The 138,281-nt window shown below is 45.7% G+C and overlaps 12 protein-coding genes and 2 long non-coding RNA genes across 21 annotated transcripts; 6 read left to right on the top strand and 8 right to left on the bottom strand.

Moving 5' to 3' along the window:
- Positions 1 to 4,705: 4,705 nt before the first annotated feature.
- On the bottom strand, positions 4,706 to 8,259 carry hapln3 (hyaluronan and proteoglycan link protein 3). Its single transcript, XM_068603215.1, has 5 exons — positions 8,222 to 8,259; positions 7,224 to 7,369; positions 6,476 to 6,886; positions 5,347 to 5,649; positions 4,706 to 5,265 (listed from the first exon to the last, which is right to left on the bottom strand). Exons 2-5 carry the CDS (start codon positions 7,363 to 7,365, stop codon positions 4,988 to 4,990), a joined length of 1,134 nt encoding a protein of 377 aa, XP_068459316.1. The 5' UTR covers positions 7,366 to 7,369; positions 8,222 to 8,259; the 3' UTR covers positions 4,706 to 4,987.
- A 9,465-nt stretch (positions 8,260 to 17,724) lies between these two features.
- Positions 17,725 to 38,125, bottom strand: mfge8b (milk fat globule EGF and factor V/VIII domain containing b). 2 transcript variants are annotated; one of them, XM_068602753.1, is made up of 11 exons: positions 37,936 to 38,125; positions 29,591 to 29,713; positions 29,220 to 29,351; positions 28,392 to 28,424; positions 22,217 to 22,330; positions 21,367 to 21,548; positions 20,807 to 20,962; positions 20,382 to 20,526; positions 19,126 to 19,310; positions 18,842 to 18,997; positions 17,725 to 18,151 (listed from the first exon to the last, which is right to left on the bottom strand). In XM_068602753.1, the coding sequence occupies exons 1-11, from the start codon at positions 38,003 to 38,005 to the stop codon at positions 18,008 to 18,010; spliced, it is 1,440 nt and encodes a 479-aa protein (XP_068458854.1). In that variant the 5' UTR covers positions 38,006 to 38,125; the 3' UTR covers positions 17,725 to 18,007. The 2 variants fall into 2 exon arrangements, with proteins under 2 accessions (XP_068458854.1, XP_068458855.1); XM_068602754.1 differs by lacking the exon at positions 28,392 to 28,424 and having other exon boundaries at positions 37,936 to 38,124.
- Positions 38,126 to 42,370: 4,245 nt separating this feature from the next.
- Positions 42,371 to 50,953, top strand: LOC137804641 (monoacylglycerol lipase ABHD2-like). Of its 2 annotated transcripts, none has more exons than XM_068603992.1 (11): positions 42,371 to 42,468; positions 42,890 to 42,957; positions 43,561 to 43,793; positions 44,588 to 44,763; positions 45,229 to 45,396; positions 45,972 to 46,155; positions 46,303 to 46,395; positions 46,757 to 46,858; positions 46,964 to 47,033; positions 47,372 to 47,456; positions 50,647 to 50,953. In XM_068603992.1, exons 3-11 carry the CDS (start codon positions 43,582 to 43,584, stop codon positions 50,910 to 50,912), a joined length of 1,356 nt encoding a protein of 451 aa, XP_068460093.1. In that variant the 5' UTR covers positions 42,371 to 42,468; positions 42,890 to 42,957; positions 43,561 to 43,581; the 3' UTR covers positions 50,913 to 50,953. The 2 variants fall into 2 exon arrangements, with proteins under 2 accessions (XP_068460093.1, XP_068460094.1); XM_068603993.1 differs by lacking the exon at positions 42,371 to 42,468 and adding an exon at positions 42,511 to 42,744.
- A 2,652-nt stretch (positions 50,954 to 53,605) lies between these two features.
- On the bottom strand, positions 53,606 to 60,274 carry rlbp1b (retinaldehyde binding protein 1b). Of its 3 annotated transcripts, none has more exons than XM_068603633.1 (8): positions 60,245 to 60,274; positions 59,110 to 59,153; positions 57,751 to 57,879; positions 56,824 to 57,028; positions 55,792 to 55,970; positions 55,437 to 55,595; positions 55,091 to 55,201; positions 53,606 to 54,810 (listed from the first exon to the last, which is right to left on the bottom strand). In XM_068603633.1, the coding sequence occupies exons 2-8, from the start codon at positions 59,119 to 59,121 to the stop codon at positions 54,682 to 54,684; spliced, it is 924 nt and encodes a 307-aa protein (XP_068459734.1). In that variant the 5' UTR covers positions 59,122 to 59,153; positions 60,245 to 60,274; the 3' UTR covers positions 53,606 to 54,681. The 3 variants fall into 3 exon arrangements, with proteins under 3 accessions (XP_068459734.1, XP_068459735.1, XP_068459736.1); XM_068603634.1 differs by lacking the exon at positions 60,245 to 60,274 and adding an exon at positions 59,920 to 59,928; XM_068603635.1 differs by lacking the exons at positions 59,110 to 59,153; positions 60,245 to 60,274 and adding an exon at positions 58,062 to 58,175.
- Positions 60,275 to 61,852: 1,578 nt separating this feature from the next.
- LOC137804421 (uncharacterized) lies at positions 61,853 to 64,376 on the top strand. Its single transcript, XR_011080131.1, has 3 exons — positions 61,853 to 61,919; positions 62,050 to 62,127; positions 64,094 to 64,376. It is a non-coding gene; the product is annotated as an uncharacterized lncRNA (long non-coding RNA).
- On the bottom strand, positions 62,612 to 66,066 carry isg20 (interferon stimulated exonuclease gene). Its single transcript, XM_068603632.1, has 4 exons — positions 65,996 to 66,066; positions 64,457 to 65,142; positions 64,076 to 64,276; positions 62,612 to 63,452 (listed from the first exon to the last, which is right to left on the bottom strand). The coding sequence occupies exons 2-4, from the start codon at positions 65,129 to 65,131 to the stop codon at positions 63,252 to 63,254; spliced, it is 1,077 nt and encodes a 358-aa protein (XP_068459733.1). The 5' UTR covers positions 65,132 to 65,142; positions 65,996 to 66,066; the 3' UTR covers positions 62,612 to 63,251.
- Positions 66,067 to 66,892: 826 nt separating this feature from the next.
- Positions 66,893 to 74,384, bottom strand: pdia3 (protein disulfide isomerase family A, member 3). The gene is made up of 13 exons (XM_068602250.1): positions 74,062 to 74,384; positions 72,889 to 72,967; positions 72,646 to 72,763; positions 72,401 to 72,508; positions 72,180 to 72,309; positions 71,941 to 72,057; positions 70,903 to 71,028; positions 70,534 to 70,716; positions 69,647 to 69,755; positions 68,448 to 68,576; positions 68,105 to 68,184; positions 67,756 to 67,813; positions 66,893 to 67,671 (listed from the first exon to the last, which is right to left on the bottom strand). Exons 1-13 carry the CDS (start codon positions 74,196 to 74,198, stop codon positions 67,552 to 67,554), a joined length of 1,494 nt encoding a protein of 497 aa, XP_068458351.1. The 5' UTR covers positions 74,199 to 74,384; the 3' UTR covers positions 66,893 to 67,551.
- A 2,664-nt stretch (positions 74,385 to 77,048) lies between these two features.
- On the bottom strand, positions 77,049 to 89,103 carry znf609a (zinc finger protein 609a). Its single transcript, XM_068602249.1, has 9 exons — positions 88,729 to 89,103; positions 82,398 to 83,232; positions 81,746 to 81,986; positions 81,413 to 81,500; positions 79,127 to 81,209; positions 78,520 to 78,916; positions 78,082 to 78,396; positions 77,877 to 77,955; positions 77,049 to 77,794 (listed from the first exon to the last, which is right to left on the bottom strand). The coding sequence occupies exons 2-8, from the start codon at positions 83,112 to 83,114 to the stop codon at positions 77,882 to 77,884; spliced, it is 3,915 nt and encodes a 1,304-aa protein (XP_068458350.1). The 5' UTR covers positions 83,115 to 83,232; positions 88,729 to 89,103; the 3' UTR covers positions 77,049 to 77,794; positions 77,877 to 77,881.
- si:ch211-284k5.2 (uncharacterized protein CFAP97D2) lies at positions 87,459 to 91,664 on the top strand. Of its 4 annotated transcripts, XM_068602251.1 has the most exons (9): positions 87,459 to 89,188; positions 89,460 to 89,567; positions 89,778 to 89,808; positions 89,931 to 90,029; positions 90,192 to 90,272; positions 90,401 to 90,534; positions 91,015 to 91,198; positions 91,293 to 91,420; positions 91,651 to 91,664. In XM_068602251.1, the coding sequence occupies exons 3-8, from the start codon at positions 89,806 to 89,808 to the stop codon at positions 91,383 to 91,385; spliced, it is 594 nt and encodes a 197-aa protein (XP_068458352.1). In that variant the 5' UTR covers positions 87,459 to 89,188; positions 89,460 to 89,567; positions 89,778 to 89,805; the 3' UTR covers positions 91,386 to 91,420; positions 91,651 to 91,664. The 4 variants fall into 4 exon arrangements, with proteins under 4 accessions (XP_068458352.1, XP_068458354.1, XP_068458353.1 ...); XM_068602253.1 differs by lacking the exon at positions 91,651 to 91,664 and having other exon boundaries at positions 87,461 to 89,188; positions 89,778 to 89,822; positions 91,293 to 91,634; XM_068602252.1 differs by lacking the exons at positions 89,460 to 89,567; positions 91,651 to 91,664 and having other exon boundaries at positions 87,461 to 89,188; positions 91,293 to 91,634.
- A 2,352-nt stretch (positions 91,665 to 94,016) lies between these two features.
- On the top strand, positions 94,017 to 112,541 carry itga11b (integrin, alpha 11b). Its single transcript, XM_068603007.1, has 30 exons — positions 94,017 to 94,068; positions 95,615 to 95,726; positions 97,666 to 97,775; positions 97,946 to 98,037; positions 98,640 to 98,754; positions 98,842 to 98,969; positions 99,309 to 99,457; positions 99,553 to 99,697; positions 99,912 to 100,077; positions 100,200 to 100,270; positions 101,269 to 101,413; positions 101,824 to 101,972; positions 102,361 to 102,504; positions 102,586 to 102,789; positions 102,865 to 102,995; positions 103,250 to 103,440; positions 104,962 to 105,101; positions 105,184 to 105,294; positions 105,872 to 105,957; positions 106,069 to 106,267; positions 107,260 to 107,358; positions 108,948 to 109,024; positions 109,767 to 109,850; positions 110,032 to 110,155; positions 110,623 to 110,736; positions 110,880 to 110,963; positions 111,064 to 111,174; positions 111,389 to 111,484; positions 112,026 to 112,139; positions 112,355 to 112,541. The coding sequence occupies exons 1-30, from the start codon at positions 94,017 to 94,019 to the stop codon at positions 112,442 to 112,444; spliced, it is 3,633 nt and encodes a 1,210-aa protein (XP_068459108.1). The 3' UTR covers positions 112,445 to 112,541.
- A 1,274-nt stretch (positions 112,542 to 113,815) lies between these two features.
- fem1b (fem-1 homolog b) lies at positions 113,816 to 118,469 on the bottom strand. The gene is made up of 3 exons (XM_068603949.1): positions 117,802 to 118,469; positions 114,617 to 117,074; positions 113,816 to 114,492 (listed from the first exon to the last, which is right to left on the bottom strand). Exons 1-2 carry the CDS (start codon positions 118,224 to 118,226, stop codon positions 115,430 to 115,432), a joined length of 2,070 nt encoding a protein of 689 aa, XP_068460050.1. The 5' UTR covers positions 118,227 to 118,469; the 3' UTR covers positions 113,816 to 114,492; positions 114,617 to 115,429.
- A 1,727-nt stretch (positions 118,470 to 120,196) lies between these two features.
- calml4b (calmodulin-like 4b) lies at positions 120,197 to 122,710 on the top strand. The gene is made up of 5 exons (XM_068603637.1): positions 120,197 to 120,329; positions 120,420 to 120,450; positions 121,079 to 121,219; positions 121,693 to 121,881; positions 122,616 to 122,710. The coding sequence occupies exons 1-5, from the start codon at positions 120,327 to 120,329 to the stop codon at positions 122,708 to 122,710; spliced, it is 459 nt and encodes a 152-aa protein (XP_068459738.1). The 5' UTR covers positions 120,197 to 120,326.
- A 3,261-nt stretch (positions 122,711 to 125,971) lies between these two features.
- Positions 125,972 to 126,726, top strand: LOC137804585 (uncharacterized). Its single transcript, XR_011080142.1, has 3 exons — positions 125,972 to 126,260; positions 126,420 to 126,474; positions 126,573 to 126,726. It is a non-coding gene; the product is annotated as an uncharacterized lncRNA (long non-coding RNA).
- A 1,230-nt stretch (positions 126,727 to 127,956) lies between these two features.
- Positions 127,957 to 129,851, bottom strand: rxfp3.3b (relaxin family peptide receptor 3.3b). Its single transcript, XM_068603857.1, has one exon. The coding sequence runs from the start codon at positions 129,677 to 129,679 to the stop codon at positions 128,387 to 128,389; it is 1,293 nt and encodes a 430-aa protein (XP_068459958.1). The 5' UTR covers positions 129,680 to 129,851; the 3' UTR covers positions 127,957 to 128,386.
- Positions 129,852 to 138,281: the final 8,430 nt, after the last annotated feature.

Here is a 138,281-nt window from a genome sequence, read left to right as displayed (position 1 = left end):
ACGAAGTATTTGTACTTTGTTACTTGACACCTCTGCCAACCTTTTATTCCAAAAACAGAATTCACAGAGCAAACAATCGTAACAATAAATCATTTATAAAATATAAAGAAATACAAATCAGAAAACTTAACAGGATTTGTCAGAACTTGTTCTCTACACTCACAGACATGCACACTCAGACACATGCACAGAAAACACACGCAAACTCACGGACACGCACACACATTAACAGACATGCACACACACTCACAGACATGCACACTCACAGACACACACTCACACACATGCATAGACACACACACAGACATGCACAGACACACACACTCACAGACAAACTCACAGACGTGCACACTCAGAACTTAGAGAACAAGAGATGATTTTCCAGAAGTAACACTCAATGTATCAACGGATAACTTACGGACTGTACTTTACCTAAACAAAAGTTGTTCATTAGATATCGAACTACAAATCCCAGCAACACTTCCTCTGCATGAAGCCTCATTATATCGGACTGTTGAACGCAGGTGTGCGTTCTGCACCTCAGAGGAGATGTTTACGCGTTGCTTCCCTTGAAGCCTCCGCGGTATTTTAAAACGAAGACGTTATCGAACCCAACAGTTCAAACACGGAGAAAGAACGACGAGCTAGCGAGCTAACGACAACGGTTAGCCTAGCTGTTAAGTTATTGTACACGCAACGCGACTATGAAGTGACATAGAGAGGCTATAACAGGCTGCACCAGAAGCTCCTGGACCTCCCGTCTGCTGCGCTCCGCTCCGCTCAACTGTTTGGTTCAATACTCAAACATCTCCGCGACTTATTGAGTGGCGTAATAATTGCGCGACACAATGAATCAATAATAAAATTCGTTGCCAACTTTTTTAATAATCGACTTTTATCGATTTTATCGATTCGTTGTTGCAGCCCTAGTTGTGACCCCTAAAAAAATACAGCGACCGGCGCCTCTTCACAGCGGGGGAAAAGACCCGTCACGATGAATCGGTGACACATGTCGCCATTAAGGCCCCGAAGTAATTGAGTCACAACCCAAAAGTCTGAGAGCCGCGTGGCAACAACGCCGCAGCAGAATGAGATACACTGAAACGCTTGTGCTGTTCCAATCGACATGATGCATAAAGAAATCCAAGTTCAAGACGGGATTACAGTCACCTGGATTGAAATAATCAGCACTCGCGCACTTTCGGGAGTCACTTCTGTGCTAATCATTTGAATCCAGTGCATCTCAAACGTAAAAACAAATAATAAACATCCCTCATCTGTAGCTGGAAACCTTGAGAAACAAGATTTACAGGATGACGCTGAGTCGGCACCCAGGTTTTTTGCAGGTTTTGGGTTCGTGACTCAAGATCGACGACTCCTGTCGGCATGAATCGTGCTTTTACGAGATTCGGCGAGTCTCACTGTACATATCCTCTCGACACAGCAGGATCTGTCCATAACTAACGCAGAGTCAGACATGTTTCATTGTTTGTGTAGTTTGCAGTCGAGAGTTACTTTTTCAGCCAAAACGCAAAGCCTCGGACACCCTGCCGTGTGTCTCATCAACAGAAATGTACTTCTTAAAACTTGAGGAGTTACGAATTATGGTAAATATTTTAAACATGACGAAAGAGAGAAGATGGAGGCGGAGGTTACGAAACGTTGACCACAACCTTTTTTAAAAAAGGTCAAGATTTGCTTTGCAACTCTGAGAGCAGATACTTGTGTCCGTATCTGATTTCTTACACACACACAGTCAAACTGGTACTCTCATGGACACGCACACACAAGTCAGACACACAAGCTCGCTCAAAGTGTGTACATCTCATGCACGTGGATGCTCCCGGTGTGTGTGTGGCGGACAGTTGAGGCAAATCCGTGAGACTGTGCATCAGAGTTTCCGATTCTTCGATAAACCGGTTTCACCTCTCGACAAATTAACCACAACATGTGTAACGTTGGACGCAGAAAACGCTCCATGTGACTTTGTTCAGATCTCTGAAAACCCTCATGTGAACACAGTGTTGCTGTACCAAATAAAACTTAAAATCATCTGTCTCTGTGTGATGAAAGCGTCCTAGTGTGCAAAAACTTAACTTAACTTAACCCATTGCAATTTCATATTAAGCAACATGATCTAACTTGTAGTGCAGCTGAGATTTCTGGGAAACATCATCTTTTTCCCCCCCGGAGCAGTTAAAATTTGAGGTGAACTCTCCGTGCCGGGGGAACAAACCCGGCATTTAGTTTGTTTTCACCTTCCTGTGGAACCCGACCGTGAAAACCCTCACGGTAAATAGCTCTTTCATCGGCCTCCACAGCCTCCGCCTTCACCCCTTCAGGCACCGCAAACAGATCTGCTGTGGCTGTGTGTTTACCCCCGTGTGTGAAGAGGTATACATGCATGTGCATCTATGTTGTGTGTGCATGACTGTGTGAGTGCAGGCATGTAATCCCCGTGTGTGTTTATGTGTGTGGGTCCACTCGTGTTTGACCAGCAGGTGTAAATAGTCGTGTTTATAAAAAAAAATTTAAAAAGACTCCCGGGCCTTATGATCACTAGGTCGTCTGTTCACGCCCGGATGCTAGCAGGGCGCCGCCGCAGCGCGTTGGAGCCCGCTCATCTAAAAGTGCATCGCGCAAAAAGCCAGACAGAGCGACGCTGTGTACACGCAGAGGGCTGTTTTGTGTGGGCCGGCAAACCCATCTCACCTCTCTGCCCCGGCATTCCTGTTTTTGGGACTCGAGGTGAAGCTGCGAGAGCGACGGCCGACCCGGAGGAGGTTTGTGAAAACCAGCGAAAAACATCCGCAATGAATCCAGCGACTGTCAGAGGCTGATAATGGTTCAGTCGGTGAAACACACATTTCCTTAAAGAGATAGCTGAAACGTTCAGATTAATCCTACTTACTAGAGTGAGATGCAAACTGTTCATGTAGCGCCACCAACGGGTCAGTGCTAGGCCGTTTCCAGACCTCCGAATCAATTGCACACACGTCTGCGGTATGATTTATGACAAACTGCCTTTAAAACTACACAGAAGTCACCTGACATAACACTTAAAGCTAGAATTTGTTTTAAATGGTTCAAGTTAGGCACTGGTGGCAAATGTATGCTAATGCTCCTGTGAACAAGTCGTGTTTCAGACTGGTAGCCTCACATTAGCATTAGCATAGACTTAAAATTACTTGTCATCCACTTTGTGGACTACGTTTTTTAAACCTTGAGTTTGGCATTTAGGCAATCGCCATCTTAGTGTTTGTCCATCGCCGTCTTGGCTTCTTCTTCTTCTTCTTTTTCTTCTTCTTCATGTAGCTTATAAGGCGCACACCTCCACCTCCCGTACGCATGAGATATTGTCCCGGTTATTATGTTTATATTTAGCTAAATAAATGTTTATTTAAACAGCAGTATTAATAGTTTAAGAAACAAATGATTTTTTATTCGCCAAATGTTCCTCAACCACGTTTTTCGTACCCTGAAGGTCTTTCACGCCTGTTTCCTTTGTGTGATATCTTCTTCTGTTGTCCCATCTGTCCTGTCGGTTCCTCATTATATCTTTCATGTGCACTGAGTTAATTTCTCCTCTCCATGAAATATTTATTCTCGGCCACTTTTTGGGAAATTTTGTCTCCTCCTTTTAACCCCTTTTATGCCAATTCATGCGCAAAGAAACAGCTCTTAAAGCTTATTTAATCTGAATAGAGTTGGGTTTCCAGCATTAAATCTTCGCTGTCAGATATCATGAGAAGAACTGCTGCTAAAGATTTTGGGCTATACGGATTATATTGAATGGAAACTGGATTTAGAGGAACTTTGAAGGTAAAATCTTTGTTTAATCGAACAAATGTGTCTCATATGAAAACTTCTTGACAGTAATGTTTTTATTAATTTGTAGAAAATAGTACAAACGTATAAACATATGTAAAGAAAAACAACTAAAACAGAAAAACGTGTACATGTCTGAATGAAACACTGCTTCTTCTTCCACAAAGGACGTAGACAAGGTAGTTTAAATATCACAACAATACAGATGTTCCCTCCTTTCTTCTGCTTCCTCCATCGCAGAGTACTACTCCTCAAAGAATAAGAGATGAAGGACACTTTATAAAACGGGATACACAGACATTTAAGGAGACTCCAGTATATTTTCACATTGAAATATTACATAAAGTTAGCAAGTGGACAGTCGTGGAAACATGTGACGGGAAACATGAAGAGAAATGCTCAAACGTCAAAGTGCCCGTGAGCAAGGCACCAAACACTAAAGTTTGGAGCTTTTTTTTTGGAGAGTGAGATATTTCTGAGTCATAAAGAGAAATGAATCATGTGTGAATAATAAAAACACAAACAAAAAACTGCTGCAACATCATTTGAAGCAGAATTAGCTTTAATTTAAACTGAGGAAAAATCACGCGCAAACTATCTATGGGAAGCTTCTCTGTTTCTCTGGAGACATTATACACTGTACGGCCAATAATATGTGGACATCGCTGTCCAGGCAATTGTTATTGTTCTTTTTGTAGTGAGAGTTAGTCCCTCTTCGGTCCAATTGAGGGTTAGCCCTTAATGCTACATCTAATTATATGTGTCGAGACAGTGATGCGCTACCTTCGGGATAAACTGGTTTTCTTAAATCTTGCATTAAGCCTTCTTCAAAAGAGTGGAGGCTCTTGTAGCAGCGTATTAATGCTTTTTTTTGGAGGGGGGGGGGGGGGATGAGACAGTTGCGTGTCCACATACTTCTGGCCATAAAAGTGTAGACATTTAGTTTGAGTGGCATCACGTGATGGGTGTACGTCGTTGCTGACTGGAAGTTAAAAGTCTTACGGAGGTGAAATGCGTTTGACCCGAATGGCCTCAAAAAACAGCTCAGAAATGAACAAACATGGCTACCGGCTGATTTGCTCTCAGGCTACAATGGGAGCCGTCTCGAGCAGAGCTTTGAACGGTGCGCTTTGAGTCACGCGTCGACCCTCTGAAGCGTCTACCGGTAACAGTAGACGCCGAATCTCAGGTACAGCGGGGGGAACCCAAAACTACGGACCCCTGGTTCTGGCGGACCGCAGTTAGCCCGCGCCTTTGTGACGGGATAACGGACGCTCCCGTCGGACAGCCACCCGGCGTCGCAGCGGTCCAACCCCATCAGCCTCCAGGCGGCGTACATCTGGCCCACTTTGGCGATTTGACTCCCGTCGCCGGCACAGGCCTCGACCGCCTCCGTGAAGTTGAGCTTGGTCTGGTGCTTCAGGAAGTAGACGGTCCCTAACGGAGGAGAGGGTGACGAGTCAAGAACATGCACCGATATATATGTATTCGTCGTTCCGTCTTGCGCTTAAAACTGACCCTTGACGGAGGCGGAGAAGCAGAAGGCGTCGTAGCGGTAGAGGAGGCGGTGCCGCCGCCCGTAGCTGCGCAGGCCGGGAGCCAAGTCCACGCCGCCGCAGCCGTCGCGCGGCGCCGTGATGGGATACTGCACCGTGCCGTCGGCCAGCCAGCCGGCGTTGCACCAGTCCAGGCCGTCCTCCCACGCGGAGAAGAGCTGCTCGAAGGTGGCCAGAGTGGCCTCCTGATCCCGGCACGCTTGTTGGGCCCCGTAGAAGTTGAAACTGTAGCGTCCTTTCGGGGAATAGTAAGGGAACACCACGCCTGCACAGAGGGAGGAGAAGGGCATTGCGGTAGTTCGGCTTTTTATCGTCATACAAAGAAATACACGGGCAGGCGACCCTGGTGGTTAAAGAGATGCGTTGAAGAGATGCAGATGTGATGAGCGTGACAAAATGTTGAGTCCTTTAAGGTGGGAACCTGCATTAGCACCTGGTAGAAGTCCAAAATCTATTCGTGTTTCACCAAATTACAACAAACATGTTTAATAGGAGGTGAATATATCATAAAAACTGGATGCCAGACTCTCAAGATTCATCTAAATGAATATTCCATGCACATAAAACTAAATAGTTGTGATGCTTTCTGCTTTCCGCATTACTGTTTCTCTCTCACACGTAAAGACTGTACGATGCACGTATAGAAGCAGCTTTTCTGAGACCTCCATGGTTTAGAAATGTTCTCCTGTCAATAGTTTTATGACCAGAAAATGCGAGACGGGCCAAACCTTCTAGGCGCAGTACTGCGACTGGCCACCGGGAGAACTCTGCGCTGTATCAGGCTTTTATTATACATCCATCAGGGGCCCGCAGATTATTATTACTCTTGGGCCTCGTGGTGGATTAATCCATCCAGCCATGTGTTAATCTACTTCAAGTACTTAATTCTGTATTCAAACTCCAGGAGAAAGCTGTTTTATCGAATCACATCTTGAATAGCTGCCACATCGAATGTAAATATCTCATCTTCAAAGGGATCTGAAATGACCCCGAGGTCAAGAAAATTGGCCTGGAGTCCTCACATAGCATGTCAGACACACACACACACACACACACACACACACACACACACACACACACAGGTCGCTCACCCCGCAGCTCCAGCTCCACCGTCACACTCTCGTCCTCCAGGCCGTCGATCACCTCACATCGGTATCGGCCCGTGTCGTTGAGGCGCAGCTCGTTGATCACGAGGGACATGTCGCCCGGCGCCGCGCGGCGCAGGCGCACGCGGCCCCGGAAGCTGCCGTAGCTGCGGTTACGGTTGCCCATCGCGACCATGACCTCGGTTTCCCTGGCGAAGGCCTCGGGCGGGACGCGGGCGCCGCCGCCAACACCGGCGGGGCTAGCGGGCACCCAGGACCACTTGACCCGGGTCCTGCGCGGCGCGGCCAGCTGCGGCTCGTAGTGGAAGTGGCAGGGGAGCGTGACGCTGCTCCCCCTGGTGGCCGACACCGAAAGCTGCGGGGATTCCACGTGGAGACGCACCCCGTTGAAGTAGACTGGAAAGAGCAGAAATAACACACGAGTGTGTTTTATAGACATGGGATTAGCTAAAATAAAATGTTTCTGATCTGGGTCTTTAATCTAGATTAATTTCTATGTATTAGTGTTTGTCTTTCTTGTTTTTAGCTGTTATATCTACATTTTGTGTTGTTTCACTCATGGGGACGTGCAGCGTTACCATTGCTGAGGATCCCTTTCACGCTCACACATGCACACACTCTTTTGTTGTCTATTTTATGCATATTTCATTTTGTAAAATTGTAAACATTATGCATTGCCCTCCATTTGACACACACACACACGCGCGCGCGCGCACGCACACAGAGGACCTACTCTCTCCTTTCCCGTTGCCGTTGCTGATGTCCTGGTAGTGGAAGCCGTTGTTGTATCCGGGCATCCAGCCCCGCGCGCCGGGCGGCAGCAGCAGGCAGCAGCAGCAGCAGGCGGCCAGCAGGGGGCGCAGCAGGCTGAGCATGGTGCTGCAGCGAGAGGGACGAGAAAACACACTCTCTTTATTCTGCTGTCACGATGAGGGTCAGAGACTGGAGGTTGTTTGGATGAAAACTGACAAATTAAAAGCTCACAATTGTTCGATTATTTAGAAAGAAAGTGATGCGTTTATAAATTTATAATTATAAAAAAATACAACAAAATAAATATTGTGACTCTAATGTGGCCCGAGGGAGACAAGACGAAACGATGATTATCAAATGTCTTAATTACACACAAAAAAAGTTATTTATTTAAATTATTGTTTTAATAATAATGGAAAAAAAACGAGGGGAAAAAAGTCCTGCCATCTTTGTAATATTTTTAGGAACATTATGAGAACATTTACAGTACAATGACATTAAAACATTGGGATGGAAATGAACGTGTTGTGTTGTTTTTATTGTCCTGTTTTACTGCTGTTGTTCTGTCCTTCATGCTAAAAACATAACCAGACAAAGTCCATGACGAGCTTCTGACAGCATAGAACCGATTAAAGAAACAGTTTCTCATGAGACAAACAGAAACGAATCTTCTTTTATTTTTCTTTCTCTCACGTCTGGTGCTTCATACTTCAACAACAGCTGATATTATAATATTCATACATATATATATACATGGTGTGTTTTAAATCTTTCTCTCGTGCTGCTTTATGAAAAGTCTCCCATGAGCTACATTTCAAGTAAAGTCTTCCTCTAACTGAATCATACCGTAAAGCTTTAAAGAGAAGACGTAAAAAACAACAACAACAACAACAACAAGCAGAACAACATCCGGTTTAAACGTGTTTTTTAGTTGTTGTGGTAAACAACAGAAGTCACAAGTCGTGTAAAGTCACTCACAGATCCGCAGTCGTCCGCCGGCGTGTCCTCCGCTCTTCTTCTCCTCCTCATCCTCTGCTGCTTCTCTGCAGAGGAGCTCGAGAGGAGCGCGCGCGTGACGTCACGGGACGAGGCATCCCTTTAGGAGTGACCTCATCGTCCACGAGCCCGTACACACAGCACATGTGCTATAGTACTACAAATATAAAAATACTAGCAGAACACAACAAGCTGCAGCGGAAACGACGAGTTGATCAATCGATCGGTCAATTGGCAGAAGATTAATTGATGATTATTGTCCGTTTTTGATGCCAAAGCTTCACAAATATGAGAATTTGCTGCCTTTTCCTTATGATTATTGTGATAATTTTGGATAATTGTTGGACAATATAATAATAATATTAAAACTATATATATATATATATATATATATATATATATATATATATATATATATATATATATATATATATATATATATATATATATATATATTGGCTCTGGGGCAGATTCTTTTGAAAGAAAAGTGCGTTAGAAATGAAATTATTATTATTATTATTATTATTAATAATAATCATTGTGAATGTGATCACTTTGGCCTCTGCCATAACTGTAATGGATTTTAATCACAAACCAATCAATTAATTAATTGGAAAATAATCAGCAGATGAATTCATTACAGAAAAAACATTATTATTACTAATTAGTTACATTTAGCTCCACCTCAACTACACATCTAATAATCTAATGATATAATCTGATATCTGTGCAATAAGAAAACCACATCGTGCATCTTGCACGCAGCTGGAATCTATTTGGGTCATTGTTTGAAATGAAAGGCGTTGCAGGTCAAACCTGTTGACCTTTCATGACCTCGTCTCATCCCACTGAAAGAATGTGGTCCAACCCGACTGAAATTCAACCTTTTGTGTGCAATAACCAGAGAAAAAGACGTGTACATCTCGTTTATCTAGAGAGAAAATATGAAGATTAAACAGATTTGTGGAAGCAAACAATAATTCACTTGTAATATTTACAAAGGTTTCAGTTCATAGCAGCAGAGGAAAGTTCTCATGAACAGTTAACAACGCAGGTGTTTCTCTGGATGACTCCACTGCTCTGGAGTTTATAGAAGTAGAGACGTGTTTTCTTCCCTGCATATGAACGTGACATAAATCCTTAAAACTGTTAAACAATCGGATAATTGGACAATGCATTTGTTATAAATAAATAAAATGGAGATTTACAGCTTTTTTTTTGCAAAACAATGTGTTAAAAGTTGTCTTTTCCAGCAGCAACACTCTGTCTTCCTGGCACGTTGAGGCTGAGTACAGAATATTCCATATACGGGCCCCCTGTCTTGCCGTGGCCTCGAGTAACAAAGCAAATATTTCCCCGCGAACTCATATTTCAGTCATCGCTTGAAATAATAGCGGCCGTGGTGGAAAAGACGAGAGCCATTCCAGTTGTCCGCCGGGGCCGACCGGGAGGGAGAATGTGCTGCCGCCCGAATATCTGAGTGAAGGCTGGTTATCAGGGTGCAGATGGAAGCTGCCCTCCTGACATGGAGCCCGGCGTGGCCCCCAGAAGAGCCACAACACGCAACGCTTTCCTTTGTGGCCATGGATGTTTTTCTCGTGACTGGACCGGCGTAAAAAAGAAAAGAAAATAACCCAGAGTTACCGCTGCTTCAGCAGATCACTGTTGTGGTCGGGGGCCAGTGGGGCCGGGGCTCTTGGAGGGCCACACCCAATTGAATGACGGGGCCCTCGGTTTGCACAGTGCAAGCCGACCACCCTCGTCCCCTGGGGCTTAACGCGTGATCTGGCAAGTAGGGCCAGGAATCCCCCTCGGCACCCTGTGTGTGGGGGGCCCCCCGGGCCCTTCAGCATTTAAAGCATGAGCTGACCACTGGGCGTGGGCCCCTGGTCAGAGCAGCGCCTACAAATGTGAGGCTTCATTCCTTTCTCCAAACGTTTCATCCTATTTACAGTAGTAGGACGTTGAGGGCCAGCTGACGTTGAGGGCCAGCTGACGTTGAGGGCCACCTGATGTTGAGGGCCAGCTGACGTTGAGGGCCAGCTGACGTTGAGGGCCACCTGAAGTTGAGGGCCACCTGAAGTTGAAGGCCACCTGACGTTGAGGGCCAGCTGACGTTGAGGGCCACCTGATGTTAAGGGCCAGCTGACGTTGAGGGCCAGCTGACGTTGAGGGCCAGCTGACGTTGAGGGCCACCTGACGTTGAGGGCCAGCTGACGTTGAGGGCCAGCTGACGTTGAGGGCCAGTTGACGTTAAGGTCCAGCTGACGTTGAGGGCCAGCTGACGTTGAGGGCCAGCTGACGTTGAGGGCCACCTGACGTTGAGGGCCAGCTGGCGTTGAGGGCCAGCTGGCGTTGGGAGAAGGCCGGGGTCACCTGGACAGGTCACCAGTTCATTGCACCTTCAGGCAATTTGGAGCCTCAGATTAACCTGAGCCGCCTGTCTTTGGCCTGTGGGAGGCTCCTCGGTGCTTAATGAGCTCACCACTGAGGCCCCCGGGCCCCTGCGCATCAGGGGTCTGCTGGGATGTCAGAAACCCCACCCAACCAGTCTGGAAACACGGACCTGAAGTCCAATAAACACGTGAAGTTTCCATCAAACAGTTTAATTGTGCGGAATGATGGTGATCTCAATATCGACATATTTACCAAAAATAACGACGATTATGACTTTGGAGAATCAAGCGGCCCCTAAATTCAGCTCAGAGCAAATCTCATCACTTGTGGTTTACCCTGAATCAATTCTCCTCCTCCGCCTTCCCATCCACAAACCCACAACTACTGTCCTGCTGCGACTCCTGCCGCACAACAAACAACTGTTTCATTGTCTTCTTCCCGACAAACACAAACGACACGACAGTCTTCTCACACAAAAGAGGTTACGTCCACTGAAAGGAAGCCACCTCCGGTTCAAGGTTTTGAATATTTGCATCTTTACTCACGTTCGCTGCCGCAGAATTCACCAAATTACAGCTTGGTTTCAGCTCTCCACTTCCCTGCCACGTCGACGCCAATCAACATCTGAAATATGTGCTTTGAAAACAAAAAACATCAACGTTGGTTTCCCCCCGTTGACCACAATGCCAACGCCACACGGACATAGTTCAACGACGCATGGTTGGACATGGAATTTGATTTTTTTTTTTAAAAACCTTCATGGTTGATGGAAAAAAAAACATATTTCCTCGTATTCAGGTAGTGTTCTGCTGTTTAGTTCATGATAATGCATTAGCTCCATTCATGATATGGAAGTATTAGAAGGAAAGTGACTTTTCATTGGACTCTCTCCACACGTTAATATCGACACACCAACTCCGTCTGCCTCCTGATAAGTTATGAAACAGCAAGTGTCGCTCTGTCTTTGTTGTTGGAACACACGGGCGCCGGACAGGCCTGATTGTCAGCTCATGATGGAGCCACAAAGACGTCACGTGTGCCCTTTGTGTATTGATAATAATAAGTATTTAAGACGGGAACGTTTTGTTAAATCTGTGCGCAGACTTGCAGATGCATTTAGTAAAGTAACACGTTGTGTCTCTGCTCCTGCTCCTTCCTCGCAACGACTAAATGTCCTGATTCATGATGTTACCTCCAGGTGTCGAGTACGTTTTTCTGTCAATGGTGCAGCGAGGACGAGTCCTTGTCACTTTTAATCTGATGTCTTCAGCGCACGCACAGACGTGAGCATGTCAGCACACTGATGTCATCAATAGCACTTCATTACGGTCCTCAATCAGACCTTCACCGGGGTCATTTAACACAAAACCGACTGATAATTTCAATGTAAATTGCACAATATCACGCAGTGTTCTTGGAAAATAGCTCCCTTCACGTTTGGTTTCCTGGTGTTCCTGGAGGCATCGGGCCAACAGGAGGGCAGGAAACTGGAGTTTTTGGAAACAGGAAAGATCCGCTGTAGGAAAACAAACGCTATTTTAGATCAGGTATGTCCCAACATCTCAAGGGAGGGGAAATCCTATGTTATTTCTGCCCAAATAAAAGCTTTCAACTGCAGATGAATGGCTCCCATCGTGACTGCACCCTCTTTGTTGGCCTTTGTGTACGTCCGGCTGGCGCTGAACTCGCATCGGCGACTCGCAAAAAGGCGGGAAATTGCCGTGCTGGTTTCATTATGACGGCTCATTTTCATCCTGCGTCTTTTTAATCAAGCTGGAAAGTGTCACTCTGCATGTTCCCTCAACCGTCGCTCTTTTTTTTTTTTGTTGTCTCGAAGCCTTCGTCTCTAATCATTTTCAGTCACACTAAAAAACACACACACACACACACACACCTTCTGTGACTAACCCTGCAACGCTAATGACAGCGTGTGACTTCACGCGCTGACACGATCACCTGCTGGACTCTTCAGTCAGAAGCACACAAACACACACACACACACACACACACACACACGCACACACACACACTCTCGGTCTTTCATGTGGTCTCTCTGGGCTCAAAGTCCGGGCTTCTCTGGACCCGAGTGTGTCGCCGGCTCGCAGAAATTACAGCCCTTTGCGACGCCTCAGCGGCCCGGCGGTGCAGAAGGGGCTGCTGGTATTTGAGGCCTCGGGCCAAAACCTTTCATCTGGGGGCTTTTGGCAGGAGCACTGGTCTGGTCTCTTCAAACACACTGGGAGATAATGGTTGAGAGACAACACAGGGCGAGCGAGGGGGGATGCCTGTCACACTGGCTGAGAGAGTATGTGTGTGTGTGTTTGTGTGTGTGTGTGTTGGGGGTCTGTTAACAGACGGCGATGAGAGCAGGCTTCAGGGTTTTTTTAGGAGCGGTTCTCGACTCTTAAATCTTGTGAGGTTTTGGTTTTATTTGGGGGGGAAAGCCTCGTCTGCTTCACTTGGATCCACAGCGGAAGATTCGTTCACCTCTTTTTTTCCGCGCCCGCGTGGGCCGGAGCCAGACGCTGTAAACAAACGGGGCTCGGCCCAAAACCAAGAGCCGTCCAGGGGCCCCTCCCCCACAGGAGGTTTTTTGTTTTTTTCACCCTTTTACGGCGGCTATGTGCACTGGTGTTCAAGCCATTTTGGGTCAATCTGTACATTAGTTGTGAAAATCCTGATAATTATGAAAACATGTCTTCATCACTCTGAACCTTTAACACAATAAAATGTTGAGGATGACTCATTTTTATTTCTGACAACTAAAAAGAGGCAAATGTGGTCTGATGTTCGTGTGATTATGAGTTACATAACGTGGCAGGGATTTGGCATGAACAGCATTACTATTCTTGAAACCTATTTTTGTTTTTAATAAGCTGAAGACAGCTGACGAATATGTTCTGAAAGCGTTGAATTGTATCTTTAAATAGAGATGAACGGTATCACTTCCACATTGATCATCTTGTAGTTTTAATAAGCCGACACTGGAGCAGAAGCTTTTACTTTTTAATGCAGGTCTAGTGTAAAGCAGTCCATCTCAAAATGACACAAATTATATTTAAGGACATAATTGTTTGCTTTATATTTCAAATAGCTGTTGAAAAAAACCCACAAACATTGTTTTTGACGGCAAAAATGTCAATCCAATGATTTTATCTACATTTTATGTAGATAAATGACAACTGGACTCAATTAAAAAAAGCCACCAAATGCATTTGAAAGTCTCTAAAGCTCAAGTAATACAGTGTACTGATTTATTTAAATTTTATAAAATAAAATGTGTTTTCATGGTCGAAACCAGAGGTTCTCAAACTGTGGGGCGCGACCCTCTAGTGGAGAGTGAAGGTATTACAGGTGGGGCGCGAGGAACGTTGAATTACATCTTTTATTTTTTTTAAATCCTGTAGTTATTTTGAAAAGATATTTAGTGCAAAACAGGTTACTTGCAGCCATAATATGCTATTTTCTTGGCCAAATTAGGTTTTTTCCTGCACATATAGAACTTTATTTGCATTGTTCTAACCAAGTGCACATTTCATTTGTTTTTGTCTGATGGAGCAACCTGGTTTACTTGAAAGCAATTGCAAGTTTCTTTATTCTATTATCAGGAGTCACAAAAAGCTATTGTAATAAAAAAAATGCGCATTGACCATTTTGTTACAAGTTTGTTGGGGCGTGAACATTTTTCTTCCTCCAAAGTGGGTCGTGACCAAAAATATTTGAGAACCACTGGTTAAAACGGTCAAGAAAAACACACATTGTGATTATAACTAAATATGTCTCCATATTAGCATATTATATACCTCAGAGAAAAGGACGCCAGCGGGAAGACAAGATGGAGATTTGCTTTCATCAAACAACAAAGGAGAGGAAGCCGTCAGTCGGTCCTCAACACTTTAAACACTCAGCACCTCCGTGAGGGCAAACAGCTGGTCTTCATGGCGATTGCTGATGACATCATCATGTCAGACAACAGTTGTCTTTACGTCATCATTAGCCGGTATTTACTAGTCGAGCACAAAAAGTGATACAATCCGTCGGTACGACGGCCTTTTCCCCCTCAAACACCGCTGCTAGCCACGCGGCTCCTCCACCACGCGACCTTCGCGGTGTCACAGCGTGTCGGCGGTTCAAACCCCTCCGACGGGAGGATTCCCCCGCTTCAGCGTGACCTTCACAGGGCGTAATGAGGACGGGGACGAGGCCTCCTCGGTGTGCAGATACCTTTGGAAGATAGCGCCGCGGCGTGAAGAGAGATTAGGCCCCCGAGGGGTTTGAATGCTAAACAGCCGAGGCGACCCTCGCTGCTTCTGCTCTTTTTTGATCCTCCACCTTTTTAAATGGAAAACAGCTCCAATTAATTCAGCGAGCTGATACAGGATGATCTAAATATTCAACCTGCAGCGATGTACATAAAAGTGCAGCCTACATTTATTCAAGCCTTTTAGATAGAGTCCATTCAAAATGTCTGTTTTAAGTCTTTATTTATTCTTCATTTTAAAGATACAAAGGCCAAACATGAAAAGGAATCCTCTTAGAAACACAACACTGGAAGTAATAATAATAAAAAAAAGCTTTACATCCAGTTAAACTTCTATAGAGGTCAACAATCAGTAAAGCAAGAAATCATATAACACCACAAAAACACACATTTATGTCTCATCCATAGAAAACCTGAACAGCGGAGGAACAAAGATATGTACAATACTTTTTTTTGAGTGTTGATGAACATCGAGAAAGAAAAAGCAATGAAGCCGCGTCGCTGATAAAGTCAGTAAATCGCATGCAGACGTGGAGAACGAGCGCGACCGCTTCAGGAATCGTCTGCAACAATAATAAATATTGTACAGTGTTTGACGCCAACATCCATCCATCTCCTCCTCTTCTTCTTCTTCTTCCTCCTCCTCCTCCTCCTCTTCCTCCTCATCCTGCTCCTCTTCCTCCTCCTCCTCTCGGCGACACCGCTGTCCCCTTCATGCATTTTTTAAAAAGGGATCTTGAGTAAATATTCATTGTGATCAAAACTAAATGCGGTGTATTATTGCACGAGCCCATAATTCATAATTCATAGGGTGGAAAGGTTTTTGAGAATACTGTGACGGGGAGGGGGGGCAGAGGGTACAGCGGGTCGTGTCACATGTCCAGTGGAACCGTAAAGAATCAGTTTTGATTTGGTCTTATCAGCGGGGCCTCAGCTTTCTACTGGAGGCTTAATGTTGGACCCTCAGTAGAGAAATCATATTTAGTCTGCAGCGAACATTAATGTCTACCAACACAGACAGATCTCAGTGCAGCAGCACCGGATACACACATGTCACACAACACATGTCACACAACACATGTCACACAACACATGTCACACAACACACGTCACACAACACACGTCACACAACACATGTCACACAACACACGTCACACAACACACGTCACACAACACACGTCACACAACACACGTCACTGTACAGCCAGAGCGCGGTTCCCCTCACGCTCACTTTAATACAACAAAGAAACTGAGCTAGTAGCATTTATATTTTTGTCTTTTGCTTTTATTTCTACGTGTAATAATGAATGTTTGTTCTTCAACGCTTCAACAATACTGTTTTTTTTTTTTTTTTTTACATGTTTGTTCTTTTTAGATATTTCAAAAATGTCAAAACACAAACATCAAAGTGCCATAAAAAAAAAAGAAGTGAAACCGTGAGAAGATAATTTAAAGCACAGCCGTGTGTGTGTGTGTGTGTGTGTGTGTGAATATTTAAAGTTTCGGTTTGCTGAACATTAGGAGCAGATCCGCTTTGACCTGAGACGATAACTTCCGTCATAAACTCTAAACTCGCCTCCGCGACACGAGCGTCCATCTCTCGTTCATCACGCAAAGAACATTCTCAGGATTATCTTGGATTCAATTCGCTCGTTCCAACAACAACAACAACAACAAAAAAGGATTTGAAGAGGAAGTTTCCGGATTCTGAAGAGGCGCCAATCTCAACACATCTTCTTTCTAGAATCGTTCCACTTCAAAACAGCTCGTTTAAGAGGCGACTAACTCGCTCTGAACTGACCGTGAACATGATGAAACAATGCGCTGCAGCAGCTCATGATACTCTAATACTGCCACGGCGATCACGTTGCGTTCATATTGTTTTTGTAAGATTTCAAAGAGTGAACGGCGCCGTGTCAGCGGATGGCAGAACGTGTGAACCCGTCAAAGATAAACAAAGCGCCGCTTCTCTTTCACTCGGCGAGGAGCTCAAACTCCTCCTCCTCCTCCTCGTCGACGAGGGCGTCGGCCTCCTCGGGCTTTAACGCCGACATCTGCTCGGCTTTGATGCCCCGCGACAACTGGAGATCTGATGCGTGAGAATAATCTTTTGCGCGTCTGTCGGTTCACCACAAACTGTATTTTTCTTTTGTCAGCAAACCCACAGAAACAACAACAAATAAAAAAAGTGAGGGTGCGTTGGCACAAGACGAGTCGATGACTTTAACCCAGATTAGTCCGGAAGCCAAACGAGGCGTCAAACGGGAACAGAAGGAGCGTAAATGGTGGGAGTGAATACTTTGACACGTTGGTTGTTAAACCTCTAAAGCAGCTCAAACGAATGAACTGAAAACATGAGCTGAGGATTTTACCCTCAAACCAGCTGCAGAGAAACATCTAGAACAATGAAACGCACGACAATTTTTCATTAAATATGGCAAATGTGTTGTAAACTATTTGGTATAACTTGCCGACTAAAGAGCAACAAGCATGTTTTTTTCTCGCTAACCAGATTTTAAAGGCTTCTAGCCAATATTTAAATAAGACATCATGTGCAGATTTAACTTTTGGTAAAGAAGAAGACTCGTGCTGAAAGCTTGAATGCAGCGTCAGGACGAAATGTATATTCTGTGTCTTGAGGGGAAACGTGACGCGTTTGGTTGGAGGACGTGAGCGAGCTGACAAGTGGAGCTTATGTACATCACCAGCCGTGAGGGTCGTGGAGGTTCAATGTTCCAGGTCGAGCTGATCTAGGATCAGAGTCTCGGCAGCACCTGCTGATACAGCGGCAGTCCTGCTGCCCGTGACCGCACACACACACACGGGATGAAGGGCGTCAACTCCTTTTTATTTTAGCCGGTAGGTGGGAGAGAAAAAAGAAGAAGATACGCTGTCGTTTTCTGAAATGACGCCGTGAGCTGAACTCCAGCAGGGTTCTGGTGACAGCGGTGAAGGGTAACGTCTCCCAGAGCCAACCAGCCATGGAGGAGGAGGAGGAGGTGGGGGGGGGTGCTACTCTGGTGTTTGCTGCCCCCTAGGGCTGAGAGCAAGGCAGTGCAGGTGTAGGGAGGGAAGGTGAGGGAGGAGGGGAGGGGTTTAGACCCGGACCGCTACTCGTCACAGCCCAGCAGCTCCATGCGCAGGGTGATGCGCTCGTGCCACTCCCACGGCAGGATGCGCACGTAGCGGCTGTAGAACGACGGCTCGAAGAGGTTCTTCTTGTGGACGTTGTTGTCGCTGTTTCCCGGGAAGATCTGGACAGAGAACAACGACACGGGTCACACTTGCTGTCGGCCTCAACACCAACGCAAAATATTGGTGTTTTTTTTTTTAGTGAAACACATTTTTGGGCACTCCTGAACAACTTTACATGAAATGTACCGCTGTTTCAGCTAAATACAGACATATTTGATTAATAAACTGAATAGTTTTAGTATTAATTTCCTCCGGCTGTCCGCTGGCTGACCATAAGAGTCAGAGTGTAACAGTGAGTATGTATGAAAATATCCTCCGGCACAATGAAACCAGGACTAAAAACTAAAAAAAGCAAAGTCAAACTAAATTATACTATTAGAAATGTTTCATCGATTGAGTCAGAGGAAACTGTTAATGTTCCACATCCTGGATTTAATGACCTCATTTGGCAGGTTAATAGATTTTTGGATGCATTGTAAAAGAAAACTAATCACGTCCAGTGACAACATAATGGGCTCAAGGTGTGTGGACGTGTCGAGCTCAACGAATACTTTAATCTAAAACAATGATCATTATTTTAATTAAGTTAATATCTTTGCATCGTCAATGGATTTTACAGGTGCTTTTTCCTCTTTTTAAAGTTTCCTTTCTGTTTCTCTTTCCCTTCCCATTTGAATTAATTCAATTTTTCCTTTAGATTCTTCTCCCTCGACCTCTGTGAGCCGGTTCCTGGCAGCAGCTGGACTGACCTTGTCCGTCCCCGTGGTCGTGTCCTTCACGATAGTCCAGGACTTCCCGTCGTCGCTGTGAGCAACTTTGTAGGCGGTGACGAACTGGATGGAGCCAAAGTCTTTGGCCCCTTGTGTGATGACGCCTGTGATCTTCTTGGGAGATCCCAGGTCCACCTGAGGACACAGAAAGAAACACCTTGCTTTACAGAAACACAGAGAACACAACAATGTGCATCCCTGTCCGGTCCTCCTTTCTCCTCCTTCTCCTCCTCCTCCTCTTCTTCCTCTTCTTCCTCTCCCACCTGCAGCCACTCCGACTGGTTGTTGGTGGCGGCGGTCCAGGCGTTGGTCTTGCCCTGCTTGTCCAGCCGGGCGTAGCGAGGGTGCCAGGTGAAGGCCTCGATGCCCCAGGTGCGGAAGGTGCTGGAGGACGTGATCTGGCGGTCGGACACCAAGCGGGACTTCATCCCCATCGGCTCTGAACAACCTGGAGGGTCGGAAAACACCGCGGGGGTCAGACCAGGCCGAGAGACGGAGGGAGAGAAGAAAGGAGGGATGGAAAGAAAGAAAGAGAGTATGATGGAAAGGGGACGGACAGGAAGCGGCACAGGCCAACCAGAGATGCAGATGCAGAGGACAGAGAGGTGGGGGCTGTGTGTTGGTGAAGCAGCTGCGCATGCAGCACCAACAAGACGGTCAAAGATGCAAAACCTTCAAGACTTCAGCTGTGACACTACGGTCCAGCATCACGGAGCTGCTTGTGCAAGAGCCTCTCAGTTCCTTAACATTAAATTAACATGATTGTTTATTGATTGCACGAGTTGATTCACTCTGATTAAATCGAGTTTCACAGTTTGACCTTAAAAAAGAGAACAAACCGCCTCCGACAAAATGTTGGCATGAGTCATTTGCATTGACGCAAATGCAACACAAATGTGTTTCTGTGTTTTAAGAAAAAGCTGTGAAAACTGATGCGACGCCGACCTGGAGACCCAAAGACAGAACGAGCCTCAAATAGACATTTTCAGAGTCGTGCAGAAACAGGGACCGAAACAGACGCGATGAGGCAACGATTAACGAGACGAGCGTTCGACGGCCGGCGACTTTCAAGAGAAGCGCGCTGGCTTTGTGCACGGAAAAGCAAAGCAAGATGAGCAGAAATGTGTCGCAGCGCAAAAGACCATGACCATGACGTTCTCCGGCGGTGAAGAAAAAACAACTCTAAATCATTAGCATCGATGTGTACAGTACGCTTGCCAGTATTTACTGGTGAACGTATGACCGTATGGTTTTAATAAATGCGCCTTTGTTTTGCAAAGTCACTAAGCGATGCAATCATCTGAGCGACGTCCTTTGATATGTGATCCCCGAGGAGCGTGGGGCTGAAAGTAATTAGTGAAGGAACAGAAGAGATGAGAACAAGTAAGAAAAAAGACAGTTGGATGACAACGTTTCCAACCGGGAGTTTAAATGACTTAAGATGTGGGGAAAAAGGTCGTCTCAGCCGCTCTACATTTCTTTTAAAAGCAGCGTGTGAACGCTTTCTGTGCGAGTTTACCGTTGAGTTCACAGCCCACCAGCTCCATGCGCATGGTGCAGGCCTTGCGGCACACCACGGGGATGATGCGGAGGTACTGGGCGATGATCGGGGGGTCGAACAGGTTGGTCTTGGTGCTGTCGTTGTCCACGTTTCCGACGAACACCTACAAAGAAAAGGAGGAGTTAGAAGACTGTCAAGTGTGTCATTTAGTTTCAGACTTCTCAGTTTCAGAACAGATGTCAGTGAAGTTCCAGTAAAATGTACAGCGTGTACTGTACAGTGTGTTTCTTCATCACTGCTCCCTCTAGTGGTCAATTTCAATCTTTTAGACACATACTTGTGAGTTATGTGTATTGAGGTTGAGGACACATTAATAAAATAAATCAGTGTAGAGGAGATTCATGGACGACAGAGAAGTGTTTTTTGTTGCTGCGTCTCCTCACGTTGTCCTTCCTCTGGCCGTCCGTCCTGTAAAGCGTGTACGTCTTGCCGTCCAGGCTGGAGGCCACCTTGAAGGCCTTAATGAACTCGGCTGATCCAATACGACTGGCGCCCTGCGTCACGATGCCTGTAAAGCGCATCTTTCTTTGCATGTTGATCTGTAAGCAAGAGAGAGAGAGAGAGAGAGAGAGAGAGAGAGAGAGAGAGAGAGAGAGAGAGAGAGAGAGAGAGAGAGAGAGAGAGAGAGAGGTAGAGGGAGAGAGCCTGCATTAGAGAATTAGTTTGTCAGAGCTTCTTTATCTGAACATTTAACAGAAACAAAAAAAAAAATAAAAAGGCAGGAAATGTGGGCATCACAAAGTCAAAATGACAAAACATACAAGCTGAGCAGCCAAGACAGACATCAAGTAACCCGAAAAATAGGCTGTGTAATGTCTATGTAAACTCCTAAATCACAGAATACGATCAAGTACAATCAGCAAACATTTCCATCTATACAGGTACACTATCTCGTCTCCATGTCTAGCAATCTACTTAAATAATCTTAAGCTAGATGAGCCACCTCGATCCACGGGTTCTTGTCGTGTGCAGCGGCGCTCCAGGCGTTAACCAGCCCCTTGTTGTGGAGGCGGGCGAGCTCGGGTCCCCAGCGCTGCAGGCCCAGCATGCTGTAACGGACCGAAGAGGCCGAGATCTGGGACTCGGCGATGCCTCCTCCCTCCATGCCGAGCAGAGAAATGCAGCCTGTGGAGGAGGAGAAGGAGCGAGGGGGGGGCAGAGTATCAGTGTGAGGTCTCCCACTGTGGCCCGAATGCAAATTTGGCATACAGCAACCTTTAAAAAGACGTTTTAAATAACTTTTATAGTATGAAGAGGAGAAACGATTCTTAAAAATAAGAGAAACATCCAAATTTACAGCCACGTGATCAAAGTCTAATACACACTGTGTCCCATCTCTCACACATGCTTCAGCTTTATCTCTCTGCATAAAAGAGTCATTGAGGATGTAGAGCTTTGAATCAGCTTCAAGGACTTGAAAGTATTGATTCCTCTATTGGTAGCCTCGCCACGTGATGCCGATTGATCATCCTAAAAGGCAGCAGCTCGGCCACAGTCCCGATCCCATCATCATTAATCTCTTCCTTCGCGTCTACGTCCTTTAGTCTAGATGTTTATATAACACTTGCGAGAGAGTACACCATCACAGATGGAGGCCGTGTGCTTCCATTGAAATCACTGAATTTGTGAGAAAACCCGCACAGTGTATACCTAGAATAATTAAGCCGGCTTATATTTTCAGATGAAAGCAACGATGGTGATTAGGATGACAAGCGATCGGTCACGTGATTCGTCCCACCATCCATCTCGGGGAGCGTTTTAAAAGAGGGGGAAGGGGAGGGGGTCAGACTTACGCAGCTGGCAGCGTTTGCCCACGTATGGGGACGGGCATTGGCATTTGAAATCTCCTTCCAGGTCCCTGCAGGTGCCTCCGTTCGCACACGGCTGGCCGGCGCAGTCATTCACATCTACAGAGAGAGAGAGAGAATCACGCCGTCACTGACTGAAGCGATAAACAGAAGACTGGTCGACGGTCAACAAGTCTGAAAGCAGATTATAGTTAGTAAGAAGTGTGAGTGACGATCACGTGTCATGCAACATTTCTCCCGAAGCTCCACGCCGAGGTTAGTTCAATTCATGCCACACGACGGGAGCTGTAGCAGAGAAAAGGTCGTTGAGAGGAGGAGGGGCTAGTTTCTTGTCAATCAGCTGCGCCAGGAGATCAGGGATGTGGAGTAATTAATGAAACAGTTAAAAAAAATGTCCGAGGTGTCATGAGGTTTAAATTTCTTGCAACTCTTCGTGTCGCCTCTTGGAGGCGCCCTCGCCAACACTATCTCTCCAGCCGACACAAGAGGAGGAAGACGAATCAGCAGAACTCCTTTTCATCTCTTGCCTCCATAAGAACCGTCGGTGTGACTAAACCCGGCTTTGAAGGCTCTGTATTGACGGCACAGGCGTCGGGAACGAGGCACACACACTTAGCTGCTGGTAAAGATGACTGCACACCAACACAAAGACAAAAAAATGAGGAGGATTTCAAAATCAGACTCGGAAGCTTTAGTCTTCAGCAGCTGTCGTTATGGGAGGAAGTGCATACAAACAAAACCCGGGCACACCGATGTTGTGTTTCCATCCAACAAACGCACACACACACACACACAAACACACACACACACACACACACACACAAACACACATGGCCGCATCTCCCTGCCCACATGCTCGCTCCATAAATAGCTCCGTGTCCAAACGTTCATTTTCACACACGGTCGCAGGAGGATTACAGTCATTTTGAAATGTGTGTATCCGCAAACTCAGGATAACGAGGTCCACAGTCATGACCCTTACGGCTCTGGGAGCTTACACTAAAAAAAATGACATAAAGCAGACCATTTCTAGCAGCAGCCGTGGAGTATTTTCAACATAAAGCTGTAACTTTAAATTATTTTTAAAAGCTTTTTGATCAAATCACCGTCGTGAATCAAATGAATAGTAGCAGCTACCTCCGTCTGTATCCAGATATGCAGATTTATTCATAATCACAGGGTATCTTTGGCTTTTCAAAGCCTCAGGATAGTAATATAGGTTTGTTTAAGTATTACAAAGTAGGATACTGACCAACAGTAAGGGAGTAAAATAAAACGCTGTCACAAACCAGAGTGAAAGGCAGTGGAGTACTAATTGGGTTAGGTCAGCTTTGGATTAAGACTTGGTGGTTAATCACCAAATACGGTTTGAGTCAGTTAGCATTAACTGGAAGAGATCAAAGGGTTGAAGGTTACTCTTGTGCTCACTATTTATTTACGTTGAACTGAAACCAAACGGCTATTTCATGAATTATTCATTTTCTGGATGGGGCACAAATATAAGAACGCTAAAGCGTTCCTGACTTCAGACTTTAAAAAGATGCTCCACGCGCCAGTCGGAGCATTGTCGATTGCCTCTAAATGGCTCTCAACGCGGCTCAGAGCTCACGGTGTTTACCTGGGTGAGACGCCTCCACGGCGTTATCGGCTTAAAGTGCAGAGCAGAGCGGCGGCCGTGAGCTGGCCAGCGGCGCACGCCAACATGGTGCATACGTGCACTAAAAAGCATGCGTGATGGGCCCAGCGATGTGAACAGAGTAAGGGAAAGCTTTCACAACAACAGAGGGAGAGCGACATGCTGCATGTAGATAGACACTTCTCCCTTTTATCTCTACAAAGACTTTGCTGCTACGTTAGTGCCCTGAATGCACCTTCAAGAGGCTGAATGGATAACATGTCGACATGCTCCATGATGTCTTGCTCACATTGTGGCATCCAGACAAAGATCTCTCGACCACGTCAGATAATTAACCCCCCAACACAAAACCAAGCAGACTGACGGGGAGGAAATTCCTGTCACGAGTCAGCTGTTGGCTCCGTCTCCAGTAAGAGGATTGAGAACCAGCAGGACCAAACGTTCTGGTCTAATCTATTTGTCTGACAGCCAGAGAGGGTCAAACAGACATTTAGTACAGAGTGTGGTTCAAAACATTCAAGATGAACACCATCCATGGGAATTATCTGGAATAAAATGAAAATGATGGCGTGTTTATCTGGACAGTCCTACTATCAACCAACAGATGGCTAGTATTGCTTTTTCTTTAATCTCTATTTTTCTCCAAAATAAGATTTTCAAGTTCTCAAACTGAACCCTTTAGGGTAGGAACAGGAAGATGCAAAGGCTTGTAGTCTCGTTTATTCTGAAATGTACAGGCACTCTGACTCACTGCAGCCATTAAAGAGATCGGTGGATGTGTGAAAAACGTGCACTTCTAAAATCTAAAGTTAGCAGTATCCGGTATCAGCACGTTGTTTGCATATTGATTTTTAGAGGAGGCGGAGCAAGTGCCTCCATCCAACAATAAACGGAAAACGCAAACTATCAACATTCAGAGGGTCGATATCTGTCTCAGCGTTGAAGTGAAAGCCAATACGAATCTCACGAGTCTCCTTTGAAACCCGATCCGGATCGATGGATGCAAAGTCTGTATGTCAGCGGGCAGCGTGCATGTGATGATCAGCAGGTCCAGGGGCTGTGCTGCAGCCAAAAGGATGTGGGCCACAAAATAACAAGGCCTCAGCCCACAAGGTACTTGGACCGGGTTCTGGGAGTAAACCATGCGTGTTGTTTATGGTTTGACAAAGAGCAGTTACTGTGTTTGTGTGAGAAAAAGTAAGCGAAGTTGGTTCAGAAACTTCTGTCGTCCAATTAAACCATAAATTCAGCTAAAGAGAGCCAACATTGTGTTAGAATTGTTAAGAATATCAACCTTCCACCTTTTAGTACACAAGAAGAAAAGTTTGTCTTTTCTTACGACCAATTACGACTGAGGAAATGAGGAAATTGCATATTTTTCACTCGCCGCTCTCACCGTTGCCATGGTAGAGCAACCGAGGGGGTAGCTCTAAATGGCATTACGGCCGCTAGATAAAAACCACAACGGCATTATTAAACAAAAATAAGGCCCGAAAAGGGTTTCCAGATGTGTAATTTGCTGTGTGCACTGCCTGCAGGGCACCAGAATAGCTTGGACTGGTGAAAGGTCTGCCAGGGTGTCACGCTGCTGGAGGGACGCAGAGCGCAGGAGACGAGACTCCTGATGTCATAAAGTATATTTACAGAGCATATCATTTAAAGTCCTGCTTCCAAACGCTTACTCTGAATAGATCAAGGCATGGTGACATCAGATCCTTTGCACTGGTGTGCGACAGCAACGTCAGTATAGTTGCGCGTTTCTGCAACTTTAACTGTACATTTGTTGTTATTGCACGATGCTACAGTAAGTATAGATCCCACACATGTATGGATTGTGTAAATATGACCTTTTTTTCTCTTTGTATATGAAGACAGAAGTTCTTAGTTGGAGAAATAAAGTGTCATCAAACTGACAGTCATGACTATGTCCTTGTGGTTTAAATGGGAAAAAAAGGGATTCTTGGTAGTTTTTAAGTTGGACTTCCCCTTGCTGAACGTCGAGTGCAACACCACATCGTAGTTACATATTTACACAAATGTGGTTTTCGTTTCTCAAGCAACGAGCTCAACCCCCCCCCCCCCCCCTTCCCGCCGCCGCCGCCAACTGCTTCATGGTCCACAGCAGAGGAGTCACAGATGTGAATGTGCAGATCTTTAGGAGCGAGGACCAGCAGCTGATGGAAACGCTCAGCAAAAACCAATTGAATTAACCACATTTTTAACAATTTGTTAGCTACGCAGAGCTTTTTCCCCTCTAATATCAAGTCACTGAGTCTGCGTGTATGAGTTTACCATTAAAAATTAACTGTTTTCTTAAACGCATATCCTTCCAGCTTCCACATATCAGCTGTATTAATAGATATCTGTGAGTTTAACCTCGGTGGTGAATTGTTTTTGCAGGTCAACCGAGTCCGTTGCTGACATCTCTTTAAAAGTTTAACCTGTGAAGGTTCAGCATGACCGGTCAAAGCAACCAGCAGCTGCGTCCGTTACTTAAGACCGTGTTGTGAGTCCAGGTCGGCAGCTTTATCTAACGGGACAATCTAGTTTGTTTAATGCAGACGACAGTAAACCTGGAAACGCAGACAACACACACACACACACACACACACACACACACACAGCCCAGTCTGCCCTCTACCACATCCTAGGAGGAGCTCAAAACGCTCTACCAAATCAAGTGCAAACTCAAAACACACACACACACACACACCCATTGGCGAACTTCCAAGAAGCAAATAACCGCTCTAATCCAATATTAAAATCTGGGATTCAAGAGACAGTCACGAGAAAAAAACCTCCTCCTTCCCCTCTCTGTTTCTATCCATCTGCTTTGGCCCCAAAGTGAAGCTTACAGTGATTTGACATTGCTCTCACTCTTTTTCCTGCACACTTGAGCCCCCTTTACACAAACACAAACACACACACAAACACACACACTCCTTTTAGGCCAATTTGACAGGACAGTCAGAAGTGCTGCAGTCAGACCTGAGTAGTGAGTGTGACATTGTCAGGAGGGCAGACTTAATTCCCCGTTCCGCCTCCACGCTCACTTTTCCGCCCGGCAACAGTAGCAGCGCTGACGTTGCGAGCGCTCAGCGTGGACCGCCACTTTCTGTTGGCTGGACTGGAACGAGGGATGAACCGTGTGTGTGTGTGTGTGTGTGTGTGTGTGTGTGTGTGTGTGTGTGTGTGTGTGTGTGTGTGTGTGTGTGTATGTGTGTGTGAGAAAGAGAGAAACAGTCTGTACATGAGCTCAGGAGCCGCGTGTGGTTGTTCGTGTGGGCTGTGCAGCGCACTCATGAATAATCTTTTTCCAGTAGAGATTTTTTTCTTCTTCTTTTTGCTCCCTTGATCTGTTTCTTAAAGGGCTTTTAGTCCTTTAGGAAGAAATCTATTCAGCAAAGAACTACATATTAATACAAAAGTAATTTGCTCTTTGTTGTTAACTTTTTTCTTTTCTCAAAACCGACAGTAGACTCGTCCATCTTCCACTGCTCAGAGTTCCTGGATGCAGTGGTTTGTGTGAGAACATATTCTTCTACATTCGGCTGCAGTTTGTCAACACCTACATGCCGCTTTCTGATCTCCGTGAGAAGATTGTCGCGGCATTTCTGAACTTTTTGCAGCCAATACGTCAGCCTCGATGTGCACTTCCATGTAGGACGTGAGTGAGAAGACGCTAGTTTAAATGTTTAACAACACTACGCCTCCCCGGCTTCACCGCACTCGCTGGTTTTCTACATTTCGTCTCCTCCGTTTCACACAAACCAGAGAAGCTGACTACCATGGGCCTCATTCCCTGCGCCCAAACACACACACACACAAATTAGAGAGCACTTAAAGTGTCACAACACAGTCATCAGTAGCTGTGAATGGAGGGGTACCTCCCTGACCAAGTTGCCCTCAGGAGGGGGTTCTCATAACATGGTCTAATAAATTCCTCTCATTATCCTTGAGGCGTGATCTAATTAGTGTAAATGCCTCCTCGGGAGAGGGCTCCTATTCTGGCAGCTATGCCAACCGTACCTGCCAAAAGGACTTGTAAACGTATGGATTTTGATGAGCTGTGATTTCGTGGTCGTCGGGAGTGAAAAGAAAACACACAAACCATAAATAAGGGCCGGATTAAAATAGACGGTAACTTGGAAACAGCTTAATGGGCTCAAACTGACGAAGCGGGAGGGAGTTGAAAGACAAAATATTTTTTTGTGGAAGGACATCTTGCCGTCTTGGGTGAACTGATAAATTAAAAAAAAGACAGTATATCTAAAACTGACATGATCTCACTGCCGGTTATGCTGCTAGCCTTGACTCATAAACAAAGGAGAGATAGTGTTGAACTCTGCGGTTTCTCGATTTGTGTGTGTGTGTCTGTGTGTGTGTGTGTGTGTGTGTGTGTGTGTGTGTGTGTGTGTGTGTGTCTCTCCGCATTTAGCCAAGAGAACAGAGAGCACCTGGATCCAAGAAGGAAAATAGACTACAGTGGAGAACACAATCACACGCACATCTTTCCACAGTTACCTGTTCTCGAACTTAACTCTGCCCCTTCGACACCTAGGATAAAAAAAAGAAGAAAAAAAAGAAGAAAAAAAAACGCATTCGTGATCAAATAAATAGAAATGCAGCCTGGCTTCCTCCTGAAATGTTCCTACTTGATTCCTGCAAAGTTACTTCTTCGCGCACACTGCCATTCTGCCGGCTTTCTCATGCAAACAGCAGCCATCTGTCTCCGTGTGCGGAGCTGCAGGCGGCACATGTTCCCACTGTTGCTGCTCTCCGGGGCCGACCCCGGGTGAACCTGGTCTTGAGTGACGCGTGAATGAAAAGCGCACATAAGGACGACAGCCGCCCGTCTGGTAGCCACTCTCTCTCCCAACAGCTGTCTGCATGTTAATGTGTCGGGTTGGACTGATAAGCCGGGGCCTCGTTAGACTTAGCCAATTAATTGTGTAGGCATGTGTACATCCACATGGCCAGGAAAAGAGGGATTGAAAAAGGCCTCTGACTGTTTTTACACATTTTAAATACAACACGAAAAAGCCCAAATAGATGCTGTGTTGATAAAAGACACAACCACTGATCTTGACATTTTGAGGCTCATCCTCATACAAATATACAGACAGCCTTCTACATTAGACTTTAGTGTTAATGATCTGGAAAACGGACAACCAACATGAAAATGCTTTAACCGGCCCAAACTAAAATATTTTTAAAACAAAAAGAGAGAGCAAATTTCATATCCAGACGTGACGAAGTGGAGCTTTGTCGTGGATTGCATCGGCATGAGGCCGTTGGCGCTCCAAATCTTCAGGGAGCACCGAGGGTTGTCCAGACTTAAAAAAGACTCACTGTTCTGGCAGTGGACTCCGTCGAAGCCCGGCTGGCACTTGCAGACGTACTCGCTGAAGACGTCACCTCGGCGGGAGTTGCCCGTCAGCTCGCAGACGCCGTCGTTCTTGCACGGGTTGGGGTTGCACGGCCCTTTCGGACGCGGAGGAAAATACAGAGGAGAGAAAATTTGACCGAGGGTGTACGCAGGAATTGGTTGATCTATGTACATTTTAGAAAACGCTATTAGGTCAGCGCCAAAGTTGTGTCAATCTGCTCTCATTTCAAATGACTGAGTTTTTAAGATTTAGAGCTGCGACAAGTCATTCATTTTTCTGTCAGTGTTGACTTTGTCTAGCCAGCAAACAGAAAAAAACAAGAGATCGGCTTACCAGTCTCAGTCTCGTTGCAGGTGTCTCCAGAGAAGCCGTCGGGGCAGATGCAGATGAAGGGAGCTCCTGCCCCGGTCACACAGGTTCCACCATTAACGCACACGTTCACCTTGCAGAAATCGCCTGTTAAAAAGAAAAGACATTGATCTGCTGGAAACAATGCATAGTTTGATTTCACAGAACCTCATAAACGTGAAAAGTATCATTATTATTGCATCCCGACATGTTTTTTCATGTTGTCCCGACTGCAATCAAAGACAGATGTTGGGTGTTTGACTTTGGCTGAAAGACTCATGACTGATAAGATGTTTGGTGGCCGGGTAACGATCGCTGAGACTCATAATAAAAAAACACCTTAGGAAAAAAAAGAATCAAGTAAACCAAAACCATCTATTTTCAATAGAAAGAGTGTTCGGCTCAAGTTGTGTTTTCTCCCGTTATTACATGTTCCACTCTGTTGTCTTGCTGTGCCGCTGAACAAAGAGTAACCAGCCCGCTGCAGGTTGGATGTGGCGGTCTCGACAGCTGAGTAAGACATCACGACACCCTAAAAACACAACACTGAACCAGGACGCTTCCACCGCCATCCCGCATGCTGAACCTCACACTCTGGCAGCAGAAGACCAAATGAGTTACAATTAAAAGTCAAAATGATTTATTCCAAAAAAAAAAAAAAAAAAGGAACGTTTACTTTAGGAGATGCTCTAGGTTCTTCCTTCCTGTTGAAGTTACACTTTAGATGTGAATTATCTTTTGAGGTCTTGCACAACAAGGCCATCAATAACATTTATGGACTGAGGGCTTTGCTGAAGGACACCAGGAGGAAGCCCCCGCAAACAGACAATCAAAACTTGTTTCTGGGGAAGACGAGACACTGGTTCTGACCGTCATCATCCCCTCCTGTTACTCTGCCAGTGTATACAAGAGAGGCTCAGAGAGAGATCTTTGAGATTTCAACTCCGCTGACTTCTTGCAAGAATAAATTACCTGATTTCACAATGTGGCGAGTAGAATTCCTCTGACATGAAACTACGACAGCATTGCTTATATAACAATAAACGGACAAAATTGGAAGTTAAGTAGGAGACATAGCTTAGCTCTTGACATGTTAGCATCTACAGTGTGAGAAATGAACAGTAATTGCATAAAAACCTCATTATTAGTCTTATACAAGGACGTATATACACATGATATTTTGATCTTTGACCTTAACCTATCATTTGGGAGTAGTGGGCTGCTGTAGGGCGCTCGGGGAGCAACTCAAAGAAACTTTGATAGTCCAATCTCACCCCACTTATCCACCAAACACCCTCTTTTTCTCAATATAGTAAAGCACATGGCATTTTGGAATTGAAAGTTTCAATTATACCCCGTTTTGACACTTGGAACATAGAGGAAGTGCATAATTGGGCGACTTTTAAAAAAAAAAAAGACCCGTGAAGTCGGGGAAGGCTTTTCAAAGTTAACACTTGTCATTTTGATAATTGTAAAGTGAGGTTGGACCACAAAGCGTGAAACTGGTGGTTTAAGTGCCACCGTGTCTCAGTGAGGCTAAAAAAGGAGCTGTGACCCTGTTTTGTGTGTTTTCAACGGGGTGCCTCTTCCCACCTCAAACTAAGTGGAATCGTGGGAGTAGATAAATATTTTTTTTTAGACTTCTCCAGGAAAGAAAAGTGGCATTTTAGTCCCACCGAGGGTATAATTCCTAAAAACCACAAGGCTGCGGCTGAAAGTGGCATTTTGAAGAGGCTTCCTGCGCATCACCGTGTCCTCTCTCCATCTTCCTCATCCTGAACTACACACACGCACTAACCCCAATAACCCTCTTTTACCGTTCCTTTAAAAACACTCACGACTCGGGACGAGAGCAGTCTGGCCAACTGTAGTTTGTAGATAGCATTTAGCGGTTGTTGTTCAATCTCTGGACTAAATCTGGACGCTCTGGATTTATTACACGTTATGAGTAGAAGCGATCCACTTTTTCAACATCCTGTGTTTGGACATTTATGCGCTGCACTGCCCTTCCCATGGATGTCCAGTGTTATCTGACCTGTATCCAGTGTCACGGCCTTCAAAGCTCATGGGAGTAAGGCAACGAGAGCTCGGCTGGCACCGCCAACTCATCCTTATCTAAAAAGTTGCTGTCTGTTTATCTCTGGAAGGAAACGCAGCCTCCCTTCCTGCACCGGCAGACAGCTCTCGCTTCAGGAAAACCTCCAAGCGCTGCTAAATAACGTTAAATAAATGACCTTACAAGAATATTTTTTAGTGGAACGGTCTGACTTCATTTAGCCCGCTCGGTAGTCGCCGCTCGTGGTCTGAAGGGTAATTCAGCCGCAAGGTTTATTGAGGAAATGAAATGAGTGACTTATTAGTCAAGGTGGTCAGCCGAGAGACAGTGGTCAGACCACAAGGGTCTCCTCTGAAATCCCCCACTGTCTGCAAAAAGAAACCACGTCCATAAAATGATGTGTGGATTCAGAAAAGGGGCGTTTTCCAGCCGACAGCAACCGTAAACGCCGCCGTTTGGAGAGGAAACCGGGGACGTGTCCTGGCACGTTGTCTTCATGAACAGAGGCATTTAAGTTTTCAGATAAACTCTTATTCTACAAGAGAACTCTGCGGCTGGAGTTTCGGTTTAGTTTATCGAGAAATCGCTCCAGAAATTAGCTTTTGATTTATTCAAAACTGACACACCATTGTTTAAAAAAGAAAACACATTTACTCATTAACCTCTAGTGATATATGCCTTGCAGAGGATTGTGGTTTCATGTGCATGTTTTGAGATGTTCCTCTCTGACATTTTAGCCTCCACCACAATACATTGCAGGGGATTTTTTTTTTAAATTCCAAAGTATGTCCAGAATCCGTGTTATTCAGCTTTCATTTGAACCATTGTATGCATGTGCATGGCTAGAAAAAACTAGAGAAGTGAGAAATGCTCTTCTGTTATTTTTGGCAAATCGACAGTTTAAGCTGCTGCAGCTGCCTTTATAAGGAAAATAGCCAAAACTCAATAATCCAAAAAGACATCACGGGTGGACGGACAAACGGTTCCCTGAAGAAGTTGCTCCTTAATACAAGGACTACAACAGAAACAAGCCTCGGCATGTTAAAGTCTTGATACTTTTGTAAATGAGGGTGTGGATTACATCAGTTGTATTTATTGTGCAACATATGAATATAACATTGCACTATAACTACTGATGAAAGCATCATCTGAGGCTAAAGCCACCGACGCATTTCATTTTGGAGCCTTTACCGATGCAGTAAAAAACTTGTCATTCATTTGGCTCTAAAAAGCGCCCAACATGGTGCCCCACTTTGTCCTCGCCACAGTGACAGATTAGAAAAAGTATGTGGAGTTATGTTTGGCAGGACAAGCCACTTCCACAGGGCATTGTGCTTTTCTCCCTCTCTTTCCTTATGAGTCATGGTCTGTGACTTTCCCATGAGGCCTCGGCCCAAGAATGAGATTCAAATACCAGGCAAAGAAATAAACACGGAGCAGTTCCAGCCACAAAAACATGATGAATCAGTCTGCAATGAGACAAACAAGGTGTCTGTGAATCCTGTAAAAGCTTGAGGACACAACTGGGGCTGGACATCATGCATCATCATATATCAATGTTTTGTTTCATGCACACATGTCAATAGTCTCGAAATATTCAGATATATGGTATTTTATCCATCTTGTTAGTATCTTATTATGACAGCAACTACTCAATGTGCATTCAGCCAATAATGCAAGCTTGCAGTAACCTAATTATTGAACTATGTGCACCTATGTATGTAGGTTTCAACACTGGCAAAATGCCTTAAAAGCAATCTCTGACGTTCTCTTTTCAGAGGTCCATCGGCTGACGTGAGTAACGACTTGGAAACAAAATGAAAACATGGTGCAAATGTCTCCTGTAGGAGCTTCACCAAGGAAGGAGCTGATGCAAGCTAATTGGCTGCTAATGAGAGCGTCAATCGGCGGTCTGAGGCAACACACTTGACCTCTGACGCTATTAGAGACAAGGCGAATACAGCCTTTTTACACGGCTGCAGCAGACGTCACAACAACAGTAAAATACATCAGGACCGTCTCCAGGAAGTCATTTAAGGGCTCTGTGGCCGTGATGGATGAGGATGGAGACGAAGGAGTCGTTTCAGGACAAAAGAGTGTGGGGGGGGGGGGCTCTTTGAGGACAGTCACTGCAGCTTGTATTAGAGGAACTGCGGCTGGTTTTTGACATAAAATATCTGTTTGAGCAAAAATCATCTCGACACTAGAGAGAGAGAACAAGCCTTTATCAGTTTGATGAGACAAAAATGCCGTCTTGGGACTGCATTTATTTATTTCTTTGGATGAAGTTCACTGACAAAGCACGCAGCTGACCGCTTTAGGAAACCACACGCAGTGCACGGCCATGGGCCTAAACCTCTTTTATCCAAATTACTCTTGAGTTATCAAAGATGACGTTGAAAATAAAATCAGCCATATAATTTTGAACAAATGTAGTAAGAGAATAACATTTTAAGGCAGCGTATAAAGGGTTTCTGCTCCAGAACTTGGTGGGGCAGATAAACGCCTACAATGTGAATGACCATTACGTCACGCCAGTGCTCATATCTCATGGCTCCTGAAAACAGTAAACACTCTGCCCTCTGCTTGGTCACGCACACACTGGCATGCTGGAGCGCAAAGGCTGGCAGGCGAGTGTGGGAACTCAGTGTTCCAGAAAGAAAACAGCAGATAAGCCTGCGTCTCACTCACACACACACACACACACACACACACACACACACACACACACACACACACACACACAGTCTTTGGTAAAACTGTTAAGGATGTGCTGGAGCATAATGAAGAAGGCCTCAAGACCTGTAGAGTGCTCATTTAGTCTGAAGACTTGCCTACAGAGTGCTACAGACAATCAAGAGGGGGAACATGTCAAACAGGAAGCCAACCCGAGTCCCTAAAAAACAAGTCTTTTCAATATGGAGATCAACAGAAGTCCAGCTGCAGGTGATCTTTCTCTAAATCGGCAACTGCTACTCAGGAGCAACACAGCCATCTGCTGCTTCAAAAAAACAACAGGCAGCCACTAAAAATACACACACAGATGTCACGCACATCAACCAAACAACAAGCCTGTCTCTTTGGTACTGTAACTGAAATAGAGCCTGGAGTAGTGTGACAACTACTGTCTAAACCGGATGGAGTTGTACCGACATGACACGTGCAATAAGTGCCTCTGACAGAAAACTAAAGATTTTGCGAGCACATTCCCAGCTCTGGGATTGAGGTCCCTCGGCTCAATGTTCGAGCTCACATGACGGCGTGTAAAATATTCAACGCGGCAGATTGGAAAGTGGGACGACGGACACTAATAAAGTGGCTCAAGTTAGAAGACACTCCATATATTTGCAATGAAACATTGCTTGAGGAAGCCATTCAAAATTCAAATGGAGGAAAAAAGAGCCTGTCATGTCCTGGGGGATTTAGTAGGGCGGGGGGAGGTAATGACGAAGTCATCAGCGCTGAAGAAGACGAAACGCAAGACTTAATAAAAAGCAGATGGGACATAAACACTCGGATTTCTATGACAAACGTACCGACACAACAACACAAGGGCAGTGGCTGCCTCAACGTTTGTTTGTTAGCAACTAATCAGTTTATTATGTTTTCGATTAAATGATAAAAGTCTCATTATACATTTTTCAGAGGCCAATGTGACTTATCCAAATGTGTCGTTGTGTCCAACCAACAGTCAAAAATACTTAAAAGATATTTAATTTATTGTCATACATGACAAAGAACATCAAATTTGATTTTGCGGTGCAACTGTGGAGAAGTGACTGTGCGTCACATTAAGAAGGAAATGAAAGTTCCTGCTTAATTAAGTCCTCCCCCATCTTACAACCACAAGTCAAATTGCACCAATTCCAACTGAACACCTGCCTACAGACAAAATATACACACAGACACACATTCAGGGGAAGCCATCGGCCCCGCTATATTTAGCCCCGGTTCACTCGGCGGCTCTAAGTGGTGTTGTTGTGAGAAAAGACGGCCTCAGCCCCGACGCAGAACACCGTTTCCCACTTCTCTCTGCTCAGCTGCAAACGGACGAGCTCCAGCCTGCTGAATCGAGCCGAATCAGGTAAAAACACAGGGGCAGCAGGGTTCATGCACATTTTAACCAAATGGATTTCCATGACTTTTAACCAAATTTCCATTGTGAAATCTTAGCGTATACATGAAAAAAGAAAGTGAGAAAATGTGGTATTTAAACTAACAATGAGGATTCCAAAGCATACATTATACCTTAAATGACACAAATGAATGAGACAATAGTGTGATTAAAAGAATAAACATGTAGAGATAGAGAGTATGCTTGCTTACACTTTGAAAAAGCATATTATTTTAAACTCAGCATAAATGAACAAGATGAACATAACACATTTCATGACTTCTTTGATTTTTTTTTCTCCCCAAGGACTTTTCCAGGCATGGGAATAACCATTTTAAAAATTCCATGACTTTTTCAGGTTTTCCATGACCGTAAGAATCCTGCAGGGACATTTTGCATGACACAGCAGCAACAAGTCCCTCCCTCCCTCCTCCCAACTCCCTGACAGTGTGGAAAAGGCTTAGAGAGCGTGGTTGTGGGTGGAAGTTCACTGACGTGCCAGTGCTGGCAACTGCAACCAGAAAAGTGACTCAACGCTCAGTAGGTTCAGTGCAACCACACCTCGTCTCCAAGGCTGTCCCTGAACCTCCAGGAACAAACAGGTTGGGATGTGTGCACTTTGCCCTCCTACTGTTTCGCTTTCAATTCAAACTAAATGTGGATTAAATATTCATGCAAGTGACGCACTGTGAAAAATATAGCAGCCTTTCAGTCACGCACATTTATAAAAATGACTTTACAGGGGGGGAAAAAAATGTAAATACAGTCCATATCAACGCTTATTATTTATCTGTAAAATACATACATTTGGTTCCAGGTTAAGTACCTGCGTTAATCTCCATGCAGTTGTCCCCTAATGAGGTCACATGGTGTCTGAGAGGATGGACACAAGCGCTGGAAAACATGTGTACACTACTACAAAATGTAATATTTATTGTCCTGTCAACTATAGGGTTTTAACAATGGCTTTGTTTCTTAAAACAACATAAACATATTGGCAACATTTTCATATGTGGAGTCAATTCACAGATTTCTCCGATGTTTGCTCATGTCTAATGTGATACAGCCAACCTTGTTGACTACTTAATACACGTTCTTGCACTTTTTCCAATAAATATCTTATAAAGTGTGTAAAAAAAAACACAAACACATCCTTCGGTTGCAAGCATTAAGCCAAAACGCCCTAAAAATGGTGACTCCAGTTGTCAACTCAAAAAGTCCAAAGTCCGTAAGAAATACACAATCTGCCAATCACACAACAGCAAGCCACAGATTCTTTTCTTTGTCAACGTGCAACAACAAAAAAAGCTTTAAAATGTACTTTTACGTTTGGAAAATACATCATCATCATCATCATCATCATCATGAAAAACACTTGTGCGACATGTTATGCCTTGATCCTGGTCTGTGAGCAGTCATAGAGGCCGGGGAATCAGGTCGTGTTTGCCCTTTGTACGTTGCCCTAAATGTGTTTGATGCATGGAAACGCAAACAAAGCCCACTGCCACTGGCATGAGGTGAACACTGGACCAGGATAATGGCCTATGTGGGTCGCACTCTGCAAAACAACAAAAACTAAGTGCCCTGAGGTTTCATTTCTGTCACCGTCCATGCAGAGATAACAAGAGGGTCTGACCTAACATTACAAAACCTATATTATTGATTGAATGTGAATGATATATATATATATATATATATATATATATATATATATATATATATATATATATAGATATATATATATATATATATATATATATAGATATATATATATATATATATATATATCTATATATATAGTGACTCATCTCCTGACCTTTAACCGTCTAAACGTGCAGTTTCAGGGCCAAACAATGAGTCATTTCTCACATTGCCACAAGTCCAGTGTCCACTCATTTTGATGGAGGATCGCTTGAACCTGTGCCACACACACACACACACACACACACACACACACACACACACACTCACACACACACAGAGTTTTGTTCCTTTCTTTTTTAAGGAAAAGTAGAAAAAAAAGAGCAACTCTTACGTAAGTTAGTTAACGTAACGTAACGTAACGTAACGTAACCCCCTCCCCCTCCTCCCCCCTTAACCGCAACGGACCGTTAACAGCGGCGGTCTGAACTGTAAACAAAGCCAAAAGAGGCAACTTACCGTTCACCCCAAACACCAGGCAGGCTGTGAAAAGTTGCAGCCAAAGGACAAGACGCGTCTGCTTCTTCATGTCGGCCGTTTTGTGTCGGTTGCTGTTCGTGAAGTTCGCTCGTTAACGCAGGGGACGACAGTTGGACGGCGGCGCGCGGGACTTTATCGCCTCTGTGGCTCGAGGAGATTGTTGTGAGGCTCTAGAGCGCGCAGGCAGCCGGAGTAGAGCAGGAGCACGTGCGCCTCGGCGCTCAGCCAATCGCAGCCTGTTTTTTTTAATTGTGACTCCGCCCCTCCCGTGCCCGCTGTTAGGAACCAAGAAGACGCCCACGCACACGCACTGAGCGCAGTAAATCACTCTGGAAACAAAGAAAGCGTTTATAGATAATGTGATAAATTTCCTTAAATGTCTTGATTACGATCTTTGATATACAACCACTAAGAAGAACATGATTGCTTCTTTGTTTTGGCGGTTAGTCACATTTATCTGTGACTTTACTGGGGTTACTTTGGGTAAAGGCCCAATTTTCTGTGAAAGTGTCTACAAGAAAACAGTAATGAAATGTCAAATTCAAAGTATTATTTAGTTAACTAAGTACTTTACTCGTAGCCTTTACTCTCAAGATGATCTGACAGGATACTTTCTTGAGTATTACAATTGCATGGCCAGAAGAGTGCAAATAAAGAGAGTGAAAATATAGTATAGTAAACAATAAGGTGCAAAAACAAATTCGTACAATATTAAATGCCCAAAATTATGGATTACAGAGATTTAAATGGAGTAGGGATCAATTTATCTAGGTTACATACTGAATATGTATGTGTAAAAGTAAATAAATAAATACATATTTTTATTTAGTTAGTGAGATTTAACATACACAACATATGATGAGGACATAAATCATTCATAATTTTACTTGTTTAACGTTTACACTGCATTTCTTTTCCTTATAATAGTACTTATTTACTACACATGATTTGACTGAAATCCTTTATGGCGCATGTGATTTTATTTTAACATGTTAAATAACAACATGAGTGATTTCCCTGTTTTACATAGGATTACAAACTAAGCAACTGTTGCATCTATACCTTAATAACACAAAAAATACGTGTGTTTTTCTGTTTATTAGCTGATCAAGACTGACTTTGCATATGTTTAATCAAAATTGAAATTGAGTCAAAAAAGCCAGTTCCATCAATGTCCCTGAAATCCATCATGTGTGTGTGTTGTTTGCCTACATTCTCAAATTCCCATGACGGAATCCTCCTCTGAAATGCAGATTAAGGCCAATGTTTTATTGTGGAAAGCCAAAAAGAAAAAAGGTTCATCATCTGTGGGCGTTTCTCAAGCCGAGACCCAGCAGCGGGTCAGAGTTGGATGTTTGTGCTCTCGGAGGGAGTGGGCGTGAGCCGAAAATGTGATTTTCATGGGTGTGAGTTTGAGATGGATGTCTCAGACCTTTTCTAGTCTTTGATCTCATTCTTCTTACACGCATGAATATGGTGAATAGTTGTAATTCTTGTGTCTTTTATGCCTTTTCATCTTTGCATTTCTTCCCTCTGGCCCTGGGATTTAAAATGTGGCACTTTTTTTTTCTTCTTTTTTTTTTACAGTATAGCAGCAACACTATTCTCAGATGAACCCCACTTTGATTGGCGGCGTGAAGCCTTCTGTAGCCTAGTAACACGTCATGAATGCGGCTTGAAGTGGCAGAAGGGATGCTGTGCTCTAATCACATCTGCACGCTTCGTTTGTCTCTCTGTTGCAGTGAAAAAACAAACTCTTAAAACTACCTTTCTCACATCAAAGCTTCAAGCTATACGCAGCGACACCTCCTCTCATAGTCCCGCTCATTAGTTTGATGAGGTCAAACGGAGGGTGAATCTACACTGAAGCACTCTGTGACGTCAACACCGACTTGACGGGATGAGGAACATCCAAAGGAAAAGGGAGTGAAAGTGTGAATTCCTCTTTAGGGGAAACGTGTGCTCCTCCTTCGGGTCCTTTAACATGCTGCGTGAATGTAAATGTAGAAGGTTATTTGAGGTGTGAAGGCAAGAAGAGGATATGCTGGGAAATTTAATATACTCTGGTCCTTCACATATGAAAGATTCGCCAGATATATATGGAAAAAAAACAAAGGGCTGTATGGCGCTGTGAGAAAACATAGATCCCAAATTATTTAAATAACTTGGGTGACAGCAAATCCCCCTTTTTGTGTTGCGTAATTGTGGAATCCACCTCTTTCAAGCTGTAGTTTAGTGCATATACACACACACACACAGTGATTGGGATGTGATTTATTTGTTTCTACACCTGCCTTTCCAGCTGAACCCTGCATGCTCCTTTTGTCCAAAAGCTAACATTAAAGTGTTCACGGCATAGATTCAAGAGTCACTTCAGGGCCCTCGTCGTTCAATTTAAATTGTACTTTAGTGTTAAGATGTGTCATGTTAAAGTGCACTTCAGCAACAATATTCAAACCCTTCTTGCTTTCTTTTTATTTCCCTCTGAGAAAATGAAAGTGTCAGCAAAATCCCCTCGACGGGCAGAGATGTGCTTCATCCACACAGTCGTGAAACCATGAGAACAGTCATGTGCGCTGCGGGCCGGTCGACAAGAAGCAGCCGCCACATGTGGTGAGACTCCACCATGTCAGCGTCCTCTGATGTTCCTCGTCTACGAGACAAAGCCCCGTCTCATGACCGACTCCCGTGCTAAGTCTGGGCCGGAGGATGAGGGTAATGATGGCGAGATGGAGTGTCGATGTGACAGCAGCCTGTTTGATCCTAATCCTCCATGTGGAGCGCAGCATAATCCTGTGCACTGGAGAGAAAAAATGCGAAAAAGTGGTTTGCCTCCAAAAAATTTGTCACGTAATTTGGTAAATCTATAACTGGTGTGTATGAATTTTCACTTCTGTCTCCCACACAGCAGCAGAGATCAAGTCCTCTTTCACTTCTGCCTCACACATCTGGATGATAGATGAGGATTCACACGTATACACAGTGAAAAATGATGGAGGGGAGTTTACATCCCTGTGACAGTATTTCTTTGGAAGAACAGAAGTTACTGATTCAAATGAAACCTCTTGTTTTATTGTTCATACAGATGCTTTTGTTCCCAAAGTTCAGGGCGGTGTCCAAAACAACTGGGTAAAACAACACAAACTGAAGTGTAGGCTCCTTTTTATTATTATTATGGACTAGTGATACTTTACAGTGTATGTGCAGGTGATACTGGATTGATTGGAAGACAAAAACACACACAAAAAGTAATGGTCTTCATTTAATTAGGCATCGTATTGATATGCACCAACTTCACTTTAAAGAACTGTTGCCTTTCTGTGGCTTAATTCTTTCAAAGACGTGGTTGTATTTGCAATATTAAATAAAACAGAAAGGAAAATAAACTGAGCTAGCGACACAAACCACTCGCACACACATTATCTACACTTTTGTTTGATTATGTTATTTCTCATCCCTTATCACTGAATTATAAATATTAAAATAGTGGTTGGGGAATTGAGGGGTAAATTATGATGAAACAATGTGATGGTGGGCCTGTAAAGGTTATTACATATACATATTTCCCCCTAAATACATTGTCACCATGTGATAAACACATTCATGAAAAACCCTATAGTTAATTTCAGGACGATCATACACAAATATCAGTAAGAAAAACATTAACAGCTTCATTATGTCACCATTAACCACTCTATGCACTGCGTGTCCCATTAGTGGATGGCGCCCCCTAGTGGCTAAATTACTCAATGAAAGAGGCTCTGACTAATCCGTTGGAACTGAAGTGACATTAATTACTGGCTGTTCCATTTTGTTTTAAAACCAACTTTGAATATGCAATAACCATTTTTTGTTGTTGTTGTGAATCCTACATAGTCTATATTTCTGATATATCTATTTCTGCTATTTCTGAGTATCTGGTAGTAACTTCATTTGATCTTAATCAACTATCAGGTACTATAATATCCGTTATATGGTGACTATTAGTGTGTGAGATGATGTCGATGTTTTGTATCTATACGTGTGTGGGATGTCTGCGTGTCGTTGGGAAATGGAAAGTTACACAATGGCGGCAGACGTGGATCTCCCCCAATTAAACCACAGCGTGTTGTTACTGTAAAGTAGACGGTTAGTTTCTCAGTAGTAGGAAGTAAGCCACCCCGCTGTCTGTCGCGCTGCCTTCAGGTGCAGCCGGATTTCAAAAGTACAATCGACGAACACGGACGCTCTCGGAGGTTAGGACTCAAAAAAAGGGATCTGAGTTCACACATACGCTGTGATTGCTGATTAAATTGGTAAACTTAAACGAAAAAGACAAATTCTCCTAAACAACATGCTAAAATACGGTATTTCTTTTCACTGCTGGGGAAAACTCGGAGCTGTATAAGAGCACCTGAATGCGTCCCCGAGCTCCCTACCGGTCAGTCCTCTCCTCTGCTGTAAACAGACGGTGAGCTCAACTCCAGTTGGATCCGACCAGAACTCGGGCGAACTACCGGGAAAACAATAATGGTAACGACCGGAAATGTTCACCGTGTACTTTTTTTGTTTGTTGAAGAAACAATATGATGTACTTTGCGTAAAGTCCGTGTGTGTGTTTGCTGAAGCCTCCAGCTTCACCTCGAGACACTTGAGGAGCAGTTTGAACGCTACCTGAGGGACGAAACTAACTTTTCAACAGATACTCGAACCAAGGACACTTTGTTGTTGTTTGTCCTTTTTAAAAACAAAACAACCGGAACACGGCTGGTTCGCTTTTGTTTTTCTTCTATTGTATTCGACTTTTTTGTAAGTTTCCGGTTTTGTCGTTCATGCATTATAAATCTATCTAAACGTGACATATCCGCCACTGACATGCATGTTTTTTTCGCCATAAAAGCTTGAAAACACTACGTATTTTGTATTTTTACAATCTTAACTGTTTGTTTTGCAGCACTGAGTTGAGCATCGCCACAGACAAAGGAGGGACCACGAACTGTGTTTACTAAGAAGTCAGACAAGGTGGGCGAAAAACTTTTTTTCTTCTTTAAAAAAAAAAAAAAATCAATAAAGGGAGTGGACAAAACATTGATTGAGTTTCCAGTGGTCAATATCAGTGTCAATGCTTTGAAATTGAGGCACACAATACCCAGTGGTGGAAATTCCCAATATACATTATTAAAAAAACAAACAACAAAAAAGTGTCATGAAAGTGATACACACATTTAATTTGATATTATTGCAAAATGGGAAATCTTGCGAAGAGTACTTTTACTTTAACTACTTTTGATGCGAGTATGTTTGTACTTTATCTTAAGTTAAAAAAAAAACTTTTACACATAACTTGAGTTTTTCTACACTTCTTTTGTTCAAGTACAGATCTGTTTATTTCTTCCAACTCTGCAAATCCCTAATATTCTGCGCCAATGTTTATGCGTTTTGAGTTACTTTCTGCAGTAACTCAGTGCTGAGTTACTGCAGAAAGTCTGTTTGCAGGATCAGAGATTAGAATCTGCAAACAGACTCCAGACCAACAGGGAGAAAGTAAAAACCTTCCAGGCGACAAAGATATGGTATCGCCTCACCTCCCCTGTGAGCTCATGCAAGTTAAATGCTTCCCCGTAGGTCCTCTCTCCCGTGTCCACGATGACCGTTCTCGAGGACGGCGACATGGGCACCTTCGGCCCCGAGCTGCCGGCCATGTTCGATGGCGTGAAGCTGGCGGCGGTGGCGACCGTCCTCTACGTCATCGTCCGCTGGCTGAACCTGAAGAGCACCACGGAAGCGCCCGAGATCGTCCACCAGGACACGCCGCTCAGCCGCTACCTGTTCAAATCCTGCCCGATGCTGACCAAAGAGTGAGTGTTCACTGTTGTGCGGTGCCTGTTTTTAAAGACTTGTCATGCACCTTGGACTAGTTAGAGGACTAGTTTGGGCCTCAATCGCCTGAGGTACGGGTGTGTCTCACGTTTGTGACTTGATTGATGGGACTTTTAATTTAAAGTTCAACACATTTTATAGCAGGAAATACAGGAGAGCGGTTTTCCCACTCAGTGAGAGCAGAGAGCTAGCATAACGCCAAAAAACATATGGAGAGAAAAACAAGTCAACGAGACAAAATACAATGGTGTTTAAAGTTGATTGAGGGATAGTCAAATAGTGCAGGTATGTGAACACACATACCTGCACACTGCCCGGTATGTTGGTGAATACCAGAGGGAGTCAGTCAGCGAGTGAACTGTACGGTGGCCTTCAGGTGACATAAAAAGACAAAAGGCCGTTGTTTTTGTTTGTCCTCTCACTCATGCATCCCGTAAACCCTCGATTTTACATGACAGCGGGTCATTTTGTCGTTGTGTTAACCTCGTTGGCTTGAGACGCACTTCTTCCTCACACATTTACACGGGAATAAGGTCACGAGTTGCATGATTTGGTCGATAAAAATGTCAACCACAAACAAGCATTATCTTGAGTGACGGCGCCTGTAGAGTCGTGTGACACCTCCTCTAGCGGGAGTGGTATATCCAGTATATGTGTGTGTGTGTGTGTGTGTGTGTGTGTGTGTGTGTGTGTGTGTTTGTGGTGCAAGACTGTGCATGAAGCGTCTTCACGGTGGGACGTTAAAAGCTGCGATGCTCCTGCGCCTCCACAGATACATTCCTCCCTTGTTGTGGGGCAAGAGCGGACATCTCCAGACGGCCCTGTACGGCAAGATGGGGCGCGTCAACACTCCGACGCTCTACGGGACGCGCGTGTTCCTCCCGATGCCGGACGGGGCCACCGCGACCTTTGACCTCTTCGAAGCTCGCGGAGATCACAGCACGGGAGGTCAGTGGCGAGTACCGGTCTGACTGGTGCGGCGACAAAGGAGCCGGTTTAGGATTTCCTCACACAACAACCCGGCAATCTCCTTTAGATTTTAAAAGCTCCTTTTTGGAAGACGATATCACAGATTTGCGATTTTTTTATTTTTTTTCTCTCTTCTATTTTCATGTCTTTTCACCTGAGTTGTACGTGCTTTGTTTGGCTCGCGGATACATTTTCTGGAAGTAACAGGCATCCCATAATAACACAGTACAGTGTGCAGGAGCTGGAAGACCACTAATGAATCCCCAGAGCGCCAAATGCCACGCATTTCAGCCGCCAATTAAATCCACACACGCAGACACATGGCGTCCACTTTTTACACCCACACATGACGCCACTTTGTATGTTTGTGTTCCCTCCTGTTTGTCTATCTGTGTGTGTGTGTGTGTGTGTGTGTGTGTGTGTGTGTGTGTGTGTGTGTCACAGACGACGTTACTATGGTAATCTGCCCTGGGATCGGTAACCATAGCGAGCAGAACTACATCCGTACCTTCGTGGATCACTCCCAGCGGCAGGGTTACCGCTGCGCCGTCCTCAACCACCTGGGAGCGCTGCCCAACATAGCGCTCACCTCGCCCCGCATGTTCACCTACGGTAAGGAGGCGTGGAGAAGGAGGCGGGGGGGAAACGTCACGGTTTAAACCGCCACGGGGAAGAAAACCTCATCGCTTCGCTGAAGTGAGGGGAACTGAAATGAGGGGAAGCGACACGAGAGCTCAGTGGAAGTTTGTGAGCGATAAAGAAACAAGAACTAAATTTCACAACCTTTTTTTTTTCTTTCTAATGTCATACTGAAAAACTGGGTCGTTAATCTTCTCCAAACACAATTTCATATTTTTGCATCCTGACGGCGACTCATGAATGAAACGCTCTGCCAAAAAAAATAAATCCTTGTTAGATCTGTGGGCTCTTAAAAAGTTCATCTAATAATTTTATTCGACTTGACTGGAATGACTGGACGGGCTGTCTGCCTGGCTACCTGCCTGGCTACCTGCCTGTCTGGCTACCTGCCTGTCTGTCTACCTACTTGTCTTCCTGCCTGCCTGCCTGCCTGTCTTCCTGCCTTTCTTTCTGCATGTATACCTACCTGCCTGTCTACCTACCTGCCTCCCTGACAGGCAGGTAGATTCCATAATTTATTCATTTATTCATTCATCTCCTTCATTCAGGCTGTACCTGGGAGTACGCCGCCATGGTGGCCTACATCAAGCGGGCTTTCCCCCAGACGCTGCTGGTGGTCGTGGGCTTCAGCCTGGGGGGCAACATCGTCTGCAAGTTCTTGGGCGAGAGCCCGTCCAACCAGGACCGGGTGCTCTGCTGCGTCACCGTGTGCCAGGGGTACAGCGCCCACAGGTTGGTGGCAGGAAGGACGGACACATGAACAGAACCGGGACTTGAAATGAATATCAACGCGTAGCTTTGGGGTCCATGGGAGGTGCTCTGGTTTCTTTCTGGTCGGTTGTTATGGCGTGCTCATATGTGTGCGTCTGTGTTGCGCAGAGTCCAGGAGACGTTCTTCCAGTGGGACCAGTGCAGGAGGCTCTACAACTTTGTGCTGGCGGACAAAATGAAGAAGCTCATCCTGTCGCACAGGTGGAGAAACACAACAACCGCTTCAGAAGTTGGAGTTAAATTATCACACACAAGTTGCAGCGTTGCTTTATTCTGACAGAGCAACAAGAGAACGTTTGCGTCTTGCTTTCTTTAAATGTAATGACTTGTGCCGCTACATGGTTATTGAAGCAGACGTCAGGATGAACATCCATCTATTACAGACTGGCTATCGGCCAAGTTTAGACAAGAAAGCGATGCTAAATGTCTGACAAAATGGGGGGAAAATAGGCCAACAGTGTAAAAAATGTCTCTCCGACGTTGGCTCGTAAACCCGTCTAACCATCAACGAGTCGGCCTCTTGCCCTGATTCGTCTAAATCCCTCCATTGCATCGTTCTCAGGAGCAGTCTGCTGGACCTGAACGGCAGCAACATCGGGGAAGTGGACCTGAGCAAACTGTACGCAGCCACGTCTCTGATGCAGATCGACGAAAGCATCATGAGGTAGGGGAGGAGAGGAGGGAGGAGGGTGGATTTCATGTTATCTTACCCGGTTTAAATAAAGGTTTAATGATATTAATAAGTTAACACAACGATTTTGTCCTGCAGGAAATTTCACGGCTACAGCTCCTTGAAGGAGTACTACGAGAAGGAGAGCTGCATGAACTACATCCACAAAGTGAGTGTAGAAGTTTGTACAGACAGCTTGATGGGTTAACTTTAAAATACTGCTAATATTAGTACGACTACTACTACTTTTACCTCTGCTATGCCTTCAGTTACTACTGTGTTTACTCCTGTATTACTAGTTCTACTTCTACTGATACTACTGTTACTTCGATCACTACCTCTCCTACTTCTACCATTTATTTTACTCATACTATCTGGTATACTACTGGTAAATTACTCTGTGACTGCTGCAGTTACGGCTACTGCTTCCACCATTACTACTACAACTATTTACTACAATATACTTACTATTACCAGTAAAATACAGATGTCCTGTCTCACCACCAGGTCGCCGTGCCTCTGTTCCTGGTGAACTCCTCAGACGACCCCCTCATTCATCAGTCTCTACTGGAAATACCACGTACACTCGCAGGTTTGTGTTCATTTATATCGATAATGATTGTTTATATTTTGGAGTATACATTTTTTTCGGTTCGCTGTGAACGCACCATTAGGGTTACTTATGAAGGTTTTAGTGGAAGTTAGGAAGTTATAAAACGGAATAATTAAACGTAACGATTATAGAAATAAAAAGATTAAACCCCAGCCTTCATCTCACAAGAGTTACGGTATTTTAGCACTCGAACTGAATTGAATCGACTTTGTGGTCGTGGAGTTATGCAAGGTGACGTTTTTTAAAACACACCTTTATTTTTTCGAGGAAAAAGAGGCGCGGCGCTGATTAACCTGGCAACACCGCCGGAGCTGCTGCTGGTCCACCGCTGCGCTTATCAGTTACTTAACTTGTGTGACTTTAGCTCGGCCGCATTCACCAAAGTCACACAATAAGTCACACAATAAGTCACACAATAAGTCACACAATAAGTCACACAATAAGTCACACAATAAGTCACACAATAAACCAGCTGCTTGAGGCCGCGGTGCACGAGCAGCTCTTGTGCTCTGAGTTAAGTTTGTGTTGTGTGCGGTGGCTTCGTTGAAAGCATCACGGCTTCACTTCCCCCTCAGTGACTTTATTTATTTATTGATGTGGACATCACAATATCATTATAGTTCCTAGCTCATATCTAAACACAAAAGAAAACCAGATGCACTGTGTTGAGTGTCTATAGTGATGCTAATTTCCAACACCTGTCCACAGGAGGCTTTAAAAAATATATATTTATTTCAAAAGATGTGATAAAATGGGATTAGAAAGAGAATACATATATAAATACATAGATACATACACAAAGTATGAGAGTGTTTAAATGTGGAAACAATGTTGTTTTTCATAAAGACATACAAAGGCTAACATAAAGAGGTACTTAGGCTAAAATAAAGACGTACTTAAGCTAACATAAAGACGTACTTAAGCTAACATGAAGACGTACTTAAGCTAACATAAAAACGTACTTAAGCTAACATAAAAACGTACTTAAGCTAACATAAAGACATACTTACACTAAGTATGTCTTTATGTTAGCCTAACATAAAGACGTACTTAAGGTAACATAAAGGATGAATATCCTTAATACTTAAGCTAACAAAGACATACTTAAGCTAACAAAGACATACTCAAGCGTAAAGACTGTCTAGCCGGTAAACCAGTGAAAAAATATTGAAACTTCTATTAATTTGTTTAGGAGCGGCTTTTGTCTTCGGTGGCTGGACTACATTCTGCCGCTGCTCGTGTCGACTACAGTACAATCTTTCTCTCTTCGTGCCCAAACTGTATCTACTGTAGGAAGTAATAAACCGACCAGAAGTACCATAAACGCCTCGTACAACCTCCCTGAATGATCCCTTTTTAAGTAGCTTTAAATAAAACATTCATAAAATGGGTCACACATGAATGTAACATGGGATAAAACAATACTGCTGGAAGAATGCAGTGTGATCTTCTCTGCACACTTAATATGCAGCAGAAATGCAGAGGGAGGAGGGGGGAGGGGGGGTTAACCGAACTGTTGCCGTGGTGACTTGTGTTTGTTTGTTTTGAGAGAATGACTACAACAGTCGAACGTTGTCTTCACGGCGATGGAAACTTTTGAGTAACAGCTCCCGTCGTTGGGAGCGGGACACCGGAGTCTTAAGAGTTGATGGAGTTTTGTCGCGGCGATCTGCTCGACAACAACAACACCGCCGCCCAACCCAGGCCGTCTTGTTGAATTTTTCAGGGTCATGTGATACAACTAGGCTGTTGGATTATACATAGAGAGCCGTGTGTGTGTGTGTGTGTGTGTGTGTGTGTGTGTGTGTGTGTGTGTGTGTGTGTGTGTGTGTGTGTGTGTGTGTGTGTGTGTGTGTGTGTGTGTGTGTGTGTGTGTGTTGCCGTTGCCTTGTCTTGCCTTTTGGTCACATGCACTGACCCCTGTGTGTTTAAATCTGTGACCGAAACCCTGACAAGTGAAGTTCTAAACGTGTCTTTCCCCTTCAATCTTCACATGATTATTATGTTAAAACTGTGTTTTCATCCCCTGGATTTAATAATCACACTTTGCTGCACAGACCTCCTGCACACAGGAAGGAAAACTGGCTGAAAACTCACAGAAAGAACAAACGTCGCTTCAGAAGTTCTTACTTCTTGAAACTTTCTTTGTCGTCTAGATTTAGGAAAGCTGGTGAGAATATTCTGCACAGCCCCCAGTTGAATATGATCATTGTGTGTGTGTGTGTGTGTGTGTGTGTGTGTGTGTGTGTGTGTGTGTGTGTGTGTGTGTGTGTCTGTGTGTGTGTGTCTGTGTGTGTGTGTGTGTGTGTGTGTGTGTGTGTGTGTGTGTGTGTGTGTATTTGAAGTAGAGGAACAGACGGAGAAAGCAGGGCGGCGTATTTCTGTGTGTTTAGACGAGGGACGTCTTGGCCACGCGGTCGGTTTCCTCCTCAAAGCAGGAGGGCTGACTCATGAAAAACAAAGAAGATCAGGGCCTTTAACTCCTGAACGGCTGGAGGAGCTTGACCAGAAGAAGAAAATAAAAGTCACATCATGGAGTGCAAAAAGCTAAAAGTACCCTTTCACCTCCCTGTTCTTTTTTTTTTAAAGGTCAACAGAGTTCACAATCTGAAAACTGTGGAACCGCCAACCTTTTCTCCTGTGTTTGAGTTGTTGTAGGAACCACAAATTAACTTGTGTTTATTGTATTTGTTCAGCAAAGTCTTGTGAAAAAAATATATATCTCCAAAAAAATCACTTTTAAAAGATATATTTTGATCGTAACTATGAACATCCAGCATGATATGAGACAGATTCCCCCAAAAATGCCTCCTGGAGCATCAATAAGACACCTTTTTGGAAAGATTAAAGAATCAGAATCTGCAACAAAAATCACAATAAAACAAAAGACTTGGCCTGTTAGGAAGGAGTTTCAGTCAAACTATGTCGTTGGTTAAAAAATGGCAAAATATTATGTATTTTATGCCAAAAGATTGTCTGAATGGAGCATGCTGGGACTTAAAATGGAAGCGGGAGGATTTTCGCGCACGGTTTCCAAAAGGGAGGAAGGGAGGAACACAGCGTAGCGGATGGCTTTCAGAGGAAACAATTGTTTTTAACTGGGCGATTGATATGACTCCTCCTCCTTTTGCGCAGCCTTTTTAACTCTCACCTCTCCTCCGACTTGCAGAAAAGATGCCCAACGTGATGTTCGCCCTGACGCAGCACGGAGGCCACCTGGGCTTCTTCGAGGGCGCCGTGCTGTTCGCCCAGCCGCTCACCTGGATGGACAAGGTCATCGTGGAGTACACCAACGCCGTCTGCCGCTGGGAGAAGAACCGGCCGGCGTGCCGGAAGAGGAGCGGCAGCAGCCACCACCACCACCACCACCACCACCGGGACATGAACTCCTCCTGCCTGAAGGAGAGCGGCGATAACGAGCAGCGGGCCGCATAACGCTCGCAGGAGTCCGGAGACTAAAAACAAACAACCAACAACGGCGCACGCCTCTGCTTTTTGCTCTCGCTGCAGCGCTGACGGGCCTCAGCGGGTTGGGTTTCGTAGTCCTGGGACGTGTAGGAAGTCTCTAAAATGGATCAGAGGAGGCGAAGTTCAAGTGGCCGCGCTAAATTATGCACCAGAACTCGCGGAAGATACCCGCAAATGTAACACAACCCCCCCCCCATGTTGAACTGGTCCTTTCTCTTGTTCCCAGTTAACCTGCAGTGTAACACGAGGAGCCCTCTGCTGGTTTTTTGGCAGCTTCTAGAGTCTGAAAAGCAGGGTGATGTTCTGAGAGGTGGAGGTGGAGGTGGTGGTGGGCAATAAGAAGAGAAACGTGTGTTTCTCTACATGGATAAATCCAATATTCACAAGTAGAAAAACTTGAAATTGCAATTTTAGAAAACTGGAAATTGAACGCCTTAAAATGTTTTGCTGTAGTATACTTATATATAATACACCCTTCCGCCTTGACGCATATTATTGCCTATTCAAAACGTCTGTCAGGGTTCAACCAGATCTTAAGTGCCTCAATATATCGACGGTCCTCATGAATCATTGAGCTACCTCTAATAAGCAGTTTACGGTTGTGATTTCCACGTCTGTCGCGTGCAGTCGAACTGGAATTTTAGTTTAATTGCTATTGCTATTGATATAATATGATCGTGTATGTGTAAATTAACAGAAGTTTATGTTTTGTTTTTTTTATTGCAGGAACTAACAACCACCCGTTTGGTTTGTGTTATCGCGGCTCGCTTTTTTGCTCGACTTGATTCCTGTTTTTCCTCTTTTGCGTTTCCGTTGTCGATCAGCGGACCGTCAACAGCGACTGTTGCTGCTGACCTGCAACAACAACAACAAAAGGACAGAGTTTGGGGTCAAACTGTGTTTACAACAAAAAGGAGAGGAGAGAGATGCAACGGGACACAAACAGTAAGCGACATTGGATCAGAAATCCACATGTGGATTCTTAATTTATGCCTTTACCAAGCGAATGGACCAAAGCACGCTTCACTTTTCTATCTAAAAGTATCTCAACGTTTCTACTTTTTTAATGATTTTTGCTGCATTTTGTTCCACACGTGTGGCTCCTTAAAAAACACAATGGAAGTCACATCTCATGTTCACTTTAAACAAGGGCTGATTGATACGTTTCATAGGTTTATCTGTGGTGTGGGTGGTGTTAAGCTGCTTATCGCTCAACCCGGACGGGTGGAGTTTGTCACGTTAAAAACAGAAGAAAAAAAACAACATAAATACAGGGAAGACTGCAGACGCACAAAACGTACCTCTCTTTGTGTCTAATCATACGGTTTGTGTGTGTTTGTAAGGGCTGTGCAGACAAAGGTCTCGTCGAGCCGCATTTTATGTGAAGGAACGGTTCCTATGCGGTTTATTCTGGGCCCTTTGGTGTGAATGTTTGATGCGTTAGTCAGCGTTTCCTGTGAGCAACATCCTGCCAGACACTGTAAATACATGCAGGGAGACTCACTGCACCCAAGTACACACAACCCTCATCTTTAGAATTATTAGCAACATATCAAGCGTCAGATTTAATTCTCTTTTGTTTTGTTTTTTAAAGCCGACTATAACCCGCAAACGGCACCGGCGTTGTGAGTCCGGGGCTAAAATGGACGGCTTTGCTAGCACTTTACTGCCTTTTACTGTTTTTTTTTTCCTTTATCAGTGTTTGGGTGTAACGTTTGTAATCTAATCCGAATCTGTTTCATTCCGATGTGTTGCACAGGCGCGACAGATTAGTCTTTTTTTTTTGACCTCGCCCATAATAAAAATATTTTCCACATAGATTTTTCTTCTTCTCGGCCTGTTTTATTGTGAAGCCTTTTAGTGCAGACTGAAATATCTACAGCAACTTTTGATGGATTACGGTTGTAAATGTGTGCGGACGTTATTGTCTTCAGTCGATGACTCCCACGGACTTTTAGAGGACCAGTTGTGTGAACTCCAGAGCCACCGTCTGGTCAAAGTGTAAAATGTTCTAGAAAATATTTTGGACCGAAAAGGTAATGAATAAATAAAACAAGCCCCTTAAAGAGACAGGCACTGAAACAGAGTTTCAATCAGAGAGTGAGTACAACTATATTCAGACGTACGAGGAAAACAATGTGCTTTTTGAACATTTTAATCATGTAAACATTAGAGATGGGAATCACTAGAGGTCCCACGATATTATCACGATACGTAAGTCCCGATACGATATTATCACGATACTGCAATACATTGAGTATTGTGATTTATTACCTTTTTTTCAACTCTAAATTGGCCCCAAATAAAATCTTTGTCAACAAAAAATAAATCATTCTAGGACCAAAAAGTTTTTAATTGATTAAATAAAAGATCGATACTCGGCTTCAGTGTATCAATACAATATCGCCATGCAAAATATCACGATACTATGCTGTATCGCGATAACATGTTCTAGTAATGTCCTCTTTTAAGTTTAGTGCTAATTAGCCAACATTAGCACGCTAAACTAGCTAAACGGACGCATTTATCTCAAAGCACCACCGGAGTTCATTCCCTCAGAGCCGCTAACATTCTTTCTGATCTCCTTTTGAAATTGATGCAAAGACCACAACTTATATTTATATACAGTTTTATTGTACATTTTTTTTGGTGCACCAGGTAGCACGATGGGTGGAACGTCTTAATATTCATGTTGAAGAACAATCTGAAAAACACACGAGAGAGACGGAGGCACTTTGTTGTGATATCAGCCTTGTACTGGGAGCAGGACTCAGAGAGCTGGGCCCTGCCAGTGAAACCAGCTGTGGAGGTGAACTACGGCCCAAACAAAGCACAAACTAAAGGGTGAGAGACGGAAAACGCTCGTTTGACTTGTGCTGACTGAAGTTATCCTTCATGAAATGACATTAAAAGACTGGTCAGAGGATCAAAGCTTTTGGCATTCTTCGCTCATTAACTGTCATGTAAACTTGACAACAACACACACTAGATTAAGACCGCCTCCCAGACGACCACTCACTTCATTTCTTCTGGAGTTTAGTCTGAAAAATTAACTTGCGGAGCCTTGAAAGTCTGCTCACGAGGCGCCACAGAGAAGGAACACGTGGTCCCGGTTTATTATTCGATTGGTTACAGTAATGCTGCTGCGAGCATGAAGACTCGTCCTGGTCGGTGACCTTCAGCGACCTCTGAGATCTCGTGAGCACAGCGTCAATTTAACACAACAGCGAGGACGCATCCAGACACTGCACGCCGCAAAACTGCTTTACTGTGCAAAAACAGCAAAAAAAAGTAATAATATCAGAACATCTTGGACATGTTTATTTTAAAGAATCGTCCTGTTTGCAGTCTTCAAACTAAGAGAGGCTGATTTTCACACTATCGGTGTGAAGTGAAGTGAGTGGTTGCCTGCAAGGTCGAACATCTTATATCTTTTAAAACAATCTGCAAATATTAAAGCATATGTAAGTAATGATTTAAAAGTGGAAAGACTACCAGTGTCTCCAATCCCAAGAAGAGATAAAGGAAGGAACAAATAGTTTGTACAGAAGACCGTAGAGAGGCTTTCTGGACTTTGTTTGGACCTTTTTGAACACAACATGCACTCTTTCATTCATAAAAATGACATTTTTTTTTCTTTCTACAACCGCTCAGCTAGATTTTTTGGGCTCCGAGTCTGCACAGCCGGTGGGGTTTGTGACGCACGACCCCGTCGGGAGGCCCGCAGGTTTCTCTCTTAGTCGAACAGCTTGGCCGCCGTGGCCTTGCCGTCGTACTTTGAGCCTTTTCCATCGAACTCGGAGGGCAGGATGTCGGCGTCGAACTCCTTGTAGTAGTTTTCCAGCTCGTCTCCGTGGACGAACACCTAGAGCGAGGACGGCAGCTGTTAGAGGCGTTTTGAGGCTGTCAAACAAACAGATTTTAGAAGATATCTGTAACACCCTGACGAGGGACGTCTTTATAACGTCAATGCAACAGAGCGTTAAATAAAAAAAACACAGATAAAAAGTGCAATTTAGTGTGTTTCGGGTATTTCAAGTATTTTTGCAGGCCTGCAGCGAGCGCCACCAAAAAAAAAGCATTGTTACATGATATATTATTGAAATTAACTAGTAAAAACATCAATCCTTCTGCCTCTGACTCACTCGCTCCAGCAGCTTGCCCTTCATGAGCGGTTTGACCACGTTGTAGGTGGTGGTGAAGTACCAGGGCTGGTGGATGAAGTGCACCGCTTTGAAACGGGCGGGGAACGAATCCTGGAAGCACAAGCGACAGGGCATGTGATATATATACATAAATGTATTCATATTGCACCAGTTAAAGTGATTTTGTGTTTTTTTTGGTTGTGCAGCCTGACAGCAGCAGGAAGGAAGGACTTGCGCTACTTCTCCTTCCAACACCCATAATGCCTTGCTCAAGGTGTGATCTTTTAACTAACAGATCTTCAAAAATAAGGTTTTGAGCTTCTAGAACATCCATCCCTCCCCTCACCTGCAACATGTCCACCATCTTCTTGAGCTCCGTGGGTTTGATTCCCGACGCCTGCTGCATGGTGAAGCCCTTGAAGTTCTCGATGATGCAGAACCCGTTGATCTGAGTCTCCTCGTTCTCCAGCAGCTTCTCCAGGATCACGCAGTAGGCACGCAGGATCTGAACACATACACGCACGCACGCACACACACACACACACGCACACACACACACACACACACACACAATTTAAATGAAGTTCTTCCACCATTCACAAGGAGACATTAATTGACCCATTTAAATAAAAAGTGAGAAATGTGCTTCTCTCGGTGCATTGTGGGATACGCTGTCACACAGTAACCACCGGCGCACACACCTCATCAAACGTGATCTCCTCGTAGTCCCAGTTCTCGATGTTGAAGAGCAGGACCACGCGGCCGTACTTGTCTCTGCTGGGCAGGATGCCGGGGTATCCGGCCTCGATGGTGCTGCGCACGGCCTCGGGGGTCAGGTTCTCAAACAGCTCGGGGTACTCCTTCCTGAAGCGCACGTAGCCTGGAGGACACGCAGGAGCACCGCATCAACACTTTAGCGTGTTCATTCACAATTTAAAAGCTTGGTTTGGTCACAAGGCCTGAAATCTTCAATTTAATCGGTTTGGGTCTCAGTTGAGAAGTTAAATGTCCCATAAAGATCTTCATGTTTTTATGTTTTATACAGTTGCACATTTTAAAACAATGCATGAATGCTAAAATATGATTATTGATTTTGGCTGAAACATCCTCTTTGATTTGATGAAGTGTAGTTTTTGATTTCCTTCGTAGGAACGATGGAGTCGTTTATATCTATAAATCCATCATCAAAATATAATCCAGACATCAGATTTTCTAAATGTCACATCCAGTTGTTAAATGTTACTACGTATATTTACTCAAGTACTGTACTTTCATGTTTGTACTTTAATTGAGTATTTCCAATTTAAGTCACTTTATTACTTCCACTACACTTTAAAAGCTAATATTTTACAAATTACAACATTAATCTTTGAATTTAAGTACTTTTCAGATTATTATTCAAACTAAATGTAACTCTACTCATAAATAATTATGTTGGATTATGGATTAAGCTACCCGGCAGTAAATAAAGTAGAAAGCATCTCTAATTATAATCCAGTATAATACATATGATTCTTTAATTAACCATTCTTCATACTTTCAGTGTATTTCGATGCTAATACTTGTGTACTTTGTAAGTAAGTAACATTTTCAATGCAGCACTTTGACTTCACTTTCCCACGGCTCATATTAAACCTACAGATGAGCACGTTAATTATTGCTTCCTGTGATTTTTATAACACAACGAACAGTTAGAGATTCTCTGCTGCCGGTGTCGTCACTTCCTCACGCACCCTTCATGAGGTCGAAGGCTCTCGGGACGTCGTACTTCCTGGCGCGGATGAAGCGGACCAGCAAGCTGTCCGGTTTCTCCCCAAACGTGTCCAGCACCCCTTTGGCCAGCTCGTCCCCGGCATCGGCCTTCTCCTTGATGATTCCTCGCAGCTCCTTCACCGCCGACACCTTCTTCTCGTCGGTCTCGTTCAGCTCGTCCTTGGCCTGCAGGGGGAGCCAGACTTAACAGTTAGGGCTTAACAAGTAACTCAGTGTGTCGTCCAAGCTTTTTCCCCCTTTTGTGCAGCAACTGATACCATGCATGCTCTGAGTCTGCTAATTTCTACCGTTTTAGTGAACTTCTTTATAGAGGATTATCAGGAGGAAACCCTCTGCAGCTGTGTTTGTGTTACTTCAGAGGAACAAAAGCTGAAGATAGCAAAAATCTGTATAGCCAGGCTCTCTTTGGCTGCTTGTGTCTGCTGATATTACGCAATAAAGTCTGTGGTAATCCTGGTCATATTTAAAGGAGCAGTATGTAGGATTTAGCAACATCTAGTGGTGAGGTTGTAGATTGCATTATATAAATAATTGCTGTCATATTCATTAAATGTTATGTTGTTCATTCTGTACACGTGACATCTATCGCTTCTGTCCATCCGGGGAGAGGGATCCTGAAGATTTCTTCCTTTTTTTGTGTGATTTTGGACTATACAAAATAAACTGAATTCAATTGAAATTGCAATCAACTGAATAGCCCTCCGCTCGCCCCTCCCTCTCCGAGCGTACAGGAAAACTATGATCATTGCAAACTGTTATAAATATATTATATTCCACTTCTGCTAATAGAGCTCATGAAATGTTATGCACTAGCCTTTTATTGCTGATATCTTGCAGGACGGTGATTAAAGCCTTGAACGTGAACTACACGTTGTTGGTCTGGTTACCTTCTGCTTGGTGTGGTCCGGCAGGCTGGCGCAGGGTCCAAACACTGGCCCGTGGTCCTTGACGGTGAGCCGCTCCAGCTTGGACCTGAGAGCCTGCTCCTCCTCCGACACCATGCGGTAAGTTCCACTCTGAAAACAAGAAGAGTATCGGCGTGAGAGCGTTTCAGCGGCAGCCATTTTGAACTTCGACGGTATCTCTTTGTAGTGTGACACTGCAACGGAAAGCGGTACGCGGTCTCAAGGACGGTTTACTTCTCTTGTAGGGCTTTTATAGCGCTCTACATGTTTTATTTAGACATATTTCAATATACCGTAAAAGACGGGTTCCCGCTGTATCAAGCTGGCGCAGCTGCTAGCTCCCTGCTGCTGCTGTTGCTAGCTCCCAGCTGCTGCTTATGTTGCTAGCTCCCCGCTGCTGCTACTGCCCGCAACCCCACTGCTTCAAGTCGGGCGTCGAGCCGGGTCTGGTCCCGCTACCTTCGGTGGTTGTCGGAGAGCTAGCAGGGAGCTAGTGGAGAGCTAGCAGCAGTGCTAGCGGAGAGCTAGCAGCAGCGCTTGCTGGCTACAGCGGGGACACCCACCGGAGGTAGTAGCGGCTTGTATCCCGACTTTTACAGTAAAAATAATAACAGATGATAGTTTTTAAAGCTACTTCATAGAAAGAAGTGGAACGCGGCTGTTTGAGTCCAAAACTATTTCTGTTTCATTCTATAAACAGGTTAATTGAAGTCAGAGCAAAGCAGCTTCAATAGTCATACAAATGATCTCTGCTCAGCAGGCTGTTGGCCACACCTGAATAAGTCATTTCCACAGTAGTTTATCATAGCGGGGATGTTTTGTGTTACTTAACCCCGTTAATAATGGACCCTGACGTCGTGGGTACTCACTCGTGGGCTATATTAATGGGCATTAACTGTGTCTCCAGAGAAGCACTTGTTCTCCGTCCGGCTGTTTCTTGCGTGTTGCTTGTTGGACGGACGTCAACATAATTCAGCTAGTTGAGCCGCGTGAGCATTAAAAGGCGTCTTATCCACGTAAGACAAAAGCCTGTCCAGCAGTGTTGCAGCAGCCATAATCAATAGGCCTCAGTGTTTGATTAATCTCCCTCGAGCCTCACGAGTCCAGTAAAGCCTGTAAATACACGGCGAGGGCTACAAGTAGAGATTAGCTGCTAAGGCTACTGTTGGCGGGACTCGTAGTAACAATGGGCTTTTAGTCTTGAGAAATGTTGAGCTAAAGCTCGAGTCCATGCCACTGGAGGACGAGCGGCGCGGGCCTTTGCTCCCATTACAGCTCAGACATCCATGTGAAGTATCAATATTGATTCGTTCGAATCAAAGTAAAAGTGTAAATACTTACAACCACAGCCATATCTTCTGCTGTTTGTATCAGCGTCGTACTATCTGGAGGAGAAACATGGGGATGAGGGATTAAGAAAAACACAAAAGAAACAATTGACACATTGTACTCCACTTTAATCCCCTTCATCGCCTTGATTCGGCTATTTTTAGCACTTTCCCATTCCTGGATGGTTTATCAGGGGATTTGATGACGACGGTCTTTTGGTTTTCATAATCAACAGACTCACCGCCGCTGATGAAGTTGAAACCCTTTTTTAGCGTCTGCACAACCATCGGCACTTTTAATAAGTCGATTTTAAACTCTGCATGTAGTATCTAACCTGCTGGTCTCATGCTAATGAATTCATCTATTTACTTCATCATTTCTCAAGTAAAGATACACAATACAACCTAAATCTCTTTGTGATATTTGCGACAGAACATTTACAATCTTTGGCTTTTAGACTCAATTTGAAGACGTCCCCGTGGGCTTCAAGCTGTTTAGATTTCCACTCCACTAAACTCGCGCTTCATAGAACAAAAATGAATGATAACTAGCAGATTAATCGATGAGGAAAGTGTTTGTTAGTCGGCGTCTTAACAGAGGGGGAAAACGCAATGTACAATTTAAACGGCTGCAACATTGTTTTAGGTTGAAATCCTCACTTTTCTTTGTAATCTTAGGAGACGTTGACAAATGTTCTCATGGGTTTGATGTGCAGACACACATGCATGACTCTTTTTAAACGACATGACTTATAGAAGTTATGTTGCCAAACATTTACATTCACATTCAAAAGGTTTGGCGAAACTAAAAGACCTTTTTTACCTGCTGTCCCGTGTCAATAAGGCATATTTCTATTAAAGATTAAAGTAGATCCAAAGCTGCAGAGCTTGGCATTGCTGGGATCGTTGTCTCAGCGGGCGTGCAGCTCTGAGGGACTCGGTCCCATGATGCACCGACTGAGACGCACTTAATTACATTTAGCACTCAAATAGCTCGAGACATGAGAAGATTGTTATGTTTGAGAGTCAAAGGCCTTCAGATATCCAGGGTTCTTTGTTTGTTTCATGCCGCTTTAAGGAACAGAAACCAGAGGAGCAACGTACAGAATGAGTCGTACACCACCTGAGGAAGCAAAGAGGAGTCTCACCTGAGGCGGAGGTGAAGTCCCGGGACGTCTGTGTGGAGCGAGGCGGACGGGACCTGTGATTTTTGTAGCGTTGGGATTAGTGGCGTCACACCGGATTACATCCCACTCCTCTTTTTTTTTTCTTCTTTCAATCAGCATAAAAAGTGGCGAAGGGTGGGAGGAAGTGATGGCGAGTGAGGCGGCGGCCAATGAGGAGCGGGGGCTCCCGGTGATGAGAGGCACACTTAGGATGAGGTAATATTTGAGTACACACTTTAGGTAAGAGGCGGTTTAAGGAGGGAACAGGGATTTGATTGAATTCCAAGGAGACTGGAGTGAGAAGTGACCATTGTGAACGTTTAATTTCTGCAACGTGATCGCGCTTGCGAGAGGTGGAGTCACATGTTCGGAGGCGTGACGCGGCGTTCGGGTTCTGGTGTTGTGGTGTTCCTCACCACGTAGGAAGGACTTTCTGTAATTAGTCTTTCATTTATTTTTAAACTCTGCAAACAAAAGGGCTGGGATTAATGATGTCAGAGGTTTACTCAGAGATTACAAAAGAGGAAGAGGAAAGAGAGTAAAAAATAAACATAAACAATAAAGTATTACATTTTAAGCAAATAGGAAGTACATATGTATTTGTATGTATATTAAGACTGAGAAAAGGTTTTGTTGAGTTGTAGAAAATGTGATTTACTTTTATGTTTCATAGACTAAAAGAAGATAACGGACTAATTGATTACTATCCAAGTACGCTGCTGCAAAAATGAATCGAAACAAAAGAGAAAAAGTGATCATTTGTTCGTTCACTGAATAGAGAAATCTTCATAAAAAGGTTTCAGACCAGTTTTATATTCAGGACGCTTCAGGAGTCACACGAGGTCTTTGCTTTACAACGAGAGATCCATCATTCTGATTGAGGATGAACAGCTTCAAAATCTACTTAACACAGGTTTTCATCAACACACACACACACACACACACACACACACACACACACACACACACACACACACACACACACACACAAACACACACACACACAAGGATTTTGGATTTAGACTCGGGTGCGTTCATATCAGTGAACATGGAGCCTAAACTATTTCCTCTGATCAGATTAGTTTTCACACACACACACACACACACACACACACACACACACACACACACACACACACAATACATCCGCATCGAGAGCTGAGCTTAATGTAAAGGTTTAAATTTAATTCTGTGAGCACTTCATCTAATCGGACACACATGGACATTAAGGGAGGAAAAAAAATCTCCAGATTAAACTCAAGTAATTGAGCAACAGAGGTGTGTGTGTGTGTGTGTGTGTGTGTGTGTGTGTGTGTTTCTGTTTCTAATTTGTCAAAGATTTAATTGCGCATGGCGACGGCCAAATTGCCGACCTCCAGGTGACCTCACGATGACCACGTCCACTTCCTGTTTGCAGTCTCTGGAGCCATTGTTCGCCCAAGAGGACATCCGTACAACAATAACACAACTTTATGTGCGACGACCATGGTTTTACACTTAAGTTACCACAAGTTTGTGTCAAAGAAAGACGGTGGCCATTGGTTAACGCTCACGTGTTTGGTTTGTCCCTTCTGGGCTGCGGTAGAAACATGGCGGGCGTGTTATCCGTGTAGCTAACGTTAGCTCCAGGTTATTATACACAAATGAAAACATAGTTGTGAGTATTATATTCTCTCTCTGCCAATAGATCCCACAATGCATTTCAGTGCACAATCGATCCACAAAAGGGCTTTTTGTCAAAATATATGTTTTTGGTTTTTAGCGGGTTCTTTAATTCTTTATTTTAGGAGTCAATGAGTCGGCCATCTTCCTCTCGCGACACGTTTTCCTCCTGATGCGACGACGAAGGAGCCGGCAGCGAGCTGGTAATCTGCTAAATCTGCTGATCTCAATAAAGCGATTTGGGGAACAAAATTAGATGGATTGTGCAAAACAATGCAGCCGTGTGTTCCCTCCCTATAGCCTGAGCTGCGGGGCCAAGTTCAGGCTTTACGTGTGTGCGCGTTTGAGTTTATGGGTTTTGCAAGATAACAGAGCATGAAACAAATGTCCAGCTTGTTCCATGTTTAGGTAATGTTGGATGAATGAAATACGATTTATTGCAACCTCGCATCACTCTGACAGTCAGACCTTTACTGCGTCACGTAAAGCTGCTCAGCTCAAAGACTTCATGTATTTCGGTCACTGGGATTTAACTGGGAATGCTGGAAGTGAACTCATAATTGAAAAAGTAATTTCTTGTGGAAAAGAATGTTGTAGTCATGTGATCAGGTGCAAACTGAAACTAAACATGAGGAAAAACAGTGTTAACGTGAGTTTCCACTGTTGACACAAAGCAAACAAAGTCAGTTTAATTTGAACCAGAAGCCGTTTGTTTTTATTTGGACATTGAAGAGCAGCTGAGAGGTAATAAAACACCAACATTACAGTCCACACTTGTTTCAACCTTAAAGGCCACATAGACGTTGAGGCAGCTTTGAATAGTTTAAAAAAAACGTGTTTCCCTTCTTCCTTGTAGACTGGAAAAAAACATCTCAAAAACATGAGTAACCACAGCGGCATTTAAAAAAAACATCTGAAAAATGCAGTTAGTGTTTTTCCCAAATGGCTGAATATCAGTGCTTTGTGTCCTGTTGATTACATTTTACTTTCCAAGTCAGAACCGATACTGTTTGAGAACTAAACTATTGGTATCATAAGTGATGAACCTCCAGCTTCTCGAGCACCAACATGAAACATTAAAGTCGGTCACGACTGAAAACACCGTGCCGGTAAATATCTGGCATCACAGCAGAAAAAAGGCTCCGTTATGAAATCCAATCATGTAGCACATGTTTAAAAGTAATAAGTTAGCATTTCAGGCAACAAAGTTATCCCCCCAACGTGATAAAAGGCATCGCGTCATGTGACACAATGCGGACGATTTACTGTCACATGTATGAGTGATCTGAAGTAACCACGAGATCCGCTGAGGTATTTTCCTCTCCTCTCATTGGCTGTCGGCGATGACGTCATCGGGCCAGTACTCGTCCTGCATGTAGTGGTTGGAGGCGGCGAAGCTGGGCTCGCGCGGCGCTCCTTCCGCCCTCATCCTGCTCTGCAGCTCTCGCTCCCACTCGCCCTCCACCAGCTTGTAGAGGTCGAGGGAGGTCAGCGCGTCCTCCACCGAGCAGTGACCCCTCCGGCCCGCCTGGCGAACACAAGACGAGGGTCGGCACATTGCACGAGTCAGAACTGAAATCACTACACACTTTTACTTGAACCGTTTGACGACCATGTTTTCCAAATTGCATTGAACAGACGATGCAAATATTGCAATTTAGATTATTAAATAGTAAAGTCTGCATTACGCCGGGTCTAAACTGTCACGGTTGCTTCGCTCGCCGGGCGAAAATAAACGCTACGTTTCTTTACCGTAACTCCTCTTTAGCTTTACTGTTTTGTTGAAGTAAAGAAACAGAGTTTACGGTTAACAATTCCTTAATTTCTAAATGTGTGTTTGTTACACTTCCAACAAAAGCAGACACACCTGCTTAAAGCTCACTTTTAAAGAAGAAACTTGATCACTGCTGTTTGATACTGACTGTGTGTGTTTGTGGTACGAGTCTCTTTAACATAGTATGAATGTAAAGCTCCCTGACATGCCACACACAGTCCATTACCGATTAAATAAATTAGATAAATATACCAGAAAAACCACCATTGCCACCATTAATTAAAAGCGTTTTCTTTGCAACTTTGATCTCAAGAAAGCTTCAAGTGATCATAAAGATCATAAAGTATTTAATACCGGAGATGGGAGGTTTGACTGACCTGTATCTTCCTGTTCAGCAGCCGACTGGCCAGGATTTTGAGGGAGGAGCAGCGTTCTCGAGGGAAGCCGGCCAGCTGGCTGAGGAGGCGCGTCGTGCACGTGTCCCTGACCATGTGACTCGGGTGGCGCACGTCCAGCGCCTCAAAGTCGTTGTAGACGGAGTGACCGACGACCACTTTGCCCTCAAGTATGCGGCGGATCTGCAGGAGAGGATACATGAGACATGGACCCGCCATTAACAACCATGTTGTGTTGTTGTTGTGTATTTCAAACTCAGCGTAAATAAACGTCATGAACACATTTACAGGACTTTTCCCAAACTTTTAGGATTGTATTTTTTTTTCTGGAAGGACTTTTCCAGGTTCCAGGACTTTGCTCACCTCCTCCTGGGCCTGAGCGAAGGTGATGGCGTTGTGCAGGTGGTGCCTCTGGATGCCGCTCCAGCGGGTCCTGTAGTCCGTGACGGGGTGACACGGCTTGACGTATTTGTCGTACAGCACGTTGCCGTGGTAGCCCATGATGCTGCAGCGGGCCAGCTCGCTGCAGCGCCCGCCGGGCCCCGTGCCGACCATCTCGCAGTCCAGCGCCACCACCGTGCTCGGGCACGAACCGAGGTACGGCGAGCTGCGCCCGCTGGCCGGGGGACTCGCCTCGGAGGAGAAGCCGCTGTCCATCTCCCAGCTGTCTCTCAGGGCCGAGGCTAAACTCTGGGGCTCGGACGCTTTGGGCTCAGCGAGTCCAGGTTTGCAAACATCGGCGCCCTTGTTTTCAGAGTTCAGAGACCGTCGACTTTCCTGGTTTGCGTCGCTCGACTTTGCTTTCTTCACACGTTTGTTCGTACCCAGATGTTCGTCGTGATCGTCCGTCGTTTTCCTCTTCACGTTGGAGGCTGCTACGTTCTGCTGGCTTTTCTTCCGGGCTCTCGCGCTCTCCATGGCGCGAAGCATCGGGGGATTTTCTTTGCACGAGGACCAGTAGTTGTTAAAAAAGCCCCCCACGAGGCGGGTTATTCTTATTTGAGGACTCTGCCATACTGAATGAGTAAAACTGGGCATGAAGTCATTTTCTGGAGGAAATAAAAACACAAAAACATCCAAATCATCACAAATGAATCCAGATTTATTTTTGCTAAATTTGCAATGTTAGGGCAACATACTACACTGCTTATGAGACCACCACAGACTGATAATGAATGTTTTTGTTACATCTGATGTGTTACTCACATGCGTTTTGACATGTAGTTTATTACTGATTTAGATTAAGAGCAACACATAAAAGGGCAATTCTGAAGGAACAAACTATAAAAGCGGATGTGTTTTATAGTGTCACCAAATTACATTTAAAAATCCGGCAATTTAACACCTCGCTTGTAAAACGTGGCAACAACATGTACACGTTTTAACGTGGATCATTGCTAGTGATGAACACAACATACGTGTAAATCTCGCACAGCTGACTGTACAATGTACCAAATTCTCGTTTGCACAAAAACGTGACTCGTCGAGTCAGCTCTGAAGAGTAGCAGCAATCAGCATGTGACCAAACCATCGTTACACGACTGGAGCTATATTTATATAAGAACACGTGCCAGGTGAAGTTATAATTAAACCCGAATTGAACGTTTGCCTTAAATGGTTCAGAAAAAAGCGGGAACTCGTCCTGAATGGAGCGTTAAACTTCATCAGTAGCCAGGGACAACTTTAACTGGCAGATTTGTGAACCGAGTCTGGTGTTCGCTTCTGGAAAGCCGGTTGACGTTTAGCTAAGCTAAAGAAAGAGCCACGTCACAAGACACTCAACGAAAATCCCCGAAGGAAAACATCATTATATTAAAGACCAACGCGAAGAAATAAACGTGTTGACACAAAGAGAAACGCGACGATATGACAAATCAATACAATTTGATGATTCTACGTTACCTCTTGGTGTAGCACGTGCACCGACTCTAAACGTGCCCGGACGAGTGCAGTTAACTCGCCGTCTGATTGGCTCCTTCTCTTCTTTTGTTGTTGTTTGACATGAGACGTTCAACTGTCAGATACCGACGCAGACGCCGCCACCTGGTTGACTGCGGTATTGCTCCAAATAACTTTTCACAAATGCAACGTCTTTTAATACAACCGCTTAAAAAAATAAAAAATTATAAATATATATATATAGATATAATTTTATATGATTATATATGATACATTATATATACATATTTATCGTATACAATCATATAAAATTATATATATATATTTTTATTATTTTTAAATTAAAAAAAAAGAAATTAAGAGACTTAATATAACCGCTTAAAAAATGATATGTTTTATGCGGTTATATTCAGAGACGTTGCATTTAGTGAAAACATTATCAGCCGAACTAGGTTTCTTCAAAAATTCAGTCCCATATTCGGCCTCAAATTCTGTGAAATGCATTATTTTCATGCAGGGACCAACATGTTAGTTTTAGCAATTTATTATGCAATGGAACAGAACTCACTCTAATTAACAATACACTTAATACTGACATGTAGTTATTACGTCCACATGACCAGATTTATATGAAAAAAAGCTTTAAAGAAAACAAAACAACCATACTGATTTGTTGGATGACAAAAAAGATGATTATTCACCAGTTTTCAATACCTATATAATTGTATTTTACTTCATCTTTAATATGACCTATGGAACATTTCCTGTTCACCTTCGGGTTGGTTAAGCAGAACAAGATATTTGAAGACTGGCATATTATTTTATTCCGACAGAGACCAAACAATTAATGGATAAACATAATTGACAGATTTATTAGGTAGAAATTGATTCACAGCCCTACATATATATTTAATGACTCTAAGAGCAAATAACTTGACACAACATTAAGAATTACACAAAATGTTTCTTCTAAGACTTTAAAAAGAAAATCATGAATGAAGATCACACATTTTGCGTTGGTTTTGTGGGCCTTTTTATTTCACAATCCTTCCAAATGTACAAAAACAAAGACGTGTTACAAAAACAGACAGAGAAAAAAAAAAAAAAAAAAAAAAAAAAAAAAAAGGATTTCACCAACACCACTATCCCCCGTGACGACAACAAAAAACCAAAGTGACAGATAATCGGAAACTGGCGTCAGACCAAAGCGCATCAATCAGCCTGAGGTGCAGTAGACCGACCAGGGGAAATAAAAACCTCAATTTTTCAAAAAGCCCCCATCTTCCCTAAAAATTTGTTTTTAAACATTGGGCGTGCCCTGGCCACCACCTCTCCACCTTCCACAGATTTCCCAGAGCAGAGCGGATGACCTAAAAAGTAAGGGCCGCGTCATTATTTTTTTTTGACTTGGCCTCAGAGCATTCGGTAGTTCACTAAGAGAGAGAGAGCGAGAGAGAGAGAGAGTGGAATATAATTTAGTTCTTTCATTGATTTTCCTCCATCCTCTTCCTGGTGTGGGCGGGGGCGTTGAGTTGCTGTAATGAGCGTTTCTTTTATATTTATAGCTCCGTCTTGTCATCGTCGTCCTTCTTCTTCTTTTTCTTGGACTCCTCGATCACCAAGGGGTTGGAGGCCTCCTTCTTCAGGAAGGAGACGAAGTCGCTCACCTCGCGACCGCCCTGCGACGCGAGCAGAGAGACGGCGGCGTTAGTGGACACACACAGTTACTCTGCTTTTGATGATCACGCTGAGCTCATTCTCACCTCGTATTTCTTTGGGCTCGTCTTGCGGCCGGCTGGGGAGAAGTACAGCGTGGGGAAACTGGAAAAGCAAAAAAAAAAAAAAGGTGGAGGAGATGAATAAGAATCCATAAATCACCATCATACATCTTCTTTTCTGACTCCAATCAAACTAAAAGAGGAGACTCTTTCTGGGGTTTCCAAATGCACAAAACACACTTTACCGACACAGGAGTTCTGATCGATATTTATTAAATCCAGACCGTCTTTTGTTTGTGGTCATTTGTGTGTTTTCTACAGAAATCCCTCCTTTTCCTGCGTCGTCACCATTCGCATCAGTACTATAAACACGACTCCGTCGCTCGTGACTCACCCGCTGACTTCGTACGGAGCTGGCACGTCGTTTAATGTGGCGTCCATCTTGGCGATGACCACGTTGGGATCCCCGGCGAGCTTTAAAGAGCAGAGGAGAGAAACCGTTAACAAGCGTATTCTCAAAATCTGCTTCAAGTGAGTCAGAACGTACCGGCAGACGTTTGTAAAACAGAACGAGTTCATTCAGTTTTCTAGAACCGTTTATATTCTTCCATGAACACAACTTAATGATAAATCGGTCAACCTCAACCTCTTCGCTGAAGTAAACAGCTCAAGTCATAGGTTGATGTCGTTAAAAACGCCCGTTTATTCAGAGCCCCGCCTTCTTTCCCTTCCCTCACCTTCTCTCCCAGCTCGTTGAACTTGGGCTCCAGGCTCTTGCAGTGTCCGCACCACGGAGCGTAGAACTCCACCAGCACGTCTTTGCTCTCGTCGTTGACGATGGAGTCGAAGTTCTCCGCCACGAGAACCTGAACGCAGACAAAAAAGGTGTTTCAGGTCATTGTGTGTGATTAATGTTCATCGGGAGCTGAACCAATACCACGGAAATGTGACGTCTTGAACGTGTACGATAGTCGTGAAAGCGATCGGCAGCGGTGGAAGAAGCAGCAGAACCACAGAGTGAAAATACCACATCAGTAGAAGTATTATAAAGTAAGTAAAAATTACTAAAAGTATTGGAACCAACATATACTTAAAAATCACCAAAAGTAAGAACGGACCATATCATACAAATGTATTATGAATTATAATACGGTAGATCAAATCCTGCATTTTGACGCGTATTACGCTGCGTATTGGACCCAACACCATTGCACAGTACATTAATAACAATAAAGTACTGCCTCAAGTACCTCATTACTTAATATAATTAGTGATGCGTCAGCGTGTCACTTTAATGTGGTAAAAGTGAGGCAATTTGTTATTATTGTTTAAACACCACTGAGTGGCTAAATATATGATAATATATTATTCTGTTGTATTAATTTAGATCTGCAAAGTGAGTAGTAATTAAGAGGTATAACATAAATGTAGTGGAGTAAAAAAGTACTACATTTGCCTCCAAAGTAGTGGATTGGAAGAATAAATTGCATAAAATGGAAAGACCCACGTAAAAGTACCTAAATAGTGTACTTAAATACAGTACTTCAGTTAAAGTATTTAGTTAAATACCATCACTGTCAAGCAGTAAATATATGAAATGTTTTACAATAATGATTTAAAGAAAATAACCTGAATAGTTAAACACCAGTCTAACCAATTTTTCTTAGTTTTTTTGACTGAAGAAACAGAAGAGTGGAAAAACACAATAAATATATAAGCGGCATGTATATTTTCCTGTCTTCAAACTATTGATCATCACTTTTTATACAGCCAAAGTCTGCATATGACATAAAAAGGAAGAGATCAATCAGGACTCAATAAGATGAGATAAAAGCTGTGCAGCGTTCAGACGTTGATTTACAACCTGAACCTTGTGACTAAACGGTTCAAACTGTTCAGACCTGAACACCGAGACCCTGCAGCGGCGTCCTCTCACCTTCACGGGGCCGTCGTTGTTCTCCGGGATCGGCTCTGATTTGAGGTAACGCTTCAGCTTGCCGTCAAAGTAATCCTGCAGGAAACGCTCCAGAGCTTTACCGTCTCGGCTGTGAGGAGGACAAACGTCTTTGAGTTCAAACTTGGAGTGAAAGCAAGTAATCAGACTCAAAAAGGTACAACTTCTCAGGACTCTGCTCCACCGCGCAAATAAAAAACGAGCGACTTTTGAATGCGTTTCTGATCATCGGTTTGATGCACAGATTCTCAGCCACTGACACTGGAGGGCCTCAGAGCGCTTCCCAAAGGGTTCGATTAAAATGTACTAAATGTATTGTTGGTAATCAGCAGAGGTCCCACGATACGAGATTATCATCACAATACATTGTGTATTGCGACATATTGAGTATTGTGATATATTATTATATTGTGATTACATTAAAGATCGATACTCTGCTTCTGTAGTAACCTTTAAATACCTTTCAACACCATTTGCTCGATAACATTCCCTCAGATTAAGGGACACAAAATTAATCTTTTTTTTTTTTTAAAACAAACAAATGTGGGAGACAACGCTGCAGCATTAAAAACCACAACGCGTGTGGTGATGAAATATGACCCACAACACATTCATTTGGATTCGTAACAACAGGCAGTGATGGGCGACATGGACATGATACATACGAGTATATTTTTTCATCCGCCATGTTGTGTTCTTACTTTTCAGAATCAACAAAAGGTTGAGAACCTCTGCTCCAATACATCAGACGTGTTAAATATGCATTTAATGAGTTAAACGGTGGCTCTTCATGTGGAAACATCATTAGTTCAACATTCTTTTCAAGCCACTTGTGGAAAACGGGTGGAATAACATTTGAATGGACTCACGAGAACTCCTCGGTCATGACGTATTTGTCTCCCTTGCCGGTGCGCAGAGCCACCAGAGGCAGCTCCCCCGAGCCGGCGTCCATGCCGAACTCCGACACGTCGTTGCTGAAGGCGCTCTTGCTGGCCACGGCGAAGTTCAGCGTCTTTCCCTGATCGAGGAAGCCCTTGGCCACCTTCATCACCCTGTGAAATGGGAACGTTTGGTTTTAAAAGTCATGCTTTTAAGACCCAAAAAATAAAAGTGGTGCCTCAAATCAAAGGCGGTCTTCAGGGAGTTGAACGTTTTTGCTAAATCAAACTACGAGCGGGACAAACCAGTTGAGCTGTAAGGAAAAGAACGACCCCGAGGGGAGTTTAATGATGCTGTACCTGTTCCTCCAGTAGTTGGAGCCCTTGGGGTTCTTCACATAATCCACGTCATAATAAGCCACCAGCAGTTCTTTCCCCCGCAGCTGGTCTTTGTTGTCGTCTGTCATGTGCGGGCAAATGCCGAAGCTGTGGTGAACAGAGAAAAGAAAGGATCAGTTTAGAGAAAGAAATTCAAAACCAACAGGCCGCACGGCTCTGGACGGTTATGCTTTTCACTTAACAGCATTCAGCCGGTTTTAGACTGCAACGTTATGCCGTTTGTGTTCAGACAAGAGAAGCTGAAACAAACGGAAAGTAAAAGTAAAAGTAAATAGGGGTAAGCTCACATGATACAGACAAACGATACTAGAAACGCACGTAGATGAAACATGCAAACGACTTGTGCTTGAGAGCCCAAATGCAATGCTAAATTTGATCGACATTCATTCCACTGCAGTCTTTATGAAACCAGGTGTTTTTTTTTTTTAAAGCTTTGTGAACAACATTTACAAAATGCAAAAAGAGACGACATAAACCAGCTAAAATGACCAAACTTAACTATGGAAGATAAACAGGCAGGCTAGTCGTACTCGCATGCCTCTTAATACATTTTTCATCTTTAACTGTAACACCGAGGCATCGCTTTGACTCATTTGCTCAGCATTTGTTTCAGTCTACGCCTCAGATATTGATCCAGATGCAACGATTGGCCAAGACAGCAAACAACTTGTTATTTTTTCATTCCCCCCCAAAAAAGGGGGGGGTGATCATTCGTTTATCTTCTTTAATCTCCAAAATGTCATGACACCAATATCCTGGGGTGAGCGCTGATTGTGTTTGCAAAGCGGGCGGCTCACCTTCCACACACACACACACACACACACACACACACACACACACACACACACACACACACAAGGTCCTGTTTGCCTCAGGCCATGAATGTAAATATTTGCCGCTACCATGCAAATGACTACACCGCAAACTCCTGCGAGTGTATTGTGCTCGGCAAAGAAAGCTTTGGTTTGGCCATCTTCACTCAACAGAACCAACACTCACATGTTGTCCTGGATGAACTTCTTTATTTTGGCGTTGGTGTATTTGTCCTCGCTGTATTTGACGGAGCTGTCTTCAAACTTGTTGTTAAGTCTCGGTGGTCGGAACAGGATGATTCCCCTAGAAGCCACACACACAAAAAAAAAGAAATGTCAACGCTGTCGTGCTGCAGCAACAGTGGCGATAACAGAGGTGTTAAAAAAAAAAGAAAAAAAAAGGTGCGAGTTATGACGACTACTCACTCTCCATCAATGCCGTGGCTCTGGAGGAGAGCCTCGGAGTTGGTGTGGGCGAACCGGTAGTTGTCCCTCAGGGCGCTGGCGGCCTTCATGAACTCTACCTGTGCGGTGCTCTTGTCGTCGGCGAAGAACCCTGGGGGAGGAAAGATGAACCGCGTTCAGCTCAGAACAATAACCGGCATTTTAAAACTTCACAAACGGGGGACTTTGAACGGTAAACTCACCGACAACGCTGGCGTCTTGGTCTGACGTGTACTTCGCCAAGTCGGCGTCAGTCTTGAGCTCCACGGAAGCTGGTCCAGCCTGCTTCTTAAGGAAACTGACAATACCATCTAAGGGGAGCGAGAGCAATGCAGGCGAGCAATACACAGAAGAGAAGATTGAGAGGTGGAAGAATTAAGTTCAGTAGAAGTGACAAGAGTCGTGAAAGCGTTTTTGAAAGTGCAGAAATGTAATAAATTGCAAATACCTGCAGTTCTGGGACCATCATAGGGACCAGTTTCTTCTCCATCCCTGAAGATCTTTAGGGTCGGGTAGCCACTGACACTATATTTGCTGCACACTTTGCTGTTGGATGTGCAGTCAACCTAGAAAAAGGGGGAAAAAGACAATCATTCACTCACTGAAGAGAGAGACGAGGAGCACTGTAGTACAGAGTTCAGAGAGCGCCACTGAAATGGTACAAAGGTTAGTGAAGTGTGTTGTGCAATACCTTGACCAGGGCGACGTTGCCCTTCAGACGGGTGGCGGCCGCCTCGTACTCAGGTGCTAGCCGCTTACAATGACCGCACCTATCGGAGAGGAAATGGGATCGGTCAAACAGGAGGAGAGCTTACACCAAAGCTGTGTTCAAGTTTCAGCTCGGGCGAGGATCCTGGGGGATTTCAGTGTGGAATTCGATACCACAAGAGGGTTTGTACGCCAAAAAAAAAAAGTTTTAACAAAAATGGTGCTGCTTTGCGTCGCAGATGAACAGTTTTATGGGACTAACTGACTATTAGTGACACTGTTGAGTATAGTATTCATTATTCGGTCCTTAAAATGTCTGCAAATAAAAAAGGACCATTACAATTCCCAAAAGTCTGAGTTTGATTATGAATATTGGTTTCTTTGAGCAATGGTCCTTAACAAAACGAGTTGGGTTATTATGAAAGGCAATTATGATTTTGGACATAGTTTGTGTATTTATGTTTTTTTACTTTCTCATAAATAATAATAATCACTTTCCAGTTACGAACGTAACAAAAAATGTGCAATAAATCGTTTAAGGGCCATGTTTTAACAAAAAAAAAAAATATTCGGACGAACTCCTACTTTGAGTTTAAGTTTGGCACAGTGTAAACGCGTCACAGATCCTCGGGACCAATCAGAGTTGGACACCAAAACTTCCCCGTCCAATCAAAACGTTACAACAGCAAAAGAACACGCCCTCAACTTCCTCATAGCCTCGTTAGCACGCAGTTTTCATTGAAAACTATTACCAGTAGTAAGAAAACAAGTCAACACTAACATCTTTATTTGATGAACAGTTTGATAGCCTATAAACGGCCTGTTTTTGGGAATCACCGTTTATCTTAAAGAAAACCTTTTAATGAAGCCAACTGGCTTGCACCTTTCAGTTTTTAGCTAACAGGCTAACGATAGTTCGCGAGCTAATACACATGAGACAATTTGACGTTAAACAATTCCGTTAATGTCACAAACAAACTAACGTAAAATATAGCGTTATATTTTTCAACGTTTTGAGAGATGCACGTGAGCATCAGATGGCCGAAACGCTTCCACCGAAGTAAGAAGGGCGAGCGTTAACTAGCTAGTTAGCCGATTATCACTCATTTGCGATGATGCTCACTACGACGCGTGAATACAACGAATAAAAACTCACCAGGGGGCGAAGAACTCCACCAGAGCGAGTCCGTGGTCTCCGATCCTGGTGTCGAAATCATCATCAGTGTAATCAAAAACATCACTGGCCCAGGTGAAGCCGGCAAGAGCGGCCAAAAAAAACACCTTCAACATCATTTTTGTATTTTTTTTAAACGCCTTAAGACTCTATTCAAATTTCTGTTATACAAAAAAAAATAACTTTGCAAATTGTGTCCGTGGCAGCCCTCCTCTTCAGCTCCTCGGGCGTCGTGAAGGCGGTGAGCTCCTCGGACTGGGCCAAACGCAGACTAGTCGATAGAGAAAGAGAAAGGGATGGAGTCGGGGAGGATGTTCACGCGAACTGCGAGACCTCCGATAACCACAGTGTGGCAGCCTCCCATTGGTGCATCCGACGCGTCACTCAGCCTCAATCAGCCAATGGGAAGCTCTCAGAAGAGATACCCCTCGTCTCAGTGTCCAATCACAATTGGGGAATAAGAAAAAAACCCTCCTTCATCCCACATAGAAGTGATTAATGCAAACATCTCTAAATGTATCGATTTTGTGGAAAAATTCAAAAGAAATATATTTTTTAAAGAATGTCAAAGAACATGAACATCAATGAGGATTATTTTTGACATAATTGAATTAAATTGGAAGCAGACTGGATGTGATGGGTCCAGAGGAGACTGCATTTATGAAATAGTTTGTCAATTAACAATAACAAAAGTGCTTATTCAGTTATTATGCTATATGCATGTTTTGCAGGAAATATTATGAATCCTCATTTCACCATGATGCCTATATGTTCTCTGTTTTGTCTTAATGTAGCATGTTGTAAATGTTGATTCTACAATACAAATTACAAAAAAACTTTAAATATTACATGTGTCATATATCAGTTACATGTTATATTAAGTGTCATGTACATACAAGTGCCAAACCCATGGATTGATAAAACACCAAAGATACAGTTGTGGTGGTGAGTTATTGTCATGACAATTAGTACAAAACTTATCTCATATAACAATAATTAAGTTATTTATTATCATATTTACAACAGAGAAGCAGTGAGTGGTAATTAATGTCTTAGATATCAGGCTCCCTCCAGCAAAACATTTGGATAAGATTTACTTATTTATTTTTAAATCACACGAGTAAAAAAAGAGACAGTGAAGTCCAAAAATAAAAAGTTGTCTCACTAAAATCATATTTATGTTTACTATATCAAGGCAAAAGAGTTGTTTCTTGTTTCTTTTGTGTCCAGGTGACCAGATGTCATCATACTTCCAAAAAAACAAACACATCTATATCTTCATCAATTTAATAATTCAAGTCAAACCACCAAAAAAGAAGATATTAATTTTAAACTAAAACTCAGATCAAAATCTCTCTCAAGGTGAAATCATAATCTGATAACATTTTTAAAACTGTGGATTTTATTTATTTTTAATACACAAAGGTGGTTTATTATAATCCGCACCGCATCATTACATCATGTTAGTCTTAGTGCTGCAACTAACGATCTTTTTCATGATTGATTAATCTGCAGATCATTTTCCAGATACATAACTGAATCCTTTTGTTTTATAAAACATCAGAAAACTGTACCTTCTCTCGGGGCACACTGCACATAAGTTGTGACGTACAAATCCCCGGTGTTCTTAAACTAAGTGCACCGTGGTCTCACATGACAGAGGAAAGATCAAACAAAGGGATCACCACGCCGAGAAGCAGGATTCTGCAGTCTTCGTGCCGTGTATACCTGCTGTGGAAAGACTAATCCCCCCAGGATTTAGTGTGCTTGGGGTCATCACTGATAAAAACAAACCTTTCTTAGCGATGAATTGTCTCTACCTGAAGTTTGTTTTTGATTATTCGATCCGCTCACAGCCGGCCCGGGACATTGTGTGAAAATGTGTGTCTACTCTGTTGCTGTTTTTGCAACTGCAACAGACAATCAAGCACCTACTACACAACTTCATGCTGCCCTCATTACAGCAACTTGTCACGATGACAAAAGCTCAAAGTGTGTCGGATAAATGTGTTTTAAGTACAAGATTACATGTAACCCCTAATCCTAAACCCCCTAACTAACAAACACACACACACACACACACACACACACACACAGACAGACACACACACACACGTCAAATGTATTGAATCTTTCATTTTATTACAACATGTTGGATAAATGCAGAATGCAGACTAAACACAAACTTTGAGCTCTTACAGTCAGAGGAAACAGTTTGTTTATTTGAGTTAAAACTGCTTTCAAACATGAATATGAGACACTCGAGACTCACAATAAAATCAGAAGAAACAGTTTTCTGTGTTTGTTTCTCCCGACCTGAGGCTCAACAGTTAGCATGGCTGTCTTTCAATCAGAGTTCCATATTTTATATTAAAGCCAGAAAGAAAAACATGATTTAAAAGACCTGTTGGCTTAGCCTGAGAGAGAAAACTCAGGTTTGAGTTAGTGTGCTTTTGGCGTACTGCCCCTTTAATTAATCTGCTGCTGAGCCTCTATCGGAGCAGCAGATCCCTCTTGCGGCCGAACAGCGTCATTACAGCAGCGCCACGTCCGCAAGAGCCATCACGTGACTTGGGAGCGGCGCCATTTTTATATCTAAGAAAACGATGAGTTCACATGAAGCTCAAACACAAAGCTGTTGTTTTTAATGTTTCGTCGTATTTTCTGAGCAGAGAATTATTTTTGTTTACATCATTATGTTTATCAAAATAATCCACGGCAGGAACGTGAAACAGTTTGTTTACATCACCTGAAGAAACAAATGATGCTTGTTGCAGGTTTTATTCTCTTTACTCACATCACCAGGATGTTTCAGTGTAAAACATCTTCATCAGCAGCAGGACGATGAAGATGACCGACTTCCTGTTTCCTGTTGCATTCGTCGCCTCTCCGGAGCTCACCTGTAAACACCTGTAGCCTCACGTAAAACAAAGATGAGACGGATGTAAACAAAGATGGAGACAGACGTATCGAGCTTTGGTAAAGAATGAGGAGTCAGAGCGGCGCGTTCACCAGCTACAGGTTTAATATCAGATCAACAACAGTAGAAAAACAAGAGGCAGAGGCGACCAGACAAAAGAAGAGTAGGAAATCATCAACAGCATCCAACAGGCTCTTAAAATAATTCCTCTGTACAGTATTTACACACACACACACGCACACACACACACACAGTACAGCTACACACTGAGGAGGAGGAGTCTGAGGGGGCCGCCCCCACGCTGCCCTCTGATTGGTCCGTCCTCCTCCGTCCACAGTGGTTTATATTATTCTCCCGTGAAGCTAAAGCTTCTAGCTGGAGTCCAGAGGTCAGAGGTCACGGCAGGTAAAGTCTGGAAGGGGTTGGGGGGGTCGCAGAAACGTGAGGAGAAAATAACTAACCGTGACGGCAGCTCAGCCAGACAGGAAGTGACCCCCTCCCCTCGCCCCCTCTTTCCGACCCGCCTCCACAGCAGCTGCTCCTCTGAACCAGCAGCCACCAGGTCCTCTGGGTCCTTGAGCCCAGACCGCCGCTGCCCGCCAGAGCACCATTGAACCGCCAGCAGAACCAGCAAAACCCAACCTTGAAGTGTCAGCGGCCTATCAGGGGGCGGATCCAGGCGGAGAAATCAAACGTACACAAACACCATGGAACTGATGCCGAAACAGAAACGTTCCCTCATGTGATCCGGTCACATGACTCTGGGCGGGATGGAGGTCAGCCAATCACGTGAGCCTGCAAGAGAGAGACGACGCCATTGGTCAACAAGGAGCCTTCAGGTTCTGGCCACCAGGTGGTGCTGCAGGAGGAGTCTCACCTGTCTCACCTCCGGGCGGGGGGGTACATGGACGGGGCGGACGCTTGTTGACTGGCAACGATGGCTGAGGAGGAGAGGCCTGAGAGACATACAGGTATAGAGAGACAGGTAGAGAGAGATATTAATAATTGTCTGTGTGCTCTTCAAGGTCCACAGACCGGAGGACAGACAGACAGAGAGACAGACAGGTGTCTGCGTGTCTCACCTGAGGCGTAGGACAGGTCGTACTGGCCCGACAGCAGCGGGTAGCCCAGGTGGTGATGGGACGGCAGCATGCGCTGGGAGGCCGAGGCCCGGGGCCGGTCTCCCTCCCGGTCCCGCTCGTGGGGGCTCTTGTGGTCCTGGACCGACGGGGACTTGCTCTTGTACTGGCTGGCGTGCTGCTGCAGCAGCTCCAGAGCTTTGGCCTCGCCGGGCGGCTTCACCGTGGGACTGGACCTGCTGGAGGCCTTCTCTAGCTCCTCCCCCCCCGACACCTTGGACCCGTACGACGGGAACGAGTACCCGGCCGGCAGGTAGCCTGCGGACAGACAGGTGAGGACAGACAAGTGAGACAGGTGAGGACAGACGGGTGCTGAATGAACGTCATGTACCTTCAGCCAGTTCTCATGTTCACTGGGTGGAGCCTGAACGCATCACTCACCAGGGTAGTTCTGCATCATGACGGAGGGCAGGCCCCGGTAGCCCGGGTGGCTGGGCTCGTAGCCGTGGCTGTAGGCGTACGGGCCGTGCATGTAGGGCATGTAGCCCTGGTGGTGCTGGGCCAGCGGGGAGGTGAACTGCATGCTGGGAGGCCGCGCCTCCTTTCCTCCCCCTCCCCGGTGCTGCTCCTCCGGAGGCAGCTGAGTCCGGCCTTCCGCCCCCCCCTCCTTGGCCTCCTCCTTCTGGAGCGCCTCCTTCGGTCGCGGCCGCTCCTCCTTCCCCTTGCGGTCACGCTCCCTCTCCCGGTCCTCCTTCCACCGGTGCTCCTCCTCCTGAGGCTTCGGGGCCTCGGAGTACTTGTTGGGGTAAACGTACGGCCACAGGCGCGAGTCCGGCTCCTGCAGAGGAAAGATGGCCGTCAGGAAAGATGGCCGACAGCAAGCAATCTTATGTGGACCGGTTCAACACGTACAGAATGCAGTATTAACACATTAAATATAGACTTCTATACAACCAGAGGAGTCGAGTCATTTTAGTATAACAGAGCCACAGACATGTTTTTAAACCATTGAACTGTTTTTTGTATTCAGTGTGGGAGCTGCAGTTACCTGTCTGTACCACATGGCGGGCTCCACACCTGCCGGCTTGGCTTCCTCTTTCCCATGATGCCCTGCTTCGCTCAGCTTCATCTTCAAACCCTCGGGCTGCGGGGCGGGCGCCTTCTGGTCCTCCGCCTTTGCCATGATGACTGACTTGGACTGCTCCGCAGCCGGCGGTGGCTCTTTGGGCTTGGCCGGGTTCGGCCCCCCCTTGGCGCCAAGGTCGGTGAGGCTGGGGGCCCGGGACAGTGCGGGTGGCCCCGAGGCCTTCTGCTTCCACTCCTCCTTCGCGCAGGCCTCTCGCTCTTTCCCCTCGGCCTTCTTGTCCACCGGCGGCCGCTGCCGGTCCTCATACTGCTGGCGGTAGGCGGAGTTGGAGGCCAGCAGGTGCGCGTGGTAGGCCTGGTCCGGGGAGTAGGAGTAAGGAGGCGCGTAGTACTGGTTGTAGTAGAGCGGCTGCGCGTAGACGGTGGGGCGCTGCTGGATGACCGACAGCTGCTGGGGCCCTGCCTCCACCTTCCTCTCCTCCTGAGGCTCCACCTTTAGCTTCACCACCTCCTCTTCGACCTCTGGCTCCTCCTCCTTCTCCTTCTTCACCTTCACCTGGGCGCCTTCCACGTGCGGCGGAGCGGCCGGCGCCGCCCCGGGGCTGAGGTTGGGGTAGCTGGGGGAGTAGTAGGAGTCATAGTTGGGGTAGTATGGCGGTTCCTTGCTGGGAGAATGAGGCGGGAACAGGGCCTTCTTGGCCCCCTCCCGGGGAGGCCCTTGGTCGGGTTCGGTCTTGACCCTCACCCCCTCCGCTCTCCCGCCTTCCCCGTCCTCGCCGGCGTCGGAGATGTCGGAGTAGGCGGGGCTGCCGGTTTGGTCGGCCCCGTTCTGGTTGAGGCCGGCCTCCATGCGGCTGCCCGCGCCGATGGACGGGCTGGGCGCGTTGTCCGAGAAGCTGTACACCTTGTCGGCCTCGGCCTTGATGCTGGCCAGTCGGCTCTGGTGGGCTTCCGTGGAGCCATTGAGCAAAGCGTCGGACGAGTCGGAGTACGGGCTCCTGCCCTCCTCCGGCCTCCCGCCTTTCCCCCTCGGGCTGTCCCCTTCCTTCCCTCCCTCTCGCTTCTTCTTGTCCTTCTTCTTCTTGTCCTTGCCGGGAGGGGTGGGGCTGGAGGCGGGGTCCGCCGCAGGAGGAGGCGGTTTGGACTGGACGTTCTTCAGCTGGGGGCTCTTAGGCACGGGCTGAACCACCGAGCCCGGCGCGGGGGAGGCCGCCTGCTGGCCGTAGGGCGAGGGGGCGTTGGGCCGCCCCGGCTTCACGCCCTTCTGGGACAGTTTGTCGGCTCTGCCCCCGGCGGCCATCTTGTCGTTGCTGGCCTCGTCCGTCAGACACGCCGCCTCCTCGCCGCCGCCGTCCGTCCCCTCGGGCTCCGTCTCGCCTGCCTTCTTCTTCCCCTTGGGCGTCTGCTTCCCCGGCGAGGGGGAAGGGGCGTCGAACCCCCGTCCCTTCGGCGTGGTGGAGCGGGCCGGGGAGACGGCGGCAGCGCCGTTGCAGGAGGCGGGGTCGGGCTGCAGGGCGGGGGGGTCGTCCCCGTACTCGCTGTCGCCGCCGTCCTGGTCCAGCCGGACGTCGTGCTCGTTGTGGGCTCTCGCCTGGTGGTACTTGAGCCCGTTGACGTGCTTGTACCGCTTGTTGCAGGATGGGTGCGGGCAGTCGATGAGCACAGGGGAGGGGCAGGTCCGGTCCGGCTGTGGTGGGGGCGGGGCTTCGCATCTTCCGGCAGCGCCGGTGGAGTCGGTCCTCATCCGCTTGGAGGCCTTGGTGTCCTCGGAGCTGGAGGTGGGCTCCATGTCGGAGGCGGGCTTGAGCTTCCTCTTGGCGGAGGACGGGCTGGCCTTGGTGTCCTCGGCGGCGCCGGCCGTCTGGCTCCCTCTGCGCCCTTTGGTGCCGGCGGCGGCACCGCGTGTCTTCCCGCCGCCGCCGCTGCCCCGGTTGTCTGAGGAGTTGCTGTTGTCGTTCAGCGGCGTGTTGCCAGAGGGACGCATCCTCTTACCGCGACCACGACCGCTACGCATCTCCACATCGCTGGAGGGAGACTCACAGAACCTGAGGAGGAGGGGGAGGGAGGGGGGGGGTAAGATAAAGGGGAGGAGGAAGATGTAGAAGATTTTGAATACTTCCCGTTTCTAAAGCTTCTAAAACTTTTAAAACTAAAACGTCCTTCTTTGTAATTTCTCAGACGTGTTAAAAGTGTTCCCATGAGCTTGTACTGGGACCCGTACTGGTTCCGTGTGGTGCGTTCAGGGTACCTGGGAGGGGCCCAGTCGTGTCGAGTGCAGTCCAGCAGGGTCCCCACGTAGGTCTTGTTCCTCCAGGTAACGTTCACCACCAGCATGCCTGCAGACAGGAAGTGACCCACAGGAAGGAAACACACAGGAAAATTAAAGGATAAAATACATGAAAAAAATAAAATTATTACATAAATGAAATTATATATATTTTATAAATTATAATAATATCATAAAATATATTTATATATCATTTCAATGATAAAGAAAATATTTAAAAAAAAGAAATACATGTAATAAACGGAATATATATATATATAAAAAATGTAATAATAAAATAAAGCTGGCGCTCACCGTCCTCCGTCTCCTGCCACACAATGCCCTCCAGGTTGACGCTGGTGCCTGGCTCACAGGGTCCCAGGCACTCTGGCTCCGTCCCCAGCGCCGCGTCCGCCGTGTTCACCGCGACCGAGCGCGTGCGCACCATGATCTGCTCGCACGGAGACGATATGTCGCTGCTGGTGACGGGAGCGAGGAGGTGGAGAGGAGGAGGAGGAGGAAGAGGAGGAGCCGGGGTGGAGACCGGAGACTCCATCTGGAGGAAGAGGAGGAGACGGCACCGTTACATCACAGGAGCAAGAGGAAGAGGAGTTGACATTGTTACATCAAAACCTGGAACCTAAGCTCACAAGTTCTGCTGAGGGTTCAGCGTTCAACACACAAGTTGTGTGTGTATTTTCTCTCACAGCAGTAGTTCACCAAAGTACAAGAGGACTGACGCTGAGAAGGATCTCTGCCTCTCTTCCCGTGGGAAACCAGCGCTTCAGAGCCGCTCCACACTGGAAGGGAAACTCCAGAGATTTCACGCAGTGTTTACTTGTCACGAGGAGAACAAGAATAAACCGACATAGAAGAGACGGCTCGGAGAGGGGCTGCCTTTTTATGCGTTTTAAAGAGCTGCTGCTGAACGATTAGCCGCTAACACAGACACACACACACCTCTTACCTTGACAGTGACCGTCTTTACGTCCTCTTCCTCCTCCTCTTCCTCCTCCTCGTCAGGCGGGCCCGCCCCTGTCGGGTCCGACTCCACAGTGCCAAGCTGCTCGGCCTCGACCTCCTCTGGGTTCTGCTGGCCCTCAAAGGGGCCGACGGCGCGCGTGGCCCCCGCCGGGACGAGGGGGCCAGCGGAGTCCTTTTCGCTGCCGAGCCCTCCCGTGGCCACGACCTCCATCTTCTCCTTCTTAGTTTTCCCAGAAACCCCGTCTTTGTCCTTTTTCACAGCGAGGAAGGCGCGGGGGGGCTTGCCGGACTTGTCGGCCCCCTTCGGCGGGGTGGTGGAGTTGGGGTTCTGGGTCAGCGGCTCCCCGGGGGGCCGACCCCGAACCTCCTTCTTGGCTCCGTCCGAGACCGGGGCCTTCGCGCCCTCCTTTGAGTTCTTACTGCGTTTGGATTTGTTTTTGCTCTCTTTGCCCTGCGCGGCGCCTGCAGGGCTCACGAACTTAATACTGTCCGGTAACGCGGCACCGCCGCCGGGTGGGGCGGCCATGGCCCCTCCGCCTTCTTTACCGCTCGACATCTCTAGCTTGTCCTTCTCCAGGTCGGCGTCCAGGTCGATGATCAGGTTGCCTACGCCGATATCCCACTCGTCGCCGCTGTCGTATGCGTCCACCGCGCCGGAGTCCACACCTTTCCCGCCTGCAGGGCCGCTGCTGAGGGACATTTTAGTAGGAGCGTCCCGGAGCGCCGCAGGGGGGCCAGAGGAGGGCCGCTCCTCCCAGCCGCGGGGCGCCTCCTCAGGGCTGGGCCCCACGCTGCCGCCCTGGTACCCACATCGCCTCCTGCACGGGACAGACCACAGGTTAGGAGGAGGACAGGAGATATTGGGACGAGTCCTCTTTTGGAGATACCGAGATGAGTCCTCGTGTGGAGATACCGAGACGAGTCCTCGTGTAGAGATATAGAGCCTAGTCCTTGTCTAGAGAAATGTCCCGAGAAAGAAAGTTTCATCTACAGTTTGAAGATGAAGCTTCACATTGTGACTATGGAAGGAAGGGAAGATGGAGTTCATTAGATTCATGTGACGTGAAATCATCTGCAGTATGTTTTAGTTTAGTTTAGCTGACAGGACACACAAGGCCCTGGTTGCTCTGTTACAGAAAATACAAAAGTATTTTTGTACTCTCTTCATAAGAGATCGTGTTTCTCACGCACTCAAACAGATAGTTTTATTCATATGACTTTGTAATCAGGCTGCATCTCTCTCAGATTTACTTTCAAACTGACTCAATAAATGTGGTTGACTCGTCTCTCGGTTTCGTTGTCGTCTGTTTTCTTGCTCGGAGCTCTCAAGCCTCCGTCTTCCTGGAGAGCATTTATGTGCTTGTTCCTTTACAGTTTGTGTGTGAACGTTACAATAGTTGTACAGAAGAAAATAAGTATCTATTAGGAAACGAATGTCCTCCGTTTTGTGTTCGTGGGTTCGTCGCTCACCAACCGTTTCTTTAACAGCTGTTTCCTCTTCATGTCAGGAGTAGTATGATTATACAATTTAACTATACAATTGGTTGCAATTGAATTTAATGGACATAATCTAACCAAAACATGTGGATTCCCCCTAAATTCAGCTTTAAGAAAAGGAGTTATCGATCCTTTCCAAGTTACAAAAACCTCAGAACAAACACAAGCGGTTCAGAACAAACTTCCAGCAGGTTCTGGTCCATCAATCAGTAAACAACCATCCACAAAAACCACGACCCGGGTCTGGCGTGTTTCCGTCTGTCAGCGGCATCTTTTGAAAACATATTTAGAGACGGTCGTAGAATGTGTTTGACGGTGAGGCTTTACCCAGTGAGCAGCATAAGAGACTGGATCTCCTCGCTGGGAGGAAAAGATCTGGACCCGGTTTTTACACGGTCAAGAAAATCATTTATAGACTGCAACGTTCAACAGCAAACAAGTCAACGTTTATTACCTTATTTAATGGTATAACTATTTAATAAAACATATAAGTTGATTGTATGCCTTCTTGTGTTTGCTTTATGTCGTTGCTGGCTCTCCAGACCCACAAGGCCGACCTTTGACCCTCGTGGAGGGAGCGTTACTTAAACCCTGAGCCACATGGTCAGACAGGATTTGGGGGTTAAGTGCTGATCCTGCTGCTAATAACTGCACTTTAAATGCTTTGACAAAAACACACACAGAGACACTGACAACAAGACACCAAACTACACTGAACTACACCACGCTACAGACAGCTACACCACGCTACGGTAAACTACACGTTACAGACAGCTACACCACACTACAGTAAACTACACCACGCTAGATTAAACTACACAACTCTACAGACATCTACACCACATTACGGTAAACTACACCACAATACAGTAAACTACACCACACTACAGTAAATTACACGCTACAGACAGCTACACCACACTACACTGAACTACACCACTCTACAGACAGCTACACTATGCTACGGTAAACTACACCACACTAGAGTAAACTACACCACACTACGGTAAACTACACCGCGCTACGGTAAACTACACCACACTAAACTACACCACGCTACAGTAACCTACACCAATTTTTGACAACACAAAAGAAAAGACGAAGGAGACTCAAATGGTTTCAGTTGGAGCTGATTATGACAGAACGTTTAGAAGGTTTTCTGATTTATTAACAAGTCATCTGTCAATAGCTGCAGCCAATGGTGGATGAACTACACCACGCTGGATGGGTTCCTCAGAAGCGGTGCATGGTGGAGAGTTGTGTCTGGATGAAGCTGTTGGAGCAGCTCTCTAAGCTGCCGCTTTCAACACCACGGAGTGGATTAGCTTAACGGGTCTCGGGTCAGACACCCTCTGCTGCCTGTAATGACTCAGTCAATTACAGGCGACGGAATGTCAGGAGCTCTCGACCCCGCAGTCAGCCAGACACCGGCCTCTCTCTATGGAAATGAGACGAGCTTCTTTCCAGCAGCAGGACCGATGCCTGGCTGCCCTGATGGACCCGGACCTTCTCTGGTGGACTCTGAGCAGAGAACTGAACACCTCCTCTCTGGCGATATACGGGTGGTTCTCATCTTACAGCTTACAGCGGAGGAAGAGGAGGATTTAATGGCGGCTTCAGAAGTCTGGAAGCTGCAGTTTGAAGTCAGACGATATTATTCAGAAGGAAACATCTGGAGCCTATTAGCAATGTGCTTTTTAGCCATTTAGATGAAAGTCAAGACGTTCAGATGGAAACCGCTCTCACGGCTAGCTTAGCTTAGCACGAAGAAAGGAAACAGCTAGCGTGTCTGCAGCTGGCTCATCTCGCATGGAAGACACATTGGGCGGTGGTGGAGAATACATGAAGCATAGACTTTTATACAACCAGAGGAGTCGCCCCCTAGTGGTCAGAAGAGAGAATGCAGCTTTAACACATGAAGCATAGACTTCTATACAACCAGAGCAGTAGGTTCTGGTTGTATAGAATATAATAAAATTAATATTTGTTCCTCCAGCTTCAGGAACACTTTGAGCCGCAAACAGAAAACGTTTCATAAGGTTTCTATTGTACAAACAACATCAACCTTGAACTCTCCAGAACTCATCTGATCGTTTACCGACAAAAAAAACAAACAGCAAATCAATGCGATGACGACATAGCGTCTGCTCCGGGGTCAACCTCTACCGGTCTGCTCCAGGTCCGGTTCTGGTCCGGTTCAGAATCTTAGTTCTTTTAAGTTGATGCTTCAAAGTTTTCTGTCCATCTATTCATATCTTATCACTTTCATCACAATAATCTTCGACTTTGTTTTCCTTCCAGAAGCTTTTTTATGTCCCGTATCAAACATTATGAATCTTCTTGATCAGAGGAGAATAACCACCAGCCTCTAATTGATTTGTGCTTTTATAACACGAGACATATAAATATAAATGTGGGTGAGCGCTTATCCCATAACCCAGAGATGAACGATCAGTGAAGCGTGTCGTCAGTTGGTCATGAACATGAAAGATTTAAAAAATAACGAAAGATGATGCGCTTCCTGTGGTTCCCTTCACCAACGACTCTGCTGCTTCAGACTGAACGGCTCGCTTCCTGGAAGCTAACGAGCATCTAACACGCAGACATGACATATCCTCTTTTGATCACACTCACACAGGTATTTGAATACGCTGCCAGGTATTCTTGCTCATTGACAGTCAAATGTTGGTTCACAACAGTCACATGATAAACCTCAGACAAACTTTCTTCTTCGTCTGCGGTTCACCGCTTTTGTTTACATTTTGCAGACTACACTTCCTGCCTCGTCTGCCACGTGAAGCTCTCCAGCTTCTGGTGCTCCTCTGTCATGGAGCCACACTGTCACTAACTGCACTTCATAAATAAAGAGAACAAATATAATGTGTTAATCGGGATAAAAAATGACAAGGATATCTCAGGATGAAAGAAGAAACAACACTGATACAATCATATCCATTTAGAACGCCTTGAGAAGCTAGCGTAGCATAGATATGCTAACGCTAGTTAACGAGTATCACCAATACGCAACGTTTGACTATGACAACAAAGACAAAACACTATGATGGGAACACAAAAAGATGTGAATATATACAAGAAGCACCAATAAATAACAAATATTATGTTTGTATACAAGTCAAGTGTTTCTGTAAGTTGTATAGGCAAGAAATAACATGTTACACAGTTGTCTGTTTGTTTACATCGTTGCACTATTGTTTTGTCAGTTCATTATCGATTATGTCTTGTAAATTGTGCATTTGTATAATTGCTATTGCTTTAACTTTATTCACAATGGCTGCTGTAACAAAACAATCCCCTCTATCAGTATTAATAAAGCATCTATGTACATATTGAATGGCTGGATGTATATAGGAAGTTAAATATGGAGTGCATTATATTTGTAAAATGTATTTATAGTGGAAGTAAGTGGATGTCTTGGTGAGACTCTGTTCCTCACAATGAAGGAAGAAGACAGCAGTGAAAACATTGAGACTGGAAGAAGCAGATTGAATCACAGAAGACTGTCAGTCTCACAACGTGTCCCTGCTTTACTAGAGATACACACACATATGTCAATATTGTGAGTAGCATGCTTTCATATTACTAAATAACTGTATGTGCTGCAAGGTACAGATAAAGTTCTGCCTGGTTAGATCGTGAGGGCAGTAAACAAAGATGATGCTTTAAAGGCGAATAATCTAGAGGGATAAGCTACCCGAGCTAACTTAACTAACCCAGATACCGAGCTAACCCAGCTAATGTAGCTAACCTAACTAACCCAGTTACCCTAGCTATTGTAGCTAACCCAGCTACCGTTAGCTGAAGAGGCCCTGGTTGTAGGTCTGCCTCCCTTTAGCATTAGGCTAACACGCACAATAACATCGTCTCACCGGCGTCAGTTGACTGATACATGTTCATATACATGTACAGTATTACCTTCAAACACATATTAACACCCACTTCAGTAGCGCAGCACCGACTAATATGCAGAGGTGTTGGTTTAAACTGTTATCCGAGGCCCCGCCGCGGCCCGCTAGGAGGCTAACTGCGTCCATTATCGGACGCTCTTTGACGGCAACACTACCCAGCGCCGTCGGTGTAACTCTGCGATAAAACCCGAAAATTTCACAACAACTCGACTTTTACAGCCGACACGCGAAGCAACAACACGGACACACAACGCCGCTCGCACCGCGAATATAACCAGTTGACCTGACGTCTTATTCCGTTTCGTGATGGACAATTAACCGATGCGGGTTCTGTCAAAGCAGTGGATCCATTATCGGACATGTGGACAAGATGTTCCCTAAAACACCCTAAATATCGCCGTTCATAACTGATCTACAGCACAACCACACTCATATGGAACCAAACTATAAAGTAAAATAAAAAAGATGCGTATTTAGATTTTATAAAACGTTAATAAACTGCTTGAAAAACACGCTACTGCACCCGAGCGGGCGGTTGAACTGACATCCAACGGTCGCTGTATCTTAGCAACAGCAGCGCGGCTAACCGTGACACGAACACACGGAGACCCCGTTAGTTAAAACGCGTTAAAGGCTGCGAGGCGGAGGAGGTGCAGGTGACAGGTGGAGGTGAGACGTAAAGAAAGGGGAGCACGAGCAGGTCAGGCGGGGATGTGTCCGGTAATGGACACACGTGTCTCCTCCCCGGTGGCTCCAGACAAAGACAGCGGCTAACCGGCTAACCGGGGACGAGCTAGCGGGATCCCGCGTTTCAACACCGGAGCAAGAAAAAAAAAAGGGGGAAAGAAAAGTGGATTAAAATCCCTCTCCGGTTGCAACGCGGACACTCACCTCCCGGTGGTTCGAGATCCAGCTCCGGACAGCGCTCACGTGCACTCCATAGGGTTCCCCCGGTAATCCCCGGTCCACAAAAACCCGAACAACGGTTTTAAAAACAAGATCCCGAGTGCTGGAGGATCGGAAGCGGCCAACGTGCTCCCAGTGCTCCCAGTTCACTGGCCCGTCACACGGTCATCTCCCGCAACGGGACGCGCGGACATGTCGGGGGTCACTTCTCGGGCCCGGTCCAGAAGGAAAGCAGTCTCGGGTCGGCCATGGCTGGATGCGGGTATTCCCAGGGGTTCTTCCCCCGTCAGCAGACGCACAGACGGCCGCAGACACACGAGCAGCGCCGTGGGGAGAAATGGCTGTTAGGGCACAATGCAGCCAAACCCTGGAACCTGGACTACTGGAGGACCTGGACCCGGACTGGAGGCACTGGACCGGACTGGAGTAGAAGCACTACTTTCCAGTGTGTATTAGTACTTTGACTGGAACAGAGTATATGTACAGTGTGTATTAGTGCTTTGACGGCAGTAAAGTATCTGAATACTTCTCTGCATGTGTTTGTCTCTTCATGAGGATTCTTTACGTTTCATTTAGCTTTTATACAAAGATACTTACTTTTTTCTGCTTTGTATGAAAACATCAGCTAAATGCAATGAATATAATGTAATGTAATGAATATAAAATAATGTAATATAATTATTAATGTAATGAAATAATATAATGTCCTTTTGCAGGTCAGTGAAGAGCTGCAACATTGCGCCCTCTACAGCTCAATGTGGAACTGCAGGACATCTTTCTTTTTTTTTTTTTAGGTTTTGGGTCGAATATTTTTTTTTCTAGGCGTTGAGTATATTTTGTTAAAATATTTAACAAGACATTTCAAAAACTACAGTCTAAAAAACATTTGCAAAAAGAAAAGTGTGTGTGTGTGTGTGTGTGTGTGTGTGTGTGTGTGTGTGTGTGTGTGTGTGTGTGTGTGTGTGTGTGTGTGTGTGTGTGTGTGTGTGTGTGTGTGTGTGTGTGTGCCCAGAAATAATTAATCGGAACTTTAGCTTGCAGGACTAAAGAGGGAACATCTCCATGGTGACAACCCCCAGGCCAGTACACACACACACACACACACACACACACACACACACACACACACACACCTCCACATGCTGGGCTGGACTGCCTCTTCGTGAGCCCATCATTAACATCATCAGGGCAGCATGCACAGATCTTACCAGCCGTTAAAACCCGTCACCAACCGCTACCTGCAGCAGAGATGGGACCAGCAGGACTACGAGAACCACCGCAGGAAGGTATGAGCACTGCGAGGTGTGGGACTGGGGGTTTGGGAATGGTGGTGGAGAACTGGGAGGTGTGGGACTTGTGGTGTGGTGGTGTGGGAGCAGTATGCACATCATGTGTATTCATTCAGCAGGTGTGAGTGGTTGTTGTTAGATTTCTGTGTTTACGTCCAGGTGAGCTCCTCCCTGCCAGTAGTAGACATGAAGGGCATGAGGACGCCGGCTCACGTCCAGCTCAAACTCAAGAAACTGCAGGTACACACACACACACACACACACACACACACACACACACACACACACACACACACACACACACACACACACACACACACACACACACACACACACTCTTGAGTTGTAACTCTCGGTCTCGGGTTCAGCTGCAGGACGAGCGTCTGTCCGTCATCGACAGAGACAACCGGCTGCTGGCCTCCAGACTGGCCCAGATCGTGTGCTCTAGAGGCCTGGTGGACCATCACAACCAGTACCATCAGAACCAGTACCAGCCTAAGAGGTGAGAACCCTGTGACCCCACGCAACATGTGACTGGAGAGTTGGTCATGTCCTGCTGTAGATTCAGCCAGACTGTCTACTTCCTGTTAAGTGGGTCACGCCATTTTACACGTTACACACGTTACACCATGTTGTGCTATGCTGGCCTTCAGGAGGTTTTCCTCCTCCCATGAGGTGAATGTTGCTGTGATGATGCCAGTTCTCCCCGTTGGACCTTTACATAATGTATGTGAGCGGTCCTGCTCTGTTACGCTGTTGAATTATTGATGTGATGTGTGACGGTGGTGACAGGTTCTGGCGTTTATCTGCCCTCACACTGGAGCCTGAAACCTTTTATTCTGGGACTCGGGAACAGGAAGCTGCTACAAATCCCTCCTGCTTGGTAAAAGAAAGTGTTGGAGGAAAATGAAATGAAGGGAAGTTATGTTAAACCGTCCCAGCAGTTTCAGAGCAACATGATGATCAGTGTTTACTTCCTCAGTCTGAATGCCGACAAGAGGAGGGAGGAGCTCCTGCTGGTCGGGCGTCAGAACGAGGCCATCTACCAGCGAATCACGTCCCGCCAGTCGGAGCACCGCCGCCAGCTGTGGTGGGAGGACTGGGAGAGGGCGGAGCGCCGGCGGGACGACATCTCCCGATTCCCTGGAGGGCTCGCAGAGAGACATGTGAGTCCAGACGTGAAGGCTGTGACAGCGTTGGCAAGAAGTACACAGAAATACTCAAATAGTAGAGATTAAGGAAGGACGTTTGTGTCGGCAGAGGTCGAGCAGGAAGGTGAAGTTTGCAGCCGTGGACGGCAGCGAGCGCTCGGAGAGCTTCAGCACCACGGAGCGGACGGACAGAGAGACCTGAGACACAGGAAGTAAAGAACAGTGACCACAGGAAGTTAAGAACAGTGACGACAGGAAGTAAAGAATAATGACCACAGGAAGTTATGAACAGTGACCACAGGAAGTTATGAACAGTGACCACAGGAAGTAAAGAACAGTGACCACAGGAAGTTAAGAACAGTGACCACAGGAAGTTAAGAACAGTGACCACAGGAAGTAAAGAATAATGACCACAGGAAGTTATGAACAGTGACCACAGGAAGTTATGAACAGTGACCACAGGAAGTAAATAATAATGACCACAGGAAGTAAAGAACAGTGACCACAGGAAGTAAAGAACAGTGACCACAGGAAGTAAAGAACAGTGACCACAGGAAGTAAAGAATAGTGACCACAGGAAGTTATAAACAGTGAATATTGTAAAAAGAAAGAAAAAAAAACGATAGATATCACCAGTTTATTATTTACTCTGAAAATGTTGTTGACCAATATGCAAATGAGGCATTATGTCACGATGGCTTTTGGTAAATTTAGAAAGAAATTCACGGATGTAAATGAACAAAATGTTTATGTAAAGAAGAAGAAAAGTGAAAGAAAAATCGAGCAGAAAACTATATTTTGTGTACTAGTGTTGTGTACCTTAAATATTTCATGTATATGTTATGTTCTCTGAGTTTCTCCTCAAGTCTTTCTACACGTCGCTTTAAAGCTTTTTCATCCCAGAAACTTCTCTCAAGACTTCAAACCAGTCAAACGTGTGTTTGCATTAAATTAAGTTTGTCCAGCAGGTGGCAGTAGAGACGTGTTTCACTTCTTCAGCTCACTGGGCTTCTGCTCTCACATTCTCATTAAACAAACAAACAAACAAACAAACAAACAAAAACTGTTTATGAGCTCAAAGTTCTGACTCTGGTACTTTATTCAGTATTTCCTCGTTCTTCTTTATACATCATAAAGGTTCATGTTGTACATTTTACTGCGTTTATCTGAGTTTACTTTGCAAATCAACTAATACACAATGATTTATTATTATCCTTTATTATTATTGTACATAATCAAAGTCATCAAGTCATTCAAATTAACTCCTCATTTACAGTGATGACATCATCAATAAATATAATATAATACTGATATGTAATACTTTAAGTATATCTTATTGGTCAAACATTTACTTCAGTAACATTGTGAAGGACTTTTACTTGAAGCAATAGTATTGTTGATATTATTGAAGTACTTCTTCAACCTCTGATATTTAATAATGAATTTAACTCAAATTAAAGATCGTGAAATATTTATTTAGTTTCCAGGAGACGAACATTCCTGACATTCCCATCGTAAACGTCTGACGCTACACTGGGACAGCTGGGACCAGTTACCTGATGCAACCCTAAACTGGGACCAGTTGCCAGTCTGCAGCCGTGAACTGGGAACAGTTACTCAAGTGGACGAAGGAAGAGGTGTCACAGAAATGCTGCGTTCGTCTCTGGTGTCCACCTGTCAATCACCTTGTAGTCCCGCCCTAAAGTGTCCTCTGCTTTCTTCTTAATCTCTGGTGAGCACAGAGACACTTCAGCTGCGTTCAGTTTGTCTTTGAAGCTTCTGAATAAATGTTTGTGTTTCATGATTCACTGTTTTAGTACAATATGACTCTGTCTGATGGAGGAGATGGTAAAGAACCAAATAAAGGACCAAACGTTTAGCATTAAATCAACTTGTATTGGAAACTGTGATTTTAAAGAAGCAATAAATCTGACTGCTGCATTCTGGGATTTGACAGCGACAGATGAGGTTTAACTCCTGATTCAGATAAAAACTTCTGAAGATGAAGAGCCCGAGGTTGGACTCTGTTCCTCATCCTTCCTGTTGCAGCTGGAGGAAGACGAGCAGCTGGAGGAAGACCAGTCCAGGAAACAGATTTATTTTTCCTCCGTCTTCCAGACGACGTCGAGCCAAAAGACTTCCTGTCTGAATCTTTCAACCAACACGTCACCTCTAACTGCTGCTCTGTTACGCACTGTCTTGATGTTCAGAACTCTTCCTATCATGGTCCCCAGAGGATGAACCATCATGGCCCCCAGAGGGTGAACCATCATGGTCCCCAGAGGGTGAACCATCATGGTCCCCAGAGGGTGAACCATCATGGCCCCCAGAGGGTGAACCATCATGGCCCCCAGAGGATGAACCATCATGGCCCCAGAGGGTGAACCATCATGGCCCCCATGGATTTAGTTCTTTCTTCCATCGCTGGGAGATTACTTTTATACTTCAGTTTTGTAAAACCTACAATAATAACTCATTGTTTATTAGTTTATTAATAATATAAATAATAATGAATTTTTAGTTATAATGAGACACTGACTTGTAAAATATCCCTGAGAAAATTACAACATGAGAAGTAAAAAATATTCAAACAAAGTACTTTTAATCTTGAGTACATGTGCTGCCAACAGGAATATCTCCTAATAACTTGAATTCATCGCTTTGGAACATCTGGACTTACTTCCTGTTTGTGCTCCAAGAAGATGTGAAGGAGAGAAGGTGAGGAGGTGTGTTCACTCCTCCTCCTCTTTCTCCTCCTCCTCCTCCTCTTCTCCTTTCCTCACAGCAGCAGAGTTCAGAAGCGTCTCTCTCGGTTTCTTCCTCAGACACACTCATGGATCATCATCGTCTTCCTCTGCTGCTCTGGACCTGCTGCTTTCTGCCAGGTGAGCGAGAGAGCATCACACTGACAGAGAGAGAGAGAGAGAGAGAGGGAGAGAAGGATGGAGGGAGGGAGGGAGAAATTAAGGGAGTTAGAGATGGAGGTAGGGAGAGAGAGAGAAACGGTGAGAGATGGAGGGGGGAGAGAGATGGAGGAATGGGCGAGAGAGAGAGAGAGAGAGAGAGAGAGAGAGTGTGAGAGAGAGAGAGAGAGAGAGAGAGAGAGAGAGAGAGAGAGAGAGAGAGAGAGAGAGGGAGGTAGGGAGGGAGAGATTAAGGGAGTTAGAGATGGAGGTAGGGAGAGAGAGAGAGAGAGAGAGAGAGAGAGAGAGAGAGAGGGGGGGGGGGGGAGAGATGGAGGAATGGGCGAGAGAGAGGGAGAGATAGAAAGAGAGAGAGAGAGAGAGAGAGAGAGAGAGAGAGAGAGAGAGAGAGAGAGAGAGAGACAGGTGTTTGATGGAGGTGATGTTTATCTTCTAAAAAGTGACTTCCTGTTCCTCTTGAACATTAAAGTATCCTGAGAGAAGCCAGAACATCTTCAAGGCTTCTGTCTGGAGGAAAGTCCTCTCACAGGAACCTGAAGTTCCTCTGCCTCATGGGGGAGGAGCCTACGAGCAGAGAGGAGGGGCCAATGAGAGGTTTATAGCTTATAGCTAGCTTGGTAACATTAGCTAGCTTGTTAGCTTCGAGCTAGCTGGGCATTGTGATGTCACCGCCAAACGTCCAGGTTTCAGCTTGTTCTTGGGTTATTCTTTCTTGAATTCCGCACCAACGTTGCAGCAAAGGATTGTGGGTATTGTAGTCTTAAGAGCCTCCAAGCTGAAGAAACATTCTGCTCACAGGTTTATAATGAATGATTATCACGATTAAAGTTATTTATTGTTATATAGAGAAGCACATGATGGTGATAAACGTCTTCAACGATAAGCAGTAAATATGTAAAAGAATAGTTCAGGAGATAAATATGTAAAAGAATAGTTCAGGAGATAAATATACCATGAGAAGTCCAAGTATCTTTAATTTACCAGAAAAAGTACCCGAAAAGAAACCTTCTTAGGATCGAGAGCCGGCAGTCAAAGAGCGACTTCCTGTTCATGCTTCTATGAAGCAGCTTTGATCCCACTTTGCTCCCAAATGTAATTTGTGGAGCGTTTGGTTGTTTGTGGTTTGGCTGCGAGGCGCTGGACGCGTCCCTGGAGGTCAGTGATGGGGCTGCTGTTGTTGTTGTTGTTGTGGCTTTTAGGCGGATCGTTAAACTCACATCCTCATGCTGTTGTTGCTGCTGGGTGACGCCTCAAAGGAAGGAGCAGACACCTCCTGCCTCGACCGTCCCAGAAGACACTCCTTCACCTCCATTTATCCCCCTTAATGTCCCAGACAGGTGGGGTTAGTCACAAAGCGGTTAGTCACCAAGGGAAGATGTCTTCCTCGTCAAAGTAGTTGAAATAGTTCTGCAGGTCCACACACCCCGTGAGACCTCCATGCCCGAAACAGTGCAAAAATTGGAACTGGTTTTACTGGTTTTACTGAGCAGCTTCTTCTGTGTTTCAGATCTTCAGCTCTGCTTCAACTTCGATACCAAGAACTTCAAGATCTTCTCCGGTTCTAAAGAAAGCCAGTTTGGATACACAGTCCAGCAGCATGAGGTGGGAGGACGCCAGTGGTGAGGATCCCAGTTCACCCAGTACATGCAGTACACCCACAAACCAGCATGTACTGGTCTGTGTACATCTATAGAAACCAGTCTGTACAGGTTTCAGGTCCATCTAGTCTTAAAGTGTCTTCAGGTCCATCTGGCCTTAAAATGTCTTCAGGTCCAGATGGTCTTAAAGTGTCTTCCGGTCCAGCTGGTCTTAAAGTGTCTTCAGGTCCAGATGGTCTTAAAGTGTCTTCAGGTCCAGATGGTCTTAAAGTGTCTTCCGGTCCAGATGGTCTTAAAGTGCCTTCAGGTCTAGATAGTCTTGAAGTGTCTTCAGGTCCATCTGGTCTTAAAGTGTCTTCAGGTCCTTCTGGTCTTAAAGTGTCTTCAGGTCCTTCTGGTCTTAAAGTGTCTTCAGGTCCATCTGGTCTTAAAGTGTCTTTTAGGTCCATCTGGTCTCAAAGTGTCGAGAGCACACGTTTCCCACTGTGAGTGTCTGAGAAGTGCAGCGAGTCTGTGGAGCAGCGGGATGTGATTTACGACCCTCTGGATCAGACCTCAGATCAGATCCCTTAAGCCTCCTTAAGACTCACGTGTGGACTCTTTGTTCTTGGCTCTGGACTCGTCTCATCCTTCAAGTCTCAGACGTGCTGATCCTCAAGAAAAACATTTTACCCTTTAGCTGCTTCTCAGGAATATGTTGGATCAACCTTATCACACACACACACACACACACACACACACACACACACACACACACACGGTTACACACACACATATGAACCAGAATACGAGTCTCTATCTTCCAGGGTTTCGGGTCTCAATCGAGATTGTGGGGCGACTGTGGTTTAGTGGTTAGCATGACCGTCTTTCAATCAGAGGATCGGTGGTTTGAGTCCTGGCTCTGCTTCTCCCTGTCGTTGTGTCCTTGAGCAAGATACTTAACCCCTAATTGCTCCCCGTTGCTGTGTATAGAGCAAGAATGTAAGTCGCTTTGGAGAAAACCGTCAGCTAAATGTATCGACGGGGTCTCGATCGAGCGCAGACGCTAATAGTGCCGATCTGACATACTGCACTAACTATAGCGGGATCTGAACAGATCTTGAGCAGAGATAGCTGAGGTCTGGACAGGAAGCTGGATTTTGGGGTCAAGACGGACTGCAGCCGAGGACACCCCAGATACCCCAGAAAAGGACTACCACTGGTATAAGGGGATTTTAAGATCGGGGTGGTCTCGTCACACGGACAGGTTGGGTCTAGTCAGACAGACGATTTATTCCAGTCTAATCCAGGGACTGGAACACAACCCTGCAGTAGCAGCAGGTGTCGTGCGTCTGCAGGTGAGATTGAGCAACATTCCCGGCTCTCGGCCTTGTTTTTATTTTCTGGAACCATTTCAGACCTGGCGGTCGTCCAGGATGACACAATCCTCTGAGCCTTTGAAGTGTCGGTAAACAAGTGGAAGGAATTTGTCTCGCTGTGCGCCGGTCTGCTGCTGCCGGGGATCGACCCAACGATGCGTCACGCTGTCTGCTGCTACCGGGGATCGACCCTGCCATGCGTCTCGCTGTGCGGCGTCTGCAGCTGCCGGGGATCGACCCAACGATGCGCCGGCGGCGCTTGTTTTCCTCACGTCGAACTTCTCAGGTGTTCGTCTGGTTCTCCAGACACAAGATGATGCTCTGCTCCCTAAACCACCTGCAGGGCTTCTATCTGTTTGTGTGTGTGTGTGTGTGTGTGTGTGTGTGTGTGTGTGTGTGTGTGTGTGTGTGTGTGTGTGTTCAACATTCAACAAGCCGCTGACACAAAACTGACCATGATGGCGTTTGTTGGCTCGTTCAGAAGTGTAGTGCCCAAACATTTCCAGCTGAGCCTGAACGCACCAAAACGTGTCTGTGTTTGTGTGTTTGTGTGTTTGTGTGTGTGTGTGTGTGTGTGTGTGTGTGTGTGTGTGTGTGTCCAGGCTGCTGGTTGGAGCACCCTTCGAGTCAACCGGGAAGCAGCAGACTGGTGATGTGTTCAGGTGCCCTCTGGACAACAGAAACTCTGCAAACTGCACCAAACTGAACCTGGGTGAGCAGCTCGTCACTCGCTCATCAAAAAGGTTTACTGCAGTGAAAGTACTTCAGTTTTAACTGCAAAAAGTACTACACTAATAGTACTCTCTAAACATATCTTTAAGTTATCATCTTGTGCTAAATCGTTTTGGACATTTTAAACTGATAGTGTAAGGATGTTTTCAGGGAGACTCTCTCTGGACAACGTGTCTGAGAGGAAGGACCGGATGAGGCTCGGCATGACGCTGACCTCTAACCCCCGGGACGGCAGCTTTGTGGTGAGTCACATCCGCCTGACTTCCTGTCTGTCCGCCTGACTTCCTGTCCGTCCGCCTGACTTCCTGTCATTCTGCTTGACTTCCTGTCCTTCCACCTGACTTCCTGTCCTTCTTCCTAACTTCCTGTCTGTTCGCTTAACTTCCTGTCCGTCCACCTGACTTCCTGTCGGTCTGCTTGACTTCCTGTCTGTCCGCCTGACTTCCTGTTGGTCTGCTTGACTTCCTGTCCATCTGCTTGACTTCCTGTCTGTCCGCCTGACTTCCTGTCAGTTTGCCTGACTTCCTGTCCATCCGCCTGACTTCTTGTCCGTCCGCTTGACTTCCTGTCCGTCCGCTTGACTTCCTGTCCGTTCGCCTGACTTCCTGTCCTTTCGCCTGACTTCCTGTCCGTCCGCTTGACTTCCTGTCCATCTGCCTGACTTCCTGTCCGTTCGCCTGACTTCCTGTCCGTCCGCTAGACTTCCTGTCCATCTGCCTGACTTCCTGTCCTTCCACCTGACTTCCTGTCCGTCCGCTTGACTTCCTGTCCGTTCGCCTGACTTCCTGTCCGTCCGCTTGACTTCCTGTCCGTCCGCTTGACCCCAGTGTCTCCCTGTCCTCAGACCTGCGGCCCTCTCTGGTCCCACGAGTGTGGAAGCTCGCTCTACAGCACCGGAGTCTGTTCCAGGGTCAGCCGGAGCTTCAGGCTCGGCCTCAGCATGGCCCCCGCCCTGCAGAGTAAAGACAGCCACGCATCCATCATGTGCTCACGTGTTCAGGTGTTCATCTGTTCATCCCTCCCTCCATCTTGCCATTGTCTCCTAGGGTGTGAGACGTTGATGGACATCGTGATCGTTGTGGACGGTTCTAACTCCATCTACCCGTGGTACGAGGTGCAGGACTTCCTCATCACCATCCTGCAGAAGTTCTACATCGGCCCGGGTCAGACGCAGGTTGGTTCTGCGCTGAATCTGAAAAAAAAGATTGCATATTGCAAAAATATAAACGTCTTAAATTATGTCCCAGCATGCACCTGAGATCTAGAAAACCGGCAAAACTGGCGGAAGCAGAGGGTGATAAATGAAATACAGTCTCCGTACCGTCGACAGTCGAAGGTTAGGGAGACTGTTTTTCATTTATCACAGAGATTTGAACCATCACCAGCTGCAGTTGCACGGCCACCAGTAGCAGACTGGTCTTACTGGAAGCTGACCAGCAGGAAAAAGCTCTCTGAGACCTTACGCTGCAGGGCTTCGGGGTCTGGACTGAGCTGAGCTGTGTTCTGGCTGCAGGTGGGCGTGGTCCAGTACGGCTCCACGGTGGTCCACGAGTTCGGCCTGGGCGAGTACCAGACGGTGGAGGAGGTGGTGGAGGCCGCCAGGGCCATCGACCAGCGGGGCGGCGAGGAGACGAGGACGGCGCTGGGCATCAACGTGGCGCGGTAACGACTCCCCGATGAGGTCGCCGCGCGAAAGAGGAACGCCACGCGGGTCGACGGCCATGTCCACTCAATGTCACTGTCCTCCCGCCGTGCAGGTCGGAGGCGTTCAGGCGCGGCGGGCGACCCGGCGCTCAGAAGGTGATGATCGTGATTACGGACGGAGAATCTCACGACAGCCCACAGCTGGTGCAGGCCGTCGCCGACAGCGAGCGAGACAACGTCACCATGTACGCCATCGCGGTGAGTCGGTCCTTGAAGTCCCAACATGTCCTGTCTGACTTCCTGTCTGACTTCCTGTCTGACTTCCTGTCTGGCTCTCTGTCTGACTTCCTGTCTGACTGTCTGACTTCCTGTCTGACTCGCTGTTTCGTTTCCTGAGAACTTGGATTTCCTGCTTCCCATGTTTGCATCAGAGCCCCTTGGGGAACTCTAACCCTTTGTCTTGTCTTGTCAGGTTCTGGGTTATTACAACCGCAGAGGAATCAACCCCGAAGCCTTTCTGAAGGAAATCAAGTTCATCGCCAGCGACCCGGATGAGAAGCACTTCTTCAACGTGTCGGACGAGTCGGCGCTGAAGGACATCGTGGACGCGCTGGGAGAAAGGATCTTCTCTCTGGAAGGTCAGCTGACCGCCAGCATGTTAAATGCTTTGTTGATTGGTTAAAAAGTGAACAAACCAACACTTAGGTTTGTGACACGTCACATGACACAAACACGTCATGAACATGTTTCCTTTCTGCAGGAACCAGCAGTCAGGGCCGAGGGTTCGGTTTGCAGATGGCTCAGGCGGGTTTCTCCTCTCATCTAGTCAAAGTGAGTCGCTCACCTCCACCTTTACCTTCACCTCCACCTCTACCTTTACCTCCACCATAACGTCCTGAGTGGTGCTCTGTGAGTTCCAGGTTCAGACTCTTGTGTGTTGATGTCAGTGAAGTGAAGACGTGATGAAAAGTCCAACACTGTAACTCATATTTGAGTTTTGTTTCATTTCCAAAGACGTGTTCATTCTGGATGGAGAATCCTGATAAGTTCCCAGAAATCTTTGCTGGAAAACCTGCCTATCGTCATTTTAATTCGTAGGAATCGGTGACTCTACGGCTTCAAGTTTCTCCGATCAGATTTTCCTTCAGTTCTCTCCAGAAAATCAAATCACGATCCAACAAATCAGCAGAGTTGTGTATTTTATTGATCCTCTTTAACGGAAACAGAAGATCAAACTTTTTAAATATTGGAGGGATGGTTTCCTGAAGCTGCAGAACGAGAAGCTTCTAGAAATATTTCTGTTGTTTCTCATCCAGGGAAAAAAAAAACTGAATTCCAACGTCAGGGAGTGAAGCCGCTGTCGTGGAAACTTTCTTTGTGAAACGCAGAGCAGATGGTTTTCCTTTCACACACACACACACACACACACACACACACACACACACACACACACACACACACACACACACACACACACACACACACTAATAATGATGCACACCATTCCATACACAGACAAATATGCAAAGAGTTTTCTGGTCTTTTGGGATTAAAAGGTAAAAATGTGAATCAGGTAACTGATGAAGAAAACAGACCCCGAGTCATCTCAGATTGATTTGAGTTAAATAGTTTTACCACATTTATCATGTTTCTTTTCTATTTTTTTACTGGAAGTGTCTTCTTAGGAATGCAATAGTTATTTTTTTAAATATTTTCTATACATGCTAATATCTGTATTCTGTTTTTTTTTAATCGTATCTTTGGCACAACGATTTCTTCATGAATCAGGTTGTATTTGGTCCGATGTGATGTCCCGTGTCCCCCGTCAGGACGGCGTTCTGCTCGGGGCGGTCGGCGCCTACGACTGGACCGGCGCCGTGCTCAAAGAGACCAAACACGGGAAAGTGGTTCCGCCCAAGTCGTCGTATCAGGACGAGTTTCCAGACGAGCTGAAGAACCATGCGGCGTACCTGGGTGAGAAAACTCATCGAAGCAGGATGGACACGGAAACAGGAATATGTCCCCAGCTTCGTCTGGCGCCCCCTAGAGTTTGCAACAATAATTACACCAAAAAAAAGTATTGGACAAAACAACAATACACGTTTTAAGCTTGAGTTAGAGCTTTTCCTTAAGCAGAAAGAAACTCCACCTCTGCTCTGAATTCAAAGGCAATGCACCCAACACGTTTCGCTAATGCTATTATTAGCTATTCCTGCTATTTCTCTGCAGCCTAAGTGGGAACTTTGGTCAGGGGGCGGTCACCACACTAAGTTGTGTTTGTCTTTTGAAGAACATGAATATTCTCATCTCCATCGCTGCTCTGTTAACTGGTCCTAACATGTGGACTCCTGTCGGTCTGGTTCTGCTTGTCGTTCTGGGTCCAGGGTACTCGGTGGGTTCGCTCACTTCGTCTCGCGGCTCTCAGCTCTACGTGGCCGGAGCGCCGAGGTTCAACCACACCGGGAAGGTCATCGTCTTCAGCCTGAAGAACTCCGGGAACCTGACCATCCTGCAGGCGCTGCTGGGGGAGCAGGTCGCCCACCAGGAGCGTGCACATGCCCAGGAAATAGTCCCGAAGTGCTATCTATTGGTTTTGAGTCCAGGAACAAAAATGGAACGTCAATTAGGAGCCGCATTCTCAAATCAAATTCATCCACATGACAAAAGAACTCTAAGAGCAAGTGATGTACTTCATAACATCCTAAAAGATGACTCTTGGTGAAGGGGTGAGGCCTCACATTGGTTCAGGAAAAACTCCCCCAAACACCGATTTAACGGGGACATGAAACCAAAAGATTTCAGGACTACTTTCTGTCATGAGACTGTATTTATATGTTCTACTGTGATTTGTAACAACAGCTGGTTGGAACAACCACTGATCCTTTGGAATAAAACCTGCTTTTGGTTTCGTTCTGTTCCAGATCGGCTCATATTTCGGCAGTGAGTTGTTATCGATGGACATAGACGACGACGGACGAACAGACGTGCTGGTGGTGGCGGCGCCCATGTTCTACAGCCGGGGCTGGGAGAGAGGGAAGGTCTACGTCTACTCGGTTACTCCACAGGTAAATACACGCAGGTACACCAGCGCTACTTTAACAAAAGAACACATGACAAACAAACTGAACTGAACCGTCTCCTTCCAGACATCGTTCGTCCTGCAGGGGGCGCTGGAGGTCTCTGACTGCTCTCAGAACTCCCGGCTGGGTTCGGCGTTGGCTCAGATACCCGACATGAACGGGGACGGGTTCAGGGAGCTGGTGATTGGGGCGCCGCTGGAGGATGACCACCAGGGGGCGGTCTACGTCTTTTACGGCCAGGACAAAACCATCCAACACCAGTACAGACAGGTAACAGATATTGGGACCAGTTCAGCCAGTGGAAGCGATCACGGCACCAGTAATCATAAGTGATTCTCTCTCCAGCGTCTGTCTGCAGCCGGGTTCTCTGCAGGTCTGCAGTATTTCGGTCAAAGTCTTCACGGCGTTCTGGATGTCAATGGAGACGGGCTCGTCGACCTGGCTGTGGGAGCACTGGGAGCTGCTGTCATCATCTGGTCAGACCACCACACACACAAACTGGTTTTGTTATCGTTGATATAGATCCGCAATTCTGCGATGGTGACCACCTTTGGGTTCATTGGGATTCTGGTCCAGAGTGAATATCTACAAATGTCTTGTTGGATTGAATAATATGAAATGTAATACAGATGTTTAAGGTCGCTGGAATAATAACTTAACCCTCAAACCTTAAGCGGGGAGTTATAAAGGTGACGGACCACAACGCTAACGGCGAGCTTCCTCCCTGCAGGTCTCGTGGCGTGGTGCGGGTTCACGCCGAGCTGGTCTTTGAACCCGAGAAGGTCAACGTCTTCAAAAAGGACTGTCGTCGAGGTGGGAAGGAGGTCACCTGCATGTCCGTGAACGTCTGCCTGAGTCTGGAGGCCAGGACCAAGACCAAGACCAGGACCAAGATCAGGACCAGGACCAGGACTGATGTTGGTGGGTGGGACGCACATGCTCCTTGTTGGATGTCTCCAGCCAGAGCCCCCTCTTGGGGTTGAAGTCCATGGTCCCAGTAGCAGCTTGGGGTGGGGTCCATGGTCCCAGTAGCAGCTTGTGGTTGAAGCCCATGGTCCCAGTAGCAGCTTGTGGTTGGGGCCCATGGTCCCAGTAGCAGCTTGTGGTGGGGTCCATGGTCCCAGTAGTAGCTTGGGGTTGAAGCCCATGGTCCCAGTAGCAGCTTGTGGTTGGGGCCCACAGCTTCCTGGATGTGTGGAGCTAAACGCTAGAGCTGGAGTATTTGAATTGTACATATTATGAAACACCCAGATGTTGTGTCTGCATGTGGAAAGTCTTGTCGTGCTCTCTTCCTCGCCGCACAGATTCCCCACAGTGCTTTGTGTTGTCGTGTCTCAGTGTAATCGGCTGCAGATGTGCGGGCCGGCTGCATGGAAACCTCGCCGTAACACGCTAACGCCAGCCAGTTAAAACTGTGTCACTCCTCCTCCTCCATCACTCCATACCTTCCTCTCTCCCGTCTCTCTCCCCATCTTCCCTCATCGTCTGGACCAGATTAGTCGCACACACGCCTTCAGACAGAGATGCACACGAGCCACATCCAACACACACGCTTCAGATAGCAGACAGGAAACAGTTGACAAAATCTTAACCTCGGTTTCAGGAGTCACTCTGGTTCATTTATTGCAGTGCACACGTGGCGTTTGCAGACATGAACCAAGCAGGACAGAAGCAGTTTACTTGCTTCATAAATTAAGACTTAAGCGACTCAACAGATGAGACGAGTGGTGCAGTTACGCAAAGCAACGCCATCCAACTAGTAAAGAGCAGGAAATAGAGAGGCAAAGTCCCGCTCCCTCCGAGGTAAAATACATACAACAGTCAACAGTGAGAGGAAATAACTTCTTCATCTCGTTTGAAATGTGCCAAGAAGTACACTTCTGATGTTTGTCAATTTAAAAGATCATTTCCAACATCAAGAAAGTCTCGTTCTGTTAGTCTACGTCTCTCGTCTCGCTCAATGTACGTCACCAACACCAATATGGCCATTAGCGAGCTAGCAAAGTACAAAATATTATGTTCTCTCACCTGATTTTATCAGCCAGGACCAGACGGGGACCTGCAGGTCTGCCGATAAAGCCAACACGTACGTGTCTTAAAACTATCACTTTAATTGTGAACCGCGCGTGTAACTTATTAAAAAAAATAAACACATTTTAGATCCTCTATTCTATCCTCCATCTTACGTTACCACACCATACAGTTTGAAACACTCATGGACTGCTGGAGGAGGCATTTTAAGGTAATCTGGCTCATATCATGCTGGATGTTCATAGTTATGATCACAATGTGGTATAAAGGTGATTTTAGAAGTATTAGAAATCAGTTGGGGTTTCTGTCCATACACAGACAAATATGCCTGGGGGTAAAAAGGTGCAGACCCCCATAGGGGTCTATTAAGCTGTATTAATTCAAACTGGCACGTTAAACCTCCCCACACAGCGGTTTGGTTCAATCTGGTGCTGGACGAGAGGCGTTTTCCTCCTCGAGCTGTTCTGGACGAACCGGACCGGCAGCAGCCCGGGAGCGTGTTCCTGCAGGTCGGAGGGCGGAGCTGCCGACGCCTCGGCTTCTCCATCCAGGTCAGGCCGCCGCCTCGCCGCCAGAGAGTAAAACACCGACACCCCGAGAGTCACACCGACGTTTCTCCGTTTCTCTGAACAGGAGACGACCGATTACGGGCGTCCCGTGGCGGTTCTCCTGGAGGCGGGGCTGAGGAGTCCAGACGAGGGGCCGGTGCTGGACCCGGACTGGCCGAGTGTGCTGAGGGCCGAGGTGAGAGTCGGTCTTTTTGTCCAGGTGATGATGTCACATCTGTCTCTCCAGAGACAAACGTCCAGAACCAAGCGGCCGTCACTGTCCTCAGAACTTTTATTTCCTGGTGGTCAGAAGAGAGAATGCAGCGTTAACACATGAAGCATAGACTTCTATACAACCAGAGGAGTCGCCCCTTGGTGGTCAGAAGAGAGAATGCAGCGTTAACACATGAAGCATAGACTTCTATACAACCAGAGGAGTCGCCCCTTGGTGGTCAGAAGAGAGAATGCAGCGTTAACACATGAAGCATAGACTTCTATACAACCAGAGGAGTCGCCCACTGGTGGTCAGGAGAGAGAATGCAGCTTTAACACATGAAGCATAGACTTCTATACAACCAGAGGAGTCGCCCCCTGGTGGTCAGAAGAGAGAATGCAGCGTTAACACATGAAGCATAGACTTCTATACAACCAGAGGAGTCGCCCCCTGGTGGTCAGGAGAGAGAATGCAGCTTAAACACATGACGTGTTGCATATCAAAGTGTTTCTGTTTCTTCAACAAAGAGAAATGAAATGATCCTTCTTTCTTTCCACAGCTTCCCTTCTGGAACGGCTGTGAGCAGGAAGACACCTGCGTTCCCGACCTCGTCCTCTCCAGTCACACTGACCTCATGGATGTTCAGTGAGTGACACCTGGCCTTCATGAACACACACACACACACACACACACAAACACACATGTATTAGTGTCATGTATCAAAGAACACATTCCCGTCCTGTGTTTCATCCGAAGGCAGTTCTGCAGCTCGCGGGCCGCATGGTCGCTCTGCAGCCTCCGGGGGGCGCCGCAGGGCTCGGAGCGCGTGGTGGAGGCCGGTCGGAGGAGGATGGTGGTGTTTGCTCGACTGGAGAATCGGGGAGAGAACGCTTATGGAGCTGCCATCCACATCTCCGCCTCCTCCAACCTCCTCTTCTCCAGCCTCATAGTCAAGGTGTCGTGCTCTTTCATAACATAATCACACATTCCTGGAAAATAAACAATGTTCCTCTTCAAACATGAACTAACGATACTTTGTTAAATTAACCATAGGTTTTCATTTGTTGTTCTAAATATGGACTAGTTAATCCTCATTTTTTACAGTTACAAACATAGACCTCTATACAACCACAGGAGTCACCCCCTGGTGGTCAGGAGAGAGATTGCAGCGTTAACACATGAAGCATAGACTTCTATACAACCAGAGGAGTCGCCCCCTGGTGGTCAGGAGAGAGATTGCAGCGTTAACACATGAAGCATAGACTTCTATACAACCAGAGGAGTCGCCCCCTGGTGGTCAGGAGAGAGATTGCAGCGTTAACACATGAAGCATAGACTTCTATACAACCAGAGGAGTCGCCCCCTGGTGGTCAGGAGAGAGATTGCAGCTTTAACACATGAAGCATGGACTTCTATACAACCAGAGGAGTCGCCCCCTGGTGGTCAGGAGAGAGATTGCAGCGTTAACACATGAAGCATAGACTTCTATACAACCAGAGGAGTCGCCCCTTGGTGGTCAGGAGAGAGATTGCAGCATTAACACATGAAGCATAGACTTCTATACAACCAGAGGAGTCGCCCCCTGGTGGTCTGAAGAGAGATTGCAGCATTAACACATGAAGCATAGACTTCTATACAACCAGAGGAGTCGCCCCCTGGTGGTCAGGAGAGAGATTGCAGCTTTAACACATGAAGCATGGACTTCTATACAACCAGAGGAGTCGCCCCCTGGTGGTCAGGAGAGAGATTGCAGCGTTAACACATGAAGCATAGACTTCTATACAACCAGAGGAGTCGCCCCCTGGTGGTCAGGAGAGAGATTGCAGCGTTAACACATGAAGCATAGACTTGTCTTTAAAGAACTGGCTGCTGCTCATTCGTACTGCAGCATTCACACATTGCATGAGATGACCCTCTGACTCGTTAGGCTCCTCCCATTCTCCACAGGACCAATCAGACATTCAGATTGAGTGCTTCCCTGAGAACAGACTGGCCAATCAGAGGAGCTGTAACATCAGCGCTCCGTTCATGAAGTCCTCGTCTCAGGTCAGTGTTTTCTTCTATCGACTTAACTCCTCTACTAATATTTATATATCGATAATCCAACCAATAGAACAGCTTTATGTTTATTTGAATGTAAATGTGTTAATGTTGTAGAATTAATATGAAGCTGATCAAATATGTGTGTTCACATTCTTCTTTAACTGGATTGTGTGAAGATGCATAATCCAGTGCTTCTGTTGGTTGATCCCATAAAAAATAAAAAAATAAATGAATATTTCAGCGTCTGCTCCACAGATCTTCTTCTGGATCCTTTTCTTATGTTTTATAAGTCCATATCAACATTTCTGGATAATATAGTTTCATAAACCCTTCAGACTTCAAAGATAATATGACTTTAAGTTTGCTGTCCCAGTAAAACATGTGTTACTCATACAGTTAGTTAGACTGATGGTAGGGGTTAACCAGAGGAGCCTAATGACCGTCCCGTAAACACAACGGTGGCTCCGCCTTTTACCTGTAAAGGCCCTCGAGGGCCACGGTACAGATGCCTGTCTTCATAAAGTCCAGTTTATGGGTCCAGACTTTGTAAAGATTATTGCTCTTAACAAGCCGCTGAGACATCACAGACGTTTCACATGTCGGGCCCTGAAAACAGTCCTGCTGAAAGAGAGACACAAATATGTATTCATTTAAACAACTTTCCACATTTCTTTTTGTCCTTTCAAAGTACTGAAATGTACAATGGTTACTCAGAGTAAACACAGTCTTGTGTATGTTATCAGCTCATTAAAATTCTTTTATTGGTTGTTATGAATGTTTTAAACACCTAATAAACACTGACAACTGAAACAAGACCTTATGTTGAGGAGATTATCCTGTTTTGGGTTAAATGAGTGCATTTGTTCTGTAAATTTACATTAGATGAAATAAGTTTTGGTTCCCGTGATTGATGACAAGATAGGTTTCAAATCAATCTTCATTTACAACATCTCTTTATGAAACCATTCCTATTGTTTTCTACCAAAGGTTCTTTATTCTTCAACGCGTGAATGCTTTCGAAATAAACTTCTGTCTTCCCAGGAAACTCAGTTATGTTTATACGACTAAACTACTCATGTTTAGACAATTAAACCACTCAGTTATGTTTAAACAACTAAACTACTAATGTTTCGACAAATAAACTACTTAGTTAGGTTTATACAACTAAACTACTTGGTTAGGTTTATACAACTAAACTATTTAGTTTTAAACTACTAGTTAGGTTTAAACAACTAAACTACAAATTAGATATACAACTAAACTACTTAGTTAGTTTTAAACGAGTAAACTACTTGTTGGATTAAAACAACTAAACTACCAGTTAGGTTTATACAACTAAACTACTAGTTAGGTTTATACAACCACACTATTCGGTTAGGGTTAAACAGCTACACTACTAGTTGGTTTTAATAAATTAAACTACTAGTTAGGAACAGATCCTAGTTTGGGTTCAAATAACCGCGGTCGTGTCGTTACTGACGTTAAGTTACAGAAACAAACGGACGCTGCCTTCTCGTTCCACACGAGGAGCGACGGTCAGATCTTTGTCTCCTGATGACGGACCTTTTGTTTTTAACGCTCTTCCTGTGCAGCTTTCCTTCCGCGTGGAGTTTGAGTTCAGCCGCTCCGTCTTCTTGGATCACGTCCGGGTCTCCATGGCGACCGACAGGTGAGACAGGTTCATGTGTTTCATCGTCAGGATTCATAAATGTTTTATTGAAATACACTCGAGACAGAAGTTTGACTGGATGTGAGTTATGAGGGAAACGACCTATATATTACATTAAGATATAACTTCACCTCCTGATCCAGTACAAGCTCATCATTAACTCTCAAAGATGGAGAAGTTGGAGACACAGACGTTACAATTATTATTATTATTATTTTTAATAATAATAATAATAATAATAATCTCTTTCCGTTATTTGCTAAATGTTTTCTGTTTTTAGATGAAAAAAAGCTGCCTTGATTAAACATACATTATTTTAGGAGCAATTCAAATTATAATAATATTACTTTTTATTTGAAAAAAAGACAACAAAACTAAATATAAAGTACAAATACTCAATAAGTTAAATCATTCTGCCATGTCATGTTTTATTATCAGATTATACTCAACCAACAAGCTGAGAGTAGCAAACCAAACAATAACAGGTTATTTCGTGAAGTCAGACATATTTGTTTCACTTCTCATAACTTCTAAACATATTATCTTTTTTAAATAAAGTTCAGGTTCCTCAAAAATATAAAAGTAAACTTTTAGTCTCACGATTACATTGTGGGGACAAAATACCCGGTCCCCACAAGGTCAGCTTAATGTGTGTGTGTGTGTGTGTTTGTGTGTGTTTGTGTGTGTGTGTGTGTCTGTGTGTGTGTGTGTGTGTGTGTGTGTGTGTGTGTGTGTGTGTCAGTGAGGGAGAGGATAGTTACCCAGACGACAACATCAATGACATCTTCCTCCCTCTGAAGTACCAAGCTGACCTCCTCTTCACCAGGTGAGCGACATCATTTTATTGATTCTCAAAAAAGACGTTTACTAAGATTAGAAATTATAAATATTATGAATAAAATAATCTCAGCTGAAGAACAACAGAGCTTCACTTAATGTTTATGTGAAATAGTTCTATAAAGATTACACTTTTATTAAGTCATGGATCAACCCTCTTCTTCCGGCAGAGACCCAAACCCTCCTCGTTTCGAAATCAGCTCCTCTTCCTCCTCCTCCTCCTCCTCTTCCTCCTCCTCTTCCTCAAGAGATCAACCAGACAGCAGCTCTCCCGCCTTCAACCTCACGTATTTTGTGAGTTTATCCAAAATATAACAATGCACATAACATATATTTACAATGTGACCCTGGTGGTGAGGAGAGAGAATGCAGCTTTAACACATGAAGCATAGACTTCTATACAACCAGAGGAGTCGCCCCCTGGTGGTGAGGAGAGAGAATGCAGCTTTAACACATGAAGCATAGACTTCTATACAACCAGAGGAGTCGCCCCCTGGTGGTTAGGAGAGAGAATGCAGCTTTAACACATGAAGCATAGACTTCTATACAACCAGAGGAGTCGCCCCCTGGTGGTGAGGAGAGAGAATGCAGCTTTAACACATGAAGCATAGACCCGTTTAAATAACCTGAGGTCGTCAATATGTTGTTATTACCATCCAACAAATATATTATATAAATAAACAGGATGAATGTGGGGAAAGTGTGAGACGTCACTTTATCAACAAAAAAAAATATATATATATTTTTGTTTCATTGTGCAGATCCAGAACCTGGGCATCTTCCCGGTGCAGGACGTCCTGCTCAGGGCTGATATCTGGGCGGTGACCCGGCGGGGGAACCAGCTGGTCAGCATCACCGACTACAGCATCGAGCCGGTACCACAGGAAACCTTCACACTCATGTTCATCAATGACACGCAGCAGAAACAAACACATTGCAAAAGTGCAGGAGGACAGACGGGATGAGGTGTAACAATCAATAACACAGCGACGTCTTGGCCTCCTCTTCCTCTCTGCAGGTCACCGGGTCTCGCTGCACGCTGCCGTCGCCCAGAACAACCAATCAGGTGACAGCGGAGGACCTGTCTCACCTGGCTCAGCTGGTAAGACGAGTCATCCACTGTTCATCTCCTGAGACAGAGACACAGCTAACTTCTTCTTCTTCTTCTTCTTCTTCTTCTTCTTCTTCTTCTCCTCTCTTAGAACCATAGTAACAGCGTCAGCATGGCGGTCCAGTGCAGAGTGAACCTGCCGGCCTCTGGAGAGCTGAAGGTGACACTGAGAGGACGCCTGCTGCTCCCGGCTCTGCTCGCTGTGAGTTTTTCTCTGAGGAATCTGCATGTGACCACCAGGGGGCGACTCCTCCGGTTGTATAGAAGTCCATACTTCATGTGTTAAAGCTGCATTATCTCTACTGACCACCAGAGGGCGATTCCTGTGTTTGTATAGAAGTCACAGAATGAATAACGTGCGAATGTAGAGCAAAGTTCACCTACTGGAACCCTGAGAATCTGACTTCCTGTCTCAGGTGAGCTTCAGGTCCTTGGAGTTACTGACGGCTGCCTCCATCCAGCTGGAAGCCTCCAGTCCCATGTTCCTGCAGGAGGCCCGACCCGTCAGACAGGTAATCAATCAACCGATCGATCAATCAATCAACACACTCATCAATGATGCAAATGAAGAACGACGTCCGTTTCCATCCGTTAAAAGTTAAATTCTCCCATTTTGTGTGACTTCACAAATATGTGATTTCACGTATGACATCATGCGTATGATGGCATCCTCAGTATGACTTCATCCTAAATATGACGTCATAAGAAACGTTGAACGAGGAGACGCTGCTTCCACAGAGGACAGGACACGCTGTCTCTTTGTGTCTTTTGTTTGCCTGAGAAGTCATTGTGTGTCTCTTTGTCCTCATGATGTTTATTATTATTATATTATTATTATGTTCTTTACACATAATGTAACCCGTGTCCTCCAGACTCATAACTCATAAGGAGCTCTGCTGCCACCTGCTGTCAGACTTTATTATCAACAACGAGAACTCTGATATTTATCTTCCTTCTGGATATATATATATATATATATATATATATATATATATATATATATATATATATATATATGTGTGTGTGTGTGTGTGGATGTTTCTGTGGGTTCAGGTGCTTCTGGAGCTCAGGAAGGACGAGGACTACGTGTTCCCCGTGTGGATCATACTGGGCAGCACACTGGGAGGCCTGCTGCTGCTGGCCTTACTGGTGCTGGCCCTGTGGAAGGTGAGCCACACACACACACACACACACACACACACACCACACACACGCACGCACACACACAATCCATCAGTGGTGTAAATCTATCACTGCAGAGGAGTAATTTCCATTTACTGCTATTTTATACTTCTATATGTTATACTTCTATATGTTGTACTTCTATATCTTTTGCTTATAGTTAAATAGTAATGTTTAATAGTTAATGTTTTTCTGCTCAGCTCGGCTTCTTCAACCGCCGGAGGAGGCGGGATGAAGAGGAGGAAGAGGAGGAGCCGGTAGCCAATGGGAAGGCAGCAGAGGAGCTGTAAGCCGCGTGAACAACAAGCTCTGTTACCTTCGAGAGAGAGAGAGAGAGAGAGAGAGAGAGAGAGAGAGAGAGAGAGAGAGAGAGAGAGAGAGAGAGAGAGAGAGAGAGAGAGAGAGAGAGAGAGAGAGAGAGAGAGAGAGAGAGAGAGAGAGAGAGAGAGAGAGAGAGAGAGAGAGAGAGAGAGAGAGAGAGAGAGAGACCTAAAAGCGTCACAAGCCTCCAGCTGTCACTCAGGGAACCTGATGCCACGAGCAGCTAATCAGACGCGTCAAAAAGCAGTTTGAACAGTTGGAGACTCCTCACTTCTATCTCCTATCTCCTTCCTCCTGACTCCTAACCCCTCACTGCACTTAGAGGAAGGCGGGGCTTCCCAGTAAGTAAGTGGAACCAACAGGATGGTGTTCCAGCTCAGAACCGGAGGAACCCGTGTGACCACATGTGTCACATGACCGATGATGTCACCTTGTTAAGACAGGAGACATTATTACATCATTATATTTAGAATATATGATGCATTGCTGATAGAAAGACAGCAGACTACCTACGATGGCTGACTTCATTTGTCTTTTTCATAATAATGTAAACAGAAAACACTTTTCAACGTGTTTATTTCATAATTCATATCTGATGCACTTTGTTGTATAAAGTTAAACATGAACATGTATTGTTTGAATGTGTGATTGCGGATCGAGTGTTGTTGATGTGTTGTGTTAGTGTTGTTGTGTTGATTGTGTTCATACTATAATAAACAGGAAACGTTCACCAGGTGTCATGTCTTTGTTTCACAGCATCAAACTATTAAACTCTTTTATTGAAACAATGTTGCATCTTCATCCACTTTGCATGAAACAGAGTTCATACATTCTGACTGAATAACACTTTTAAATGACTTCTAAATTCACAGGACTTTTACTACACTTTGAGGATTAAAGTCCCAGAACCCTGTTAGTGTCTCAGGGGGCGTGTCCTCAGTGTCTTCGTCCAATCACAGACTTCTTTGACCTACCGTGTTCTTTCATTGGTCGGCTGGTCGGCAACTCTCCTGACGTTCAGTCAGACAGGAAGTCGTCATCACTGGTTCGTCCTCCAACAGACTGAGATCCAGCAGAGGGGCATTCACTGACCCGTTCAAACATCAAACAACTAAACACTGCATTCAACACAGAACCGATGGTAGGAAGTGACCAAATGAGTCCCGTCTGGCTCAGGACTCGTTCCTGCGGCCGATTGAAGAATAAGTGTTGTGCGTCAGAAAGGGGGCGGGACGTCTAAGAACCGGAGAACCTGATTGGATGGAACCGTAAACTGAGCTTCCTGTTGGAGCTTCAGATTAAAACTCTGGTCAGAAGTGAAGCAACAGACAGGACGCCGGTCAATGCAGACGGGAGACTTTTAATTTGACAGCGTTCATTCTGCAGGAAGTACACAACAGGAAGTACACAACAGGAAGTACACGACAGCTGATGTTGAGAATCTTTGGCTTCGTTTCAGCCACAGAAACTAAAGAAAACTAAATGAAGGTTTCCAGCTGCAACAGGACAGAAATCAAGACGCTGGCAGTCGGACATGAATGAGACGTTATCGACCGCTCAAAGCCCCAAAACCTCTAGACCCCAAAACCTCTAGACCCAGAGACCCCCTAGACCCAGAGACCCTCTAGACAAGGGGAGAACCCTTCAGAGAACCTGGTGGAGATACAGTGGCTGGATGGCAAGAGGTTCCACCATCAACAGAAGGAACGCTCCTCAAACTAGGAGGAGGAGAACCAAAGAGAACGTTCCGCTGCTCACGTTTAACCGTTGACTTCCTCACTGAAGGGTTCAAACCGCCGGGACGAAAAGAGACTTCAGTTTCTCAGTCTGGTTTATAGTTTCATGTCAAAACGGAGGCAAAGCCACAGAGGGTTCTAGAAACACAAATTCGAGAAATGTGTGTCTAGAATTTGCGTTTCTAGAACCTGCACATTTAGAACGCGTCTAGAACCCCCGTCCTAGACACATTTGGCGTCTAGAACCCGCCTGTGAGGAGAACCCATCTGTCTAGAACCGCCTGTGAGGAGAACCCATCTGTCTAGAACCGCCTGTGAGGAGAACCCATCTGTCTAGAACCGCCTGTGAGGAGAACCCATCTGTCTAGAACCGCCTGTGAGGAGAACCCATCTGTCTAGAACCGCCTGTGAGGAGTTCTAGACAATTGGGTTCTTGGCACAAACAGGTTAGGAGGAGGAACAAAGAAACTTCTCATCAAACAAGAGGCAATAAATAAAACAGGCAAAGAAAGTTTTAAAACAAGTCGTTCATGCTTTAAGAAATAAAAGTTCTCCAGCTGCTGCCGGGTGGAACCGCATCACTTCTGTAAAATCTCTTCCTGTTTTTTTTTCTTCTTCGACCAAAGACTTCCTCGTTCCAGTTCAAAAGTCTGAGAAAACATTCAAAGTTCCTGCGCTTGTGTCCTCAGATGCAGGTTTTTCAAAATAAAAGCTCATGCACCAGCATCAACAGAGGGAATATTTTTGGTTTTGTGTTTTTTTTTTTTAAACCACGAGAGAACGGAACCCGGCATGGCCAAACTCATGAACCCTTTTGTAGTTCTGAGCCTTTACGAGCGACTTTGCTTTATTTTGAAAGGTGTCCTTTAACACGCTGTCGGCATACTTTGTGCCATAAAGTGCACTTTTAGAGAAAAAATACGACTCTCGCAAACAAGCGTTCCCATCGAAGCATTAAATATAAAGTAGAAGAAGCTGGTTGTAAACTCATGTCGATCCAGTGAGAACTGTTTTTTCAGAATAAAAGCGCAGCGTCACGGTAAGGCAAAACAAAAGAAGTTCGTCCTCTGAAAGGTTTTCGAGCGTTAATACTTAATAGAAAAAAGAAAAATCACCCTCAAAGTTTTTATAAAAGCGCCCATCGACTCAGCACCGTTTAGATTCGTTAGAAAATGATAAAAAAATATGTTTTTTAAAAGAACACCGTGTTCATTGGTTTCAGTGGAACTCCACGAACTCCTCCAGCGTCTTGGGGATCTGGTCGCGGTACGAGATCTGGTGCCGCCGCACGGCGCGCGCCGCGAGGCACTTGAGGCTCATCTTCATCTGCGTCTTCAGCAGGATCTCCGACACGCCGGTGGTGCTCTTGTCCAGCGGCGTCTTCTTCTGCTTGTTGGTCATGTCGGTGTGCGCGCCGGCCTCCACCAGGCTGATGATGATGGCGTGCAGCGTGAGGAAGTCGCTGATGGGCCGGTTGTACTGCACGATGACGTGCAGCGGCGTGTTGCCCTCGTGGTCCACGGCGTTGGCCTGCGCGCCGCAGTCCAGCAGCAGCTTGGTGACCTGCGCGCTGGGGAAACTGCACACGTCGTTGGTGTGGAAGTCGTCCACCGGCGTGCTGGAGCTGATGGCCAGGTGCAGCAGCGCCGCGCCGTCGCGGGACCGCGGGTCCAGCCGCACCAGGTCGTAGATGTGCTTGTTGATGCGGGCGCGCGCCGTCTCGTCGCCGCCGCAGCCGGTCTTGGTGGAGATGCAGGTGAGGTACAGGAAGGTGAACACGTTAGACTCGTAGTTGTCCAGCGCCTGCGGCAGCTCCGTCTCGGCCGCCGCGTCCACGCGCGCCATGCTGCGTCGGATCTCCAGCACGCTGCAGCTCAGCACCTGCTCCACGGCGGCGGCCGGCACCGGCTCTTTCAGGTGCACCATCTGGGAGAACACCTGGGCGAAGCGTAGCAGGTCCTTGTGCGTGTTGCGGTTGCCCTTCTGGCGCAGGCGCAGCGCGTGCAGCCACAGCTTGATGCACTGCTCAAACTCCATGTTGTCGGCGTACACGGCGCCGCGGTAGATGATGGGGTGCGACACGTCGATGTTGTCCGAGCCCAGGACCCGCTCCCGGATCATCAGGCCCTCCATGTGCAGGGCGTCCCGGTCCGCCCGGATGGCCTCCAGCTCGCGGAGCGTCCGGCACTCGGCGCGCCCGCCGTACGCCTCCACGGCGGGCGACGGCAGCTCTTTGGCCACGGCGCGCTCCGGGTCGCTGTGCCGCTCCACCATGGCCAGGCGCAGGTAGTGGTACGTCCGCTGGATGTCGTAGTTCTCGCGGTCGTTGGCGAACGAGGCGCCCAGCAGCTCCAGAGCCTCGATGCGGCTGCGCGGGTCGCAGTCGGCGTGCGCCAGCAGCAGCTCCACCACGTCCGCCTTGCAGCTCTCCGCCGCCACCTTCAGCGGCGTCATGCCGTGCCCGTTCACCGCCATGCCGGCCCGGCAGCGCACCAGCTCCTTCACGATCTCCAGGTGGCCCGCCTCGGCCGCGAAGTGCAGCGCGGTGGCGCCGCAGTGCGCCTTGGCGTCGGGGTCCGCCCCCTGCGCCAGCAGGAACTGGACCACGTCGGCGTGGCCCTTGTAGGCGGCGATCATCAGGCAGGTGTTGTTGTACTTGTTGGTGATGCGGATGTCGGCGTTGTGCTCCACCAGGTAGCGAACGATGTCAAGCCGCCCGTCGAAGCAGGCGGCCCGCAGCGGCGTGGAGTTGGTGACGGTGGTGTGGTTCACGTTGGCGCGGTGGTTCAGCAGCAGGCGCACCACTTGGAAGTGGCCGGCTCCGGCCGCGCACCACAGAGCCGTGGCCCCGTCGATCACGTAGCTGAGGAGGGACAGGAGAGTCAGGAACTGACCTCAAACTGCCCTCAAACTGCCCTCAAACTGACCTCAAACCGACCTCAAACTGACTTCAAACTGACCTCAAACTGACCTCAAACTGACCTCAACCTCAAACTGACCTCTAAATGACTTCAACCTGACCTCAACCTCTAACTGACCTCAAACTGACCTCGGACATCACAGAGTGGGCGTGGCCAGCTGGACCAACCAGTTCATAGTTTCGATTCCCAGAGAAGAAGAACTGGTTGTGACCTGAGGTTCAAAACTTCACTTTAAGAAAACTTAAATTAAATGATCCTTTATTACAGATTAAGATAAAACTATAATTAATTATTAATTATAGTTGGATGCAGTTCAAAGGCAGTAGTACTTTTCCACAGTGCAGTAGTACTTCTCCACAGTGCCAGTAGTACTTCTCCACAGAGGCAGTAGTACTTCTCCACAGAGGCATTAGTACTTCTCCACAGAGGCATTAGTACTTCTACTTCTCTACAGTAAAGTAGAACTATAGTACCTCAGTGGCGTAGTACTACACAATAACATAGTACTGCCGTACTCTACACAGTAACGCAGTACTTCTCCACAGTAACGTAGTACTTCTACACAGTAACGTAGAACTTCTACACAGAGGCAGTAGTACTTCTACACAGAGGCAGTAGTACTTCTACACAGTAACGTAGTACTTCTTCACAGTAGTACGGCCCTCTTACCCGTCGAACCGCACGGTGCCGGTCTGTTCCGGGTCCAGCTGGTAGTGGTCCACCAGCAGCCGGACCACCTTGTCGTGGCCGTTGCGGGCAGCGATGATGAGGGGCGTAGACCTCTGGCCCGCCACCTGCGTCACGTGACCCAGCAGGTAGCGCACCTCCGCCTCGCTGTGGTTGTGCAGCAGCGCGGCCAGGGTCAGGACGCGGCCCTCGCTGGCCGCCTTGTACACATAGCCGGCCAGGGACTCCATGTGCGCCGGACGGGGTGGACGGGCGGCGGCCGGGCGCCCCGGGGTGCTGCTCGCTGCTGTCGCCCGCGATGTCCACTCGTGCGCGGCGGGGCGCCTCCCATTAAAATGACCAAACCGGCCCCAGTGCACGCGCGAAAGAGGAATGTTGTCCGTAATGGCCGCGTGGGAAGAAAACATACACAAACGGCAGAGGGTGGAGGGGGTGGAGGGTTTAACGAGCGTCCAGTTTCCTGGGTTTCTGGTTCTGGTGACGTCAGCGGAGCCGGTGCGCTGGGTTCTGGGATCCGGGTGAGTGAAGCTGCTCAATGGCCGCGTCAGCGAGACCCCGGCGGTGGTTTCTGTCCGGGAACAGTCCAACAGACTCCCGGTTTAAAGTCTCCAGCGCACACTTTCACCTTCTTCTAACTAGTCATCTGCCGGAAGTTGCTGTTCGACTTAAAAACACGTCCGAGTGGAACTTTCTCCAGCTCACAATAGTTCCGTTACGGTGACTTCCGGTTTGCAAAAAAAAAAAGGTTTCACGGTTTGAACATGAAAAACTATCAAGATGGTGTTAACTTCAGAAATATAATACAATGTTAAATAAATGAAGGGGGGAATAACATATATTTAAATACCAAACGAACACACTTTCCGTCGGAAGTTATGCCGGAAGTTGCGGTTCAACCTAAAAACACCTCCGAGTGGAACTTTCTACTGATTCCGGTTTATTACAAAACGTTTGTTTCACCTTTTCAATGAAAATAACGACAGCACAAAATAGCAAGATGTTAATAAAAAATGAATAAAGACAAAAATAACAAGAATATGTATTTGAACAGTCTTAAAAAGTATTAAAAAGAAATGAAAGAAAAGTTTTTAAAGCGCCTTCATTGAGAGGGGAGTCAATAGTCTTTCATTAAAAAAAACTATTGAGTCCTCTGGATGAAGTATATTTATGTGAGTTTCGAGGTATTTGTGTCACCTTCCGATTGAACACACAGAACATTTCATTCCGTCATCACCTTGAATTTATTTAAAAACTTTGAAGTTGAGATTAATATTCACTATGTCTGACTTTACAATATGTATTGTCTTGTCCATGGTTCATTCTTTAATACCATAAATTAATAGAAATATTACATATGACGATATTCTGAATGTTATCAACCTAAATTTAATATTTCTAACATTTTGTATTCAGAAATGTACAACAGAAGGAATGTGATGAGAGTTAAATATGTTCAGTTTGTTCTCAGGAGGTCTGACTGAACTTCTTTAGATTCATCTCATCTGCACTTTGAGGAGGAAATAAAACTTCAGGATCTTCCATCTGAACAGAAATGTGGATTCAAACTGTTGAAAGGTTTCTACCTGAGCGATCAGATTAATACACACACACACACACACACACACACACACACACACACACACACACACACACACACACACACACACACACCTGTTGTTGAAATATAGAACACTGTGTGTTCCACATTAACACCTCGGCACAGAGAGAGAAGATCACATAATTATTTTATTGTCTTTGGATGTAAATTACACCTGGGAGGTGTGTGTGTGTGTGTGTGTGTGTGTGTGTGTGTGTGTGATCGTGAGTGTGTGTGTTGCGTTGTCAGTAATAATTGAGGAGGTCGATCTCAGGTGTTGCTCACTAATTACTTGCAGCACTCTCTGATGAGAGGAAACACGGTGAGGCTTTGAGTTCAACACAAACAACAAAACACTCACATTATTATTCAGGTTTCATGAACATGAGCATATAGAACAGCTGCAGGGGAAGAAGAGGAGAGTGTAACGTGTTCATGAGAGGACTGAGAACCCACACACACATGATACACACACGACACACACACACGTAACGTGTTAAAGCTGCATTATCTCTCCTGACCACCAGGGGGAGACTCCTCTGGTTGTATAGATGTCTATGCTTCATGTATTAAAGCTGCTAAAGCTGCTTCTTTAGGGGTGGGGCTACAAGATGATTGACAGAGGATGCTTTAGGGGCGGGGCTACGAAGTGATTGACATGGGAGGCTTTAGGGGCGGGGCTATGAGGTGATTGACAACAAATGCTTTAGGGGTGGGGCTACAGGTTGATTGACAGGGGATGCGTTAAGGTGATTGAACACTAAACTTAATGGATTTCAGATGAACTGGAGAACAGAGAGCAGTGACCATGAGGCTCTAAAGAGGGCGTGTCCTCCTCCTCCTCCGTTACAGTCCTCATCTTACAGACCCTGGATCAGTTTCCTGAGCTGAGTTGCAGCCTGCAGACACGATGGTGAGCTGCTGCCGTTCATCTGTGAAGAGTTCACCTACTTTCTTCCTTTTCAAAGCTCATTGTGATGTTTTCTTCATGCTTTCATCCCAGGCCAAGTTCCTGACTCAGGACCAGATTAACGGTGAGATGCGCGCTGCTTAAACGCCTCCAGGCGCTTTCAGGCTGCTTTTAAAAATCACATTTCTTAGAGAAGGAATACATTCTGCTGGTTTCCACTGGACAGCCTCCAACAAAGCAACACTTGTTCTGCAGCCCACTTCCTCCTCCCGCTGTGCTCACAAAGGTTCTGGACTCGCTCTAACGAGGGGACGGATGGACGAGCTCTAGTTATGGAGCTTAATCGTGTGTTCGCTGTACATGAAGTGGCCGATGGGTCAGTTTGGTCGATTATGAAACGGCAGACTCAACACAGTCATGCAGGAAGTCCAAAGAACGGTTTTGTGTCTCTTTGAAGTTGTTTTGTGTCTCTTTGTAGTTATTTATGTCTCTTTGCGGTCGTTTTGTGTCTCTTTGTAGTTCTTTGTGTCTCTTTGCGGTCTTTTTGTGTCTCTTTGTAGTTCTTCATGTCTCTTTGAGGTCGTTTTGTGTCTCTTTGTAGTTGTTTTGTGTCTCTTTGTAGTTGTTTTCTGTCTTTTTGTAGTTGTTGAAATAATTTCCCCAGTGTGGGATTAATAAAAGATTATAAAAATATATATAATAAAGTTTTTGAACCAGCGGTTTGAAGCCTCGGATGCTTCTGTGTGTCGCAGAGTTCAAGGAGTGCTTCTCTCTGTACGACCGGCAGCTGAAGGGGAAGATTGAAGCCCGGGAGCTGATCACGGTGATGCGATGCCTGGGGTCAAACCCCACCCCCAACGAGGTGCAGAGACACCTGCTGAGTCACAGCACAGGTACACCTGAGTCCGGCTCACCTGTCCATATACAGAGCAATGGAGCGGCAGGCTTCTGACCGGTTGTGATAAATGTTGTCAGAGTCTCAGGAGGACAGACATTAAAACAGACTTTGCTGTTGACACCACTTTGAAATATAAACTCAAACTTTGAGACATAAACTCACCAGTTAATCATTAAAAAATAACACTGTAAAGAAATGTTGACGGTAAGAAAAGGAAAGAGCCGTGGCAGCAGGTGGTTGACGGTCAAAGGTTGTTGGAGCTGCTGACTTTGTGGATTCATTCCCAGTGAGGACGGATTCAAATGAAGTCTTCCACATTTGATTGGATGTTAAAAAGTGGGCGGGGTGTAAGATGTTATGGGTTAAACATTGGTTATAAAAAGACATATAGTCCAGTAAAAGTTATAGACTTTTAGTCCAGTAATAGCTTAGTCTCATAGTCCAGTAACTACAGATGTGCTCCTGCAGATGTGGGCGGAGAGCTGGACTTCTCCACCTTCCTGAGCATCATGCACCGGCAGCTCCAGCAGGAGGCGCCGGAGCAGGAGATCCTGGAGGCCATGAAGATGGCCGACAAGGAGCAGAGGGGCTTCCTCCTGTCCTCCGAGCTGAGGGCCAAGCTCACGGGCCCGGGCGAGCGGCTGACGGAGCGCGAGGGTGACCTCATGTCCTCTTTATCCGGGCTTCTGCTGTAACAACACCCGTCTTTAATCACACGTCTTTAGTGATTGAGAGGGAAGAAGGAACACAGTTATTTAAGAATAGAATAATTCTGAAGATTCTTAAACAAATGTTTAATTGGTTGGTGAGACAGATTTAAACTCGCAGCTGTTTCACTCATCGGTCTGATGAGAGCTCAGGTCAAGTAATTCAACACAAGGTCACCAGGAGGTCACCAGGAGGTCACCAGGAGTCGATAACGATGATAAGAGGGGGACTCTTTGCAGCCAAACCAGCTGCACACAGGATGCTCCAACAGTTATCTCATGACTAAGTTCATGTATTAATGAAGTCATTTATTTATTATACACCCAAGTATTTAATTTCTTATAAAACAAACATATTGATGATTTGTTTTTCACATAATATAAATACAATTTTATATATATATATATATATATATATATATATATATATATATATATATATATATATATATATATAAAAAATAAAGACATTAGATAGATTGAATAAATAACATACATAAATAGATAAATAAATAAAATATCTGAAATAAATAATAGAATAAATGCAACATTATTTTTGGTTTTCTTCTTTCACATGAAGCCCTTAAAGTTTTCAGTAACTGTGCTGTGACATGAACACGCCTTCAGCTGCACACGCGTGTCCTCCAGCAGACCTTTGATTGACAGCTGTGTCTCTGTTGTCAGTGGACGAGCTGCTGAAGGAGGCGGGAGTTGGAGCTGACGGGCGGGTCCACTGTGAGCAGTTTGCTAGAGCAGTGACTCGCTCTGCCAAGCGCTGACGTCATCTTCATCGTTGTCTTCATCATCTTCATTGTCAGCATGTCGTCAATAAAGTTTGCTCATGAAGGAGAATGAAATCACGTTTCTGCTTTTTCATTTTGTCCTGAAACTAAAACCACAAAAACAATCAGAGAGTCTTTTGTCTTTTAAGTCAAACCTATTGCCCCCTGGTGGTCAGGAGAGAGAATGCAGCTTTAACACATGAAGCATAGACTTCTATACAACCAGAGGAGTCGCCCCCTGGTGGTCAGGAGAGAGAATGCAGCTTTAACACATGAAGCATAGACTTCTATACAACCTGAGGAGTCGCCCCCTGGTGGTCAGGAGAGAGAATGCAGCTTTAACGCATGAAGCATAGACTTCTATACAACCTGAGGAGTCGCCCCCTGGTGGTCAGGAGAGAGAATGCAGCTTTTCCTTCCTCATACATGTTTCCTCTAACAGAGAATCAGACGCCAAAATTCTCGCTGCAGATCTGTGGTGACTTCTTAAATTGTTTTAAATAAGCAAAATATGCCTCATGTCTGAGTATTTCTATGAAGATGATCAGTTAAATGATATTAACTGTAGCATCTTTATTGAACCTCAGAGGAGATGGTCGCTCCTCATCTTCGGGCCTTTGCCGTTTATTTGATGCGGCACCTCTTTTCCGAGCATCTCTTCCTGTCCGCATGAAGACATATTTGCTCTGCAAACATCCGCCTGGAACATTTTATGAAGGGGAAGATTAATTTCACCGTCAAGCAATCCTGCCGCTTCCTGTCAGCGACGCTCCGCACAGCGAGGACACAAAGGCCTGGAAGCTCCTCCTCAATCCACACTGACGTCTCCGGCGGCGTAATCTGGTCAGGGAACACATGAATTTATTAATGTATATATGTCCCCTCTTCTGCAGAGTTCTGAAGTTAATGTGTTCCTCCATTAACCCTTTAAGCTCCGCCGCCTCCAGCCTTATTACTCCTGATGACTCGGATGACATCATCACTAGTTTGTCTCAACCTACACGAGCCCCTCAGAGGAGGTCAGTGATGCTTGTGACAGAATATGAACTCAATCTTAAAAATGAGGGGGCGGTACGCAGCACAGAGGAGCCAGAAGCTCAAATGAAATGATGATATAATATTTATGATGTATGAAAACAGATCGATAAACTTGAAGTCTTTAAAATTCTTCTCATTGTGACGACCCTCCCTGCCACTGGTCGTTGTCCCTGCAGGTGTGCGGGTGGGCGGGGCAGAGTGGGTCGTTAGGAGAGTGGAGACACCTGCGGGTCATCAGTGGCCACTCACTTAAGAGGCCCTGACCTCTGGCTTGACCTCTCTCTCTCCGAGACGCCGGGTAGGGTTTGTGCACAATGATTGGCCGGGATTAATTTGATTTGTAGAGGCTGTTTGTGAGACACGGTGTGTCTGGGGGGGGGAATACATTGAGTGACAGTGTTTGTTTGGACTTTTGTGGAGTGTCCCTGTTAGGTGAAAGATACGCAGTTCGTTGGATCATGGTTTTTTTTTGGAGGAGGGGGGGGGGGGGCTTTGGGGTTTGCTTTTGTGTGGTGTGCGGCCAGAGCAGTTGTATCGGACACATCCAGAGCTGCTGGCTTCAGTGTTTTAAAAAGCCTCCTGCTAATCTACATGAAGACTAGGGTTCAGTGAGGTTAGCTTTGTTTGGGGGGTGTGCAGTTTAAACAGGACTTCCACATTAGTTGGAGCAGTTATCACTGCTGGGTTGGTTGTGACCTTAGAGCTGCTCCAGTATGACGGAGTTGGAAGGTTTTGGGTTTTTTGGGCTCCAAGTGAGTTTTTGGATGGTCGCGCTTGTCTGTGATCTCATTTTTCAGGTTTGTCTCATTATTGTCTCCTAAAGTTAGGATAAATAAAGCAGTAACTTCTTCAGACAGACAAAACTACGAGAAACACGGTTTGTGGATTTATTTGCACAAACTGCACTTCCATTTACAGTTTGCCATGTTTTCTCGCTTTGATGTCTTCTGTAGGCAGCCAGCATTGAACCACCGGTTGCACTTATAACACTGAATCTGAAAGGAGAAATTAAACAATTGAATTTGAGACTTTCCTTCAAACATGAATTCAATACTGAATTTCACAGCTACCATAGTGCAAATGAAACAAGATGTAGATAATATTCTCCAATTTTTGGAGATCGGCAGTTTGATGGAGGCACTCAATGACCGAAGGAAATGGTGCGCATGCAGACTGTTTATACATATTACATAATTAGACAATTCTTAAGACCCATTGGGTAATTGTGTGTTGAGAAACAATATTTTCCCTATTTTCTTGAGTTGACAAATGCCACAAACTATTTTTTTTAATGGAGATTGATTTAAAAAAAAAAAAGTACCATGTTTTCCAGTTCCTTAGCCATTTCGGCCAATTATGTCCCAAAGGCCATGTGAGGTGATTCAGGGAAGGACGCCATCACTGCTTTGGCCATCTAAAAAACATATTTCATATTTTATTTTCAGTGCTTAGTGCGCCACGCTGACAAAACCAGCAGAATTCAGTGCACTGAAAGTACCCGGATGGCGCACTGCAAACGGTCAAAATTCAGTGTAAAAACGATGGAAACTGCTCGCACTAAACGGGCGCCATCTTGGCTACGTAGCAGAAGAGGAGCCCTTTCCGCCAGCTTTTCATTTATTTATATCCTACTGCCACGATTGTGTCGGTGTCGCAGTTTCCACACGGGTTGGAGAAAGGGGGACAGAAATAGCGTAAGAAGTGTGTTCATTTTGTCAGCTTCAGTTTCGCGGGTGCCGCAAACAGATTTGCATACGTCACTTCCGCCAATTGGTTAACGTAAATGTTCCATTTGATACAGCGCTTATCAGCGCACAGATGTTAGTGCGCTGTATTGCAGTGTACTTCGTAAAGTGTTCGTAGTAGACACGGCTGTTGTGTTTATTTCCTTTCAAGTTGAGGAGGAAATATATTGTGAATGTTAGACATCATTAGGGCAAGTACATGCTTACCTGCCATTTTGAATACTCATTGTTGTCACAAACCAGGCTGTGTGGAGATGACAAAAAGGAGGGAATACACAGAAGTGAGTAGTTTACCAACAAATAGTTTAGATAGTTATACCAAACAGGCAAATCTGATTGTGCACAAACCCAACCTGGCATTTTGGGGGGAGGAGGAAAGAGCTCTTCAGTGAGTGGCCACTAATGACCCACAGGTGTCCTCTCGCTCTCCTGACGACCCACTCTGCCCCGCCCACCTGCACACCTGCATGGACAACGAGAGGGCGACTGCAAAATGTTGCAGGGCCCAGATCAACGCCTCCTTCTCCACTGCTCTGTCAGCTCCCTGCTCATCCTCCTGCAGCAACACCGCCCTCCGCTCCTATGTGGCTGGCATCCTGCGACACAAAGGGGTGGTCAAACCGGGGAGCAACTAGAGCTGAACACAAGACTCTTGACATTACTGAAAGCTTCCTGGCACTCAGTCGACCACACAAACTGAGCTCTAGCCATAGCAAGTCAGTAAGAGGTGCCACAACCGAAGAGAAATTCCTGCAGAAACACCGGTAATACCCCCACTATCCCAAGGAATCTCATGAGCGCCTTTTTTAGTAGCAGGCTGTTGGAACCAAGTTCTACTTATCAATGAACTTGGTCTGTATTTATTTCTGTTCTTTTGAAATGTCCATTTGTAATTTTTACTGATACCTTTGCATGTCTTACAGGATGACTTTGCTGTTGAAGACAGCCGTGTGTCTCCATGCTCCAAAGACGCTAAGAGTAATTCTTCTCCAAAAAAGGCGAATGTCTTTTATTCAATCAGAATGCCATTTAATGTACTTACAAAGGATATTGATGTTTTTGTTCTGTCCATGCAGGCTACAATAGTCACACACATTAATTGAAGTTGTACCTTAACTGTGGTACGTATGTATCTTCCTAAACACAAAATGAGATCAAAAACTGTTATATAAATACAAACTTATTATATTTGTTTACCTAATATTCCCATGTTACAGGACGGTGACACAAACTTGCCTGACTCACAACATTGCAACAGACCGCAGTACGTCGGATGACACGTTCTATAGGTGTTTTGTTTTTTTTGCCACAGCAGCCAAATTTTATTTTTCATCGAACAAAAAGAAAGGCAAGACTTGAGACGGTCGCGGGAAGGCAGATCATTCAAAGTACTTCAGTAAACAAATGTTATTGCCAAGAGTGTCCAGAAGATGCATCCAGTCTGCCGCTTTGGTTTTGACCTTCCTCTTGTGTTCACTTTCTCGTGGCATCTCCTGTGTTGCTCGGTGACAACCCGTGTTTGAATCTTGGCAATGCAAACAAAATGGTTCACTTTGTTTAAAGATTAAAGGAATGTGTGTATTAAAAAGAGAACATGGGAGAAAAAGGCTTCATTGTCCGGCAAAGTCTCAGGAACATTTTATATCTGTACAAAGCCACTCAGTTATGTCCATGTACTGTGCCTTGTCCTATTTGCATTTGTACCATGGTAGCTGTGACATTCAGGATGGAATTCATGTTTGAAGGAAAGTCTCTGTCAAATTCAATTTTTCCTTTTTCAGATTCAGTGTAATAAGTGCAACAGGTGGTTCAATGCTGGCTGCCTGCAGATGATGACATCAGAGCTAGCAAACAGGACAAACTTTAAATGAAAGTGCAGTCTGTGCAAATAAATCCACAAATGGTGTTTCTTGTAGTTGTGTCTCTTTTTAGTTGCCCACTTATGTCTGTGTGAAGAGGTTAATGCTGTAGTTGTCAAATATTTCATTTTTTTAACTTGACAATCATTGAACAATTCATTACAATCCAAATATTTGTTTTAAAACGATGCCTTTTGCTCACAGCGCACCAAATGAAAGAGGTACAGCTATATTTATATGTAGACCTGCTGTCATTTTGGGGTCTTTGTGTGTGTGTGTGTGTGTGTGTGTGTGTGCTCATCTCCAAACCAGCAAATCATCTCCAGCACCTGTCATCTCATCAAACCTTCCTAAAACTCCTGGCTTGCCTCACTCATGTTTCCAAACTGTTTTATAGCCGTTTCAGTTGTGAAGTTATGAATATTACGTTGACGCTGACGTTGAAGTCACTTTTCTCAAACTGTCCAGTAAAATCTCTCCTGTTGTGTTCCAGCATCTCTGAAGCTGCTGCACGCAGACACACAGATGTCAGTGAGCCCGAGCCCCTGAACGCACCACAGATGAACCGACTGAAACCGAACCAAACAATGCCAACACAAAGCTCAACACTTTATTCTCCAGTGTGCTTTGGCTTTTTAAAATGTTTTTTATACATTCACTTTTACATAGAAGCCACACAACACGTCACTAATAATCCACAGGTTGAAGCTCATGACGTCAGCACGGAGGGAACTCCACAGAACCATTTACAACAAAGAAAGAAAGTCTGCCTCCTAAAGGCAAAAGAACAGCGTCAGCATCCCTGTGGCGGGAAACGAGCCGGATGGTTTTACGCACAAGATGCGCAAATTACGCACGAGTTTTTTCTTCTGCTCTGCGTTTCACAGGAAGACACGATCACATTTAACAGGAACAGCTGTGATGTCTCTGAGTCCTGTAAGTCTTCAGAGGTAAAAGGTCCCAACATGAGGTCTGAAGAGTAGCGAGACACTTCCTGTTGCTCTGAGTGATGAAGAGGAGTCTTCTCTTCATCACTCAGAGGTCTGGTCCTGCAGCGTGTCCGTGTCTCCTGGGTCCTGGTCCGTGTCTCCCGGGTCCGTGAGCACCGACAGTCCGCAGTTGTCGGTCTCCACGGTGTTCAGCGGGATGACGACCTGCGTGTCGTCCGGCTGCGCGCGCACCGTGCCGGAGCAGGGCCTCAGGGGGCAGCTGGCGGTGCCTCCGCGGGAGGAGATCCTCCAGAAGAGGTCCTTGATCTTCTGGCGGAACTCGCGGCGCATAAGGCAGTACAGCACCGGGTTCAGGCAGCTGTTGGTGTGCGCCAGGCACACGGTCACCGGGTGCACGTACGTGTGCACCATGTAGTACGTCCGGTCCCAGTTGACCACGTTGAACTTGACCAGCACGCCCCAGAAGGTGATGGCGTGGTTGGGCATCCAGCAGAGGAAGAAGGACAGGACCACGATGGTGACGGAGCGCGTTACGCGCGACCTGCGCGTCACCTGCTCGCCGCTCATGCTGCGCAGGCGCACGAAGCGCAGCAGCAGCAGGTAACACACGCTGACCACCAGCATGGGCAACACGAAGGCCACCAGGATCTTCTGCAGGTGGTACAGCGCCAGCCACGACTGGCCGTCCGGGAAGCCCAGCAGGCAGAGCCGCTCCCCGGCCACGCTGCGCACCGTGGAGAACACGGCCGTGGGCAGCGAGGCCGCCGAGGCCGACACCCACAGCCCGAAGATCACCCAGCGCACGGGGCACAGCCGCTGGGCCCGGGTCCGGTCCTTCAGCGCCGAGGCCACGGCCCAGTAGCGCGTCACGCTCATGGCCGTGAGGAAGAAGACGCTGGCGTACATGTTCATCACCGTGACGGACAGGACGATCTTGCACATGGCGTGCCCGAACGGCCAGCTGAAGTCCAGGGCCGTGTCCGCGGCCCAGAAGGGCAGCGTGAGCACGAACTGGAAGTCCGTGACGGCCAGGTTGAGGATGAAGAGGCTGATGCTGGAGCGCTTCCGGCGGCCGCGGCGCGTCTTCATCAGGAAGAAGACCAGCAGGTTCCCGAGCAGCCCGGCGGCGCACACCAGCGCGTACACGACGGAGATGAGCACGCGCAGGCCCGGGGACCCGTCCGCCGGCAGGTCCATGTCCTCCAGGCTGCCAAGCCGATCCTGGTCCGCAGAGGAGGAGGACCGGTTCCAGGAGAAGGAGGACCGGTTCCAGGAGGAGGAGGACCGGTTCCAGGAGGAGGAGGACGGGCTCCACGAGGACGTGGTGTTGGAGCCCCGCAGCTCCGCCATGGCTCCGTTTCCACGCTGGACCATCAACTCCTCTCCCGGAGGAGAGGAGCCTCGTGTGTGTGCGTGTGCGTGTGTGTGTGTGTGTGTGTGTGTGTGTGTGTGTGTGTGTGTGTGTGTGTGTGTGTGTGTGTGTGCGTGTGTCCTCTCTGCTGCGCAGCTCTCTTCTCTCTCAGCTGCTCGTCTTCTCTCTCTTGTGTCTCTGCTTCACTGCTGAGCTCCGTGCGCGCGCAGCTCACTTTATGTTCTGCTGGTGCACGAGGAGGCGCGTGACCGACGGGGTGGCGCGTGACCGACGGGGTGAGGGAACTGGTCTCACATACCTGCTGCAGGAGACTCACAGTTTATTCTCTCCTGATGAAGAAAACTCTGAGTAAAGGATGTGTCTCCCAGTAAAGGATGTGTCTCCCAGTAAAGGATGTGTCTCCCAGTAAAGGTCAACCAGTGAGACGTCATGAACCAGTAACTTTAAACAGATGAAATCATTAATATTTCCATGACTTCAACAGGAAACATCAGGAGCATCGTGCTGTTCATCAGGATGGTGAAGATGTTATGTTTCTCCTCTTCATGGACCATAAACAGAGTCAGACTCGTCCTCCGGTTATTTTCAGGTTATTTCATCTTAGTACAGATCAAGGTAGCGGCACAGGTAAAGGTACAGGTACACGTATATTTACAGGTATGTCATTAATATCTCATAAAGCTGAACAATCGTCTGACTTCAGGGTAACGTATAGGACACAGAACGACTTTGTTGCTCTTCATTGCAGAAGCGAGGTCGTTCTTTGTGTCGGTGCAGCAGCGGCACCGTGAACCTTCAGGTGTGTGTGTGTGTGTGTGTGCTGCGTCACACCTTCACAGGTAAAGTGTGTGTGTGCTGCGTCACACCTTCACAGGTAAAGTGTGTGTGTGCTGCGTCACACCTTCACAGGAGTTTCCTCCAGAGTCTTTATTAAAGTAATAAAGTGATAAAACAATAAAGTGGCAGCGAGCGTCATGTGACTGTACGAGTGTAAAGAAGGAACCAAAGGTCACGAAACAGCAACGCTGAGAAGGAAGAAGGAAGGAAGGGGGGAAGGAGGAAAGGAAGGAAGGGGGCACAGGAGAACCAGGACTGTGAGAGGGGCAGACTGTCAGAGCCTGCTGCAGTAAATACGAGGTATTCTAAATGGACCCTGGTGCTCAGAGACACTACCGCTTTAGTCCACAGGGGGCACTAGAACCAACACTACCTCTTTAGTCCACAGGGGGCACTAGAACCAAAACTACCTCTTTAGTCCACAGGGGGCACTAGAACCAACACTACCTCTTTAGTCTACAGGGGGCACCAGAACCAACACTACCTCTTTAGTCCACAGGGGGCACTAGAACCAACACTACCTCTTTAGTCCACAGGGGGCACTAGAACCAACACTACCTCTTTAGTCCACAGGAGGCAGTAGAACCAACACTACCTATTTAGTCCACAGGGGGCAGTAGAACCAACACTACCTCTTTAGTCCACAGGGGGCACTAGAACCAACACTACCTCTTTAGTCCACAGGGGGCAGTAGAACCAACACTACCTCTTTAGTCCACAGGGGGCAGTAGAAATAACACTACCTCTTTAGTCCACAGGGGGCAGAAGAACCAACACTACCTCTTTAGTCCACAGGGGGCAGTAGAAATAACACTACCTCTTTAGTCCACAGGGGGCAGTAGAAATAACACTACCTCTTTAGTCCACAGGGGCTACTAGAACCAACACTACCTCTTTAGTCCACAGGGGCTACTAGAACCAACACTACCTCTTTAGTCCACAGGGGCTACTAGAACCAACACTATCTCTTTAGTCCACAGGGGGCACTAGAACCAACACTACCTCTTTAGTCCACAGGGGCTACTAGAACCAACACTACCTCCCGAAAAAAAATAACGACAGATATCTCTAATCTCTCATTGATATAATAAGAAGAAGGAGAAGATGAATCTGGGTCTAGTCCACGTTGGTCTGGTCTGTCGATAGTCACGTCTTTGACAGCGCTTCAAAATGTTTCTCTTCTGTCTTCTGGACCTCTTCTGTCTTCTGGACCTGCATCTGGACCTCGGTCTCGTTCTGTCTCTCCCGTCTTGAATATTTAATGTGCAGTTATTGTGTACTCACCGTCATCCAGCTGTAGCGAGGTGCCGAACAGAAGCCGGAACTGATCCGATTACATGGAAGTGATGACAGGACGTACTTCATTAGTGTGTGTGTGTGTGTGTGTGTGTGTGTGTGTGTGTGTGTGTGTGTGTGTAGTGCACTGAGAGGGAGTCATGTCCTGTTGGACCTGTAGGGGGCGCCGGTCTTCCCGTTGTGAGCCGTGTTGTGCTTTACACCTTTCTGCTCTTCGTCAAATCTTCTCTGGATTTGACACAAAGAAAGCAGCAACGTTTCTAAGAAACTACGTTGACACAAAGTACTACGAATGTTTGGAACAGCAACGTTTCGGAGGTCGCCCCCTGGTGGTCACTAAAGAATGCAGCTTTAACACGTGAAGCAGTAAAACAGCTTGTTTGCTCTGTTTTGGTTAATAAATGTTGAACATGAACAGAAGTGTTTCTTCACGAGCTCTGATGTTTCTGCGTGAGAGACGGAGGAGAAGCCGTGAAGCTTCTGATGCAGCAGCCTCCACGAAGGAAGTCATGGAGGAAATTGGTTCTAATGAAGGTTCTAATGAAGCCCGACGGAATCGAGCCCTCTGTCCGGGTCTGAACAGCTGGTGTCACATGGAGCAACATGTGCGACGTGTTAATGAATCTGATTACATCAGAACAGAGTGAGAGGTGACTGGAGAAGGAGGAGGAGGAGGAGGAGGAGGTGGATGTGGAGGTGGAGGTGGAGGAGGCTAAATGAACAGGTGTGTTGAGACTTCCTGTTGAGCTCCAGTCAGCCGGTGTAACAGTTTAACAACAAAGCAACAAAATGAGTCTCTGCAGGGCTTCATCACTCAGATGTCCATTCGTCTCGTTGATCCCTGAGGAGCAGCTAACTGTGAAGCCGCTGCACGAGGAGCAGCTAACTGTGAAGCCGCCGCACGAGGAGCAGCTAACTGTGAAGCCGCTGCACGAGGAGCAGCTAACTGTGAAGCCGCTGCACGAGGAGCAGCTAACTGTGAAGCCGCTGCATGAGGAGCAGCTAACTGTGAAGCCGCCGCACGAGGAGCAGCTAACTGTGAAGCCGCTGCACGAGGAGCAGCTAACTGTGAAGCCGCCGCACGAGGAGCAGCTAACTGTGAAGCCGCCGCACGAGGAGCAGCTAACTGTGAAGCCGCCGCACGAGGAGCAGCTAACTGTGAAGCCGCCGCACGAGGAGCAGCTAACTGTGAAGCCGCCGCACGAGGAGCAGCTAACTGTGAAGCCGCCGCACGAGGAGCAGCTAACTGTGAAGCCGCCGCACGAGGAGCAGCTAACTGTGAAGCCGCCGCACGAGGAGCAGCTAACTGTGAAGCCGCCGCACGAGGAGCAGCTAACTGTGAAGCCGCCGCACGAGGAGCAGCTAACTGTGAAGCCGCCGCACGAGGAGCAGCTAACTGTGAAGCCGCCGCACGAGGAGCAGCTAACTGTGAAGCCGCCGCACGATGAGCAGCTAACTGTGAAGCCGCCGCACGAGGAGCAGCTAACTGTGAAGCCGCCGCACGAGGAGCAGCTAACTGTGAAGCCGCCGCACGAGGAGCAGCTAACTGTGAAGCCGCCGCACGAGGAGCAGCTAACAGTGAAGCCGCCGCACGAGGAGCAGCTAACTGTGAAGCCGCCGCACGAGGAGCAGCTAACAGTGAAGCCGCCGCACGAGGAGCAGCTAACTGTGAAGCCGCCGCACGAGGAGCAGCTAACTGTGAAGCCGCCGCACGAGGAGCAGCTAACTGTGATGGAGAAACGCAAAGCGAGGGAAGAGAGAATCTAGAACACGCGTGTCAGAGACGCGCTGCGAGGGGTAAAAATAGATTTAATTTAAACTTGAGGATTAAGTTTAATTAAATGAACTTATACATTAAATATTATCTTTAGATCAGAGAAAACGACACACGCGTCACATTTAATCACACGACGCTGCTGACTCAATGTTTCTTCTCTTCAGAAGGTTTTCTTTTCCTGAACTCCAGCAACACGTTCAGTTTACACTTCACCTTTTTCTTAGTGATAAACTGAAAGATGAAGTGTTACTTTATGTGTTGATGATGAAAGTTAGTGATAAAGTGAAGCATGAAGTGTTGCGTTATGTGATGAATGTTTATGATAAACTGAAGGATGACGTGTTAAATCAAAGTGCTGTGCATAAACAGGTGAACAAGACAGAGAAACACACCAGAGAGGATTTCAAGGGGCATTGAGCGTGCAGAAGGAATTGTGGGTAATTAGTATTCCTGTCTGTCCGGCAGCAGCTGCAGACTTCTGGAGTCAAAGAGCGAGCAGCAAACCATCTGCTGACAAACAGGAAGAGACTCCCTGGCGTCGCCTTCAGAAGCAGAAAACAAACAAACAAAATGCCTCAAATGAGTGAAACTCTTCAGAGACGCAGAACGTAAAACGTCTCACAAACACCTCGAGACTCACAGGTTGAACCCTGGCTTCATGTTTCACGACGTGTTTCAGGATTTGAAACAATTTATGTCTTATTAAAAGTGTGTTCAGTGTGTGATGGAGCCTGGAGTGTGGCGCCGTGTGGTTGTTGGTTCTTCTGAGTGACTGCCCTTCAAGATGAGACTCAGCGGATCAGGATCAACGCGACTTCTCTTCTTGACTTTGAGGATTCCAGCAGATCAACTCGGAGTCTACGAGCTGCTGGAGTCAGCGTTGCTCCGGATCAGAGTCCTTCTGTCACAGCGCTGAGTGTTTGAGACCTTTGTGATCACTTTCCAGCAGCAGCATGCCTGCCTGAGGGAATTACCCACAAGTCATTGCAGTGTGACATTAAACAGGGCGGAAGACCAGCATATGTCAACCTCTGGTTCTTTTAAACGGAGTCTATGCTCTGTCTACGACCACCAGGGGGCGACTCCTCTGGTTGTATAGAAGTCTATGCTTCATGTGTTAAAGCTGCATTCTCTCTCCTGACCACCAGGGGGCGACTCCTCTGGTTGTATAGAAATCTATAGAAACTGATAGTCAGTCACTTCCTCTTCCCTGGTTGCAAAAAAACAAAACAAGATGGCGACGACCAAGAGGCTGAACTCAAGGCTTCTGAAGTCCACAAACCAGCGAGTATCGTCATGAGTGATGTCATTTTTTACCACAAAAAAGTATCAGCATCAGAAGTTAAGTGGTTCACTGTGTGTGTATGTTTGTTGTTGTTGTTGTTGTTGTTGTTGGCGTAAATTAAAAGCGAAACAAGCTTAATAGCGTTGGTGCGAGGAGGGATGGAGCCAACAAACAGAGGACCGGCGTCTAAGGATCATATGCTCTCTGAATTAAATGGTTTCGACTGCTTTAATTAAGATAATGATCAATACGTCGTTACCCAGCATGCTTTGCAGCGATACCGACGGGGCTTTATGGCTCTTATCTCCCCCGGCGTGAACGTATCTGTGTGAGTAATGAACGCTGCAGGTTGTTGACTGAAGCTTCAGACGCCTGCTGTTTGTGTTCCGACGCCTCGTAGGAAGTCACCGCTGCTGGCGCACAGGAAATGAAGGGAGGAGCTCCGCTCAGAGGCTCCGCCCTTCAGCATCTCCTGAGTGTTTGGCTCCGCCTCCAACTCCTCGCCCCTCGCTTCTCATTTCACAATATCAGCTCTGTTGGTTTTACCAGAACAGTTGGGTTTCTTATCTTTTTCCACTCGTTATCTTTTTCTCTTTCTGAACGCGGTGAACAGCTGCACACGCTGAAGGAGGCGGCGCGTTATTAAACATCATAACTTTAGCTGATGGCGCGTTATTAAACATCATAACTTTATTATTATTATTTTTTAAAGATTATAACTTCAGTTTGTGATTCGGCTTCCTGGAATGGATTGAGACGGGTTTCAGTTCATCTGAGTGCTCTTTGACGCAAACTCTCTGCTGGAGAACCCAGAGTAGAACCCAGAGTAGAACCCAGAGTAGAACCCAGAGTAGAACCCAGAGTAGAACCTATAAGTGTACTTCCTTTGCAGCGTCAATACAATAACAATAGTTTAGGTCACACAATGTTGTTTGCCTCATTGTGTCCTGAAGCATTTCCTCCTCCTCCTCCTCCTCTTCCTCCTCCTCTTCCTCCTCCTCTTCCTCCTCCTTTTTTTCAGTGATTTGTTGGTTTAAATTGAAGAACTTTGTGTTCTGGTTCTGTGTTCATTACTTTAAAATCTGTTAGGCACAAAGTACTTGTACTAGTTCTTGTTCTAGTTCTACTTTCAGCAGCAGAAACCATTAAAATATCAAACTTTCCTGCTCTTTGATGAGATTCATTCATGTACTCAACTTTCCCCTGAATGTTGTGGAAATCATTTCTTTTAGCCTTTTCGGTCCAAGAATCTGAACAATATTAGAGTTCATCTTCTCAGACGTTCTCAGCGTTTCATAGTTCAGCTCCAGCGGTTGAATGCATCAGGATTCACGTCAGCGTCAGAGATGTTTGTTCTAAATGTTTGTTCATGAAGCGCTCCGTGAGGACGCGTCTGTCTCCAGCTGATCGTTCATCACTTTAACGAGACGCCAGCTCGCCATCACAACAGGAAGCTCAGCGTCTTGGTTCTGGTCAACGCCCGACTGACGGGCGCTGGATTTAGGGCGAGAACAAATAACATAATGATGTATTTCTGTCAGAGGAATGTGAGGAACACGAGTTCCTCAGCAGGATGAAGACAACAAAGAGTCCATGTGGTCAAAACATGTTTTATTCACACAAAACTTTACCTTCATCTTAAATGAGTTTCCTGGACTTTGGGAGCAGAACTCAGCGCGCAGGGTAAATTATTAATCTGTGCTGCTGCTGAAATGAGGACATTTCTTTCTCCATACAATCTTTGCAAAGCGCCACATGAACAAACTCCCCTCCCCCGTTATGTTCATTATTAATGTCTTTCATTATGATGTCTCTCATAAGTATTGCTGTTATTCCTGGTCTGTACACATGTTTGTGTAGTGGTTTGTGTGTACTGTACTGCGTCACTGAAATGACAATAAACACACATAAAAAAGTTCTCAGATGTTTTTTTACTGAATGAATCTAAAGAATCCTTAAAGTTAATGTCTGACGCCTGAGAAGATAGTTTCAAAGTCATAGTTTTATAGTCATAGTTTTATATTTATAGTTTTGTAGTTATAGTTGTATAGTTATAGTTTCAAAGTCATAGTTTTATAGTCATAGTTTTATATTTATAGTTTTGTAGTTATAGTTGTATAGTTATAGTTTCAAAGTCATAGTTTTATAGTTATAGTTTTGTTGTCATAGTTTTAAATTTATAATTGTATAATTATAGTTGTATATTTACAGCTGTATAGTTATAGTTTTATAGTTATAGTTGTATAGTTATAGTTGTATACTTATAGTTTTAAAGGTATATTTTATAGTTACAGTTGTATAGCTATAGTTAACAATCATAGTTATAGAGTAATAGTTGTATAATTATAGTTGTTTAGTTATCGTTGTATACTTATAGTTTTATAGTTATAGTTGTGTATTTATAGTTGTATAGTTATAGTTGTATAGTTATAGTTTGACAGTCATAGTTATATAGTAATAGTTATATAGTAATAGTTGTATAATCATAGTTGTATAGTACTATGGTCATAAAGAATAAACAAAAGGATGAAACCAGATGAAACCAGTTCCCTTATTGAACACACGGTTCATCTAAACATGAATATAATGATCATAATGTTGTTCCAGGGCGGAGCTGGAAGCTGCCACGCTAATGCGTCTGTAATAATCTACATGCAGAGCCACTGAGGCTGTTAATGGAGAACATTACACTGGGACTGAGTGGGAGACTGGTGGTTCTTCTGCTGGGGACCACAAGCCCCTAATGAACCCTCAGAGGCCTTGGTGGAGCTTCAGGTTCACGTGTTTGCATGAAATGGTTTAATAAAATCCAGAGAGGCAGATATTAAACAAATACAAATATATTACATATTTATTTTTACAGTGTGGAGGCAGATCAGTGAAGCCGAACCAGCTCATGAATAAACAACAACACATGATGTGAATATGTTATTAGCAGGTTCGTGCCCTTTGCAAAATGCAGAAATATTTAAAAAAAAAATCAAATAAATCACTTATTTTCTGGCCTGCAGCTCCTCGAGTAGAGAAGATCCTCTGAGTACTTTGTTATTACAGCGAGTACTTTATTATACTTGCTGTTATGTTTTTACTGGATATTTAGTTTCCAGGAAAACATGTTTTATTTGATCTATTATTTCAAGTTAATTTTTCAAAGTGTGGACTGAGGGAATAAATCGAGAGAAAGGGAGTCACGTTCTCTTGTTGACACTTAACATGGTGACTGATAGATTTTAGTATTTCACAATCTTTGTAAGATAAAAATGCAAAGAATGAACTTGTCTCTTTTCTTTTCAATGATTGATGTTTAAAGTTATTCTCCATGAGGAAGATAACACGCAAATTGTGTTAACCTCTCACAGTCTTCCTCACATGAGGACTAAGGTTGGATCATCTCAGATGGACGGATTCC

The sequence above is a fragment of the Clinocottus analis genome, unplaced genomic scaffold, assembly GCF_023055335.1.
Source record: "Clinocottus analis isolate CAN_PGR_092001 unplaced genomic scaffold, fCliAna1.0.p SCAF_6, whole genome shotgun sequence".
Classification (NCBI taxonomy): Eukaryota; Metazoa; Chordata; class Actinopteri; order Perciformes; family Cottidae; genus Clinocottus; species Clinocottus analis.
The sequence above is the reverse complement of the archived record's forward strand: the minus strand, read 5'-3'. Positions and strand labels throughout refer to the sequence as shown.

Coding starts and splice junctions, on each gene's coding strand:
- calml4b (XM_068603637.1), top strand. Junction 121,220..121,692: donor CCTGCTGAGTCACAGCACAG/GTACACCTGAGT, acceptor GTGCTCCTGCAG/ATGTGGGCGGAGAGCTGGAC. Junction 121,882..122,615: donor GCGGCTGACGGAGCGCGAGG/GTGACCTCATGT, acceptor CTCTGTTGTCAG/TGGACGAGCTGCTGAAGGAG.
- fem1b (XM_068603949.1), bottom strand. CDS start 118,226: ATGTTTTCTTCCCACGCGGCCATTACGGACAACATTCCTCTTTCGCGC. Junction 117,075..117,801: donor GGCACCGTGCGGTTCGACGG/GTAAGAGGGCCG, acceptor GTCCCTCCTCAG/CTACGTGATCGACGGGGCCA.
- itga11b (XM_068603007.1), top strand. CDS start 94,017: ATGGATCATCATCGTCTTCCTCTGCTGCTCTGGACCTGCTGCTTTCTG. Junction 98,970..99,308: donor TCGGCCCGGGTCAGACGCAG/GTTGGTTCTGCG, acceptor TTCTGGCTGCAG/GTGGGCGTGGTCCAGTACGG. Junction 100,271..101,268: donor TCTCCTCTCATCTAGTCAAA/GTGAGTCGCTCA, acceptor GTCCCCCGTCAG/GACGGCGTTCTGCTCGGGGC.
- znf609a (XM_068602249.1), bottom strand. CDS start 83,114: ATGTCCCTCAGCAGCGGCCCTGCAGGCGGGAAAGGTGTGGACTCCGGC. Junction 81,210..81,412: donor CACGACTGGGCCCCTCCCAG/GTACCCTGAACG, acceptor CCTCCTCCTCAG/GTTCTGTGAGTCTCCCTCCA. Junction 78,917..79,126: donor CCGCCATGTGGTACAGACAG/GTAACTGCAGCT, acceptor TTTCCTCTGCAG/GAGCCGGACTCGCGCCTGTG.
- rxfp3.3b (XM_068603857.1), bottom strand. CDS start 129,679: ATGGTCCAGCGTGGAAACGGAGCCATGGCGGAGCTGCGGGGCTCCAAC.
- LOC137804641 (XM_068603992.1), top strand. CDS start 43,582: ATGACCGTTCTCGAGGACGGCGACATGGGCACCTTCGGCCCCGAGCTG. Junction 45,397..45,971: donor GCCCCGCATGTTCACCTACG/GTAAGGAGGCGT, acceptor TCCTTCATTCAG/GCTGTACCTGGGAGTACGCC. Junction 47,457..50,646: donor AATACCACGTACACTCGCAG/GTTTGTGTTCAT, acceptor TCCGACTTGCAG/AAAAGATGCCCAACGTGATG.
- pdia3 (XM_068602250.1), bottom strand. CDS start 74,198: ATGATGTTGAAGGTGTTTTTTTTGGCCGCTCTTGCCGGCTTCACCTGG. Junction 71,029..71,940: donor AAGTTCATCCAGGACAACAT/GTGAGTGTTGGT, acceptor TGTTCACCACAG/CTTCGGCATTTGCCCGCACA. Junction 68,185..68,447: donor TCAACGAGCTGGGAGAGAAG/GTGAGGGAAGGG, acceptor TGCTCTTTAAAG/CTCGCCGGGGATCCCAACGT.
- rlbp1b (XM_068603633.1), bottom strand. Junction 57,029..57,750: donor CGGACCACACCAAGCAGAAG/GTAACCAGACCA, acceptor CTCCCCCTGCAG/GCCAAGGACGAGCTGAACGA. Junction 55,202..55,436: donor AGATGGTGGACATGTTGCAG/GTGAGGGGAGGG, acceptor TTGTGCTTCCAG/GATTCGTTCCCCGCCCGTTT.
- isg20 (XM_068603632.1), bottom strand. CDS start 65,131: ATGCCCAGTTTTACTCATTCAGTATGGCAGAGTCCTCAAATAAGAATA. Junction 64,277..64,456: donor TCGCTCAGGCCCAGGAGGAG/GTGAGCAAAGTC, acceptor CCTCTCCTGCAG/ATCCGCCGCATACTTGAGGG. Junction 63,453..64,075: donor TGCTGAACAGGAAGATACAG/GTCAGTCAAACC, acceptor TGTGTTCGCCAG/GCGGGCCGGAGGGGTCACTG.
- hapln3 (XM_068603215.1), bottom strand. CDS start 7,365: ATGCTCAGCCTGCTGCGCCCCCTGCTGGCCGCCTGCTGCTGCTGCTGC. Junction 6,887..7,223: donor CGGCAACGGGAAAGGAGAGA/GTAGGTCCTCTG, acceptor TGCTCTTTCCAG/TCTACTTCAACGGGGTGCGT. Junction 5,266..5,346: donor CTTCTCCGCCTCCGTCAAGG/GTCAGTTTTAAG, acceptor CTCCTCCGTTAG/GGACCGTCTACTTCCTGAAG.
- mfge8b (XM_068602753.1), bottom strand. CDS start 38,005: ATGAAGAAGCAGACGCGTCTTGTCCTTTGGCTGCAACTTTTCACAGCC. Junction 29,352..29,590: donor CTGCAACGAGACTGAGACTG/GTAAGCCGATCT, acceptor CGCGTCCGAAAG/GGCCGTGCAACCCCAACCCG. Junction 20,527..20,806: donor ACGGCCAGAGGAAGGACAAC/GTGAGGAGACGC, acceptor TTTTCTTTGTAG/GTGTTCGTCGGAAACGTGGA.
- si:ch211-284k5.2 (XM_068602251.1), top strand. Junction 90,030..90,191: donor ACGAGAACCACCGCAGGAAG/GTATGAGCACTG, acceptor GTTTACGTCCAG/GTGAGCTCCTCCCTGCCAGT. Junction 91,199..91,292: donor GAGGGCTCGCAGAGAGACAT/GTGAGTCCAGAC, acceptor TTGTGTCGGCAG/AGGTCGAGCAGGAAGGTGAA.